Source organism: Salarias fasciatus, chromosome 22 (genome assembly GCF_902148845.1).
Source record: "Salarias fasciatus chromosome 22, fSalaFa1.1, whole genome shotgun sequence".
Lineage (NCBI taxonomy): Eukaryota > Metazoa > Chordata > Actinopteri > Blenniiformes > Blenniidae > Salarias > Salarias fasciatus.
In genome coordinates this window covers 11,570,535-11,708,541 of record NC_043765.1, presented here as the reverse complement: position 1 = coordinate 11,708,541, position 138,007 = coordinate 11,570,535, and the positions used below count along the sequence as shown (strand labels likewise).

Below are 138,007 nucleotides of genomic sequence, written 5' to 3'. Positions count from 1 at the left end.
ACGTAGTAAAAATAAAATGCAAAAAAAAAAAAAAAAATCGTTCATCAACATTTAAAGGTCATATTGAGAATTATTAGGTGAAAGCTGAATTTAATCCATCCATCTGATATGGAATAATGCTTTGTTTTCAAAGTTCTCAGGAACAGTGTGAAGGCCGCTCTGTTTTGTCTGAAGTCACTTGGAAACAGTGTCTGTTAGTCTCCTGAGATCTGGCTATATGAGATGGCATGGCTGGAAGTCATGCCAGAGTCGGTTGGATTCTCCCTGGAGCAACAGCCTTGCTCTCAATCAGCTGATTTGTGTGCGCTTCCTCTGCAGTCCTCAATAAATCTTGTGCAGCAGCAACACCTTGACTCTGATTCACCAAAAAATTCCACAACAGTTTGGGGGCTCGTCCGAGATCTAAATGCAACATGAACGAGGTGAGTGCAAATGTTTCCTCTGTTAAATATTTAACTCAGGAAGTAATGCCTTACCTGTGGGAATGTTTGACTCGATAAAAGAACTATTTTATAGTTGATTGGAATTGTAAAAGCAAATTTCTAAACATAAAGAGCCAAAGATGTCCCTAAATTTTTGATTGATTCTTATCAATCAATTGCTAATTATGATTAGTAACAATTGGGTTGTAATAATAATTTGGAACTGTGACTGAGAGAGCTTAGGAAGAGTTTCTAGACTTGGAGTCTGGACGGCCCTGGGGGCCACTGGCGTGGAAGGGCTGAGCCCCTGAAGCGGCGTCGTGTGTGGAGATTTCTGCTGGTGAAACTTGTTGAAAACCTGGTGAGTGTGATTCTGCAGGTCACCTCACGACTCTGACTCTCTCTTTCACGAGAAAAAAAGGGGTAAATAAAGAAAAAGGTCATGATGCTGGGAGGATGTTTAGGTTTGTAGAGGACATGTGTTGCTGTTTGTTTTGCTGTTTTGTGTGCAGTAGTTGTTTGTGCTTATCCGTTTGGTAAACACCAAAGTGTTAAACATAGGAAAAGAAGAGACAAGAAGTACAACAGAGCGGTCTGATCCCGTTGAGAGATTTCAGAAACTATTCGATGAGTTCACACCGGCCGGGGTGGTCGGCAGGACCAAGTTATTGGAATGTTTAGAGGAGTCACAATCTACGTCCGAGCGATGATTTTGGCTGGTTACACAGACAACCGAGTGATCTGAGAACATCGAGAGAATTAAAGTTTACTTTAATGCATGGTGGTTTTGCATTTGCTGGTTCTGTGTTAAACACTGATTGTGACTCCTCACTTGTGCCACAAAACCGGTTGTTGAAGAGAAGCGTAAGAATAGAAATGCTGAAAAGAGAGAGACAGGCAGAGAAAAAGACAGAGCAGAGAGAGAGGTCGAGAGAGAGAGAGACGGAGCAGATAGAGAAACAGAGAGTGAAGTGAAGAGATGAAGAGTTTGATGAACAGGGAGTGAAGAAAAGAAGCAGGGTTTTAACCAAAGGGAAAGGTTTTCGACCTATTTGTTTTGTTTCGTGTTTTTTACATGTTTAAAATAAAGAATCCATCAACGAGTCAACAAAGTTGCTTGTTGAGCGGGAGATTTGCAGGGGTGGAAGTAACAAATTACAAATACTCATGTTAATGTTATTAAGTGAGTTTTGTACCTTTTTTTTTTACAAGTGTGTAATTTTATACTTGCATAAACTTTACAACATGTAATCTACTCCACTATTTTTAATCTGAAATCTACTGAGGACACCCACGATGTTAATTTATATCCAAATCTTTCAATCTGCATCTTTGAATCTAACAGCCTGTCTGATCACGATGGGGTTGATTGATCTATGATGTGGTTGATGATTGATTCTCTGAGAGGCATTCACTCTGAAATCTTGAAAAAAATGTATTAATTTAGAATTAAAATTCATCTGCAGATTAAAACAAAAAAAATTGAAGAAAAACAGTAACCTTTTTCTAAAAAGAGGGAATTCATTTAAGAAAAAATAAATTCCTGCTTATATCTACATTTGGTCACAAGACAAGCGTCTTGGCATAGTTTTTTATTGTTCATCTGAGAAACAAACTTTGAATGCAGTATTTTATCAGATGAATTAAATAAAATGTCGGTTACTGACAACACAAAACATCCATTGGTTAAAAGTAATAACACTCTGAGTAGTTTGTCTAGAAACATACTTTGTAATCCTAAGTATTTTTCTAACACCAGTACTTTTATGTAACTGAGCATTAATCAGTGTAGCAGTATTTATTAGACTCTGTGTTAAGGACAACCACACAAGGATGTTCCTGCAGGACTGGAGTGAACAGAGACAGTGTCACAGGAGGGTCAACATCTGGAGGGAGACTAAACATCAGCCTCTGGCCTGGGATTACCTGGCTACTGACTGCCCTGTCATCTCTATTCCTAGAGAGGGGAGGGTTCTCCACAGGTATTCCGGTTTGGACGCATGGATCACATTTTCACCCTGATGCTTATTTCTCTTGCGGACTCCTGACTGGGTTCCTGGGCTCCTAAATAGTCTGTGAGCAGTTGATGCTACAGCAGAGATTATCGATGCAGCAGGCTTTGGTTCGGGGCAACGGATGCGTAGTACATGTGTCACATTCTGCTGCTGTTGAATAAAGCGCGGAGTGCCTGTCTGTGGCAGGGAGGTCGGGGTATAAAGCCATTCCTCTTTGGTTTTACTTTTACCTTGGAACTATCTGCTCAATTGAATAAAGATGAATGTGACTATGACTGTGTGGAGACTGACAAACTAACTTACTAACATACTAACATTGACATTGGTGACTGACTTTGAGGACGACCAGATGTTCAGTGTTTTATTGTGTTCAATGTTTTTGCTGATTTTAATGGTCTTCTTTTCCTTTCTTAGTTTAGCTTGATTGGACAGATCGCGACCACTGATTGTCTTTTGCCTTCCTGGTTGATTGGCCTGGACCAGGATTGTTGTTTGGCATGAAGGTATTTTCAGCTGTCACTGTCCCATGGTATGCTGATTTGTTTAAATTGTGCATCCATGACTGACTGCTGCTTGGAGTTTTTGTGACAGTGGATCCTGTAGCGGAGCCAGAGTGGGGGCAAGGGGGCGGTCGCCCCAGGGCCCACAAGGTCATAGGGCCCCGTTTCATGTGATGTGTTCACATTTACTTGTGCATAAATTATTATGATAAAATGTGCAGTGTGTGCCAGAAGGTATACGGATATGATTGTGGGCTCCAATTTGCCAATTCTTACATTACGACTGTCCATGAATGCATCAGAGCTGTAAGCCAGCGCTGATTGGCTGTGCGGTTTTTTTCTAATATACGTGAATTCCAAAAGATATAGATAGCTGTGTCTATATCTATCTGAATAGATTGTGTAATTTTAGACCAGCTGTGTTCATTTTATATTTAGGCTGTATCAAAGATGGTACAAATTTAGCCCGTTATCTGAGATTTCGGCACCATGGACAGCGAACGCTCTGAGATTGACACCTGTGACGGCCAGCGCCCACATACTGCGGAACGGCTGCGCTGCGCTGCGCCGCGCAGGTCGCAGCCCTCACGCAGCACCGGCTGCTTTCTGAGGCATATAGGTTTGCTTGGGTCAATTAAAATGAGCATTAGTGTGTTGTTTGACGGTAGGATCAGGTATTGTTTGAATGGTAAAATTACTATCATAAGGGCCCTTCGAGAATGTTCCGCCCCCTCTGTACTGAGACCCACGCTCCGCCTCTGCTGTTGTGTTTTGGTTTTTTCCATCTGGAAAGTGACAACAGTGACTCACATGATCTGCATGTTTGATCTGATGCATGTTTTATACTGGATGTCCGTCCTGATCCTGAGCTTAAGGAATTTGCCTCAGGGCCCAAAGCAGAAGGAATCAAACCAGTAAACGTCTGCTTGCTACCCACTGCCTCATGATCTCAAAGAAAAAGAGAGTGCATTCAGATACAGCTACCTTTTACAGTTTTATTTGGATCACCAAATTCCATCCCCACACATATATATGATGCCACAAAGAAATGAGTTTGATCTCAACAGCTACATTAAAGCATAAATTCTTATACGATTATAAAAGTATATACATGCATAAAATGTAAATAAACATAAAATAAACAAAATATTGAAGTTACACAGAAGCCTGATAACTCATTTGTATAAATACAGTGTGTCTGAGATGGAAAAAAAACAGTCGAGAACCAAAAAGAACTTTTAATAAGATTATAACAAGATTTTATGAAGCACGTAGAGCTCATGAGGAGTTCTGGAATTATTCTGTATAGATACAGAAGTGCCGTCTCTCTGTATTCCGCTCAGTGAGGCAGTTTTTAAATTTAGGATTAGCTTTATCTGAACAGGCTGGGGGATGATGCTTCTCGAAGGTGTAGATTTCGGAGGTTCTGAGTTGATGGATTGCTCAGACACACGTCAAAGGACCTGCACGGCCCTCGATCGCCGCCTCCCTGCATGTTTTCTGTCTCTCCCTGCTGCTGCACATCTCATGCAACTGACGAGTCCCTCATTGCAATCAAGTGTGCTGCTGCAGACCTTTGGACGCCCCTGGGTCAGTGAGTTGATCAGATACTTGTGTTTAAACCTGCTAAATTTGACATTGAAGATTATATTGAAGATTAGGTGAACCCCAGTCAGGGTAGTTCAAACACAGAAAGCTGTGTGTGTGTGTGTGTGTGTGTGTGTGTGTGTGTGTGTGTGTGTGTGTGTGTGTGTGTGTGTGTGTGTGGTGTGTGTGTGTGGTGTGTGTGTGTGGTGTGTGTGTGTGGTGTGTGTGTTGGAAAATCAATCCTAAAGAGCCAAGTGGGCCCCAGAAGCAGCGGGTCATGCTCTGCTTCAGCTCACATCCAGAGAGGAAGCTCAAACAGCAGCACGAACTCAAAAACACACACTTCAAGTGCAAAAAAAAAAAAAATCAGAGGATCTGTGGAGAAGAAGGGGAAAAACTGGCGCTTGAACACAGAAACTGCCGTCTTAGATGTTAATTTAGCAGCAACAACAAAAGTTTAGTACAATGGGATCTTGAAAGGGGAGCAACACTGAAGGACGGCTGCTCTGCTTTCATTCCTCCAGAAAAGAAAACAACCCCAAAGGAAAGCTCAACTGTGTTTAATTTCCCAAAGCAAACATACTCAACCTTCTGTTAATATTAACTGACAGGACCTTTTTGCAGCTTGTTCATATCTCAAATATTACTGATCAAGGATGTATATATCCTTTAAATTTGCAGATCATTAATTGTAATCAATAACTCATCTGTGGGAGTTTGTTGCTCTTTTGGGAACACTGCCAGCACAGATAAGGGTTTTGCGGGAAGACTGCTGTTAAATCAATGAACGTGTCAACAATCAACTGTACAAACAGAGCAGATGCAAAGTGCATTTGCAGAAGCAGGATTTAAAAAGGAGCTGTGGCTCAGGACTCTGGAGTTCTCTGCAGACCAACAGAGAAGATGATCACCCACTGGATTCTGTTGGGCCTGCTCGCCCTCTGCAGCCTTTCCTTCGGTCAAGGTAGGACGCTGCAGTATGTCTTGATGTGACACGACCTTCTTGTATGACTTTTAAGACACCTGTTCTCCGCTTCTGCAGAATGTAATCAACAGTTTCTGGAGAACATTGATTTCCCGGGAACAGACATTATGTTTGTTTATTCCCCCGATGCGGAGCACTGCCAGATGATATGCACGCAGCACCCGACCTGCCTGTTTTTTACTTTCGTTCGACCTGACTGGACCCGGGACACAAGGTAGGAGACGGGCAGTTACTGATAAAGTACATGGCTTCAATTCAGACATTGAATCTTGCTCTCTGCAGACGTATACTCTGGTTTAGAGGGCATACACTTCACCAATCATTTCTTTTGACGTCAATTAGAGAAGTATGCCATTTTAAACTGTGTCTGCTCCTCTCTGCAGGAACTTCTACTGCTACCTCAAGTCCACTCCCACAGGAACCCCCAACGTACAGACCCCACTGCTGGGTGTCACCTCTGGCTACTCTCTCAAATCCTGCGATACAAGCCAGCGTAGGCTCACAGCTAAACCATTACAATAACCTTGTGACTTGTCATATTTTCTTATATGTTGTCTTTCTGTTTCCAATGTGTGTATCAGGGCCTTGTTTGCCGAAGGTGTACCAGAACACCGACTTCCTCGGGGCAGATTATAAAACCTTTTTCACAGCCGACTATGAGGAGTGTCAGAGAGCCTGCACTTATGATCCCAACTGTCACTTCTTCACTTTTATCAATGAGCTGTTCACACAACAGAATATGAGGTAAAACCTTCACAAGCAACATGGATGTTACACTATAATGTTGTATTCCAAGTTCAGAAGAGAAACGCGCTGCAGAGAAAAATATGCATTAATAAACAAATTCAGAATCTGTTAAAGTGCACGCTTTTTTTGCAACATAACTTTTCATCTTATTTATAAATCCTGCCCCCGAATTTGAAGCAGAAAAAAAAGAAGAAAAACAAAAAGCAGCTTCTGAAATGCTGCAGCAATTTCAAAGTTTGTTTGGTTGGTACATAGTTTATTGGTCCATGCCACGCTCACCTCATTCAAACTTAGATTGTGCCATAGTTTGTTGAGAGATGAATGGAAAACTGTTTGCTTGGCGCCAGGGTTCAGACTGCTGCGTTCATACTTCCACCCATGAGCAGAAATAATGTGATGACTCAGAACCTGTCCTTATTCTGTATCCCACACTCATTCTGAAATACCTGCAGCAACAGTGTGATGTTGAAATCCGCTCAACCAAACTGAATCTCTTCTTGTTTTGCTTTAGGTACAAGTGTCACCTGAAATTCAGCGGGTCTGTACCGAGGCCAAATGTAAAAAGACTCTCGGGGGTAGTGTCTGGATTCTCACACAGAAGCCCGACAGCGAACCCAGGTACGCCGGTTCTCACAGTGGCTGTCACGTCCTGATGCCAGCGTCCGGTGGACGGAGAAGCATGCTTCCTTATCTTTACTTAATGCAGACTGTCGGATCAAGCTCCTTCCCAACACTGCCTTCAGTGTGCCCGACATTTTGGTCAAGGACGCTGCCTCACCAGAACACTGTCACGGCTTCTGCTCCGCACATCCGTTGTGCGCCGCCTTCTCATATTCCAGGTAAAGTGTTTACATTTTTTGGATTATATACTTGAAGGTATAATGGACGATGTTTTAGCCAATGAATGGCGTGATGCGAGCGTCAACTATTGGTCCTCCAACATGTCAATCACGCTGGAGAAATGCTTGCGTCACGCCGTCAAGCGCGCTCGTAGGAGCAGCAGAGCAGGTAGGACGGTCTGGCGCATGCGCATTTTTCAAAAAGTGAGTAACAGACGTTTGGCTTCGACTTTTTCGAGAAAATTTCCCATTAGGCTATACCTTTAGTTGACTGCTCCATTGGTTAGTCAGTTCTCTGTTTTTCACCCATCCTCGTCATGATCAACCCCCAACACACAGTACAGGTTGGGGAGGGTCAAGGGCCCTGCTCAGTGGTGACCTGAGGACCTCACATCCAGAGTTCACCTCTCTGAGCCTCCAGGCCACCACTGAGCATTAAAAACTCAAGGAAAAAGCCCAGCATTAAATCATTTTTAGTTGATAAATGATTCAATAGCATTTTTATTGGGATACATACATAAAAGGGAAAAAAAGTAAAACAACAAATCCTCGTTTAAACTTGTGAGAAACAGAATTGAGAAGAGTGAAAACAGATTCTTCCCCCACAAATTAAGAAGAAAAGATGTTTTGCCTTTTCTTCTCTTTTTCTTTCTACTCTGCATGTTGAATTGTGCTTTTTTTTCTTTTCTTTCTCTTGCCGCTCAGACATCACTTTAGTCAAAGGAACATTTCAAATGTCGAACAAAACAAAGCTCGGTTCAGGTTTAATTTATACATTTTTTGGTTACTTTTCCCAGCATTCATTCACTTCTAGATAATGGTCTCTTCAACCAGGACAGCAAATGCTTATCCAATGAATTATCAAATTATTAAAAAAAAAAAAAAAAAACAATTAAAAAAAGAAACTTGATTAAAAGAGCCTGAAGTTGTTTGTTTGTCAAACACTGAATGAATTTCTACTATTTTTTGCAGTGAAGATTTCAAGTGTTATTTGAAGAAAAATGGGGATTATTTGCCATCTGAGGCCAGAGCTGGATTCACATCTGGGCTACCGACACGCTTCTGTCAGCCTGACAGCAGTATGTATGACTATGGCCAAATGCACACCTTCTTTCTTATCTTAGTGCTTTGGCATCTCATATGTCCACCACCAGCAAATACTTGAAATATGAGTTGCCTTTTGTTTTACGGCCTCCTAAACACTCATCTTTATTTCTTGGCTAACAGGCTGGCTTCAGGCGCAGTTTGAAGGTGTAGATTTCCTAGGTTCTGACATCCGTTTTGAGCTGATGGATGACCCAGATTCATGTCAGGGGACCTGCACTGAAGACCCACACTGCCAGTTCTACACCTACGTAACAGAAGACTTCACAGGCAGCGTTCACAGGTCTGGTATTTTATCAACTATATAATTACTTTTTTCCTTTATTTAAAAAAAGGTTTGTTTGCTCATTTCAAGTACGGTAATGATATGAATGCTGTTTCACTATGTTCCAGGCGCCGCTGCTACGTGAAGAGTACTATCACCATGCCAGCTCCTCCCAAGATCACCAAACTGGATAACGCTGTGTCCGGCTTCTCTCGGAGGAACTGCGGTTCTGTGTGATCCTCTCACACAAAAATTGGACTTTTTTCCCTGGAATGCCACAAAAGAGAACCAAAACTGAGTAAAAGACAAATGTTACCAGTAAACACTTTGTGTTGTTGAATTTTTCTCATATGAGAGTAGAAGTATCCATATTTATGGAGATTGGAGGCATCAAGAAGAAACTGATTGTCAGTCACATGTTTTGGAGGATCTTCACTTCTTATTTAATCAAATCTATCAATTCATATTGCTGGAGTCACTTGGAAAACATCCACCACTGTCTTACTGACTTTCACTATCATCCTCTTTTTTTTTTTTCAAAATTCACACCTTCCTCTTCAGAAGAATTCCTTCTTCATTGGTCACAATTTGTGAAATTGATTCTGTAAATATCCTTGAAAAACCTTCCTGACCAGTGAAATCTGGTGGCCCACAAAGGGGTTTCCAGGACCCCAGGGTTCGAAAACAAAAAACTGAACAGAACACAAAGTTTCCTTTGAAATCTTCAGGAATAAAATACACCTGGGTAACCCTTTTTTTTTTTTTTTTTTTTGCAGAATCATTAAATGCAGCTGTTTACAGTAGAGGTGGGGAGTTGCTGACCTCATCTGGGGATATTGTTGGACGGTGGAAGGAATACTTAGAGGACCTCCTCAATCCTGTCACCACGTTTTCCGCGGAGGAAGCAGAGGCTGAGGTCTTAAAGCGATATGTCAACATTTTGGCAAATTGGCCCATTTAGGGCAATTCCCTAGTCATTTAGAACAGCCTACTTACTTTTTTTGTGAGGGCGAGCTGTTGTTTATTCAGCGGTGGGTCTGAGGAAAGCTTCATGCCCAGACTTCCCTGTCCCCTGTCCATATCAATCCCTCCTGTTGTTAAATTTCAATTTAAACAAATCCAGACACAAAATAAATTCAAATTTTAACAATAATCTAACTCACTATCGAAAATAGTAAAGCCAGACAAAGTAAAACCACTTTTCATTTGCATCACACTTCAATATTAATGTTTTCCATAAACATCAATAAGATCAGTTCCCTCAAGTGCATTGTCATTTTTATTGTATATGTCCTAAGTTACCTATATTTCAACGACCATTTCCAACTGATCCACTCAGAGGCGGAGCGTGGGTCTCAGTACAGAGGGGGCGGAACATTCTCGACGGGCCCTTATGATAGTAATTTTACCATTCAAACAATACCTCATCCTACCGTCAAACAACACACTAATGCTCATTTTAATTGAGGCAAGCAAACCTATATGCCTCAGAAAGCAGCCAGTGCTGCGTGAGGGCTGCGACCTGCGCGGCGCAGCGCAGCGCAGCCGTTCCGCAGTATGTGGGCGCTGGCCGTCACAGGTGTCAATCTCAGAGCGTTCGCTGTCCATGGTGCCGAAATCTCAGATAACGGGCTAAATTTGTACCATCTTTGATACAGCCCAAATATAAAATGAACACAGCTGGTCTAAAATTACACAATCTATTCAGATAGATGTTGACACAGCTATCTATATCTTTTGGAATTCACGTATATTAGAAAAAAATTAGACTCGGCGGTCTCTTATAGTTGAGAGCAATACAAGGCACATTCAAATAGGCAGGTGTTTAAGACCACAGCATTCTGAAGAAGATAATATTTTGAAGGTTTCACTGACTCACCAGTGGCTCCGATGTTAGGTTTTGGGTAGTACCGCTAGCGGCTAGCATAGTGTTTAGCATAATGTTTAACTTCCCTCCGAAAAGTTCAGATCAAGTGCAAAAGAAAAAACTGGTTTATGCCGCACAGCCAATCAGCGCTGGCTTACAGCTCTGATGCATTCATGGACAGTCGTAATGTAAGAATTGGCAAATTGGAGCCCACAATCATATCCGTATACCCTCTGGCACACACTGCACATTTTATCATAATAATTTATGTACGAGTAAATGTGAACACATCACATGAAACGGGGCCCTATGACCTTGTGGGCCCTGGGGCGACCGCCCCCTTGCCCCCACTCTGGCTCCACTACAGCACAACAGCAAAAGTCAGATGGAGAAAAGGTGCTTCTCTGAAAAGTTGTGCAACAAACCTACACAACTAATCTTCAGGATTTGCATCGGAAGTGTCATCAAAACCACGTTACTTTGAGTCTAGTGACCTCTTCTGTCGAAACTATGAAATTGCGGAAGACAAGGTATGGTGCGTTCACACCGGACGCGTCGCAGGCGTCGTCAACGCTTGGGACGCCTCGAAGCTGACGCTTACGACGCTCTTGACGCGCGTCAGTTTATTGGCGCGCGGGAGGCTGATTTCTGTTTCCCGCTATGGCGGATCGCATCAGGCGAGTGGCTCGGCTTTATTTGTTAAATAAAGCTAGACCGCATCGTCGTCGGAAAAGTCGCTATTGACTGGTCTGCTCCTCTCTGCTCTGACTGCAGCGGGGAGCGCTGTGAGACTGACCGCCTGTGAGTGCTTTGGGACGGGGGAGGGGCTCACGGCCGAGACATCCTGTCACGTCTCCAGCGCACCGGAGAAGGTCGCTAGATTTGTCACTAGTTGCTTTTGACAAAAAAAACGTCCCCTCCCCCGACCCCAAGCACTCACAAGCGGTCAGTCTCAGGTCTCAGGTTATTTTTCCTCATTAATTTAATCTCATATCCCTGCCTGGTTATCTCTGCACTGCGCCTTTAAACTGACTGAATACTCCATGCTTCACTTGTAGATTTGAAATTGGCACAAGGGAGGAACCATCATGCACATCCTGAAGAAAAGCTGTCCGGGCATTGAACTGTATATCAATAAAGAAAACAACATTGAAACTCACTGTTTATTATATTTCAAACCCCACAAAAGTCATTTTTGTCACAAATGATGTCTGAAACGTTTCCATTACAGTAGAAGAGACTTGGTTAGAAATGGGGAGCATCAGAGTAGTACAATGCTAGGAGTGGTTAAGATAGTAGAAAACACAGGTTGTGGAATTCCCCGACGAGCATTTGCATCTCAGATATCTTTCAGCGTCGCCTGAGACTCGCTCTCTTTCCAGTGAGGAGGCCAGCCGACTTTGATGCTGGGTCTGTCCTTCAGACCATTGTAGTACTTGGCCAGGTTAGGGTAGCGCTTCTCGCATAATCTGCAAAAAAGACACAAGATAGAGTGACGCTTAACACACGTGCATCGAGAGCCGCTTGTAAATTCAGCCTCAAGTCCACTGGAATCATTCAAATCGACTCACCCATTGCGGAAGAGGTAAGCAATGTTGGGGAAGACGGTCACGTCCGCCAGCGAGAAGGCCTTTCCTGTCAGAAAACCTGAAGAAGACGCCTACGAGAACAAAAGAAAATAGGGAAACTTTGTCATATTTCACACCATCTACGACAAATTTAGAATGTGAACAGCCTTCCTGAACTTCCCGTTTCCCCTATGCTGTCATACAACGTACTGAAGTAGTTAATGAACACAAAACCTGGCTTCAAGTTGAATCGTTTAATGATTAATGGGTTATATGAAAACTCGTCACATTCCTTTAAAATGAATAGCAATCTACAGGTTAGTATTTCTTATGTTATCTAAAACATTACACTTCTTTCATGTTTCTATCAGTTTGGAGTGAATAAATAGTCCAGTTTTAAAGTCTTTTACCAGGTATCCCTCCCACAGCTTGACCTCAGTGGTCAGAGCCTCTTTGTTTCTGGTCCGAGCAGATTCGTGTCTCTCATTCTCTGGAACGATAAGGTCGTAGTAGAGGACATAACCTGGGGAAGAAAAACAGATAAACAGTGGGCGTGTTAAATTTATCTACAAGTTGGATAACGTCCCCTCAAATTGTTTAAGTCTTTCGAAATCAAGACGATGTTACGTCATCCAAGTTTTAAACAGGAAAACCAGAAAATCTGGCCTTCTTTTCTTTGGCCCACCCAAAACAAACGAAGGGCCGTATCTCATGACTTGAACTCCTGAGGCTGGAGCATGTGACGCCCTGTGGGATTACCGTCCGACCCCTCAATCCCGCTACCTGTTGTGAGGGGTTGCACTGCAGCAATTCGCACGGCTCGATAGTGCACCGTGTGTGTTTTCAATGGCTCAGGTCTCAGAGGAAGAGATCACATGATCCAAGTCTGCCTCTGAGGATGATTACAGGCAATACGAGGCTGGCGTGTGACGTTGCCAAGTGCAACGCAAATCAACACACTAAACAGGTCATTAAAAGGGGAAATATAAAAGAGTATTGTTGAGAGGGACATAAAATCCTGAATTGACTTGCAACAGTTAAAACGCTAAAATGGTAACTGCTCCATCATCTGTTAAAGATGCAGGATTTTCAGGGTGAACCGTTTTTTTTTTTTTTATCCAATCTCACACAACATAAAGAAAAGTAATCATCCAAGCATGTCGAAGGTGGATTACCAGTTTTCTCGAGGAGTGAGAAACCCTCAAACATGCGTTGGTACATCAGGGCCAGCTCCTTGGGGCAGTCAGGGGTCAGCTTGGTTCCCTGGGATTTGAACTGGTTCTGTTGTTGCAGACATGAAAGGAGCATCAGTTAAGAGGAGCAGCATTAGGATCTGTTTTTTCTTTCCCCTGCGGTGTCATGTTTGTCATTGTATTGAGGCCTTTGTTAACAAGAAGCCAAGTCGACTTATTAACTCCTTGGTGCCAAAAGGCTGCACTGGTTTCTCACCTCCAGGAACAGGCAGGCGGCATAGGACTCATTCAGGATGTAATCTTTATACTTGAAAGCAGGAAACTAGAAAGGAAAGAATAATGATGCAAATTAACAACAAATGTCTCAACTCTTCTACTTGCAAAAGTGCATGGAGGGGGTGCGGGCAAGGCAATGAATGCAGGTTATGTGATGATCTTAAAGGGAGTGTGCATGTAACCAACCTGACCCCTGGGGTTGATATCCAGGACCTCCTTGGATTTGTGTTCCTTTTTCTCAAAGGAGAGCAGCTTCTGGTTGTATCCCTTCAGCTCTTTCTCCTCCAGCATGATCATGATCCTCCAGCAGGGCGGGGAGCCGGAGCCCCACAGCAGAGTCATGTCCTGAGCCATGGTGGTTTGCCTGCCGGTTGAACCTGTGAGAGAAGTGCAGACTGAACTCGTTAATGTCCAGCTTGGTCTTATATAACCACATCCCGCCTTGCACATCCGGTTTGAAGGAGAGAAGTCCCACCCCACTTTTTTTTTTTTTAATTATTTCCAGGAGCGACAAAAATGCTCTTTACGGGCTTTTAGATTGAACTCTATTGTTAACTACATGTAAGATGAAAGGATACTAGAATTCTCTTAAATTCAGTGACTGTTACACTTGCATTTATTGCTAATTGTGCAAATTGTGCCGCCAGCCGCACATAACCGAAGTCATGTGTGTAGGGGAGTGACTCATCTTGCTGTGTGTAGATAATCTTTGATCGTCGGTCATTAGGAAAGTATGTTCAACATAAAAGCAAATGGAAACACTAAAACACAGTTTCATGTAGCAAATAAACCAAATATACAAATATACGATTATCTGCACGTTGTAATTGTCTCTAATGATCAGACGATTTACTAAATGGTAAAAACGTGGTAAAAATAAAATGGAAAAAAAAAGTGTTCATCGACATTAAAAGGTCATATTGAGAATTATTAGGTGAACGCTGCAAAAGTGAATATTTCTTAAATAATTTAATATATGCATCTGATTGTCACTGCTCAGTTTACACAGTCAATCTCATTGCTTCAGTTATTTCATGCAAATTTTATTTCTGTCACATATGCACAAAGAAAACAAGAAGAAATATTAATAATCTGTTAACTTCTGCTAAAAATTTTTTTTACAATTCTTTAACTTCCTCTGTCTGCAAGTGTGACGACACTGGAGCTTTGAAAAATCAGCATGACTAAGCACTTTGCACTCACCCCTGAACACACAGGAGACAAAAGGACTTGTTGCACAGCCTCTTTTAAACAACAAGCACAGCTCCACTGAGTGAAACCGACACCGCCTGTCTGTTTAGTTTATTAGAGCATTGGAGCTGCATGGCTGAAGAAGAGAATAAAGGATGCAAGCACTAATTTCTGCTGTTTAGCTGGAAGATTTTTCTTTTATGACCCTTTCCCTGGATTCTGGACAATGTGCACTTGAGCCGCTGCCAGTATCAACAGGACAGAGAAGAGAACTGCATGTTGAAATAGAAAACAGCTCCAGCACAGTTCAACGCTTTTTTTTCTGTATTTGCTGCTGCCACGTTGTTGCATCTAATGGGTACCTTGTTCATTGAAAGAATGCAATAGATGTCACATGAAAAACACGTTTTTTTTTTTTATTTTATGAGCCTCCCCTCCCCCTCCTGATACCAACACACCCACCTCCGGATCAGACTTATTGGCTGCTTCAAAATCCTTTTCATTATACCTGGTGAGCAAGGACTTGACCGTGCTTTTGTTGACAGAGCAAATTAAATTGGGAAGAACAAATAAAACTCTGTTTACCCCATTGACTGTGGACCTTTTTGGTTGGTGCGTTTGCTTGACATGCATCGCTTGAAGTGTTTCAGCAAATATTTGACATCCTTCTCCTCTTGTTTCATTATGATTCAGCAAATTTCTCATGTTGTCTCATTTTTCAGATTCCTGACATCATTCTTTTGGTGAGCAGAAACTGGCCACTCTAAAAATGTGTTGTTGTCATGCAGTATCAATAAAAATCAAATTAACAGGTGTAGGGTAGAGTGAAAGGTTTACGGGTCCAACATTTTGGCCTCACAGTAGCTGTGCTCGAGGCAGTAGAAGTGCAAAGATTTGATTGAGTTTGACAAGGGCTCAATGTGACGGAAAACTGGGTCATATCTCCAACACTGCAGCTCTTGTGGAGTGTTCCTAGTCTGCAGTGGTCAGTATCTCAGCATCCAAACATGGAGCTGTGAATACAAGCTTGTCTTCCGTGCAACGTTTCCATCTTGATATATCATCACAGACCAGCCAGAATCTCTGGTGGGTCTCATGTTTGCCGTCTTCACAAAAGATTTGTAAAGACGTGCTGGACAAACAAGTCCGATTCCTCAAGGGCACACCGTGCCCTTGCACCGTGCAACTTCCAGAACTTGAAGAATGTGCTGATAACGTCTTGGTGCCAGACACCGCAGCAGCTCTCCCCAGATCTGATAGAGCCCAGGCCTCAATGTAGCAAAAGAGCCAGCGAATATTATGAAAGGCCTCATGATGTAGCGACTGGTCTGCGTGCATACCAGACACACAGCAGCTCTTTGTGCATAATAAACACAAAGTACTCTTCTTTCTGGATGGACTTCAGACTGACCGAACAACAAATTTGCCTTCAAGACTGAGCGATGAATAAAGAAACCACACGGACGAATCTGATGCATACATTTTGTTTAATGAAGTGACATTGGTGAACATACTTCAGAGCAAAATGCAAAAAGAAAATCATGCAAAGGAGGCTTTATGCAAAGCGCTTCCTAACACCGGGCCACCGGGATACCTTTGTGCAGAGCAATTCAGCCCTGGCGCACACACAAATGATAAACCTTGCAGGGTCACGCACTCACAGCCACCGCCCACCTCCTCCACCAATAGAGATATGAGCGATTGGTTATTACCCGCAGACAATGTTCGCTTTCCGCCGTGATTGCCTAATAAAACTATTTATTGACGTCTGAAACGTAAAGACGGGGTTGTTAGGGAATGAGTAAACAGATGACTGTGAGATAAACAACAGAGTCAACATCTCGTATTTCGCCTCCGATCAAACAAAAGCCAGCCACCCTGCAAACACTGAAGAACAATTTACCGAAGCTGGTTAGTCACCTAATTTCCACAAGGTTTTGGCAGTTAGTAATACCCGAGTTGCAAGAAACTCAGTTACTATACTTGTAGGATCTCTATCAAGCAGTGCTAAAGCGGCGCTTCACCCAGAAGACGTTCAGATCTCCTTGAGTTTGTCGTGTCCCTGCGGGTTGTCATGCCACAGCGGCGGCCAGCTGGCCTTGACGCTGGGTCTCTCCTTCAGCAGGGCGTAATACTCCCCCAGTTTAGGGTACCGCTCCGCCGACAGCCTGCGGATCAGAGAGTTGCACCAATTTTAAACGGCAAACGCGAACAAAACTTCCACTGTTTGCATTTCTTTCAGCCTCGCTTCCCTTACCCAAATCTGAAGAGAAAAGCCACCGTTGGGAAAACAGTCACATCAGCCAGTGAGAAGGACGGTCCAGCCAGGTAGGAGTTAGGAAGGAGCTTGAAAAGAATATTAAAAAAAAAAATCTTAAATAGGCATGCATTCAAAATGAGTGTGTCAGTGTGTGTGTGTGTGTGTGTGTGTGTGTGTGTGTACACCTCACACAGGTACCTTGCTCAGGTAACCCTCCCAAAGATTGAGCTCGGTCGTCAGAGCCTGTTTGTTCCTCGTCAGGGCGGACTCGTGCCTCTCCCCTTCAGGGACGAAATACTCGTAATAGATGACAGCATCTGAGACAAGAGGAATGTGAACATCAGGGAAATGTGTGACCGTCTGCAGGCCTTCTTCCCCTCGGTTCATGGGAGACATGCGGTCATGTGGCATGAGTAAGGAGGTGGACGTAGGATGAGACTAAACTGAACTACAAACACAATCGCAAAAGGAAACTTTGTTATTCCACATAGGATTACATGAGGTCTTATTTGCAGCAGATTTTCAGTACATCCTTGGTAGGAAGAAGCAAAAATAAAACCATCAATTTAGCTTTTTTGGCTGAGATCACCCCCCCCCCCCCTCTTTTTTTTTTTAAATCATTGTTCACATTACAGTGAAAATGTTGCTGCCAGCAGAACAAGAACTAGAAGACATGTTCATAGAAGTAATTACAGCATGGATTTAACAGCCAATAACGTAATCATTTTGGGAATCGTGAAAGTAATACAGCTGATATCATATTGACTTGTTCATAATGCAATAAAATAGTAAGAGTTTCCTCAAATGAATGAGTGATGACAATCCCATCCCAGACACTCATTTTTCATTAGCACACTATATAGAACCTGCAAAAAAGTTAATCTACATTTATGTATTCCAACATAATGAGCTGCAACTATAACATTCTCAAAAAGGATTTTTTAATGCAACTTTGATGTAATAACCACGACAGCTTTAGCTTCAATAAAATGTTCTCTGAGCCTCTTGATTTCCTTCTGAAACTTTTCAAAAACACCCAAGTAGAATTTGTTTGCAACATGATTCCATAATTTAGCGTGCACTTAATCCTCACTGTATACACCACTGTGGTACAGAAACATGACTTTGTGTCATTAAATAAACGAATAAGTCAGATATGGGAGGGGAAAAATTTGACGCTTTTCACACTAAATGGAAATTTAATGGCTCTTTGTCCAGCTACCTTTTGGTGTGTGCCCAATAATTATCAGTACAATATCTTAAAGTTTCTCACATCTCTTTTAGAAAGACGTCATCCAATGTCTACTCATCCTGTCCTGGCACCAGATAGATACTGGGCTGCCAATAAAAATCGTTACGCAACGCAAATTGTATCTCCTCTGCAGGAGCTTCAAAGTTTGCATCGGATAACGACTCAAGGTGACGTGAGGGGGGTTTGATTAATGTCAAAGCTCAGCCTGATGTGCCAGCCTCACCAGAGCAAAGGAAAACAATAAAAATGCCACAGTGGCTGCACCTGAAGGGTGCAGTACATTGCCACCGGTCTTACTGAGTTTTTCGTAGAAGGCAAGACCCTCGAACATGCGCTGGTACATCAGTGCTTGTTCTTCGGAGCTCTCCGGGATCAGAGTGGTTCCCTGGGACTTAAACTGGCTCTGCAATGCAGAGAAAACACAGTGAATGCAGCTAAAGTGACACCAGTGCTGGTTTGATGGTACAATATGCTCACCTCCAGGTAAAAACAGGCTGCATAGGACTCGTTCACGATGGTGTCTCCATGTTTGAAAGTGGGCAGCTGAAAATTCACACAAAAGAGTAGATTATTCAAATGTAATGTCCATCATTAACATAACAACTCTTCAGACATGAAGGCCTTAAGACGATATGATTGTCTACTACTTAAAAACACTGCTATCAACACATCCTGTATTACTCTTAAATCAACAGGTTTTAATGTATTTTTTCTTTATTTGTCCAGCAGATCCTATTTTGGTGATGTTTTGTTTGTTTAATTTTACACACAGATGAGACTATTACAGTGATTATTTCAATCACTGTTTTACTCCAGACATGTTTCAGATTATTTTCGACATCGTGCACCTCTGAGAAGAGCTACAAAGACAGATAGTTTAGGGTCAAAAACAACCTCACAGGGGAAGAGCACTTTATATTCATTATATCAAATCAGCAAGACAGATGACTGAAGACAGATTAATGAAGTAACAGGTCAACTTCTGTATGCAACAAATAAATGCAGGCTGAGAGGAATTAAATTAATTGGTTCCAAAATGTTTTAAAATCTAAGCTGCAAAACACAATTCGTGGCAGTGAAAAAAAGATATTATATTCTATCAGTGTTTTATTTCAACGATACAAATGTTTAAAAGCGTGAATTGTTTGCTGGAGTTTGGCCTGCTGACGGAGGGAACCGCCTACCTGTCCGCGCGGGTTCAGAGCCAACACCTCCTCGGACTTGTGCTCGTTTTTGTCGAAGGAGAGCAGCTTCTGGTTGTATCCCTGCAGGCTCTTCTCCTCCAGGGCGATCATGACCCTCCAGCAGGGCGCGGAGCCGGAGCCCCAAAGCAAAGTCATGCTCTTCGCCATGGTTTTGTTCGCTGTTCTCAGCACGCAGAGTTCACGCAGGGACACGGGGAGATACACGACAGCGTATTAACTCACAGGTGTTTCGGATTAAGTGAGGTCCTTGTTAAATGGTGACCGACGTAACGTAACGTCCAAAGCAGTATCATGGGAAGCTGCTGTCAGCGCAGGAAGTGAACACCAATTGACAGGGAAACTTTTTAATCCGAAACACTGGCCGCTTCTCTCCAGGCGGATTTATAAAGCTCCATAATCTTTAATATAAATGCACAGTGACTACTACCGGATGGAAGACGAAACTGCAATAGAAAAAAAATACTTTCTACCTTTTATTTTGAAGAATATAACATCCCAACAGGATAAAACAGATTAAAATAGAAAGAGCATCTACAAACAGGCACAGATATTAATCAATTAGTGATATCTTTCCAGGAAACGAAGGGAAGTAAATGAACTACAAAGTGCAATAAAGTAAATGATATCAGCAAACTGATTAATAAAATGAAAGTAAATGGGGTTCCTTCAAACTGATCTATATTCAGCAAGTTTTTCACCATACAGCACCCCCAGAACATTCACAAGGGACCTTCCTTCAAGGCTTGAAGAAGAGAAAACACAGGAAACACAACTTTCAATTTTTTTTATTCATTTATTCATTTCGGTCTTTCAATCCTCCTGGTCAAAATGTCATGTTAAATTGCAGTTTGAGATCGATATCTGCACACGTCTTGCTACTCTATCGAATGAATGATTTTATTTCTCGAACTAACATGTGGATATTACATCTAGTATGCCTACCCCTATTTCACTTTTCCATCAACTCCAATCATTTGCAAACAAACATTCAACGTGTTTTCTAATGTTATATTACAGTTTGTGTGAATATATGTAGTTTTTAACTCAACTAAACTATGTGTGCTTTCCTTCATGTTTATTCTGAACCTGAGACTCGACTTCATGTCGATCTCCTCACTTTACCAACAAATAATTGCATGAAGAAATCAGGTTTCAGGTTCGGTGACATTTTTTACAGAAGACCCAATACCCTCACTGAAGTGAACGTGTTAATATCCGACTCTTCACATGTTTGATTAGCATGTGTTTTGACTCAGACCCCTGTGTAATAAACAACGATAATTATGCAAGTTAAGCTCTCAATAATAATTCAGTAATAACCTCCAATCAGTTATTAATTTCAGACAATGAGCATATGCTCAATGTATGTATTAATTTGGGCAGAGACTTATTTAGAATCTTTCAGAAGTCCTTCAGGACTTCAGGTCCCTGCTTGCTTTCAAACCAATATGGGGGCCAGCTGGTTTTGATGCTGGGTCTGTCCTTCAGCAGGTTGTAGTATTCGGTCAGTTTGGGGTAACGTTCAGCAGAAAGCCTAAAGAGAAGACACAAGACCATCCGTCACATCAGTGGAGGGAAAAAAAAAAAAAAAAAAAAAAAAAAAAAAACTATCTTCAAATAAAAACTGAAGAAATACCCACCCGAAAAAAACAGCCACTGCGACGTTTGGAAATCCAATCACATCGGCTAAGGAGAAGTCTCCTGCAAGGTAGGAGCCCTCAGCCACCTGCAGGCAGAAAGAACATGGCAGATGAGCATGGCGTGTGTGTGTGTGTGTGTGTGTGTGTGTGTGTGTGTGTGTGTGTGTGTGTGTGTTCTTGTATTTCTATCCTTGTCGGGGCCAAATGTCCCCACAAGGATAGCAAAACGTGGAACGACATGCCTTGTGGGGACCTTTTTCCGGTCCTAAGTAGGAGAAACAGTGTTTTCTTGACCATGTTGTTGTTACTGAAAAAAGTAAAAGTGCAAAAACATTTCTTTAGGGTTAGGCTTTGTTGTGGTGTGGGTTAGGGTTAGGGTAAGGGTCAGGGTTAGGGGCTAGACATGAATGGGAGTCAATGGACGGTCCCCACAAGGATAGAAGTACAAGACTGTGTGTGTGTGTGTGTGTGTGTGTGTGTGTGTGTGTGTGTGTGTGTGTGTGTGTGTGTGTGTGTGTGTGTACTTACATTTTGCAGGTAACCCTCCCAGAGTTTCAGTTCAGTGGACAGAGCTTCCTTGTGTCTTTTCAGAGCAGACTCATGTCTCTCATCTTCATTGACCAACCACTCGTAGTAGATGACCCACTCTGAAAATATGAATATCAATTACTACACATTTTACCGACAACGACTGCAACAGATTAGTGGAAAAAAATGTTGGGAAACATCAGAATCAGAATTATTTTATGTTTTTTGAAAAGTCCATCACGTCAAAACGAGCTCTGTTGTCCAATATGGCAGCAGTTTTTCTAAAACTTTGAAAGTGACAGAAAACAAGGAAACAGAAACAGACATTTTCAGCAAACATAAACTAAACAAACCTCTTGACCTCCTGAGATCTGATACAGTCCATCAAGCGAACTAATGTCAGGAGGGGAGGTCATAATGTAACGGCTGAAAAAGAATCATTTCCAATGTCATCCATATTTATGTATTCTAACATTATTAGCTGCATTTATTACATTCTAAACAAGATTTTTTTAATGCAACTTAGATCATTTATTATTTCCATTTTGTGTGAGCTGCTCCTCTTCCTATGTCGGACCAACTCAAATGACAACAAGGAGGTTTGCAACATTCTATGCTGTCACCTTGCTCCTGTTCTCAGTGGTGATATTGTTCATATTACTGAATCCCCACTCACAGTCTGCATGACTTGCGGAAAATGTATCAACTGCCACAAGCAACTTCCTGAGATGGCCAGATAAAGCTCTGCTTATCATGGACTAAATCACAGCATGGAGAGTTCACAAACAATTTGGAATGAGCTAATAGAAATGTTAGTTTTCGAGACTGCATACTGTTAGCGGATCTATTTTCTGACCCAGAGTGTGGCCGTGACTGGTTCTGGAAGAGGGCTTTATAGCAGACCGCCGCCAATGACTTTTGGTATGCCGTGTCGGACCACACCAGCTCACTTCCACCCCTGTGTAAGACCTAGTCCAATATCTGATTACTCATCCTGCGCTGGCACTCAGTTAAAAATGTGCAATAATAATAATGCTTATGCAACACTACTTGTATCTCCTCTGCAGGAGCTTCAAAGTCTGCATCGGATAAAGGGTCAAGGTGACGTGAGGGGGGTTTGATTAACGTCAAAGGTCAGCCTGATGCACCAGCCTCACCAGTGCCAAGGAAAACAATAAAAATGCCACAGTGGCTGCACCTGTAGGGTGCAGTACATTGCCACTGGTCTTACCAAGTTTGTCGTAGAAGTTGAGACCCTCCAACATGCGCTGGTACATCAGTGCTTGTTCTTTGGGGTTCTCTGGGATCAGTCTGGTTCCCTGGGACTTAAACTGGTTCTGCAATGAAGAGAAAACACAGTCAATGGAGTTAAAGTGACACCACTGTTGGTTTGAGTGGAACTACAGTGATTTTCTTTGGTTTGATGGTGCAATATCCTCACCTCCAAGTAAAGACAGGCTGCGAAGGACTCGTTCACAATGATGTCTCCATGTTTGAAAGTGGGAAACTGAAAATTCATGCAAGAGTATAGATTATTCACAGGCTACCAGATGATCTGATTTAATGCTAAAGCTTCTTTAGGAATCATTAAAATGCTGTTTCCATCATTAATATGAGAATTATTCAGACTTGATGGCCTTAAAACAATTGTTTACAACTTAAAAAGACTGTTATCAACACATCTTCTTTGTTTACAAAGCTGCCTTCTTTAATCAACAGTTAGAATTTTATTTTATGTTTTATTTTTTAATCCAACAGCTTCTATTTTGCACGATGATTGCTCACACAGAAGAGAGATTATTTCAATCACAGCTTCACTCCAGACATTTTAAAGTAAAATAGATAGCAAAAGAAAAAAAAGGAAAGAAAAAAACATGCAAGGTTTTTATTCGTCTTTTCATATCCAGATGCAATAGAGTAGAGGAATAAGAGGAAGTAAATTAAATTAAAAAAAAAAAAAAAAAGTAAATTAAATCCCTTATAGTTAAAAAAAAAGTTTTGGAATTGAAGTTGAATAACAAAATTCGTGGTTGTGATTACATAGAATTAAAAAAATATATATTCTAAGTATAAGTGTTAATTTAAAATGTTAAAAATGGTTAAAAGTGTGAATTGTTTGCTGGAGGGAACCGCCTACCTGTCCGCGCGGGTTCAGAGCCAACACCTCCTCGGACTTATGCTCCTTTTTCTCGTAGGAGAGGAGCTTCTGGTTGTAGCCCTGCAGGTTCTTCTCCTCCAGAGTGATCATGACCCTCCAGCAAGGCTCAGAGCCGGAGCACCATAACAGAGTCATGCTTTCAGCCATGGTTTGGTCGCTGTTGTCGGCAGTAAGTTCACTCCAGGACACGGATCAAGCCCCTCGAATGAGCCCCACAGTCTACGATCTGACTGGTGTTTCGGATCAAGTTTTATCCGTGTTAACTGGAGCCCGTTCGATGACGTCATCCTTCCTTAGTAACCCGCAGTAACAAATGACGCTACAGTTGGTCACCAGTTAAAAGGGGAACGAGTTAATCCGAAACACTACCTGATTCTCGCCTCACGGATTTCTAAAGCTTTATAACACCTTTCAACATTTTTATTTGGAAGAATGTAACATCCTAACAGAATCAAACACAATACAAAGAAACAGCCTAGTTATTTATTATCAATTAATGTTACCTTATAAGAAAATTAAATGAAGTAAATGAAATAATAGTTACTGAACGTAAGTACAGTTCTACGAGTGTGTGCGTGTCCACCTACGGGCTTCACTATAGGTAAGTCCTCTTGGCGCCAGCCAGACACTGAGATGGATCAAAGCAGTTGCTGCGTCAATACTGTACGTGCTTGGCACATGCCATGCCCCTCACCATGGCTATATAAGCTGAGCAAGCCCCTCAATCTCCCTTCTTCGATTGATTGATTGATTTTATTTGTTTCATTCTTTTTTAAAAGAAGTCAGCTCACAGGAGAGAGGCAGTCCAGCTGGGCTTGCAGGTAGGTGGGCACGCGTACACTTGTAGAACTGTAGTTACGTTCAGTAACTATTATTTCTACTTTGTGTGATGCTTAGCTCACCTACGGGTTTCGCCATTGGTAACCACCAAAGGTGAGGGCCGTAGGGATAAATGTACCCCCAGCTGGACAGGTGGACAAGATTGGCGTGGGAATGAAGGAGCAAAGCAGGCCGTACGCCAGGCACCGCCCACAGAGCCCCCACGACACCATCATCAAGCGCCCTCTCCCCGAGGCGTTGACCGCACACGTGTCAGAAATAGTCGTGACATAACGACAGCAAACACACACACCAGGTAAGGCCTCGACAGAGCCCACCCAGCATGCACCAGGGTGCACCACTGCAGCCTGTATTCCCCCAGGGAAAACACAGCAGCCAGCGAGACCAGTCAGGTCGTCTAAGCAACAGGACCTATGTCCCCGCTTAAAGCTCGGGTTGGAAAACTAGCATGTATTCGAATGTAGCGTCTCCCCAAGGCTCCGCCTAGCTCCGCCCCCATTGGAGGAGCTCCCACTGTTACGGGGGGAATGCAATGAAGGCGGAAGCGCCGTGCACAGAGTTTCTGATCGCCTCCCATCTTAACCACCTATCTGACTGCCCGCACACAATGCGCAGGGCCGCGGCTCGCGCTGTGCAGCGCGCCTGCTCCGCTTCGTTCTATTTTTCACGCGAGCTGCGAGCGCCGAGAGTGCGCACTGAACCAGGGTCAGTGCACGCCATTGACATGTACGCGCAGGGGGCAGGTCGAATGGTGAAGGGATTTGATTGGTTTAAAAAAAGGTGTCCCGGCAAGACTATTGGTTGCTGTTTTTCCCATTTTACTCCTGCTGTAGATAGCGGATATTTTCCGCTCTACTTTAAAAACACGCTATGAATTGCTTTCCATCGGGTCATAAAGATCATTTTAACCAGTATTTAAAGAATTGTATCTCATTCAGATCGCCAACCCCAGCTTTAAGACCGACAGAGCCACCGAGTCCGTGCACATATCCATGAGATATGACCTCACAAAGGTGGACGCCGAAGACCAGGAGGCAGGCTGACAGATGTCACCTACAGTGACCCCTCTGCACAGAGTCACAGATGCAGAAACTCCACGTTTGGAGTGGGCCCGAATTACTGCCGGCGGAGGACGGTTCCGTGCCTCTTAAGCCGCAGCAAAATAGCACCACCAACCCAGTGGGTAAAGCGCTGGGACAACAGCGGGAAGCACCACGCCCCCTGGCCCCAAACCCCACGAACAGCTGATCCGTAGTCCGGAAGCTAGCTGTGCTCTCCATGTAGCAACGCAAGGCCCTAACCGGACACAACAACTGCAGTCACGCCTCGTCCACTGATGAGCCCGGCGGAGCGACAAGTGCCCTGATCCGGATTACTTGCAACCGAAAGTCCAAGGTAATCACATTGGGATGAAAGGCTGGATTGGGCCAGAGATGAACTCGTCCGCCATCCTGACTGAACAACAAGCAGGAGGGGTGGACCAAAAGGGCGCACAAATTACCGACTCTTTTGGCCGAGGACAAGGCAAAAAGGAGGGCAGCCTTGAAGGACAGAAAACAGATGTGTGTCTGTTCCAGAGGCTCAAACGGAGGTCCCCCCCAGACCTTCCAACACAGTGTGGAGGTCACAAGGGGGAACCACATGCCGAGGGGAAGGCCTCAATCTACATGCACCCCGGAGGAAATGCTTCACTGGTGGATGGCTGCACGCTAAAAAGTGGCCAAAGCCCTCGTGATCCGTCGTGATGGCAGACGCAAACACCCCGAGGGTGGATGCAGACCAACCTCTATCCAATAGCCCCTGTAAAAACTCCAGAACCCTGCAGACAGAGCAGGAGTCCAGACTTCTTTCCCGACACCATGTCGCAAAGAGGTGCCACCGAGACCTCCGCATATGCAGGAGGCCCAGGCACACCACCGGGTGGGCCGCCGCCATCATGCCCAGGGCGACTCTCACCTGAACCCACACCAAGGGTGGCGTCACCAGAGTCCACAGCAGGGACAGATGTGAGGACAGTCTCTCCCTGGAGAGACAAGCCGTCATGGTCAGAGCATCCAGCTCCGGGTCCAGGTGCTTGGTCCACTGGGCCAGAAGGAGCGCACTCTTGTCTTTGTTTACAACAAAGCCCAACTTCATGATGTGGTGTAGAGCCCAGGCTGTGTGCTCTACGGCTTCCTGCCCAGAGGACGCATAGCACCAACCAGGCGTCGATATAGGGGAGGATTCTCAGACCTTGATGACCGAGGGGCTCCAGCACAGTCTCGACGCATTTGGAGAAGGTGCGCGGAGTGAGGGTGTAACCAAAGGGGAGGCGGTTGAACTGAAAACAACTGTCCCCGATAGCAAATCTGAGGAACTTCCTGTGCCTCAGAAGAATGGGGATGTGGAAATAGGCATCCTTGAGGTCGATTGACGTCATCCAATCTCCGGGGCGTACATTTTCCAGGAGGTGTTTGACTGTCAGCATGCGGAACCTCCTGGTGGTCACGTGAGAGTTGAGGGTGCACAGGTTCAGAATAGGCCTCACTTCCCCCTGCTTCTTGGGAGCCAAGAAATTGGGGGAGTAGCAACCCGAGTGCACCACCTTCAGGTCCACCTCTGTGATTGTGCCCCTGCGCAGGGGAGAGGATACCTCCTCCATGACTGTGACTGTCCTGGAGGGGCAACTGAACCGTGTGCTGAGGATGCCATGGAAAGGGGGGGGGGGGCACGCCCAAATGAGAGCGGGCCCAGCAGCACCGGCCCGCCCATTGTCTCAGAGCACAGACACGGGGGCCTCCCTCAAAAGGGCTGTGCACGGCCTGGGCCCAGGGTTGGAGGAGAAACCAGGTGTCCTGCCAACCCCTGCCGAAACATGGCGGCTGATGCAGATGAAACGGCCGTGAACTCGAACTGCGTCAAGCCAGCGACGCCGTGATCAGAAGCGGGGAGACAGTACCAAACTGCCCCGCTGCACAGGCACCCCATTATATTTTCCCCGACTCTGCCGCGAGCTTGGTGGAGGAGAGTCGGTGAAAGATGCGGGAGAAGAACGCTCAGCACTCCTGAGAGCGTGCAGGCAGCGCGAGCAGGGGGGGGGGTTACTCATCTCAGTGGGAGTTAGCCTGGGGCACTTATCAGCGGCCACAGCGTCCTCACTCATCCCCCTCTTCCGCATTCTGCAAATGTCGGCGATCAGACGTGGAGCTGACAGGGATGACAGGGCACCTCTGCTGACGTAACTATGTCACTACGTATGCAGCGCCACCAACTCCTTTGGGGAGAGACGCTCAGCGCTCCTGGCCGGGGAAAGCTCAGGGCGCGTGAGCGGGGCCGTGTCACATGCTGTCACTTTGGTGAGCGCGGGGTGTCTGGCCGCAGCCAGAACGTGCCCGGCCGCCTCTGTCCGCCGCTTCTCCCGAGCGGGGGCCGAAGAAGAGGAGGAGACGCCCCTGTCGAGCTCAGTGCGCCTCAGTGGCGTGAGCGCGATCAGTGGGGGTGTGTGGTGCAAGGAGGACTGCTCTTTAGTAATGTAACGGGCCTGACGGCCTGTATTTGCATTTTTAACATTAGAGGAGCGAGCGGGAGGAGGCCTCCATGACGCCAGAGCCTCGTTCCGTTTCGCGTGTTCGGCGCCCCGGGAGGTGGATTCTTGATGGTGGTCGGCTGGGTCCTCTCTGCACAGGCGCCGCGGAATATTTATTCTTCAATGATTAGAAAGATGACAAGGAAAGTAAAATGCAGAAAAGAGCACATTTAAAAAAAATATTACAAATGTTTTTGTGGACTTACGTCTTCGGTAGCTGCTGCGTCTGGTTACCATGGTACCGGCCGGGGGTCGCATGATCAGCGCTGAGAGAAAAAGTAGGGAGCTGCGTGTCTGAATCGCCAATGGATTCAGGGCACTATAAAGTCCACTATGTAGTCCAGCACTTATATAGTGATTGAGGGGTTAGGGCATTGTGTGGACATTCGGACACAGCCATAATTTCCGTTTTAGTGAGTTTTAGCGAGTGCACTCCTGCGACTTGGCATGCAGATCTCGGCGGGCAGACATAACTCGGCGCAACATTTGAGCCCCAAAGCAAAGTCATGCTTGCAGCCATGGTTTTGTTCGTTGTTCTCGGCACTGAGTTCACGCATGGGCGCATGGATTTTGGAGCTGGCCAGGGCTGGTTTATGAGGCTAGGGGAGAGCCACCACAGCGTATTAACCAACTGACAGGTGTTTCAAATTAAGTGGTTGCCTTGTCAAATGACGACCGACTTCCTCTAACATCCCAAGCAGTAAGGAGGGAAGCTACTGTCAACTCAGGAAGTCAACACCACTTGACAGGGAAACTATTTAATCCGAAACACTGGCCGCTTCTCTCCAGGCAGATTTATAAAGCTCTGTAATCTTTCATACAATGCACAGTGACTAATACCGGATAGAAGACGAAACTGCAATAGAAAAAGTATTTTCTACCTTTTATTTTGAAGAATATAAGCTCCCAACAGAATAAAATAGAGTAATATAGAAAGAGCATCTACAAACAGGCACAGACATTAATCAATTAGTGATATCTTACAAGGGAATGAAGAGAAGTAAATGAACTACAATGTGCAATAAGGTAAATGATATCAGCAAACTGATTAAGAAAGAAATTAAATGGGGTTCCTTCAAATTGACCGAAACTAGTTTTGACCTATACTAGCAAATTGACCTATAACAAGCTTTCCTCCACACAGCACCCCCAGAACATTCACAAGGGACCTTCCTTCAAGGCTTGAAGAAGAGAAAACACAGGAAACGACAACAAGAAAAAACAACTTTCTTTCTTTTTTTTCATCAAACCTCATCAACAAAATGCTAATTTCTTCATTCCTGTATTTAAATCCTCCTGGTCAAAATGTCATGTTAAATTGCAGTTTGATTTCGTTCTCTGCACACATCTTGCTATTCTATTGAATGAATGATTTTATTTCTCTAACATGTGGATATTACATCTAGTATGCCTACCCCTATTTCACTTTTCCATTAACTCCAACCATTTGCAAACAATTAAACATTCAACGTGTTTTTATTGTGTTATATTACAGTTGGTGTGAATATATATGCAGTTTTTAACTCAACTAAACTATGTGTGCTTTCCTTCATGTTTATTCTGAACTTGAGACTCGACTTCGTGTTGATCTCCTCACTTTACCAACAAATCTTTGCATCAACAAATCATGTTTCAGGTTCGGCAACATTTTTTTTACTGAAGAGCCAATACTGTGCATTGAAGTGAACGTGTTAATAACTGACTCTTTACATGTTCGATTAGTATATGTTTGAACTCAGGCCCTTGTGTAAAAAACAACGATAGGTATGCAAGCTAAACTCTCAATAGTAATTCAGTAATAGCCTCCAATCACAGTATGAGCATGTGCTCAATGTATTAATTTGGACAGAGACTCTTTTAGAATCTTTCAGATGTCCTTCAGGACCTCAGGTCCCTGCTCGCTTTCCAACCAGTGCGGCGGCCAGGTGGTTTTGATGCTGGGTCTGTCCTTCAGCAGGTTGTAGTATTCGGTCAGTTTGGGGTAACGTTCAGCTGACAGCCTAAAGAGAAGACACAAGACCATCCGTCACATCAGTGGAGGAAAAAGGAAATATCTTCAACTAAAGACTGAACATAGGGCTGCGCGGTATACACGGTATGATGGTAGAAACGATATAAATTTGGCCACGGTACAGATTTGCACTCTACCATCATAACTGCTACCATTCATTCATTCATTTTCTGCCGCTTTTTCCCTTTTCGGGGTCGCGGGTGGCTGGAGCCGATCCCAGCTGCTGTGGGCGAAGGCGGGGTACACCCTGGACAGTTCGCCAGTCTGTCGCAGGGCTGACATATATAGACAAACAACCACTCACTCACACATTCATACCTAGGGGCAATTTAGGGTGATCAATTAACCTACCATGCATGTTTTTGGACCGTGGGAGGAAGCCGGAGTACCCGGAGGGAACCCACGCACACACGGGGAGAACATGCAAACTCCACACAGAACTGCTCACATAACTGCTACCACGTAAATAAAATGTGCGGGAACGATTGCTCAACCCTTCTCTTTTACTGAAAAACGGTGCGTCGTATCATTGAACATGTTAAAGCTTCTTCTGGCACACGTATTACAGGCTAAAACTCTTTTTCTAACAACATGCAGAGAGAGCCTGAGCTTCAAGGGCCCTCCTTCTTCTGTGGTGTCTGTGTAAAAATAAGGTTGAACATGCAAACAGCACACCTAGTGGCATGAAGTGCAAATGCAGGTGAATTAAACAACTACAAAACCCACTCAGAAACACTTACATCATAGGTTTTACACTGCGACATTTATACCGCGATATATACTGTTACTGTGAAGGGATTTAATTTATACCGTGATATGAATTTTAGGTCATACCACCCAGCCCTAACTCAAAAAATACCCACCCGAAAAAAACAACCAATGCGACGTTTGGAAATCCAACCACATCGGCTAAGGAGAAGTCTCCTGCAAGGTAGGAGCCCTCAGCCACCTGCAGGCAGGAAGCACATGGCAGATGAACATCGTGTGTGTGTGTGTGTGTGTGTGTGTGTGTGTGTGTGTGTATACTTACATTTTGCAGGTAACCCTCCCAGAGTTTCAGTTCAGTGGTCAGAGCTTCCCTGTGTCTTTTCAGAGCAGACTCATGTCTCTCATCTTCAGGGACCATCAACTCGTAGTAGATGACCCAATCTGAAAACATGAACATCAATTACAACATATTTTACTACTGACTATGACTGCAGCAGATCAGTGGGAAAAAGATTAGGAAACATCAGAATCAGACTTATTTGATGTTTTTTTAAAAAGTTGACAAGGTCGAAATGACCTCTGTTGTCCAAGATTGCCAGAAAACAAGGAAACAGAAACAGACATTAACAGCGAACATAAACAAAACAAACCTCTTGATGCCAGATGCTACATCAGATCTCCTGAGATCTGCTACAGTCTATTGAGTGAACTAATGTCAGGAAGGGGGTCATAATGTAATGGCTGGTAAAGAATATATTGGACCAACTGAACTGACAACGAGGAGGTTTGCTCTGCAGCATTCTTCGCTGTCAGCTTCTCCTGTTCTCAGGGGTGATATTGTTCATGGAACTGAACTCACAGCCTGCATGACTTGCAGAAAATGTACCCACTGCCACAAGCAACTTTCTGAGATGGCCAGATAAAGCTCTGCTTATCATGGACTAAAACACAGTACGGAGAGTTCACAAACAATCTGGAATGAGCTAATAGAAAGTTGAGCTTTCACGACTGCATGTTGTTAGCGGATCTATGACTATCCGTGACTGGTTCTGAAAGAGGGCTTTATAGCAGACAGCTGGATTAACATCTCTCTGGTGCTGCATACTAGGGGTGCAACGGTTTCAGATTTTGGTGTACGGTTATAGTCTGAGAAAAAAACAAGGTTTTACCATTTTATGGTTATTATTATTACTAGACCCTACAGAAAAACGCAAGCAAAAATTCTTGATTATGCAAATAAATATGCAGGGTTTCCGCTATAAAAAAAAAAAAAAAAAGGCACCGGACAACGTGACCGGCAGGTTTTCAATTTACCGGACAAGTGTGTGATTTCCAGGTCAAATATTATCTGAATTTATCGAGCTTAAATGCTGCAAAGTACTGTATTACTCCCGCAGCTTCCGCGCGGGGGGGGGGGGGGGGGGGGGGGGGGGGGGGGGGGGTCAAACAGCAGAGTCCCGCGGACAGCTCCACAATAATGACAGGATCCGCACCTTGACAGTGACTCTGACATTTAGGCTCTATAGGGCTCTAACCCTTTCTAGTCTGAACAATTTTGTTTAGTAAAAAATTCTTTAAGTTTCGCCTGTTTCAACATAAGTCTCCCGCTGTATTGTTGTTGTACTGCGCTTTGTCGGAGTAAGGAAACATGTGCTACAAGTTTAGTTCCGCCTGAAAAAAGATACGATTCGGGGTTTTATTGTTGTTGCTGTTTTTTTTTTTGTTTGTTTTTTTTTAATAAAATGACGTGGAAATTGCCTTTTTATAATTTAACCTTTGCTTGGAGGGAATATTCAAATAAAAATTGAGCTTGGAGGGAATATTTTTCACCGGACATTTTGACCGGTGGTGTTAAAATATTTAATTTTACGGATTTTGGCAGATTTTACCGGTCAAAGGAACTAACGGAATAACGGAAACCAAGATGCAGGGTTTTATGCCATTTTATGCGGTAAGATTGCAGTAATCTTAGCGACGTCTTCCGTTAGCTCTATTCCACTAGCCATTGTGGCTACGTTAGCATAGAGCATAGAGCATAGAGCATAGAGCACGGTTAGCTAAGCTCGTTTCTCCCAAGCTTCGTGGGCTGCAGCTCCTATGTCTGTGACACAAACAATGGTTCCCATCTATTTTAATGCGTTTTGCAAACACTGTTTCTCTATTTCTCTCTATGGGTGCTTTCATACCTACTAGTCCGCTAGAGTGGTTCGGTTTGGACATAAATTATTCATAAACGTCGCAGCTGTCAACTAGTTCGGTTCACATTCACACCACTTGTTTTTGCAGATGAACTATCCACTATGACCCTCCTGCCTCTTGGTGGCGCTGTTCACACAATAGTGTGTTTTGGGTGACGGAAGTGAACCCTGATTGGCCAGCATGTGTGACGTGATGTGCCGCGCGGCTTGCTACGGAAGCCTCCGCCGACCAAAAAGCCTTCTCCACAACAGAGCGGACAGGACCGAGGCTAGTCAACGTTCACACCAGCAGCGGACTGCGCCGAGACCGCACCGAGACCGCCTCCTCGAGGAGGTCTCGGTGCGGTTCTTTGTCCCGGACCAAAACTAACTGGTCTGCTTTCACACCAGCGCGTACGAACCGAACCTGCAGGAGTTTGGGTCTCTAGTCCGCTTCAAGCGGACCAAATGCTGTTGGTGTGAAAGCACCCGATATCTCCTAGTCTACTTGTCTCTGATCTGTTCTCATACATCTGTGTGCTGTTGTAGTCCGCCCGCTAAGTAGGTCGTGCGGAAACAAAGCGAGAAAGAGAGAGGAAAAGGGACCGTTTTGGCTGCATTTTGCGCCACACGGGAGTCTAAATTGATGGACTGCTGTGTGCGGAAATAATCGGTGTTGCCGAACGTCTGCGGTTATATAACCGTGACGTTTAAAACCACGGTTAACAGTAAAACCGGTTAATCGCTGCACCCCTACTGTATACCGCCGCCACTGACTCTTGGTACACCGTGTCGGACCACACCAGCTCACTTCCACCCCTGTGTAAGACCTAGTCCAATATCTGATTACTCATCCTGCGCTGGCACTCAGCTGAAAATACACAATAATAATGCTTATGCAACACTACTTGTATCTCCTCTGTAGGAGCTTCAAAGTCTGCATCAGATAAAGGGTCAAGGTGACGTGAGGGGGGTTTGATTAATGTCAAAGCTCAACCTGATGCGCCAGCCTCACCAGTGCCAAGGAAAACAATAAAAATGCCACAGTGGCTGCACCTGTAGGGTGCAGTACATTGCCACTGGTCTTACTGAGTTTGTCGTAGCAGTTGAGACCCTCCAACATGCGCTGGTACATCAGTGCTTGTTCTTTGGGGTTCTCTGGGATCAGTCTGGTTCCCTGGGACTCAAATTGGCTCTACCATGAAGAGAAAACACAGTGAATGTTGTTAAAGTGACACCACTGTTGGTTGAACTGCAGTGATTTTCTTTGGTTTGATGGTGCAATATCCTCACCTCCAAGTAAAGACAGGCTGCAAAGGACTCGTTCACGATGATGTCTCCATGTTTGAAAGTGGGGAACTGAAAATTCATCCAAAAGTATAGATTATTCACAGGCTACCAGATGATCTGATTTAATGCTAAAGCTTCTTAGAGCAAATTGGAATCATTAAAATGTCATTTCCATCATGAATATAACAACTATTCAGACTTGATGGCCTTAAAACAATTGTTTACAACTTAAAAACACTGTTATCAACACATCCTGGATGTTTACAAAGCTGCCTTTTTTTTTTTAAATCAACAGTTACAACTTTATTTCATGTTTTATTTTTTAATCCAACAGCTCCTATTTTGCTGTTGCATGACTGCCCACATAGAAGAGAGATTATTTCAATCACATATTCACTCCATAAATTTTAAAGTAAAATAGACAGCAAAAGAAAAAAAAAGAAAAGAAAACAAACATGCAAGGTTTGTAGTAATCTTATCATATCCTGATGCAGTACAGTAGAGGAATAAGAGGAAGTAAATTAACTGTCTTATACATTAAAAAAAGTTTTGAAATTGAAGCCGAATAACACAATTCGTAGCTGTGATTACATACAATAAAGAAAATATATTCTAAGTATAAGTGTTAATTTAAATAATAAAAATGATTAAAGGTGTGGATTGTTTGCTGGAGTTTGGCCTGCTGACGGAGGGAACCGCCTACCTGTCCGCGCGGGTTCAGAGCCAACACCTCCTCGGACTTTTGCTCGTTTTTCTCGAAGGAGAGCAGCTTCTGGTTGTATCCCTGCAGGTTCTTCTCCTCCAGAGTGATCATGACCCTCCAGCAAGGCGGAGAGCCGGAGCACCAATACAGAGTCATGCTTTCAGCCATGGTGATGTTCGCTGTTCTCGGCAGGAAGTTCACTCGGGGACACGGAAAAAGCCCCCAATATGGCCCCACAGTCTGTCGTCTGACTGGTGTTTCGGATCAAGTTTTATCCGTGTTAACTGGAGCCCGTTCAAAACGCCCTCCTCAGTAACAACTGACGCTACAGGCGGTTAGTCACCAGTTAACGGGGGAAACGAGTTCATCCAAAACACTACCTGCTTCTCGCCTCAGAAAGCTTTACAATACCTTTCTAATTTTTATTTTTAAGAATATAACATCCTAAAAGAATAAAACAGAATAACAAAGAACTGGCCTAGATATTTATTATCAATTAGTGTTACAAGAAAATTAAATGAGGTAAATGAACAACAGTGTGCAATAAACAACGTAAAAGATTGCAATAAAAATGATTAGATAAAATGGTAGTCAATAGGATTTGTTCAAACTGACCTATACTCTCGAAGTTTTCAATTAACAACCAGTTGTAAAAAATTTTTATTTAATTTTGTCAAAGGCTAAAACTATCCAGGCACTGGAGCCGATCCCAGTCTGGATCAGGGCAGGATACACCCTGGACAGGTGACCAGTCCATCATAGGATAAGCTACACAAAGACAGACAGTAACATGCACACAATCACACCTATAGGGCAATTTAAGGTCACCAATTTACCTCACGGGCATTTTTTTTGGAAGGAAACCAGAGTACCCAGAGGAAACCCACATAAACAGGAAGAACATGCGAACCGCACACAGAAAGGTGTCACCAGTATTTGAACTTATGACCTCTTGCTGTGAAGTGAGTGTTAAATCCACTCCACCAGTCCTTCACTTATAAACAGCTGAATTTTCTCAGGAGTATTATACTATTTATCATAAAGTCTTTCTGATTTGCTAATGTTTGTGTTTCGATCCTCCTGATTGGATGTCATGTTTAGCTGCAGCTTAATTTCATTTTATGCTCACAGCTATTGATACTCCAAACAACTTCCATTTCCTTACCATGTTATAATAAACAACAAAAAAAAGAAGATCATATACATCCAGTATAACTCCTATTCATTTTTCAATTGTAACATGCATGCAAGACAAGCTCTCAGTGATAATTCAGTAACATTATCCATTACTGAATGGACAAATGGACAAAAAAAGACAGATTGAATCAATCATTGTTTTTATTCAGTTTAGACAATAAACATGTTCAATGTATTAATTTGGAAAAAGGCTTATTTGGAATCATTCAAACATCCTCCAGGACCTCAAATCCCTGCTGGTATTCAAACCAGTCCAGGGGCGTGCTGGATTTAATGCTGGGTCTGTCTTTCAGCAGGTTGTAGTATTCTGCCAGTCTGGGGTAACGTTCAGCAGAAAGCCTAAAGAGTATATAGAGGGTCATACATCACATCCACGAAAAAAACAAACAAACCTATTTTAAAATAAAGACTGAACAAATACCCACCCGAAACGAAAAGCAAATGCGACGCTTGGAAACACAACCACGTCAGCTAAGGAGAAGTCTCCTGCAAGGTAAGAGCTCTCAGCCACCTGCAGGTACAAAGCACATGGCAGATGAACACTGTGTGTGTGTGTGTGTGTGTGTGTGTGTGTGTGTGTGTGTGTGTGTGTGTGTGTGTGTGTGTGTGTGTACTTGCATTTTGCAGGTAACCCTCCCAGAGTTTCAGTTCAGTGGTCAGAGCTTCCTTGTGCCTTTTCAGAGCAGAGTCATGTCTCTCATCTTCAGGGACCAGCCACTTGTAGTAAATTACCCAATCTGTAAATAAGAACATCAGTTACTACATACATTGCCGACTATCACCGCCGCAGATCAGTGGGAAAGAGGTTGCGAAATAGAATCAGAATTATTTTATCTATTTTGAAAAGTCGATCAGGTGGAAATGACCTCTCCCGCCAAACATCTTACGTCAGGAAGACGTGCAGATCAGGTCATTATTGGGTCGGTCAGTCAAAGACCATATCGAGACGTCCACAGAACGTACAAAATGGATCCAAGATTCAGACGTCAGTATTGGACCTCATTTAGACGTGAAAGTTACGTTCACATTCGTACCTGATCTGGACATCTGCGAAGGACCACATCTAGACGTCAGAAGAATGTACAAAATAGGTCCAAGATTCAGACCTTTTTTGACATCATAATGACCCAGCTGGCATTCAACAAACCTTAAATGTTGAAATTTAGTTGAAATAATGTCAGTTGATGAAAAACGTTAATTCAACGTCAAAACAATGCTGACACTAAATGGTTGAAGTTGTGTCGTAAACTCACTGTGGATTCAACATTGAAATATCAACATTTTTAAGATGTACACGCAATCTTCAGTATTTTTAAAATAATGACTTCTAAAAATTTTGCTGAAATATGTCAGCTGAAAAACGTTATTTCAACATCCAGACACGTTGATAAATTTACCATTGAAAACGTGTTTATGTGAATGTTAACCCCTGCCTTGTATTTCTTTTACTTTAAGTCTGCTTGTTTTCATTGTCTCGTAAAGATAGAATTATGTCTAATAAAAGAGCCATCCAAGCAGTTAAATTTAGTACGTAATTTCATCAAATTGTGAACTTGGTGAAACACAAAACAAACATCTTTAAAACCACCACTTTGTTTTGTGTGTATTGCACTATAATTCAAGTAGTTTTCTGCAAACTAATGGTCAGCCTCCCATTTACAGATTACAGGTAAGGCTGAGGATCGCTGAACAGTAAGTCATGAGTTCAAATCCCGTGTTTCACCGGTCTGTAATGAAATGCTAAATTGACTGAAAGAATATGCCTGAACCTCAAATGCAAGCTCGGTGGTCAATTTAATTTTTAATTTGATGCACTTTTGCTGCTATACTGCTCAGTTTAACTAAAACCAACTCTGCATTGGAGGTCGGAACGACGTCAGATTCGGACCTCCATACGACGTCAAAAAAAAAGACTAAAAACTTTCATTCTGCACCTACAGCAGACCTGATTTGAAGGTCAAACAATTACGTTGATTAGACATTATTTCAACGTTACATTGTGCAGTGGGCTATTGTCCAAGACGGCAGCAGTTTTTCTAAAACTTTTGAAAGTGACAGAAAGCAAGGAAACAGAAACAGACATTAACAGCAAACAAACAAATTCTGAAAGACTTCTGCAAAACATGGACTTATCTTTTACATCATAATGTTCAGGATTGGGAGAATCCATGGAAGGCAATCAAAACATCTGTCAGTCAGAGACAGGCCTCCATCATGTGGTGGTACATTAAGTTCAAAATTGGCTTCGGATAACGGCTCAAGGTGACGTGAGGGGGGTTAGATTAAAGTCAGACCTCGGACTGATGCGCCCGTATTGCAGTGCTAAGGAAAACAACAGAAATGCCACAGTGACTGGACAAGAAAGGTCCAGCACATTGCCATGAATCTTACCAAGTTTGTCGTAGAAGGTGAGACCCTCGAACATGCGCTGGTACATCAGTGCTTGTTCTTTGGGGTTCTCCGGGATCAGTCTGGTTCCCTGGGATTTAAACTGGCTCTGCAATGAAGAGAAAACAGTGCATACAGTTAAGTGACACCAGTGTTGGTTTGAGTTGAACTGCAGGGATTTTCTTTGGTTTGATGGTGCAACATCCTCACCTCCAAGTAAAGACAGGCTGCAAAGGACTCGTTCACAATGATGTCTCCATGTTTGAAAGTGGGGAACTGAAAATTCATGCAAGAGTATAGATTATTCACAGGCTACCAGATGATCTGATTTAATGCCAAAGCTTCCAACTTTCCATAATCAACATAACTATTTCAGACTTCATGGCTTTAAAACGATATAATTGTCTACCACTTAAAAACCAACTTCCTGTTCTGATCCAGTACTTATTTAGCTGCTGTATTTGCTACACAGAAGGGACATTATTTCTACCACTGTAGATAGCAAATAGAGCCTTAACAAAAACGAAAATAATACATGAAGTTTGTAAAAAAAAAACATCTTCAGTATTCAAATAAATTCCTTATTTAAAAAAAAAAAAAACTTTTTGAATCGAAGCCGAATTGCGCAAGTCGTGTCTGTAATTAGACATCAAAAAGAATTAAGATTCTAAGTATAAGTATTCCTGCATAAATTATAAAAATGTTTAAAAGTGTGGATTGTTTGCTGGAGTTTGGCCTGCCGACGGAGGGAACCGCCTACTTGTCCGCGCGGGTTCAGAGCCAACACCTCCTCGGACTTGTGCTCTTTATTTTCGAAGGAGAGCAGCTTCTGGTGGTATCCCTGCAGATTCTTCTCCTCCAGGGTGATCATGACCCTCCAGCAGGGCGGAGAGCCGGAGCACCACAACAGAGTCATGCTTTCGGCCATGGTTTGGTTGCTGTTCTCTCGATTCCTGCAGGAAGTTCACGCGGGGACACGGGAATAGACCCCGTCTGCACGCAGCAAAAGTGAACGGACCGCGTTACGGTTTAAGTGGTGTATGTGTTGAATGGTGACAGTTCCTGGAGCGTCCTTTGCAGTAACGAGGGACCTAGAGGAAGTTAGCACCAATTAATTTGGAAACTACTTCATCCGAAACATTGGCTGGTTCCTTCCACACGGATTTCTAAAGCTTTAAAACCTTTAATACCAATGCATAGTGACTACTACCGGTTTGAAGATGATATTGTAATAAAAATATTTACTTTCTACCTTTTATTTGGAACAATGTAACAGGTTGTTTAACATTTTTTTCCAGTGTATTTCATCTTGTATTTTTTCATCCTCATCAATAATCACTGATTTCTTCATTTCTGTCTTTCAATCCTCCTGGTCAGATGTCATTCAGTTGCAGTCAAATTTTATCTTTGCACTTTTGCACTTGCAACTCTAAAGAATGACTTTATTTCCTTAAAATGTTCTAATGAACAGGGGGTCTTCTGTCTGGTATGATTTCACTTTTCTCTGAACTTAAGTCATTTTTAAACAGTTAAACATTCAATATGTTCTCTTATGTTTTATTACAGTCAAACCAAAGTTTATTCATGAGGCACTTTTTGCACAAAATAATGTTAAAAGTTAAAAACAATCCTCTATTTTAACTTCCATTCCTTATCTCTTCATGAAGAAATACAAAAAACAGACTGAATCAATCACTTTTTTTTTTAATTAATTTCAGATGATAAGCATGTGTTCAGTGCATTAATTTGTACAAATGCTCATTTAGAACTTTTCAAACATCTTTCAGGGCCTCAAATCCCAGCTCACTCTCGAACCACTTCGGGGGCCAGGTGGCTTTGATGCTGGGTCGATCCTTCAGCAGGTTGTAGTATTTGGCCAGTTTGGGGTAACGTTCAGGAGACAGCCTAAAGAGAAGACACAAGACCATCCGTCAAATAAAAAAAAAAAAAAAAAAAAAAAAAATCTATCTTCAATTAAAGACTGAACAAATACTCACCCGAAGGCAAAAGCATATGCAGCGTTTGGAAATCCAATTACATCGGCTAAAGAGAAGGGTCCTGCAAGGTAGGAGCCCTCAGCCACCTGCAGGGAGAAGGCATATGGCAGATGAACATGGGGTGTGTGTGTGTGTGTGTGTGTGTGTGTGTGTGTGTTCGTGTGCTTACATTTTCCAGATATCCTTCCCAGAGTTTGAGTTCAGTGGTCAGAGCGTCCCTGTGTCTCTGCAGACCAGCCTCGTGTCTCTCACCTTCGGGGACCATATAATTGTAGTAGGCTGCCCAATCTGAAAATATGAACATCAATCACGTCACATATTACCAACTTACTGCATCGGAATACTGCATCCAAATCCCACTTACAGGGTGTACAGAATTATGAGGCAAGTGAGTATTTTGACCACATCATCCTCTTTATGCATGTTGTCCTACTCCAAGCGTATAGGCTTGAAAGCCTATAAAAACCGATTAAGCATATCAGGTGATGTGCACCTCTGTAATGAGAAGGGGTGTGGTCTAACGACATCAACACCCTATATCAGGTCAGCATAATTATTAGGGAACTTCCTTTCCTTTGGCAAAATGGGTCAGAAGAGAAATTTGACTGACTCCAAAAAGTCAAAAATAGTGAGATGTCAGGACGCAGCACTCTTGAAATTGCCACAAGCTTTTGAGGCGTGATCATCGAACAATCAAGCGTTTCATTCAAAATAGTCAACAGGGTCGCAAGAAGCATGTTGAAAAACCAAGGCACAAAATAACTGCCCATGAACTGAGGAAGCTCTAGTGTGAAGCTGCCAAGATGCCACTTGCCACCAGTTTTGCCGTATTTCAGAGCAGCAACATCACTGGAGTGCCAACAAGCACAAGGTGTGCAATACTCAGGGACATGGCCAAGGTAAAGAAGGCTGAAACACGACCACCACTGAACAGGACACACAAGATAAAACTTCAAGACTGAGCCAAGAAATGACAAGACTGATTTTTCTAAGGTTTTATGGCCTGATGAAACGAGAGTGAGTCTTGATGGGCCTGTGGCTGGATCAGTAAAGGGCTGAGAGCTCCACTCCGACTCAGATTCCAGCAAGATGGAGGTGGGGTACTGGTATGGGCTGGTATCATTAAACATGAGCTTGTGGGACCTTTTCAGGTTGAGGATGGAGTCAAGCTCAACTCCCAGTCCTACTGCCGGTTTCTGGAAGACACCTTCTTCAAGCAGTGGTACAGGAAGAAGTCGGCATCGTTCAATAAAAGCATGATTGTCATGCAGGACAATGCTCCATCACATGCATCCAAGTACTCCCCTGTGTGGCTGGTTAGAAAAAGGTCTAAAAGAAAAACAATAATGACATGGCCTAATTGTTCACTTGATCTGAATCCAATAATCAAAATGACCTCTGTTGTCCAAGATGGCAGCAGTTTTTCCTCATATTTTTGCCTTTTTTTTCAGATTTGTGCTTTGGGGACTTAGACACTGAGGATGTTCAATTAATCTTTTCAAAGTGATTGAAAACAACAATGAAACAGAAACATTCATGAACCACATGAAGCTGGGTGACATAGAAATGTCAAATGACACGAATGTAAGCGTACATTTTGCAAAAAAATGGCGTCATCCTGACATGCCACAGTGGCCTGTTCGATCGAACCTTAAGAACAGAAACCTGTAAAACAATTTGATAGATTTCTGAGAACCTTATCTTTAACATCTTAATTTTCAGGATTGTTAGTATTAATGGAAGTCAGGTACTAATTTTCTCGGTGAGGACCAGGCCCTCCATCATGCGCTGGTACACCATTGCTTGCTTTGCAGGATCGTCAGGAATCAGCTTGGTTCCCTGAGACTTGAACTGATTCTGACACAGTAGGGAGAAAGAGAGAGAAAAAAAGTATTACTATCGTCAAGCAAATTGTACGACGATCTACATTTTCTTCATTTACCTCAAGGTATAAGCATGCTCCGGTTGACTGGTTCAGTATGATGTCTCCGTGTTTGAAGGCAGGAAGCTGAAAGAAAGAAAATGTGTTGATGAACTCAATAAGGAGACGGAGATGATTATCAGACTTCAACAGGGTTGGGATCAATACACCTATTCTTTAAAAACATTTCCTACACCTGCACTATGAAACAAGGCAGACAGAATCATAAAGATGCACTCACAAACTGTAAACATTAAGAAGATGAACATTGATGTGAAAAAGTTCCCATGTTTATCTGCATTGTCATGATTCTGGTTCATACAAACCTATAAATCTGATGCTTCCTTCTTTGTTTGCTGACTATATGGAAATACCACATGGGCTCACTGTTTCCAGCCTACTTTTTAATAAATGTCACGTATTTCTATGTAATGTGAACATGCAAAAGCACAGTGTGAATCCTGAATTAATTTACTGTCTGTAATTAAACTGCATTGAACCAGGAGAACATCAGTAACTTTTATCATTTTCCACTTCTGATATCATTATTTGCTAGAATAAACACAATCAATTGTTTTCTATTTAGACTTTGATTGGACTTCTTGTCTCCTACCTCTCCTCTGGGGTTGATCTCCAAGACTTCCTGAGATTTGTGCTCATTCTTCTCAAAGGAGATCAGCTTGTGTCTGTAGCCCTGCAGTTTCTTCTCCTCCAACGCGAGCATGACACGCCAGCAGGGACCAGATCCCGACCCCCACAGTAGACTCATCGACTCGGCCATGGCTGCAGAAGTTTTCACGCACGATCCTCACAGCAAAATGCTTCAAACCCTGCTGGTGAGCTGCTTTTTATAGCTTACAGCACCGCATTAATCCAAAGGTGGATCAGCAGAGCAGCGATCAATAGCACCAAAGTTCAATTCCATTAATGATCTGACCCAAAGGTGACGTGAGGGGGGTTTGATTAAAGTCAAAGTTCAGCCTGATGTGCCCGTGTTCCCAGTGCCAAGGAAAACAATAGAAATGCCACAGTGGCTGCACCTGAAGGGTGCAGTATATTGCCACGAATCTTACAAAGTTTGCTGTACAAGGTGAAGAAGGCGAGATCCTCCAACATGCGCTGGTAGATCATTGCTTGTTCTTTGGGGTTCTCCAGGATCAGTCTGGTCCCCTGGGACTTAAACTGGCTCTGCAATGAAGAGAAAACACAGTGAATGCAGTTAGTGATACCACTGTTGGTTTGAGTTGAACTACAGTGATTTTCTTTGGTTTGATGGAGGAATATCGTCACCTCCAAGTAAAGACAGGCTGCACTCGTTCACAATGATGTCTCCATGTTTGAACGTGGACAGCTGAAAATTTATGGAAGAAGTGTAGATTCTTCACAGGCTACCAGATATGATTCAGTGCCAAGGCTTCCAACTTTCCATCTTTAACATAACTATTCAGATTTGATGGCCTGAAAACGATATACACACGTGGACAAAATTGTTGTTTAATGAAAGAAAAATTCACAGTGGTCAGAGAAACAACTTGAATCTGACAAAAGTAGTAATAAATAAAAATTCTATGAAATGGAACCCATGATCGTCAGGCATTGCTTTTCTACCATGCTTCAACAGAATTATTAAGAAAAAATAAACTAATGAAACAAGCCTGGACAAAAATGATGGTACCCTTAACCCTTATTTAGTTGCACAACCTTTTGAGGCAATCACTGCAATCAAACGATTCCTATAACTGTCAATGAGACTTTTGCACCTTTCAGCTTAAAGCAGCCCCAGAACATATCAGAGCCTCCTCCATGTTTCACAGTAGGGACAGTGTTCTTTTCTGCTTCATTTTTTGTTCTGCTTCATTTTTCCTTCTGTGAACGTAGAGCTGATGTGTCTTGGCAAAAACTTCCATTTTTGTCTCGTCTGTCCATAGGACATTCTCCCAGAAGCTTTTTGGCTTGTCAACATGTAGTTTGGTAAATTCCAGCCTGTTTTTTTTTTTTTTATGATTTGTTTTTAACAACGGTGTCCTCCTTGGTTGTCTCCCATAAAGTCCAATTTTGTTCAAACAGCGATGGATGGTGCGATCCGACACTGATGTTCCTTGAGCTTGAGGTTCACATTTAATCTCTTTAGAAGTTTTTCTGGGCTCTTTTGTTACCATTCGTATCGTCTCTTTGATTTGTCATCAATTTTTCCTCCTGCGGCCACGTCCAGGAAAGTTGGATACAGTCCCATGAATCTTGAATTTCTGAATATGTGCAACTGTAGTCACCTGCTTGGAGATGGTCTTATAGCCTTTACCTTTAACATGCTTGTCTATAATTTTCTTTCTAATTTCCTGAGACAACTCTTTCCTTTGCTTCCTCTGGTCCATGTTGAGTGTGGTCCACTTCATGTCAAAAAGCACAGTGACTACCTGTCGCCCTATATATGAGCCCACTGACTGATTACAAGATTGTAGACACCTGTGTTGCTAATTAGTGGATACACCTTGGACTGACATGTCTCTTTGGTCACATTACTTTAAGTCTTTTCTAGGTGTACCATCATTTTTGTCCAGGCCTGTTTCTTGAGTTTATTTTTTTTTTTAAATCTGCTGAAGCATGGTTGAAAAGCAATACCTGACTTTCATTAATTAAATTTCATAGAATATCTTTTATTATTACTTTCGTCTGATTCAAGTTATTTCTCTGTTTCTCTGACCACTGTGAATTTTTCTTTCATTAAACAAAGCGTACCAACAATTTTGTCCACGTGTGCAATTATCTACTATTTAAAGAAACAAAACAAAACAAAACACTGCTATCAACACATCCTTCTTGTTTTGAAAGTGTGACCCCCCCCCCCCCCCATCAACAGTTATTCAGACCTTCCTATTATGATCCAGTGCCTATTCAGCTGTTGTATTTTGATTTTCAACAACGAAAGGGACATTATTTCTACCACTGTTTCACTCCAGACATTTTAAGTAAGTGAAATAGAAACCTCTGAAAAACGCTGCAAAACATTTTTTTGGTACAACTTTAATTTTCTATTCATACAAGAGAAGCACACTTTAATTGTCTCAAATTATAAGAAGTCATTCAGAAAACTGAGTGTCATTATTTTTAGAAGATTGCTAAAGTTTATTATCCAGGTAAATAAATTAACAGTTCTTCTTCTAGATGTTACAACTAAATAGAGCCTTAAAGTTAGGGTAGACGATGTTGTCCAAAAGCACTTTTAGTCATACTGAGTGAAATGCTCCTTGCCCCCTGGGAGAAGTCAATAAATTATGTGTACGGAAAAAGGTGCGGAAAAAATCTGACCACTGTAGCGGCCAAAGGACAGTAAAAACTCCGACCAATCGGAAGGCGCGGACCGCTCTTCAGGAACCAATCAAATCCCTTCGCCGTTCTACCAGCCCCCTGCGCGTACATTCAATGGCGTGCACTGGTCCTGGTTCAGTGCGCGCACACGTTGCCAAGGCGCTCTCGGCTGGCGTGAAAAATAGAACGAAGCGGAGCGGGCGCGCTGCGCTCTTGTGCGCGTTGTGTGCGGGCAGTCAGAAAGGTTAATAACATTGGAGGCAATCACAAACTCCGTGCGAGTGGTGCGCGCGACGCTTCCGCGTCCTGTGTGTTCGCTGCCAACGGGAGCTCCTCCTATGGGGTGGAAGCTGGGCGGAGCCTTGGGGAGATGCTACATTCGTGCTACATGCTAGTTTTCCAAGATCGTCGACCCTAGCTTTAACAAAGAAAAAAACTAAACTAAACGATGCATTAAGTTTGGAAAAAAAAAAAATCATCTTCAGTATTCATACCCTTATAATAAAAAAAAAAAGTTTTTGTGTTTTTGAATCAAAGCCGAATTACGCAATTCATGTCTGTAGTTACACATCAAGAAGAATTAAGATTCTACGTATAAGTATTCCCTTCAGAAATTATAAAAATGTTTAAAAGTGTGGATTGTTTGCTGGAGTTTGGCCTGCCGAAGGAGGGAACCGCCAACTTGTCCGCGCGGGTTCAGAGCCAACACCTCCTCGGACTTGTGCTCTTTATTTTCGAAGAAGAGCAGCTTCTGGTGGTATCCCTGCAGGTTCTTCTCCTCCAGGGTGATCATGACCCTCCAGCAGGGCGGAGAGCCGGAGCACCAAAACAGTCATGCTCTCAGCCATGGTTTGGTTGCTGTTCTCTCGATTCCTGCGGGAAGTTCACGCGGGGACTGGACGAACAGTCTGCATGCAGCAAATATGAACGGATCGCGTTACAAAAATGTATTTTTTTACCTTTTGTTTTGAACAACGTTACAGATTGTTCGACACAATTTTTCCACTGTATGTCATCTTGTATTTTTACAACCTCATCAATTACGTTAATTGCTGATTTCTTCATTTCTGTCTATCAATCCTCCTGGTCAGATGTCCTGTTCAGTTGCAGTCCAATTTTGTTTTTTGTAATGAACAGGGGGTCTTGTATCTGGTATGCCAACACCTATTTCACTTTTCTCTGAACTTCAGTCATTTTATAACAGTTAAACATTCAACTTGTTTTCTTATGTTTTATTACAGTCAAATCAAAGTTTATTCATGAAGCACTTTTTGCACAAAATAATGTTAAATGTTAAAAAAAATCCTCTATTTTAACTTCCATTCCTTATCTCTTCATGAAGAAATACAAAAAATACAGACTGAATCAATCACTTTTTTTTTGTTTTATTAATTTCAGACGATAAGCATGTGTTCAGTGCATTAATTTGGACAAATGCTCATTTAGAACTTTTCAAATGTCTTTCAGGGCCTCAAATCCCATCTCGGTCTCAAACCACTTCGGGGGCCAGGTGGCTTTGATGCTGGGTCGATCCTTCAGCAGGTTGTAGTATTTGGCCAGTTTGGGGTAACGTTCAGGAGACAGCCTAAAGGGAAGACACAAGACCATCCGTCACATCAACAAAAAAAAATAAAAAACTATCTTCAATTAAAGACTGAACAAATACCCACCCGAAAGCAAAAGCATATGCAGCATTTGGAAATCCAATCACATCAGCTAAAGAGAAGGGTCCTGCAAGGTAGGAGCCCTCAGCCACCTGCAGGGAGAAGGCACATGGCAGATGAACACGGTGTGTGTGTGTGTGTGTGTGTGTGTGTGTGTGTGTGTGTGTGTGTGTGTGTGTGTGTGTGCGTGTGTGTGTGCGTGTGTGTGTGTGCGCGCTTACATTTTCCAGGTATCCTTCCCAGAGTTTGAGCTCAGTGGTCAGAGCGTCCCTGTTTCTCTGCAGGGCAGACTCATGTCTCTCACCTTCGGGGACCAGATACTTGTAGTAGGATACCCCATCTGAAAATATCAACATCACTTACAACATATATTACTGACTTACTGCATCATAAACTGCATCCAACTCCCACTTACAGGGTGTGCAGAATTATGAGGCAAATGAGTATTTTCACCACATCGTCCTCTTTATGCATGTTGTGCTACTACAAGCGTATTGGCTTGAAAACCTACTACCGATTAAGCATATCAGGTGATGTGCACCTCTGTAATGAGAAGGGGTGTGGTCTAATGACATCAACACCCTATGTCAGGTCAGCATAATTATTAGGCAACTTCCTTTCCTTTGGCAAAATGGGTCAGAAGAGAAATTTGACAGACTCCAAAAAGTCAAAAATAGTGAGATGTCTTGCAGAGGGATGCAGCACTCTTGAAATTGCCACAAGCTATGTGAGGTTGATGTTTTTCGACTTTACAAGTGCCTTCGATACCATCCAGCCTCAGCTACTGAAGGGGAAGCTTGAGAGGATGGGAGTGGATCCTCTCTTTGTTCGCTGGATCCATAACTATCTGAGTTTGAGGTCCCAATATGTCCGGTTCGGGCAGTGTGTATCTGGGACCCTGATGAGCAACACTGGTGCACCGCAGGGGACTGTACTATCTCCCTTTCTCTTCACACTGTACACTGCTGACTTTACTCATAGATCTGCTGCGTGTCAAGTGCAGAAGTATTCAGATGACACTGCAATTGTCGCTTGTGTGAAGGGTAGGGATGAAAACGAGTACAGGGAGCTCATCGCGGGATTCACCACCTGGAACAGGGACAATAGTCTTATTCTGAACACCTCTAAGACAAAGGGGATGATCATTGACTTTGGCAGGAAGCCCTCTCATCAACCTGTCATCATCAACGGAGAGAGTATTGAGGTTGTTCACACCTACAAATACTTGGGTGTGCACCTTGACCACAAACTGGATTGGTTGAAGCAGGCTCGGGCCCTGTATAAGAAAGGACAGAGCCGGCTGTTTTTCCTGAGGAGACTTAAATCCTTGGACGTGTGTGGTGACATGCTGTACATTTTCTACCAGTCTGTTGTGGCAAGTGCTGTTTTCTTTGGGATTGTCCGTTGGGGTGGCAGTATGACAAAAAGAGACAGCAATCGGCTGGACAGACTGATGAGGAAGTGTGCATCTGTGATGGGGAGGAAGGTGGACTCTGCTGGAGCAGTCTTGGAGAGGAGGATGAGGGCCCTAATGCAGGGTATCTTGAGGAACCCCAAACATTTACTGCACGACACAGTTGCAGCTCAAAAGAGTGACTGGAGTAACAGGCTCCTGTCACTGCGCTGCAGAACTGAGCACTTCAAGAGGTCGTTCATCCCCTCAGCAATCAGGCTGCATAACAGATGTGCCTGAGTACACTGTGAGCACTTAATTTTACTGTTGTTATTGATTTGCGTGCAAATGATTTGTGTGTGCTGCTGGACACCTGAATTTCTCCCTCGGGAGATTAATAAAGTTTTTATCTATCTATCTATCTGTCTATCTATCTTCAAGCTTTTGAGGCGTGATCATCGAACAATCAAGCATTTCATTCAAAATAGTCAACAGGGTTGCAAGAAGCGTGTTGAAAAACCAAGGCGCAAAATAACTACCCATAAACGGAGGAATATCAAGCGTGAAGCTGCCAAGATGCCACTTGCCACCAGTTTTGCCGTATTTCAGAGCTGCAACATCACTGGAGTGCCAACAAGCACAAGGTGTGCAATACTCAGGGACATGGCCAAGGTAAGGAAGGCTGAAACACGACCACCACTGAACAAGACACACAAGATAAAATGTGAACTTTTCTGGTTGAGGATGCAGTCAAGCTCAACTCCCTGTCCTTCTGCCAGTTTCTGGAAGACACCTTCTTCAAGCTGTGGTACAGGAAGCAGTCGGCATCGTTTTTTTTTTTTTTTTTTTTCCAGATTTGTGACTTGGGGACATAGAAAATGAGGATATTCAATTACTCTTTTCAAAGTGATTGAAAATAACAAAGAAACAGAAACTTTCATTAACCACATAAATGTCAAACAGCACTAATGTAAGTATACATTTTGCAAAAAAAAAAAAAAAAAAAAAAAAGGCGTCATCCTGACATGCCACAGTGGCCTGTTCCATCAAACCTTAAGAACAGAACTTTGTAAAACAATTTGATAGATTTCTGAGAACTGTATCTTTAACATCTTAATGTTAGGATTGTTAGTATTCATAGAAGTCAGGTACCAATTTTCTCGTTGAGGACCAGGCCCTCCATCATTCGCTGGTACATCATTGCTTGCTTTGCAGGATCGTCAGGAATCAGCTTGGTTCCCTGAGACTTGAACTGATTCTGACACAGTAGAGAGAGAGAGAGAGAGAGAGAGAGAGAGAGAGAGAGAGAGAGAGAGAGAGAGAGAGAGAGAGAGAGAGAGAGAGAGAGTATTATTATCTTCAAGCAAATTGTACGACGATCCACATTTTCTTCATTTACCTCAAGGTATAAGCATGCTGCGGTCGACTGGTTCACTATGATGTCTCCGTATTTGAAGGCAGGAACCTGAAAGAAAGAAAATATGATGCTGAACTCATAAGGAGACGAAGATGATTAACAGACTTCAACAGGGTTGGGATCAATACACCTATTCTTTAAAAACATTTCCTACACCTGCCCTATGAAACAAAGCAGACAGAATCATAAAGATGCACTCACAAACTGTAAACATTAAAGAGCTGAACATTGATGTGAAAAAGTTCCCATGTTTATCTGCATTGTCATGATTCTGGTTCATTCAAACCTATAAATCTGATGCTTCCTTCTTTGTTTGCTGACTATATGGAAATACCACATGGGCTGACTGTTTTCAGCCTACTTTTTAATAAATGTCATGTATTTCTATATAATGTGAACATGTAAAAGCACAGTGTGAATCCTGATTTAATTTACTGTCTGTAATTAAACTGCATTGAACCAGGAGAACATCAGTAACTTTTATAATTTTCCCCTTCTGATATCACTATTCATTAGAATGAGCAACACAATTAATTGTTAACTGTTCAAACAGACTTTGATTGGACTTCTTGTCTCCTACCTCTCCTCTGGGGTTGATCTCCAAGACTTCCTGAGATTTTTGCTCATTCTTCTCAAAGGAGATCAGCTTGTGTCTGTAACCCTGCAAGTTCTTCTCCTCCAGCGTGAGCATGACACGCCAGCAGGGACTAGATCCCGAACCCCACAGCAGACTCATCGACTCGGCCATGGCTGCAGAAGTTTTCACGCACGATCCTCACAGCAAAGTGCTTCAAGCACTGCAGGTGAGCTGCTCTTTTTATAGTTCACAGCACCGCATTAATCCAAAGGTGGATCAGCAGAGGCGCAGTCAGTGGCACCAAAGTTCACTTTTATTCATGATGTGAGCCGAAGGTGACGTGAGAGGGGTTTGATTAAAGTCAAAGTTCAGCCTGATGTGCCCGTGTTCCCAGTGCCAAGGAAAACAATAGAAATGCCACAGTGGCTGCACCTGAAGGGTGCAGTACATTGCCACGAATCTTACAAAGTTTTCTGTGGAAGGTGAGACCCTCCAACATGCACTGGTACATCACTGCTTGTTCTTTGGGGTTCTCTGGGATCAGTCTGGTTCCCTGGGACTTAAACTGGCTCTACAATGAAGAGAAAACAGTGAATACAGTTGAAGTGAGACCAGTGTTGGTTTCAGTTGTGATTTTCTTTGGTTTGATGGAGGAATATCGTCACCTCCAAGTAAAGACTGGCTGCATAGGTTTCGTTCACGATGATGTCTCCATGTTTGAACTTAGGGAACTGAAAATTTATGCAAGACGTATAGATTCTTCATAGGCTACCAGATATGATTCAAAGCCAAAGCTTCCAACTTTCCATCATTAACATAACAACTATTCAGATTTGATGGCCTTAAAACGATATACACACGTGGACAAAATTGTTGGTATCCTTCGTTTAATGAAAGAAAAATTCACAGTGGTCAGAGAAACAACTTGAATCTGACAAAAGTAGTAATAAATAAAAATTCTATGAAATGTAACCCATGATTGTCAGGAAAAAAAAAAAAAAAAAACTCATGAAACAGGCCTGGACAAAAATGATGGTACCGTTAACTTAATATTTAGTTGCACAACCTTTTGAGGCAATCACTGCAATAAAACGATTGCTGTAACTGTCAATGACTCTTCTGCACCTTTCAACTTTAAGCAGCCCCAGAACATAACAGAGCCTCCTCCATGTTTCACAGTGGGGACAGTGTTTTTTTCTTGATATGCTTCATTTTTCCTTCTGTGAACATAGAGCTGATGTGCCATGGCAAAATCTTCCATCTTTGTCTCATCTGTCCATAGGACATTCTCCCAGAAGCTTTGTGGCTTAATTGTCAACATGTCGTTTGGCAAATTCCAGTCTGGCTTTTTTTATGATTTGTTTTTAACAATGGTCCTCTCCCATGAAGTCCAATTTGGTTCAAACGATGACGGATGGTGCGATCTGACACTGATGTTCCTGGAGCTTGAAGTTCACATTTAATCTCTTTAGAAGTTTTTGTTACCATTTGTATTATCCGTCTCTTTGATTTGTCATCAATTTGCCTCCTGCGGCCATGTCCAAGAAGGTTGGCTACAGTCCCATGAATCTTGAAATTCTGAATAATATGTGCAGCTGTAGTCACAGGAAAATCAAACTGCTTGGAGATGGTCTTATAGCCTTTACCTTTAACATGCTTGTCTATAATTTTCTTTCTAATCTCCTGAGACAACTCTTTCCATTGCTTCCTCTGGTCCATGTTGATTGTGGCACACCTTATGTCACCAAAAAGCACAATGACTTCCTGTCACTGTCACTACCTGCATGCGCAGTGCTCCGCGGAAGGATATACCAGAGCACAGCAGTAGAAGCATAGACTCAGCCGCTGTGCGCCTGGTATATCCTTCCGCAGCGCACTATGCTTGTGCAGATCTGTGTGTGTGAAAACACTATTTTAAGGGATTGAAAAGAAAACACGTCTTTTAAAAAGTTTTATAACCATTCGGATTTACTTTGCGTGCTAATACGCCATCCTCTGGACCACAGGGAGTATTTTGTCCAATTTCTCAGTCTGGCTCTGTCTCCACTTCACCTGCCGTAGTTGAGCTAAGCTAACTACGATGCTAACAATTGTTAGCCAGACACTGGACGAACGGACACCAAAAAGGTATTTATGAGCTTATCTCACTTTGTAAATGATAGGGATAGGGCGTGGGTCCAAAATCTTCGGAGTATTCTTTTAACAAAGAAAAAAACAAAACGAAATAATGCATTAAGTTTGTAAAAAAAAAAAAAAAAAATCATCTTCAGTATTCATGCCCTTATAATAATAATAAAAAAAAGTTTTTGTGCTTTTGAATTGGAGCCGAATTACACAATTCATGTCTGTAGTTACACATCAAGAAGAATTAGGATTCTACGTAAAAGTATTCCTGCTCAAATGATAAAAATGTGAATTGTTTGCTGGAGTTTGGCCTGCTGATGGAGGGAACCGCCTACTTGTCCGCGCAGGTTCAGAGCCAACACCTCCTCGGACTTGTGCTCTTTATTTTCGAAGGAGAGCAGCTTCTGGTGGTATCCCTGCAGATTCTTCTCCTCCAGGGTGATCATGACCCTCCAGCAGGGCGGAGAGCCGGAACACCACAACAGAGTCATGCTTTCGGCCATTGTTTGGTTGCTGTTCTCTCGATTCCTGCAGGAAGTTCACACAAGGACACGGGAATGGACCCAAAGTCTGCATGCAGCAAATATGAACGGGCCGCGTTCCGGTTCACGTGGTGTCTGTGTTAACTGGTGACCCAGTTCCTGGAGCGTCCCTTGCATTAACGAGGGACCTAGAGGAGGTTGACACTAATTAATTGGAAAACTACTTCATCCGAAACACTGGCTGTTTACTTCCACACGGATTTACAAAGCTTTCAAACCTTTAATACCAATGTACAGTGACTACCACTGGTTTGAAGATGATATTGTGATAAAAACATGTACTTTCTGCCTTTTCTTTTGAACAATGTAACAGGTTGTTTACAATTTTTCCATTGTATTTCATCTTGTATTTTTCCAACCTCATCAACTAATTGCTGATTTCTTCATTTCTGTCTTTCAGGCCTCCTGGTCAGATGTCATGTTCAGTTGCAGTCTAATTTTGTTTTTGCACGCAGCACTTGCAACACTAAAGAATGACTTTATTTATTTAAAATGTTTAATAATTTCAGACAATAAGCATGTGTTCATTGCATTCATTTGGACAAATGCTCCTTTAGAACTTTTCAAAAGTCTTTCAATCCCTGCCCGCTCTCGAGGTACTTCGGGGGCCAGGTGGCTTTGATGCTGGGTCGATCCTTCAGCAGGTTGTAGTATTTGGCCATTTTGGGGTAACGTTCAGGAGACAGCCTAAAGGGAAGACACAACACCATCCGTCACATCCACAAAACAACAACAACAACAATCTATCTTCAAATAAAAACTGAACAAATACCCACCCGAAGTGAAAAGCATATGCGGCGTTCGGAAATCCAACCACATCGGCTAAAGAGAAGGGTCCTGCAAGGTAGGAGCCCTCAGCCACCTGCAGGGAGAAGACACATGGCAGGTGAACATGGGGTGTGTGTGTGTGTGTGTGTGTGTGTGTGTGTGTATGCGTTTTCCTATCCTTGTGGGGACCAAATATCCCCACAAGGATAGGAAAACCTGGCACGATGTGCCTTGTGGGGACCTTTTTCCGGTCCTAACGAGGGGAAACAGTGTTTTCTTGACCATGTTGTTGTTACAGAAAAAAGTAAAAGTGCAAAAACATTTCTTTAGGGTTAGGCATTGTTGTGGTTTGGGTTAGGATTAGGATAAGGGTCAGGGTTAGAGGCTAGTAAATGCATTATGCCAATGAGTGTCCTCACAAGGATAGAAATACAAACCTGTGTGTGTGTGTGTGTGTGTGTGTGTGTGTACTTGTACAGCTATAGTTGTGAGGACCATGGGTTTATAACCTTACAAGTGAGAACAATTTTGGAAAGTGAGGACATTTTTGCCAGTACTGACTTTTCAACATACTTTTTTTTACCTTTTTGAGGTCAAGACTTTATTTTTGGTTGAGGGTAACAATTAGGTTTAGGTTAGGTTTAGGGTACAGGTCAGGGTTCGGCATTAATTTTTGATGGTTAGGGTTCGGGGTTTGAAATGAATGGGAGTCAATGGAAGGTCCCCACAAGAATAGCCACACCTTGTGTGTTTGTGTGTGTGTGTGTGTGTGTGTGTGTGTGTGTGTTCTTGTATTTCTATCCTTGTTGGGGCCAAATGTCCCCACAAGGATAGCAAAACGTGGAACGACGTGCCTTGTGGGGACCTTTTTCCGGTCCTAAGTAGGAGAAACAGTGTTTTCTTGACCATGTTGTTGTTACTGAAAAAAGTAAAAGTGCAAAAACATTTCTTTAGGGTTAGGCTTTATTGTGGTGTGGGTTAGGGTTAGGGTAAGGGTCAGGGTTAGGGGCTAGACATGAATGGGAGTCAATGGAAGGTCCCCACAAGGATAGAAATACAAGACTGAGCGTGTGTGTGTGTGTGTGTGTGTGTCTATACTTACATTTTCGAAGTAACCTTCCCAGAGTTTGAGTTCAGTGGTCAGAGCGTCCCTGTGTCTCTGCTGGGCAGCCTCGTGTCTCTCACCTTCAGGGACCAGAAACTCATAGTGGACTACCCAATCTGAAAGTAAATAAACATCATTGACTACAGTACATATATTACTGACTTACTGCATCATAAACTGCATCCAACTCCCACTTACAGGGTGTGCAGAATTATGAGGCAAATGAGTATTTTGACCACATCATCCTCTTTATGCATGTTGTCCTACTCCAAGCGTATTGGCTTGAAAGCCTACTACCGATTAAGCATATCAGGTGATGTGCACCTCTGTAATGAGAAGGGGTGTGGTCTAATAACATCAACACCCTATATCAGGTCAGCATAATTATTAGGCAACTTCTTTTCCTTTGGCAAAATGGGTCAGAAGAGAAATTTGACAGACTTCAAAAAGTCAAAAATAGTGAGATGTCTTGCAGAGGGATGCAGCACTCTTAAAATTGCCACAAGCTTTCGAGGCGTGATCATCAAACAACCAAGCGTTTCATTCAAAATAGTCAACAGGGTCGCAAGAAGCGTGTTGAAAAAACAAGGCACAAAATAACTGCCCATGAACTGAGGAAACTCAAGCGTGAAGCTGCCAAGATGCCACATGCCACCAGTTTTGCCGTATTTCAGAACAACAACATCACTGGAGTGCCAAAAAGCACAACGTGTGCAATACTCAGGGACATGGCCAAGGTAAGGAAGGCTGAAACACAACCACCACTGAACAAGTCACACAAGATAAAACGTCAAGACTGAGTAGAGAAATATCATAAGACTGATTTTTCTGAGGTTTTATGGCCTGATGAAATGAGAGTGAGTCTTGATGGGTCCGTGGCTGGATCAGTAAAGGGCAGAGAGCTCCACTCCGACTCAGACACCAGCAAGATCAATCAATCAATCAATCAAATTTTATTTCTAAAGCGCCTTCCAACTGCCAAACGGAGCACAAGGCGCTTAACAGAGTAAAACAAAATAAATAAGTAAAAACACTTTAAGACACAAAGTACTAAAAGGGGCTAAACATCAAACGCTAAATGAAAAAGGTGCGTTTTCAGATGACATTTAAAAAGATGGATTTAAAAAGCAAGATGGAGGTGGGGTACTGGTATGGGCTGGTATCATCAAACATGAGCTTGTGGGAACTTTTCGAGTTGAGGATGGAGTCAAGCTCAACTCCCAGTCCTACTGCCAGTTTCTGGAAGACACCTTCTTCAAGCTGTGGTACAGGAAGAAGTCGGCATCGTTCAAGAAAAACATGATCTTCATGCAGGATAATGTTTCAACACATGCGTCCAAGTACTCCACTGCGTGGCTGGTTAGAAAAGGTCTAGAAGAAGAAAAAATAATGACATGGCCTAATTGTTCACCTGATCTGAACCCCATAGAGAACCTGTGGTCCTCATCAAATGTGAGCTCTACAGGGAGGGAAAGCAGTACACCTCTCTGAACAGTGTCTGGGAGGCTGTGGTTGCTGCTGCGCGCATTGTTGATTGTGAACAGATCAAGACACTGACAGGCTCTATGGATGGCAGGGTTTTGAGTGTTCCCACAAAGAAAGGTGGTTATATTGGTCACAGATTGTTTTTGTTTTGTTTTTGAATGCCAGAAATGTATATTTGTACATTTTGAGTTGTTGGTTTCAGTCGTGAAAATAAATAAGTGAAATGGGTGTATATTTGTTTTTTGTTAAGTTGCCTAATAATTATGCACAGTAATAGTTACCTGCACACACAGATACTAAGATGCTGAAACTAAAAAAAAACCCACTACAACTTTCAAAAATATTCAGCTTTGATATTTGTGAGTCTTTTGAGTTCATTGAGAACATGGTTGTTGTTCAATCATAAAATTATTCCTCAAAAATACAACTTGCCTAATAATTCTGCACACCTTGTATTTCATGTATTTTGAGAAGTCAATCAGCTCAAAATGACCTCTGTTGTCCAAGATGGCAGCAGTTTTTCTCATTTTTGCCATATTTTTTTCCAGATTTGTCCTTTGAGGACTGAGGATATTCAATTAATCTTTTCAAACTGATGGAAAATATCAATCAAACAGGCATTAAACACAGAAATGACCCTGGATGAAAAATAAATGTCAAATAACACTAATGTAATTATACATTTTGCAAAAAAGCAGAAACTTGTAAAACAATTTGATAGATTTCTGACAACTGTATCTTTAACATCTTAATGTTCTGGATTGTTAGTATTCATGGAAGTCAGTTACTAAGTTTTTCGGTGAGGCCCAGGCCCTCTATCATGCGCTGGTACATCATTGCTTGCTTTGCAGGATCGTCAGGGATCAGCTTGGTTCCCTGAGACTTGAACTGATTCTGACACAGTAGAGAGAGAGAAAAAAAAGTATTACTATCTTCAAGCAAATTGTACGACGCTCCACATTTTCTTCATTTACCTCAAGGTATAAGCATGCTGCGGCCGACTGGTTCAGTACGATGTCTCCGTATTTGAAGACAGGAACCTGAAAGAAAGACAATCTGATGATGATCTCAATGAGGAGACGAGCATGATTATCAGACTTCAACAGCGTTGGGATCAATACACCTATTCTTTAAAAATATTTCCTACACCTGCACTATGAAACAAGGCAGACAGAATAAATGATTGATAAATGATGAATGAAAGTTACAATGATCATAAAGATGTACTTACAAACTGTAAAGAATTAAAGACATGGACATTAATGAAAAAGTTCCCCATGTTTATGTACATTGTCGTGATTCTGGTTCACACAAATCTATAAATCTGATGCTTCCATCTTTGTTTGCTAACTATATGGAAATACCACATGGGCTGACTGTTTTCATCCTACTTTTTAATAAAAGTCATATATTTCTATATAATGTAAACATGCAAAAGCACAGTGTGAATCCTGAATTAATTTACTGTCTGTGATTGAACTGCATTGAACCAAACTAAACTGAACCAGGAGAACATCAGTAACTTTTATCATTTTCCCCTTCTGATATCATTATTTGCTAGAATAAACACAGTCAACTGTGAACTGTTTAGACTTTGATTGGACTTCTTGTCTCTTACCTGCCCTCTGGGGTTGAGCTCCAGGACTTCCTGAGATTTGTGCTCGTTCTTCTCAAAGGAGATCAGCTTGTGTCTGTAGCCCTGCAGGTTCTTCTCCTCCAGTGTGAGCATGACACGCCAGCAGGGACAGGATCCAGCCCCCGACAGCAGACTCATCGACTCGGCCATGGCTGCAGAAGTTTACACGCACGATCCTCACAGCAAAGTGCTTCAAACCCTGCAGGAGAGTTGCTCTTTTTATCGTTTACAGCACCGCATTAATCCAAAGGTGGATCAGCAGAGACACCAAAGTCCACTTCTATTCTAAGCCAAAGGTGGCGTCAGGGGGGTTTGATTAAAGTCAAAGTTCAGTTTGATGGGCCCATGTTACTACTAGTACTAAGGAAAACAATAGAAATGCCACAGTGGCTGCATCTGAAGGATGCAGTCTGGTTCCCTGGGACTTAAACTGGCTCTGCAAATGAAGAGAAAACAGTGAATACAGTTAAAGTGATACCACTGTTGGTTTGTGTTGAACTGCAGTGATTTTCTTTGGTTTGATGGAGGAATATCCTCACCTCTAAGTAAAGACAGGCTGCATAGGTCTCGTTCACGATGATGTCTCCATGTTTGAACGTGGGGAACTGAAAATTTATACAAGAAGTGTAGATTATTCACAGGCTACCGGATGTGATTCAATGCCAAAGCTTCCAACTTTCCATCATTCACAATAAATTTTCAGACTTGATGGCCTTAAAATGATATACACACGTGGACAAAATTACTGGTACCCTTTTTTCAAAGAAAAATCCACAGTGGTCAGAGAAACAACCTGAATCTGATAAAAGTAGTAATAAATAAAAATCCTATGAAATTTAACCCACGAAAGTCAGACATTGCTTTTCAACCATGCTTCAACAGAATTGTTTCAAAAAAAAAACAAAAAAAAACTCATGAAACAAGCCTGGACAAAAATTATGGTACCCTTGACTTAATATTTGAATGCACAACCTTTTGAGGCAATCACTGCAGTCAATCGATTCCTGTAACTGTCAATGAGACTTCTGCACCTTCCAGGAGGTATTTTGGCCCACTCCTCATGAGCAAACTGCTCCAGTTGCCTCATGTTGGAAGGGTGCCTTTTCCACACGGCATGTTTCAGCTCCTTCCAAAGATGTTCGATAGGATTTAGCTCAGGGCTCATAGAAGGCCACTTGACAATAGTCCAGTGTTTTCCTCTTAGCCATTCTTGGGTGTTTTTAGCTGCGTTTTGGGTCATTGTCCTGTTGCAAGACCCATGACCTGCAATTAAGACCAAGCCAGTGACACTGACCAGCACATTTCTCTCTAGAATCCCTTGATAGCCTAGATTTCATTGTACCCTGCACACATTCAAGACACCCTGTGACAGATGCAGCAAAGCAGCCCCAGAACATAACAGAGCCTCCTCCATGTTTCACAGTAGGGACAGTGTTCTTTTCTTGATATGCTTCATTTTTCCTTCTGTGAACATAGAGCTGATGTGCCATGGCAAAAACTTCCATTTTTGTCTCATCTGTCCATAGGACATTCTCCCAGAAGCTTCGTGGCTTAATTGTCAACATGTAGTTTGGCAAATTCCAGTCTGGCTTTTTTTATGATTTGCTTTTAACAATGGTCCTCTCCCATGAAGTCCGATTTGGTTCAAATGATGACGGATGGTGCGATCTGACACTGATGTTCCTGGAGCTTGAAGTTCACATTTAATCTCTTTAGAAGTTTTTCTGGGCTCTTTTGTTACCATTTGTATTATCCGTCTCTTTGATTTGTCATCAATTTTCCTCCTGCGGCCATGTCCAAGAAGGTTGGCTACAGTCCCATGAATCTTGAAATTCTGAATAATATGTGCAGCTGTAGTCACAGGAAAATCAAACTGCTTGGAGATGGTCTTATAGCCTTTACCTTTAACATGCTTGTCTATAATTTTCTTTGTAATCTCCTGAGACAACTCTTTTCTTTGCATCCTCTGGTCCATGTTGAGTGTGGTACACTTCATGTCACCAAAAAGCACAGTGACTACCTGTCGCCCTATATATGAGCCCACTGACTGACTACAAGATTGTGGACACCTGTGATGCTAATTAGTGGATACACCTGGGATTGACATGTCCCTTTGGTCACATCATTTTCAGTGTTTTCTAGGGGTTCCATCATTTTTGTCCAGGTTTCTTGAGTTGAAGGATTTCAGGCAAGATGGCAGCGCTAGCAGTGTGCACGGCGATGTGTCTGCCAGTCCTTGTTTGGCTAGTGTTTGTTTTATTTATCTGTTTTAACTACCAAAATGTCCTTGGACTGCTTGTATATGATCGCCAGTCACTACTTGCTATTCGTGATCAGCATGACCTTTTTTTGAAGCAAGTTAATCGTGAAAACTATTCCTCCAATCTGCCTCCTCCTCCTCCTCCTCCCTTGGTCCTGCCAGATTGCCTGCAACGCGTACCTTTTCCCCAGAGGAAGCGCCACAGAAGACGGGGAAGGTGCGGCAGAGCTGTCGTGAGGCTAAAGCCGTGTTAATACCGAACGCGATTATGCGTCAAAAATTGCGGTAACGTGAGAAGTTTAACGTGCGTCAATTTTGAGGTCCGACCGCGAACAACGCCGGGCCCTTTAGCCGCGTTCACACTGAACGTGTCAAACGCATAGCGTCTGGTGGGGAGGCGGGGCTTCCGGCCGTATTTCCTGTGTTAGCTTAGCATCATGGCTAATCCTGTTGAGCAGGTAGCTTGGCTTTATTTGCTTCATAAAGCCAGACAACGACGCCGTCGGTGGACAGTACGCCTTGCCTGGGTGCACGATATTATCCACAGATGGTCAGAGTTTGGCGAGTTTCACTTTTTGCTCCAGGAGCTGCACCAAGATGAGTGTCGCTTTCACCGGTCCCCACTCCCTGACCTACGTCACCATAGACACGCTCTCTGATTGGTTTGCCACAAAATCACCACGCGTCAAAGTTCAGATTTCCCAACTTCAGCGTCAGACGCAATATCACGACGTGTCGCAAAATTGAGCCGCCAATGCGTCAACGCCCCGACACACCGCAAAAATGCGTCTGACGTGACAATGCGCCGCGTCTGACGTGTCGCGTCTCGTCGCTGGTGGGACGCGCGTTCCCATTTGTTTTCAATTGTATTTTGACACAAAATTGCGGAAAGCATTTGGCAATTTCCACGCAACTTAAGAGCTTATCTTCAGTCCCATCGTAGTGGTGTTCCAAGAAGTTGCACTTGCCCTTGGAAGTTGCACTTGCCCTCATTTTCCACCGCTTATCCGGGACCGGGTCGTGGTGGCAGCCGTCTAAGCAGAGATGCCCAGACTTCCCTGTCCCCAGACACTTCCTCTCGCTCTTTCGGGAGGATCCCAAGGCGTTCCCAGGCCAGCCGAGAGACACAGTCTCTCCAGCGTGTCCTAGGTCTTCCCCGGGGTCTCCTCCCAGTGGAACATGCCCGGAACACCTCCCCAGGGAGGCGTCCAGGAGGCATCCTAAAGAGGTGCCCGAGTGACCTCAGCTGGCTCCTCTCGATGTGGAGCAGTAGCGGCTCTACTCCGACCTCCTCCCTAGTGACTGAGCTCCCTTAGAGATAGGCTCTAAGGGAGCGCCCAGCCACCCTATGGAGGAAGCTCATTTCAGCCGCTTGTATCCGGGATCTTGTTCTTTCGGTCATGACCCAAAACTCATGACCATAGGTGAGGGTGCGGACGTAGATTGACCGGCAAATCGAGAGCTTCGCCTTTCAGCTCAGCTCCTTCTTCACCACAACGGATCGATATAACGACCGCATCACTGCAGACACTGCACCAATCCGCTTGTCAATCTCATGTTCCATCCGTCCCTCACTCGTGAACAAGACCCCTCGATACTTAAACTCCTCCACTTGGGCCAGAGTCTCTCCACCGACCAGGAGAGGGCAGGCCATCATCTTCCAGTTGAGGACCATGACCTCAGATTTGGAGGCGTTGATCCTCATCCCTGTCACTTCACACTTGGCTGCAAACCGCTCCAGTGCATGCTGTAGGTCTGGGTTCGATGGAGCCAAAAGGACAACATTATCTGCAAAAAGGTGAGATGAAATCCTGCGGTCCCCGAACCAGACCCCCTCCGGCCCCTGGCTGCACCTAAAAATTCTGTCCATAAAGATTATGAACAGAACCGGTGACAAAGGGCAGCCCTGCTGGAGTCCAATATGCACCGGGAACAGGTCCGACTTACTGCCAGCAATGTGGACCAGACTCCTACTCTGGTCATACAGAGACCGGACAGCCCTTAACAAGGGGCCCCGGACTCCGTATTCCCGAAGCACCCCCCCACAAGACACCACGAGGGACACGGTCGAACGCCTTCTCCAAGTCCACAAAACACATGCATCACTGCAACGCTGTTTGAGGCGATTTTATGCAGCTTGTGGTGTGAGTCTGCCAGTGAAGCTTGAGTGCGTTTAAACAAGTCAATGGTTTCCGCTTCAGTTGTCCACATAAAAGTGTCGCTCAATGAAGAGGCATGTGTCAGAGCCATATTTCTGTTCACCTTCTTGTGCAGCTTTTATCAGGCCATATATAGCTACTGCAGGTGATGGGCTGTTCCCAAATACATGCACTCGCATGCGGTACTCCATCACCTCTTTGGTGAGGTCATTGTCTTTATGCCAGAGGAATCTGAGGGTAGTTTCTGTGGTGTTCACCCATGAAGAACTGCTCGATGTTACTTGCCTCCTCTTCTTTTGGAATCAGACTCCCTCTGCAGACCTCCACGGAGTGGCAACCCTTCCCCTGCACCAGATCACCGTGATTATCTTCCAGAGTCGCACAAGGAGTTTGGGGCACTGCTTGTAGACTCTGTGGACTCCATACAGAGTGGAGTCCCATACAGAGTTGTGACGGCGTATATGTCATGCCGCCACGCCCCCCTCCACACTTGTAGTTCAGTGCTGACAAGACAGAGCAGCAGTGCACGGGGAGAAGGATCAATCGTAAAGTTTGTGTGCGTCATTGACAAATAAGTTCACTTCTCACTCGTTTTCCACTGTCGGCTCATGATGTCTGCTGTTGCATGTCTTATGTTCGTTTGGGTTTAATACCTGGCGCGTCGGCATCTGTGTCAGGAAGTCAGGTTAGCGCCGGGCATGTGACTGTGAGTAAAACCCTTTTTTCACTTGCAACCTGCATCCTCATTACTCCTCATCCCTGAAGTGGCCGTAAGTGGTGTTCTGGCCAACACACCGGACATGAACCGAAGATAATTCCGGGATTAGTCCCAACCCCAACCGGGATTCCTCCTCTACAGAGGGTATAAAGCTGGTCCAGTGTTCCGTGACAAGGACGAAAACTGCGTTGTTCTTCCTGAATCCGAGGTTCGACTATCGGTCGAATCCTCCTCTCCAGTACCCTGGAATAGACTTTCCCAGGGAGGCTGAGGAGCTTACCAACCACCTCGATGACTTCAGCTTGGGTGATGGACGAATCCACCTCTGAGACCTCAGCCTCTGCTTCCTCCATGGAAGACGTGGCGATGGGATTGAGGAGGTCCTCGAAGTATTCCTTCCACCGTCCTATGATATCCCCAGTTGAGGTCAGCAACTCCCCATCTCCACTATTAACAGTGTTAGTAGGGACCTGCTTTTCCCTCCTGAGGCACCGGACGGTTTGCCAGAATTCCTTCGAGGTCGACCGGTCGTCCTCCTCCATGGCCTCCCCGAACTTCTCCCAAACCCGAGTTGTTGCCTCCACAACCGCTCGGGCTGCAGTTCACTTGGCCTGCCGTTACCTGTCAGCTGCTTCTGGAGTGCCACAAGCCAACAAGGCTCCTTCTTCAGGTTGATGGCAGCCCTTACTTCCGGTGTCCACCACCAGGTTCGGCGGTTGCCGCCATGACAGGCGCCAGAGACCTTACGACCACAGCTCCGAGCAGCTGTTTCAACAATGGTGGTGGAGAACATGTGGACTCAATGCCCCCAGCTTCCCTCGGTATATGAGGGAAGCTCTCCCGGAGGTGGGGGTTGAAAACCACGCTGACAGAGGGTTACACCAGATGTTCCCAGCAGACCCTCACAATGCGTCTGAGTCTGCCGAGTCTATCCAGTTTCCTCCTCTGCCAGCGAATCCAACTCACCACCAGGTGGTGATCGGTGGACAGCTCTGCTCCTCTCTTTACCCGAATGTCCAAAACACATGGCTGGAGGTCAGATGACACAACAACAAAGTCGATCATCGACCTCCGACCTAGGGTGTCCTGGTGCCAAGTGCACTTATGGACACCCCTGTGCTCGAACATGGTGTTCGTTATGGACAGACTGTGTCTGTCATGGAATTCCAATAGCAGAACACCACTCGAGTTCAGATCAGGGAGGCCGTGCGTCCCAATCACCCCCTTCCAGGTCTCACTGTCGCTGCCCACGTGGGCATTGAAGTCCCCCAGTAGAACAATAGAGTCCCCAGAAAGAGCACTGTCCAGCAGCCCTCCCAGGGACTCCAAGAAGGCCAGGTACTCTGCACTGCTGTTTGGCCCGTAAGCTGAAACAACAGTGAGGCACCTGTCCTCAACCCGAAGGCGCAGAGATCCGACCCTCTTCGTTCACTGGGGTGAACTCCAACACAAAGCGGCTGAGCTGTGGGGCTATAAGCAAACCCACACCAGCCCGAAACCTCTCACTGCAGGCAACGCCAGAGAAGTGGAGAGATGAAAAGCAACGCCTGACTTTCATGGGTTAAATTTCATAGAATTTTTATTTATTACTACCAGGGTTGGGGAGTAATGGATTACATGTAATGGCGTTACGTAATCAGGATACAAAAAAATTGTAACTGTAATCCGTTACAGTACGCACGAAAAATATGTAATCTCGTTACAGTTACTTCTGATAAAAACACGGATTACTGAGCGGGATTACTTTTGAAAATCAGACGGAATATAGCAGCAGCAACAGACATCCGCGCCGTATATAGACATTGTGACACTTTACAGCACTTTACGGCACAAACCGCCATATTGTAGATCTATAAACAGTAGACACCGTAGATATATAAATGATAGACGCCGCATTGACCGCTGTCTGGGAGCAGCCTCCCGCTCTACTGATATGTTGAACCGTGAAGGAAACAAATCGCGTTGGCATGGATTTTACCACCTGCTGCTGGAGTCATGGCTGCTCTCAGGGAGAGAAACTCTTTCTTTGGCTGGAAACGTAGACATTTTTTATTTAAGTCAGATGAGGCCCAGAACTTCTCTGTACAATGTAAATTCAGCTGTGAAAATGCTCTCAACATCCAGGGACTCATCAAACCTGAAGACACATCTACAGGTATGAAACACACCTGAACCCACAGTGAAGCTAAAGTGTTATTAGCCTGCTAACCTGTCAGTAACCTGCTGCTTAGAACCACAGCCTCACCAGGCTGAACTCAGAAGAATCTGATGGAGGCAATAATATCTTCAGCCTCTATGGAGGATTTACTGGAGACTGCACGTTTCCTTCTGTCACTGAGGAATGAATCAACTCTGAACTCTTGAAAAAATACTTTGCATGGCCTATCTGAACACAAAGCACTGCTCCTCACTGCAGCAGTACAGCCACACAGCAGACTGAGTATATAATATAAATGTGTGTTAACACTGTCAGTGTGGCTCCTGGTGCTGCTGCTGGACTGCAGAACTACTAGAGGAACACAGTCTGAACTGATGGAGCTGATCCTGATTCAGAAAGAAAGGAAGTCAGATTCTCAGTAGGTTAAAGGTCATGTTGTTGGTATTAATTGGGGCTGAACTTCAGAGTTCAGCAGAGTTCAGAACACTCAGAGCATTTAGTGTTTACTGTGTAGAGTTGTCAATACACTGTGAGGACGACACATTGTATTTGTCTTTATCTTTTGTTTGCTGGTGAAGTAATCTAAAAGTAACTAAAAGTAATCTGGTACGTTACTTTTTTAATTGAAGTAATTAGAGTAAGTTACTGATTACATTTTTTGACAAGTAACTTGTAATTGTACCAGATTACAATTTAAAAGTAACCCTCCCAACCCTGATTACTACATTTGTCAGATTTAAGTTGTTTCTCTGACCACTGTGAATTTTTCTTTCACTAAACATGACTATGAATAGTTATGTTAATGATGGAAAGTTGAAAGCTTTGGCATTGAATCATATCTGGTAGCCTGTGAAGAATCTATACTTCTTGCAGAAATTTTCAGTTCCCCACGTTCAAACATGGAGACACCATCGTAAACGAGTCCTATGCAACCTGTCTTTACTTAGAGGTGATGATATTCCTCCATCAAACCAAAGAAAATCACTGTAGTTCAACTCAAACCAACAGTGGTATGACTTTAACTGTATTCACTGTTTTCTCTTCATTGCAGCACCAGTTTAAGTCCCAGGGAACCAGACTGCACCCAGGTGCAGCCACTGTGGTATTTCTATTGTTTTCCTTGGCACTAGTAACACGGGCACATCAGGCTGAACTTTGACTTTAATCAAATCACGTCACCTTCGGCTCAGATAATGAATAGAAGTGAACTTTGGTGCCACTGACCGCGCCTCTGCTGATCCACCTTTGGATTAATGCAGTGCTGTCAACTATAAAAAGAGCAGCTCACCTGCAGGGTTTGAAGCACTTTGCTGTGAGGACCGCGCATGTAAACTTCTGCAACCATGGCCGAGTCGATGAGTCTGCTGTGGGGGGCGGGATCCTGTCCCAGCTGGCGACTCATGCTCACGTTGGAGGAGAAGAACCTGCAGGGCTACAGACAGAAGCTGATCTCCTTTGAGAAGAATGAGCACAAATCTCAGGAAGTCTTGGAGATCAACCCCAGAGGACAGGTAAGAGAAAAGAAGTCCAAAGTCTGTTTGAACAGTTAACAATTGATTGTGTTGCTCGTTCTAATAAATGGTGATATCAGAAGGGGAAAATTATAAAAGTTACTGATGTTGTCCTGGTTCAATGCAGTTTAATTACAGACAGTATATTAATGCAGGATTCACACTGTGCTTTTGCATGTTTACATTATATAGAAATATGACATTTATCAAAAAGTAGGCTGGAAACAGTGAGCCCATGTGGTATTTCCATATAGTCAGCAATCAAAGAAAGCATCAGATTTATAGGTTTGTATGAACCAGAATCATGACAATGCAGATAAACATGAGAACTTTTTCACATTAATGTCCATCTCATTAATTTGTTACAGTTTGTATGTGCATCTTTATGATCATTTATTCTGTCTGCCTTGTTTCATAGTGCAGGTGTAGGAAATGTTTCTAAAGAATAGATGGAGTAAAATGTCTAACAGTGTCATCAAAGAAGAACTGATCCTAACCCTGCTGAAGTCTGATAATCATGCTCGTCTCCTTATTGAGATCATCATCACATTTTCTGTCTTTCAGGTTCCTACCTTCAAATACGGAGACATCATACTGAACCAGTCAACCGGAGCATGCTTATACCTTGAGGTAAATGAATAAAATGTGGATTTTCATACAATTTACTTGAAGATAATAATACTTCTTGTTTTCTCTCTCTCTCTACTGTGTCAGAATCAGTTCAAGGCCCAGGGAACCAAGCTGATCCCCGATGATCCTGCAAAGCAAGCAATGATGTACCAGCGCATGATAGAGGGCCTGGAGCTCACCGAGAAACTTAGTACCTGACTTCCATGAATACTAACAATCCTGAACATTAAGATGTTAAAGATAAGGTTCTCAGAAATCTATCAAATTGTTTTACAAGTTTCTGCTCTTAACGTTCTCCAGCTCAGATCAAACAGCCCACCTTGGCATGTCAGGATGACGCCATTTTTTGCAAAATGTATAATTACATTAGTGTTATTTGACATTTCTTTTCCACCCAGGGTCATTTTTGCAGTTGATGCCTGTTTCTTTGTTTTTTTCAATCAGTTTGAAAAGCTTAATTGAATATCCTCAGTGTCTCAGTCCCCAAAGCACAAATCTGAAAAAAGAAAAGAAAAAAAAAAAAGGCAAAAATGAGAGAAACTGCTGCCGTCTTGGACAACAGAGGTCATTTTGAGCTGATCAACTTTTCAAGATACATGAAATGCAAGGTGTGCAGAATTATTAGGCACGTTGTATTTTTGAGGATTAATTTTATTATTAAACAACAACCATGTTCTCAATGAACTCAAAAGACTCACCAATATAAAAGCTGAATACTTTTGAAAGTTGGAGTGGGGCTTTTTTAGTTTCAGTATCTTAGGAGGATATCTGTGTGTGTAGGTGACTATTACTGTGCATAATTATTATAGCCTGGTAAACCAGACCCGCGCACTCCTCATCTACATTTGGATTTGTAGCTGGGCTCAGTCTGGACAGGAGCCCATAGAAGCTTCTTGCAGGGGGGGTCAGTTACTCCTTTGACTGACAGCGCACTTCAGCCAATGAGCGCTTCTAAGCAAATACGTCATCAAAATGCGTTAGCTTCTTTAAGGGTTAGCATTAGCTCATTAGCTCTAGCTTCCTTACACTCAAAGACACGCGACGTCTTTTCCTGTAAGAAACTCACCAGGCGCAGACTCTTGCTCTTGCTTGATTGTTGTAATTCTTTGTTTTTTTGTCTATAACTTTACTTATTGCAGCTTTCAGACGATGGTTAAAGTTAAAGTCCATAATCACCGCTACGCGCAGCGTTAGCATCACTTCCGGTTTAGCCATCGGAACTCGCCAAAAAATTTGAAAACAAAAAGCGGCAACGCTGATTGGCTCGGTCAGACTGAGTGAAATCCCCTTCTATGGGCTCCTACCCATACTGAGCCCAACTCTAAAATCCAAACACGGAGGCAGAGTGGGCGGGGCTGGTTTACGAGGCAATAATTATTAGGCAACTTAACAAAAAACAAATATATACCCTTTTCACTTATTTATTTTCACAACGGAAACCAACAACTCAAAATGTACAAATATACATTTCTGGCATTCAAAAACAAAACGAAAAATCCGTGACCAATATAGCCACCTTTCTTTGTGGGAGCACTCAAAAGCCTGCCATCCATAGAGCCTGTCAGTGTCTTGATCTGTGCATGATCAGCATTGCACGCAGCAGCAACCACAGCCTCCCAGACACTGTTCAGAGAGGTGTACTGCTTTCCCTCCCTGTAGATCTCACATTTGATGAGGACCACAGGTTCTCTATGGGGTTCAGATCAGGTGAACAAGGAGGCCATGTCATTAAACCTTTCCTTCTTTTAGACCTTTTCTGGCCAGCCATGCAGGGGAGTACTTGGACGCATGTGATGGAGCATGAAAATCACATTTTTCTTGAAAGATGCCGACTTCTTCCTGTACCACAGCTTGAAGAAGGTGTCTTCCAAAAACTGGCAGTAGGACTGAGAGTTGAGCTTGACTCCATCCTCAACCCGAAAAGTTCCCACAAGCTCATGTTTGATGATACCAGCCCATACCAGTACCCCACCTCCACCTTGCTGGTGTCTGAGTCGGAGTGGAGCTCTCTGCCCTGTACTGATCCAGCCACGGGCCCATCAAGACTCACTCTCATTTCATCAGGCCATAAAACCTGAGAAAAATCAGTCTTATGATATTTCTCTACTCAGTCTTGACATTTTATCTTGTGTGTCTTGTTCAGTGGTGGTCGTTTTTCAGCCTTCCTTGCCTTGGCCATGTCCCTGAGTATTGCACACCTTGTGCTTTTTGGCACTCCAGTGATGTTGCAGCTCTGAAATACGGCAAAACTGGTGGCATGTGGAATCTTGGTGGCTTCACGCTTGAGTTTCCCCAGTTCATGGGCAGTTATTTTGAGCCTTGTTTTTTCAACACGCTTCTTGCGACCCTGTTGACTATTTTGAATGAAACGCTTGATTGTTCGATGATCGCGCTTTGAAAGCTTGGCAATTTTGAAAGTGCTGCATCCCTCTGCAAGACATCTCACTATTTTTGACTTTTTGGAGTCTGTCAAATCTCTCTTCTGACCCATTTTGCCAAAGGAAAAGAAGTTGCCTAATAATTATGCTGGCCTGATATAGGGTGTTGATGTCGTTAGACCACACCCCTTCTCATTACAGAGGTGCACATCACCTGATATGCTTAAAGGTGCATTAAGGAGTTTTTCAACCTTAAAAAATACTTATTTTCCACTATAAATATGTTACACATATTCAATGAGTGTGCCCTGACATATTCATTACAAGTACCACTAGCAGCGCTAAATTGTCACTTGAAAGTTGCAGTGCCGGTCCAGCACTGGGAGAATTTGAGACGATGTGACGTAATGCACACTCCCGCTTGCCTGACTCGCTTAGCTTTCGTTTTGTCCACCATTACTCCGCGAGATGCTTAGCGAGCAACAACTGAACAGTATTAGAAAAGACTGGCTTCTAGCACTGCCACAACTCCAGCACAGACCCAACGCAGGCAAAAGAAACTTAAATTTTACTCGAGCGCAACTAAAAGAGCGAGGAAGGAGATCCCCTCTTCCGTGCACGTATATGGACGCAAGCCACAGGCACGAGTGTTTCACTAAGCTGCAGTTACACCCAAGGTCTGCAGGGGCCGTTGTTTTGCATGAAAAGTGCAAACTCCTTAATGCACCTTTAATCGGTAGGAGGCTTTCAAGCCTATATATGCTTGGAGTAGGACAACATGCATAAAGAGGATGATGTCGTGAAAATACTCATTTACCTAATAATTGTGCAAACACCCTGTAAGTGGGATTTGAATGCAGTTTTCTGATGCAGTGAGTCAGTAATATATGTAGTCACTGATGTTGATATTTTCAGATTGGGTAGTCTACTACGAATTTCTGGTCCCTGAAGGTGAGCGACACGATGCTGCTCTGCAGAGACACAGGGACACTCTGACCACGGAACTCAAACTCTGGGAAGGTTACCTGGAAAATGCAAGTATACACACACACACACACACACACACACACACACACACACACACACACACACACACACACACACACACACACACACACACACACACACACACACACACACACACCATGTTCATCTGCCATGTGTCTTCTCCCTGCAGGTGGCTGAGGGCTCCTACCTTGCAGGACCCTTCTCTTTAGCCGATGTGGTTGGATTTCCAAACGTCGCATATGCTTTTCGCTTCGGGTGGGTATTTGTTCAGTTTTTATTTGAGGACTGATTTTTTTTTATTTATTTTTTTTTGTGTTTGTTGTTTTGTTGATGTGACGGATGGTCTTGTGTCTTCCCTTTAGGCTGTCTCCTGAACGTTACCCCAAACTGGCCAAATACTACAACCTGCTGAAGGATCGACCAACCATCAAAGCCACCTGGCCCCCACATTGGTTCGAGAGCGAGCAGGGATTTGAGGCCCTGAAAGACGTTTGAAAAGTTCTAAATGAGCATTTGTCCAAATAAATGCACTGAACACATGCTTATCGTCTGAAATTAATAAAAAAAAAATGTATTCATTCAGTCTGTATTTTTTGTATTTCTTCATTCAGAGATAAGGAATGGAAGTTAAGATAGAGGATTGTTTTTAACATTTAACATTATTTTTGTACAAAAAGTGCCTCATGAATAAACTTTGATTTGACTGTAATAAAACATAAGAAAACATGTTGAATATTTAATTCTTTACAAATGACTGAAGTTAAGAGAAAAGTGAAATAGGTGTTGGCACACCAGATAGAAGAACATTTTAAGGAAATAAAGTCATTCTTTAGTGTTGCAAGTGCTGCGTGCAAAAACAAAATTAGACTGCAACTAAACATGATATCTGATCAGGAGGCCTGGAAGACAGAAATGAAGAAATCAGCAATTAGTTGATAAGGTTGGAAAAATAGGGTCCATTCCTGTGTCCCCACGTGAACATCCTGCAGGAATCGAGAGAACAGCAACCAAACCATGGCTGAGAGCATGACTGTTTTGGTGCTCCAGCTCTCCGCCCTGCTGGAGGGTCATGATCACTCTGGAGGAGAAGAACCTGCAGGGATACCACCAGAAGCTGCTCTCCTTCGAAAATAAAGAGCACAAGTCCGAGGAGGTGTTGGCTCTGAACCTGCGCGGACAAGTAGGCGGTTCCCTCCGTCAGCAGGCCAAACTCCAGCAAACAATTCACATTTTTATCATTTGGGCAGGAACACTTATACTTGGAATCTTAAAGCTAGGGTTGGCGATCTTGGAAAACTAGCGTTAGCATGTAGCATCTCCCCAAGATTCCGCCAAGCTAGCTCCGCCCAGCTCCCACCCCATTGGAGGAGTTCCCGTTGGGAGCGGAGACGCGGAGACGTTCACGGCGCTCGAGATGCACGCGGCGCTTCCGCGTCCAGTGCGTCCCTGGCGTAACCCGTCCTCAGCGCTTCGTTTCTTCGTTTTTCTTTATTTGCACTACGCAAAGGTATAGCGCATTCAACGGTAAGTAAACCCCCAAACATTCGTCTCCGCCATTCTGCAACGATGCTCCGTCCTTCTACGCGCGCATTGAACCAGGGTCAGTGCACGCCATTGACATGTACGCGCAGGGGGCAAGTCGAACGGCAAAGGGATTTGATTGGTTTAAAAAAGGTGTCCCCTCAAGACTATTGGTTGCTGTTTTTCCTGTTTTTCTCCTGCTGTAGAGAGCGGATATTTTCCAAACTACTTTAAAAACATGCTATGAATTGCTTCCCATCAGGTCATAAAGATCATTTTAACCAGTATTTAAAAAAATGTATCTCATTCAAATCGCCAACCCCAGCTTTAATTCTTCTTGATGTCTAATTACAGACACGAATTGCGTAATTCGGCTTCGATTCAAAAAACTTTTTTTTTTTTTTTAATATAAGGGATTTATTTGAATACTTAAGATGATTTTTTAAAAACTTCATGCATGATTTTGTTTTGTTTTTCTTAGTTGTTAAGACTCTATTTAGTTGTAACATCTAGAAAGATTTCCTGGAGCTGATGCCGGCTGCCGCGCAACGATTTGCACAGTTTTATAATTATAATGAAAGGCAACTGGTTTGATCAAACGCCGCCTGGTCACATTATGTGGTCACATAACCAGACAGCCGCTCGCGCTACGCGCTCGGAGCTAAGCTACTTGGTTCAAACAAGACGTCAAACATGAAGCTCCAGGTACATTCTCCACCTCTAACCTGTCAGTCACCTTAATCACACAGTTTGTCCTCCAGTCCCCCGCCTGCTACGTGAGGAGAAGTGGCGCAGCCGGCACGAAAAAAAAACTGCAAATGGTCGTGCCGCAGCCGGCATTGTGATTAAAAAAAAAAAAAAGGCTTTTGGCCGAGTTGGTAAGCAGCTTACAGTCAAGTCGGCACCAACCAACTCGGCCGCTTGAGAGCCCCCCCCCACGTGGCCGACTTGGCTTGATGCCGACTTGACTGTATCCCAGGGGCGGTGCCAAGTTGCCCAGGGCCGACTTGGATTGGTGCCAACCTGACTGTATCCCCCGGCTAGATATAGTCAGGCTCACCTCCACACACAGCCTGGGCTCTGGAACCCAATCTCTAGAGAGGGGCTGGACTCTCCACTTCTCTGGCGTTGCCTGCGGTGAGAGGCAGTGGGCTGGTGTGGGTTTGCTTATAGCCCCACAGCTCAGCTGCCATGTGTTGGAGTTCACCCCAGTGAATGAGAGGGTTGCATCCCTGGGCCTTCAGGTCAGGGATAGGTGCTTCACTGTTGTCTCGGCTTATGGGCCGAACAGCAGTGCAGAGTACCCGGCCTTCTTGGAGTCAGCACTCCGACTAAGGACTCCATTGTTCTACTGGCGGACTTCAATGCCCACGTGGGCAGTGACAGTGAGACCTGGAAGGGGGTGACTGGGACGCACGGCCTCCCTGATCTGAACCCGAGTGGTGTTGTGTTATTGGACTTCTGTGCTTGCTACAGTTTGTCCATAACAAACACCATGTTCGAGCACAGGGGTGTCGAAGTGCACTTGGCACCAGGACACCCTAGGTCAGAGGTCGATGATTGACTTTGTTGTTGTGTCATCTGACTTCCGGCCAGATGGACCCTCAAGTGAAGAGAGGAGCAGAGCTGTCGACCAATCACCACCTTGTGGTGAATTAGATTCGCTGGCGTAGGAGGAAACCGGACAGACTTGGCAGACCCAAATGTGTTGTGAGGGTCTGCTGGGAACATCTGGTGGAACCCTCTGTCAGCATGGTTTTCAACTCCTACGTCCGGGAGAGCGTCTCTCATATACCAAGGGAGGCTGGGGACATTGAGTCCCAGTGGACCATGTTCTCCACCTCCATTGTTGAAGCAGTTGCTCGGAGCTGTGGTCGTAAGGTCTCCAGTGCCTGTCACAGCGGCAACAACCAAACGCGGTGGTGGACACCGGAAGTAAGGGCTGCCGTTAAGCTGAAGAAGGAATCCTATCGAGCCTTGTTGGCTTGTGGGACTCCAGAAGCAGCTGACAGGTAACGGCAGCCCAAGCAAACTGCAGCCCGACCGGTTGTAGAGGCAAAAACTCGGGTCTGGGTGGAGTTCGGGGAGGCCATGGAGGAGGACGACCGGTCGACCTCGAAGAAATTCTGGCAAATTGTCCGGCGCCTCAGAAGGTGAAAACAGGTCTCCACTAACACTGTTTATACTGGAGGTGGGGAGTTGCTGACCTCAACTGGGGATATCATAGGATGGTGGAAGGAATACTTCGAGGACCTCCTCAATCCCACCGCCACGTCTTCCATGGAGGAAGCAGAGGCTGAGGTCTCAGAGGTGGATTCGTCCATCACCCAAGCCGAAGTCACCGAGGTGGTTGGTAAGTTCCTCGGTGGCAAGGCACTGGGGGTGGATGAGATTTGCCGTGAGTTACTTAAATCTCTGGATGTGCAGGGACTGTCTTGGTTGACACGGCTCTACAACATTGCGTGGCGGTCGGGGACAGTGCCCCTGGATTGGCAGACTGGGGTGGTGGTTCCCCTGTTTAAAAAGGGGGAGCGGAGGGTGTGCTCCAACTATAGGGGGATCACACTCCTCAGGCTCCCTGGGAAAGTCTATTCCAGGGTACTGGAGAGGAGGATTCGACCGATAGTCGAACCTCAGATTCAGGAAGAACAATGCGGTTTTCGTCCTGGTCGCGGAACAGTGGACCAGCTCTATATCCTCCATAGGGTGCTTGAGGGTTCGTGGGAGTTCGCCCAACCAGTTCACATGTGTTTTGTGGATTTGGAGAAGGCGTTTGACCGCTTCCCTCGCGGTGCCTTGTGGGGGGTGCTTCAGGAATGCGGAGTCCGGGGCCCCTTGTTGAGGGCCGTCCGGTCTCTGTATGACCAGAGGAGGGGTCTGGTCCGCATTGCCGGCAGTAAGTCGGACCTGTTCCTGGTGCATGTTGGACTCCGGCAGGGCTGCCGTTTGTCACCGGTTCTGTTCATAATCTTTATGAACAGAATTTCTAGGTGCAGACAGGGGCCGGAGGGGATCCGGTTCAGGAACCACAGGATTTCATCTTTGCTTTTTGCAGATGATGTTGTCCTTTTGGCTCCATCGAACCCGGACCTTCAGCATGCACTGTGGCGGTTCGCAGCCAAGTGTGAAGCTACAGGGATGAGGATCAGCACCTCCAAATCCGAGGCCATGGTCCTCGACCAGAAAAGGGTGGCCTGCCCTCTCCAGGTCGGTGGAGAGACTCTGGCCCAAGTGGAGGAGTTTAATATCTTGGGGTCTTGTTCACGTGTGAGGGACAGGATTGAACATGGGACTGACAGGCGGATCGGTGCAGCGTCTGCAGTGATGCGGTCGTTGTATCGGTTCGTTGTGGTGAAGAAGGAGCTGAGCTGAAAGGCGAAGCTCTCGATTTACTGGTCAATCTACGTTCCCACCCTCACCTATGGTCATGAGCTTTGGGTCATGACCGAAAGAACAATATCCTGGATAGAAGCGGCTGAAATGAGCTTCCTCCGTAGGGTGGCTGGGTGCTCGATTAGAGATAGGGTGAGGAGCTCAGCCACAGTCCCTCTACATCAAGAGAAGTCAACTGAGGTCACTCAGGCACCCCTTTAGGATGCCTCCTGGACGCCTCCCTGGGGAGGTGTTCCGGGCATGTCCCACCAGGAAGAGACCCCAGGGAAGACCTAGGACATGCTGGAGAGACTATGTCTCTCGGCTGGCCTGGGAATGCCTTGGGATCCTCCCGGAAGAGCTGGAGGAAGTGTCTGGGGACAGGGAAGTCTGGGCATCTCTGCTTAGACGGCTGCCCCCGCAACCCGGTCCTGGATAAGCAGTTGAAAATGGATGGATGGATGGAGATTGTTTTAAGTTTAGATAAAACCAAAGGTAGCAACAGCACCAATTAGTCAAAAGGAAAACAGAATATCTCTAAATTGGCTGCTTTTTTACAGCCCCAGCAGATACATTCCGCTTTCATTCATTTCGTTCTTTTAAGTGATTGACAGGTGTCATGTCCCGCCCCCGTGATTTACTGAGTTAGCCCACAGGCCACTGACTTTTGACCAATCACAGTGATTTAATGCAGCGGTGTTGCTATTTGTGCCAGAGTTGGGAAGGAGGGAGAAAAAGTTCAGCTATGGTGGGCGTTAGCATGAACGAGGTGGATAATCCAATTATTTTGACCAACTGAATGCACTTGGCATGCTGTCTATCGAGATGGACTTCATCCAAAAATTACCAGACTTCAACGACATGGTGATTAACCTGTTTGCATCCCAGAGAGGCGATGTGAGCTTCTTTTCAAATAAGGTAGGCCTATGTTGACCTGTTAAAGGACTGTGACACAGCAGGGTATCTGTGGGCAGTCAAAGTTGGGTTGGAACACGTCTCTAGTGCTTAAATGTGTGCGTGTGACTCAGAGAGAGAGAGAGACAGAGGGAGAGAGAGACAGAGAGAGAGAGAGAGAGGGAGAGAGAGTTGATGTAGAGCACTAAAAAAGTCTTGTGTACCTGTAATTGATAGAACTGTGTATCATCGGTGATGTTGCTTTTGCAACTCTGTTAACTATTTAATCTGGATTATGCAAGCATTTGTTAGCCCCCCCAACAAATTCCACCACCAGCCGCCACTGCCCATGAATCTTGAAATTCTGAATAATATGTGCAGCTGTAGTCACAGGAAAATCAAACTGCTTGGAGATGGTCTTATAGCCTTTACCTTTAACATGCTTGTCTATAATTTTCTTTGTAATCTCCTGAGACAACTCTTTCCTTTGCTTCCTCTGGTCCATGTTGAGTGTGGTCCACTTCATGTCAAAAAGCACAGTGACTACCTGTCGCCCTATATATGAGCCCACTGACTGATTACAAGATTGTAGACACCTGTGTTGCTAATTAGTGGACACACCTTGGACTGACATGTCTCTTTGGTCACATCATTTTCAGTCTTTTCTCGGGGTACCATCATTTTTGTCCAGGCCTGTTTTTTGAGTTTATTTTTTTTTTTAATTCTGTTGAAGCATGGTTGAAAAGCAATACCTGACTTTCATTGGGTAATTTCATAGAATTTTTTTTTTTAATTAATATTCCTTTCGTCTGATTCTAGTTATTTCTCTGACCACTGTGAATTTTTTTCCATTAAACGAAGGTGACCAACAAATTTGTCCGCCTGTGTAATTGTCTACTAATTAAAAAAACACTGTTATCAACACATCCTGCTTGTTTTGAAAGCTGGAACAATCCTCTATCTTAACTTCCATTCCTTATCTCTTCATGAAGAAATACAAAAAATACAGACTGAATCATTCACTTTTTCACTTTTTTTTATTAATCTCAGACAGTAAGCATGTGTTCAGTGCATTCATTTGGACAACTACTCATTGAAAAATTTTCAAATGTCTTTCAACGCCTGAAATCCCTGCTCGCTCTCGAACCACTTCGGGGGCCAGCTGGCTTTGATGGTTGGTCGGTCCTTCAGCAGGTTGTAGTATTTGGCCAGTTTGGGGTAACGTTCAGGAGACAGCCTAAAGGGAAGACACAAGACCATCCGTCACATCAACAAAAACAACAACAACAACAACAACAGCAACAACAACAACAAAAAATCTATCTTCAATTAAAGACTGAACAAATACCCACCCGAAAGCAAAAGCAAATGCGGCGTTTGGAAATCCAACCACATCGGCTAAAGAGTAGGGTCCTGCAAGGTAGGAGCCCTCAGCCACCTGCAGGGAGAAGGCACATGGCAGATGAACACGGGGTGTGTGTGTGTACACGTTTTTCCATCGTGCCGGAATTTCCCATCCCTGTGGGGACATTTGGTCCCCACAGGGATGGGAAATTCCGGCACGATGTGCCTCGTGGGGACATTTTTTGGGTCCCCATGAGGGGAAACAGTGTTTTCTTGACCATGTTGTTGTTACTGAAAAAAGTAAAAGTGCAAAAACATTTCTTTAGGGTCAGGGTTAGGAGTTAGATATGAATGGGAGTCAACGGAAGGTCCCTACGAGGATAGAAAGACAAAAGTGTGTGTGTGTGTGTGTGTGTGTGTGTGTGTGTGAGTGTGTACTTACATTTTCCAGGTATCCTTCCCAGAGTTTGAGTTCAGTGGTCAGAGCGTCCCTGTGTCTCTGCAGGCCAGCCTCGAGTCTCTCACCTTCAGGGACCAGGAACTCGTAGTAGACGACCCAATCTGAACATATTAACATCAATTACTACATATATTACTGACTTACTGCATCAGATCAGTGGGGAAAGGCATCCAAATCCCACTTATTGGGATGTATTTTGAAAAGTCGATCAGCTCAAAATAAAACAACGAAGAAACAGAAACAGGCATTAACTGCAAAAATGACCCTGGGTGACATAGAAATGTCAGATAACAGTAATGTAATTATACATTTTGCAAAAAAATGGCATCATCCTGACATGCTAAGGTGGGCTGTTTGATCTGAGCTGGAGAACCTGAAGAGCAGAAACTTGTAAAACAATCTAACAGATTTCTGAGAAACACGGACTTATCTTTAACATCTTAATGTTCAGGATTGTTAGTATTAATGGAAGTCAGGTACCAATTTTCTCGGTGAGGCCCAGGCCCTCTATCATGCGCTGGTACATCATTGCTTGGTTTGCAGGATCGTCAGGAATCAGCTTAGTTCCCTGAGACTTGAACTGATTCTGACACAGTAGAGAGAGAGAGAAAAAAAAGTATTACTATCTTCAAGCAAATTGTACGACGCTCCACATTTTCTTAATTTACCTCAAGGTATAAGCAAACTCCAGTCGACTGGTTCAGTATGATGTCTCCGTGTTTGAAGGCAGGAACCTGAAAGAAAGAAAATGTGATGATGATCTCAATAAGGAGACGAACATGATTATCAGACTTCAACAGGGTTGGGATCAATAGACCTATTCTTTAAAAACATTTCCTACACCTGCACTATGAAACAAGGCAGACAGAATCATAAATATGCACTTACAAACTGTAAACATTAAGGAGATGAACATTGATGTGAAAAGTTCCCATGTTTATCTGCATTGTCATGATTCTGATTCATACAAATCTAAAAATCTGACGCTTCCTTCTTTGTATGCTGACTATATGGAAATATCACATGGGCTCACTGTTTTCAGCCTACTTTTTAATATACTGTCTGCAATTAAACTAAACTGAACCAGGAGAACATCAGTAACTTTTATCATTTTCCCCTTCTGATATCATTATTTACTCGAATAAACACAATCAATTGTTAACTGTTTAGACTTTGATTGGCCGTCTTTTCTCTTACCTGTCCTCTGGGGTTGATCTCCAAGACTTCCTGAGATTTCTGCTCGTTCTTCTCAAAGGAGATCTGCTTCTGTCTGTAGCCCTGCAGGTTCTTCTCCTCCAACGCGAGCATGACACGCCAGCAGGGACCGGATCCTGACCCCCACAGCAGACTCATCGACTCGGCCATGGCTGCAGAAGTTTTCACGCACGATCCTCACAGCAAAGTGCTTCAAACCCTGCAGGAGAGCTGCTCTTTTTATAGTATTTAGAGCACCGCGTTAATCCAAAGGTGGATCAGCAGAGCAGCGATCAATAGCACCAAAGTTCACTTTTATTCATGATCTGAGCCAAAGGTGACAGGAAGCTTTATCAGATTGGAAGCTTTTCAGCATGACTGTCGCCACCGCGACTGTGGAGGGGGGTTCTGGAAAGTGAGAACAAAAGACATGGCCATCCACCGTTTCACTAGACGGTTGGGTTTATTCTTTTATTGCAGAAAGTGTACACACAGCATTTCAAGTGATCCGACGTGTTTCCCAGTTGCTGCTCCCTTCTCTCAAGGAGCAACTTTTTTTTTTTTTAATAATAAAAACTCTTCTATTGCCACATGAAGGTTTTTTTTCTTTCTTTCTTTTAAATTACAATTCACAGGAAAAAAGCCTCTTTTGATTCGTTCTATGATACAAGTTTCTACAGAAATTACAAAAATAATACAGAGCACGACTGGCACTAAACATGCACACTGTAGAACTACAGGAGTCACTACCTGGCAGCTGACGAGGGCATTTACACATCTGTATGCAGAATAATCTGCGAGTCCTTCAAAATAGATTCATAAAATTAAATTTAAAAAGAAAAAGTTAAAAACTTTTTTTTTTCTTTTTACAATTTACAGTTCCTCTGAAATAAAAACGTCCGTTTCAGCACGAGGGACGACTGACGTTCTTTAAGGTGCGAGATGTCAGAGCTTTGCAAATAAATACTGAGAGAGTCAATACTTGATAAAAACAGGCTGTAAATGAGACGTCTGTGACTCATCTGTGAAGCGGGGAGTGTATATAAGAGAGGGATGGTTAAAAAAAAAAAACTAGACAAAAACAAGGTACAGCGTTGTCCCTTTGAAATGAAAGGCACTCAATGGGAAACCTTTCTACAGAAAGCAGCCATGCTTGTCATTGCAGAGGAAAACATACATACTGACAAAACCCTCTCTGTCCTCAGCTTTAAATAAGTGGAAAAATGTGGCGTCACAGCTGCATAAAAACTCACAAACAAACAAAACAAAACACTTTTTGGACTGATTCAATGTGGTGGCAGCATCGCTGCACTGGGTTTCCAAATTTAGAACATCAGTCCTGATGTGATGCATTCTTTTTGTTTCTTGTGGAATTCTACTTTTTTTGTACCGAATACAACAGAAACAAACGCATCTCCTTCGTCCAGAAACGTCAGGGGATGATAGCAGCTGGCGGCAGCCTGGAGCGGCTCATGGAATACGACTCCGGTCGTGTCTCAGTGGCCAGGACGAACAGTTTTGGGAGGAGTGATCACATTTGTCCGTCTGGAGAGTCGGTGAGGCCCAAAGCGAGCGCCTCCTCCGGGGTGAGCCCGTTTTTCAGAGTCCGTCTCACTGTGAGGAGGACAGAGGACAGCTATGAGGCCGATATCCCACAAATCCAAGCATCTTTCCAAATCCATGCTGATCAGAGGGGTTCATACAACAGGGTTATGTTTAAATACACACTACTTTTCCTGGTTGAAATCATGAAATTCTTGAAATCAGAGCTGCTGGATTTAGTTTCTCATCAGATTTCTCCATACATTCTTTATGTTTTCAAAAATTGTCTGATCGGTATTAATGAATCTGAGTACATTTTCAATGCATTACATTACAGTAGAGCACATTGCCATGCATCACTAATCTACTGCCTTGGCTGTTATCAGTGATCTGCTGCCCTCTAGTGGACGAAGTTTAAATTACAGGCACAAACATTCAAAAGAGAAATTCTTCACAGCAACTTGCCTGGATAGGATCATTTCTAAAGGGAGATCTTTTGAGATTTAAAGCATTTCAGAATGTCACTCACTTTTTATCCTAAAATTAGAAGATCTATTTTGAAAAGTTGGAACAACTGATCCTGAATCAGGAGACCTTTGAAATTATTTAATCATTTTAAAGATATTTGATCAATGACACACACATTGATCTGCAGAAATACACTTGAGAAGCAACTTAAATTTTAAATGATGCTGCATTCAGCTATAAAGTGTTATAAAAGTCACCATAAGGTTGTTATTTAAAATAAGCCGTACATGACTTGCGGTTGGCCCTGGATCTCCTCCTCTCCCTGGGCTGGGCTCTGGTTCCTGGACCCTGAGTGGCCGACCTCACGATGCGCTCCATGATCTCATCCGCCGCGTCGTCTCCACAGATCTGCGCGTCCTCCACGGGCGGCGTCCACGCCTGCATGCTGCGACCTGTGGGCACGGCTCACGAGTTACCAAAGAGGCGTCCTTCAAGCCCTCCCGGTGTGAAGCTGCGGCGGGACCCTCACCTCCCCGTCCGGGCCGTGACCTGGTGCGCGTGCGGAGGCCCGGCACTCCTCCGCCCTCCTTGTCGCCGCCGCCGAGGCTGGTCCTCAGCACCGCCTTCATGTGCTCGTGCTCGGCGGCGTCCTCGGCGTGGCCCAGACCCTGAGGCTCCTCGCTCTCCTGGCCGTCACAGGGGGCGCCGCTGCTGCTGCTGGAGCCGTAGCGAGCGCACTGCTGATGGGGGGGGAGGGGCAGAACGGACCGGGATCAGTGTGAGCTGTCGAACGAATTCTCTCCTTGACTTCAGGCAAAGCTGAATCAGTTAGTTGGACGTGTGATTTTATTTCATTTCAGAAGTCATGCAAAACTCCTCATAACACCTGCTCACTGATAAACGATTAACAGACAGGTCTAAGGGCTGCAAATAGATCTCGTGCACAGGTTCAGAGTCAGCAGATGTCAAACAGATTGCCAACCTGCTGAATTAAATGTGTATGATGAATTCTATTAACAGATCAAGTCAGTTGGGAAGGACAAAAAAACACTTTCAAATGAAGTGATTTAGTTGCGGTTAGTGCAGCAGTCTGCAGCATTCACTTCAGGAAACTCCACTTTGTATGTAACTCCATGCAACTTTCACAAAATTACATTTTCAGAATATTTGCTTGGTCAAAAAAAGGCGTCGTGTCCCACTAAGTCAACAGGCATTGAAATATCAGCCGTCGTTATCTCAGGGTTTTATTTTCAGCAATGCGATTAAAACATGGAAACCACAAGTTTAGATATTAAAAATAGAGAAAATATTGGCTGTCATTTCTTAAAACTGGTGGTCATATAAGTTTTAGCAGCTCCAGACAGATTTGATGTCATGTGAGGGACACTAAAATGGTCTTTTTGGTTGCAGGCCGCTGATTTAGCGGATTCATGCATGCACTCACACTCGCGCACGCGCGCACACACACGCAGACACACACACACACACGCATGCAATAACACACATACAGATTGGCTGATACAGGCTGCTATCTCACGCTCCTCTTCATCATCAGACTACAGGAGGAACAAAGAGGTCAAAGAACAGAACACGGAAAAATGTCCTGTAGTGTGTGTGTGTGTGTGTGTGTGTGTGTGTGTGTGTGTGTGTGTGTGTGTGTGTGTGAGTGTGTGTGTGTGTGGCGCTCACAGGAGAGTTGACGTCCATGATCATCTTCCCTCGGGTCTTGTTGCGTTCGCGGTGGTCGGCCCGTTTCTGCTTCTGCTGCAGCACGCGGTCTCGCGTGGTTCGGTACTCCAGAGCGAACTCACTGAGGATCTTACTGAACCGGTGCACACTGATCTCTCTCACGCTGTAGGCCGGGTGACCCAGGAACAACAGGAACGAATGGAATCTGCAGCGAGAGGAGGAGAAGACGGTGAATCTCGGCCGCTACTTATGAAACCGATCAAACACGAGGGAAGCTACCTGTTGATGATCCTGCGGTGAACGATCTTGAGGATGATGATCCTCTCAGCGCAGTCTTTGAGGAAGTCGGACATCTTCTGCTTCAGCTGGGGCTTCATTTCGTGCTTGGCGATCACCTTCAGGTGGTCCCACGAGGCTTTGCAGCGCCGCTCCATCTGACACAAGTTCTCCTGCAGCTGGTCAAAATCCACCTGAGGGAGGAGACGGCAGAGGAAGAGCAGGGGAGTTCAACCGACTGACACCTCGAACCGGGAAACCAGAACCGCTTTAATCAACAGGACAAGCAGCCAAAGCGCCGCACTCGGTCGCGTACCTTGGCAGAGCGCGTGATGGCTCCGATCTCCGAGTACAGGTCTGTGCTCTGGGGGAAGTTTTCGACGACTATGGAGCAGGCGTGATGGAGCAGGGACTGCTTGTGGACGGTGTCCTTCACTTCTGGCACCTTCTCCAAATACGTCAGCTCGAAGCCCTTCGCCTGCACGGCGGACAGGAACCACGATTAAACCATCAAACGTCCGCAGGATCATCTCCTCTTTCTAAATTACAGTTCTTAACACGTGATGTAATTTCTGAGCAACAGATCGCAAGCCTGGAAAATTCACACTTCGTTAAAATCATTCCCATGACGAGCGGCGCGTCCCCGTAAAGCGCCGGCGTGGCGGCGGTGACTCACGCTGGAGCCGTTGAGGAAGTTTCCGATGGAGAGCAGCGTGGAGAGGATGTAGCGAAGCGTTTTGTTCTTCTCCAGCTGCTCCATCCCCTCCTTCAGATCCTGCAGAGGCTCTGCGACTTCCTGAGAGGATGGTAAAAACACACACACACACACACACAAACCTCATTAGGAGATTTCATGAGAATGCGGTGAGCAGGTGCACCTCTACTGCGGTCGGAGGTCACACGGGGGCATTTCGAGGTCGGGTCTTCGCTGTTGCGTTTATTTGTGTGTCTGCACGGCACGCCGCCCTCCATTAAACCGAGCTGTCCCCCGGAGGCGGGGCGTCGGCGCCGCGCCGCTCGGCGCGCCTCGCATGGGGAGATTAAAGACAAACGCATCCTGCTGGAAGCCGTAAAATTCACAGGACAGCAACAGAGGGACATGTTTCTCATTCCCCGGGTTCCCGCTTTGAACTTCTTCTCCTGGATGCAAAAAAACAAAACATGGTGTGCGAGGAGGAGGAGGGGGGAGGAGGAGGAGGGGAGGCGCTGCTAATAAGCGTGCATATTTTGTTATGATGTTACGTCGTAACTATGTTGATGTTTTGCGGATGTTGTTTGCGCTGAGGGGATGTTGATACTTATTGACGCGGGGAGAGGACGTACACGCCGAGGCACACATGCCTTGCACATTTACCCGAATCCTCTATGGCGCGGAGTTTGCCTGCATATATCTGTTTCTGATTTCAACTCAGTCACTTTTACTCACTGAGAAAACTGTGCATCGAGCAAATAAGGCCTCAGGCTGAACCGAACTCTCATTCATTCATCTTTGCACCTGTGTTACTGCAGTGGAGAGGATCTGTCAGGTGTCTGTAACAGGTATTCATTTTTCAGATGACTTTTCCTTTTCCTTTTATCAGTTTGACTAGGTTTTTATCTGTTTTTCTTTATTGAAACAAAACACTTTGCATAATTTCCTTTCCTTTTCCTTGATTAAAGAAGTTGAATCGGTACTTCTACCACAGTGTTCTCTATCAACTTTCAGGAGGAACGCTACCGTCAATCAGCAAACTGGTATTCCATGTTGAATGTGTACTGCTGAAGATGAGTTTTTCCTTGCAAACAGGTCTTAAAAGTGGAGCCTTTCCTATTTTCACCTCCAGTGTTGTGAAAAAACAACAGCCTGCATTTAAAACGTGGTGATCAGAGCAACACTGACTGTCAGTGAGGCAGAAAAATCTGCATGTAAAACAGTACAGAGGAGACGTGCATGTATCTGCTACTTGTTAACTTTATTTAGAAATGTTAAAAATGTGATTTTGATTTTGGGTGTTTTTTCCTTTGTTCATAAAGCCTGGAAAACTGCACACAAAGAGTGTGCTTTAACTTTGAGAGAGATTTGTAAGTGATCAGCTTGGATTAAAACCATGAGCGATATCGTCAGACAGAAGAACGCCGTCAACACAAGCCAAAGTTACACTGAATAATAACAGGCAAACAGGAGCTAATTAGTTAGGTTTAATTAGCTGCATGTTACTGCATGCTGATGTAAATAATAATGCTCCTACACTGAGCAGCTAGTAGGACTTCAACAGTTTTAACAGGTGCAGGTAGATTAAGATTTCTCTGTTCTGAACGAACCTTCTCCGTCGCCTCGTAGTCCATCTTGAAGGCCCAGAGCTGCAGCCTGGCGGAGAGCTCGCTGATGGAGGACAGCGTGAGGAGGAACTGCTCGGCGGAGCCCAGCGGGACGTCGGGGTTCGCCAGCTGGGCCTCCTGGATCTTCTGCTTCTCCTCCTCTGTCGGGATCATCGTCAGGATTTTCTGTGGGAAACACACAGAGTTGAAGGTGTCGCTTTGCCGCCGGCAGGTTTAGCTAGATTAGGTTGTTTTGTGGGCCGCTCACCTCGATGCCCTCCTTGTTCAGCGCGTACTCGTCAAAGTTGAGGATGGCCGTCTTGATGGTGCGGGGCGGAGGCAGGACCGTCAGCCCGATGTTGATGGCGTTGCTTCTTTTAGAGTCCAGGACGATGATCTCCTGACGTTTGCCGTCGGCCGCCGTTTTCTGCAACGTTTAAAAACAGGCGGACTGAAGCCGACCTCCCACCGTCACTCTCTCCTGCCTCTGTTTATCTTCTCGCTGCATCCATTTCTCTATCAGCTCGTAAAGATCAGAGGGATCGTCCCTCAGGTTTACACCGTCGGCAGCTACAAGCCGCCATGGGAAGGAAGTAATAATCCAGTATGTCACCGTATCGCTGAGTAAAGCAGGAGGTGCTAAGACCTGGCGACTGGATATCGAATACTCACCATGCGGAGAGAAGAGGATTTATATTGTGACACAACTCCGCCTCGACTGAGCTGTTTTATGCTGTCGCACAGATTTTATCCGCACACACACGCCTCCACTTATCTACTAAGAGATCTATGATTTTTGAGTGAAGTCATGAAATTCAAGTACTTAAATTATTTAAATTAGGTTGTATTTACTTTGAAAGTATTCAAATGTACTCATACTGTCATGTAGATCACATAATAAGAGTTTCACTCAAGTACAATTTTGCAGAACTCTCTGCTGATACCTGACGTGCTGGTGGTCCCACAAATCTTGGCTTTGGTCCCGAACCGAAACCTTCGACTTGATCTCTCTAAAGCTACAGCTGAGAGACCACCGACACACATCGCAGTGATCTGAAACGAGGCGACCTGCTACCTGGTTCCAGCTCCGATCAGAATATCTGCTCTAAAACATCGGCTGAGGGCTTCAAAGCGTCAGAGGCCTCCTCTCTGCTCCGCCAGTGTTTTGAAACCACACTGTTCTTAACCAGAGGCTTTGTGAGGATAAGAAAAGACTCCAAACTCCAGGATCAAACTGCACATGACCTGCCGTGACCTTTGGGAGCGGTGCAGAAAACGTAGGAAGAAACAAGACCTTTGAGTCAAAGCATGTTGGAAGTTTACACAATTAGAGAATTGTGAATATTGAACACATGTGGAGTGAGACAGCGGCTCGCTGTGCGTGTCGACTGGACAGGAAGTCTTAAAGTTAATCTGTGAGAAATAAACAAGCACTGAAGTTCTTAGAGGTACGCTGATTTTTGACCTGAAATACTAAAATCTGGCGTCTGGAAGCTCTCTGAAGCCGGCTGTTTACCTTTGTGACTGGTATTTCCTTCGACTTAGTCTCAAACAGGTGCTCCAGCTTGGCTGTGTCCAGCTTGACTGGCTCCAGTTTAGACCACAACGAGTCTCCGCTCCGCTTGTAGTCCCGGTACTGAGAGTCCGCCGGACGCACCTGGAAACAAACAGAGACGGAGGACGGACTGCATGAGGCAGAAAGACTTGCGAAGATTCCCACTTCTCACCATAAAAGCAGCAGAGGGAACACATTGAGTGAGTCACTGTTTCTGGAGACATTCAGCGATTTAGAAAGTCTTAATCTTGGTTTGCAGGATGTATTTAATGATTTCTGGAAAAAAACAAAAACAAATAAAGTTTGGACTCACCTCACTCCAAAAGAGTCTAATAGTCTTCTTCTTTTTGTTGAAGAGGGGGGGTTCTGGAGGCGGGGGCACAGGGGCCGGGGCGCTGAAGCACGGAGGGGGCGGGGGTCTCATCATGCCGCTGAGCGGAGGCGGAGGCGGGCATCCGCCCAGCATCGGCGGCGGCGGCGGGAGGCGAGGAATGCAGGTGGGAGGGGGCGGCGGGGGCGGGAGGTCGCCACACCCTCCCATGAAGGCTGCATCCAGGATGTCCTTGTCGTCGTCCTCCGTCAGGTCGGTGAAGTTGATGTCCCCGATGCGCAGCTCCCGGGGGCTGGCCAGGAGCTGGTCCCAGATGGTGTCCGACTCTTTCTTGGGCGGGGGCGGGGGCGGAGGGGGCTCGTTCGCCGGGCCCTCCAGGTGGGGGTGGGACGCACCGAAGTCCTTGATCAAGTCCCCGAACCGCTCCGCGAACGGACGGATGCTCCCGTGGCCGTCGGATTTGTCGTCCCGGTTGTCGTCCTGCTCGTCGGCCAGCTCCCTGTCGGCGTCGTCTCGCGACTCCCTGCTCTCTCCCTCCCCCGTCTCTTTCTCCGCATCCTCCTCCTCCTCCTCCTCCTCGCTGGGCTTCTTGTTTTGAGCGTACAACATGTCCAGCATGAAGAGCTTGCTGTTGAGGAGTTTGTTGCAGTTCTCGTTCACTTCTGCTTCCTTGAAGCCTGGGGAGAACAGATCAGGAGTCCCCTGACGTCTCTTTCAAACATACAGTAAACGTGTTTTCCAACTTCACAGACGTGGAGAGTACTCACCATTCTCCGTGCTCCCCCTCTCCTCCCTCTCCAGGGTGCTGCTGGCTGAGGAGATGCTGGAGGCCGAGCAGTTGTCCTTCTCGTTCACCTCCTCATTCTGCCGCTCCTTGTCGCTCAGGATGCCGCTGTCCTCCTCGGCTTCCTCCCTCTCCTTCTCCGGTTCCCGCTCGTTCTCCTCCTCGACTCCTTCTTCCTTCTCTTCTGCCGCCGCCGCCTCCTCCTCCTCCTGCACTTCCTCCTCCTTCTCCTCTTCTTTCTCTTCTTCTTCCTCCTCCTCCTCCTCTTCGGCGGTCGCTTGCGCCTCTTTCTCCTCTGCCTCTACGCTGGCGCTGGAGTCATCGGCTTCTCCTGCCACAGACGAGGAAGAAACATTCATTCTCTCATGTCTTGATCTGGCTTTATTTCTGTCTAGAGCTTTAAAGGCTTGTCTGTTTGGAAATCCCTCCGAAAACACACACTCAAAGACACACGCTGAGAAGAAAAAAAAAAACACAAACACACCCCCGCACGCTAATGTAAACAATATGGCAGGTACACAAAGTCAGGTTGTCGCAGGGCTGGGATATGAGCAGGAAATGAGGAATTAAGTTCCTGTTTACGTCAAAACACGCTCCTGTACGCGCGGCTGTACAGTCCGCGCAGTGATGCGGACGGGGTTAGAATAACACCGCACTGTGAGGCCTCTCAGACATGCCCTCCAACAACAAGGCCGGTTTCTTGCACAAGATGTTTTGGCGCTGCACTTTCAAAAAGGCCTTTCAAAAAAACCTGCGAGACCCTTTCACCCACATCCGCATCATTTCTGGCCCTCTCTCGGCTCTCACGACTTTCAAGAATCTCTGTTTGCTTTGATTTTGGACACATTTTATGGCTTCAGATGTGGGCATTTAAGGCTGGAGAACTCTGCATGTTGACATGCAGAGCAGGACTGCACAAAGCAAAGAAACATCACTTACAAAAAAATCACAAAACTTCAGTTGTAATAATTTGTCATGTAAATAATTCATCCACAACATCAGAGAGGTGCAGGCCGACAGGTTGGAGTATAGTCAGTGGTCTTACCGGTCTCGGAAGGCGTGTGGGGAATGGCGGATGTCTCTGCTTCCAGGTCGGCCTCTGTGTCCTCCTGGGACGCGAAGGACGACGGGGTGCTGCTGCGCGACGACGAGGGCCAGGCCTCCGAGGGTTCGAAGGTCAGGTTGAGGTCAGGGCGAGTCCTGGACACCCGGACGCGGTCCCTCTCGTACTCCTCTGCCGCCAGTCGCTCCACGGTTTTATACCTGCGGCGGAGGAAGGAGAGGTGACTGATGAGGGAGGCCGAGCCGTGGATCGGAGACAATGCACCTCCTGTCTCTTCTGTCTCTGTCAAATTGCCCAAAACTAAACCGCGAGTCAGACCTCTCTGACAAAGTACCTGAATTCATTAAACACTCCCAGCTGACGGCGTTTGCTCGACTAATTTTCTCTTCCAAAGCTGCCAAGGTATTTTACAATTGCACCTCAGCGCTCCGCCTCTCTTCATTAACCGTCTGTAGGGCATTCGATGCATTCATCTCTAATTTCCCGCGATAATCTTTCCCGCTCGGCTCGAAGAAGAGTGGAGAGACGAATGGAAGGAGGAAGAGATGAAGAGATGCGAAAGTTAGTTTGGCTGCTGGTCAGCCCAACATCAGAAGCAAATCAGAGTAAACCTGTTCAAGATGTGCCTCCATCAGCTCGGCCGGCGCTCTCGCCCACTTCCCTTCTCGTGCTTCTTCTCCTCCTTCTGCCAAACTTTACCATCCATCCCACTGGCCAGAAGAGAGATGTAGGGCACCGAGTTAACCCTCTCTCTCTCTCTCTCTCTCTCTCTCTCTTTCTTTCTCAAACCCCTCCTTCTTCCCACCGTGCGGTGAATGTGTAGAGCTTCTGTTCAGAGTTCATTAGCATCAGGCCACTTCAGAGGTCCGCAGAAACCAGATCCTAATATATGAGCGTGTGTTTGTGCATGCAATTAGGAGGAAAACCAAGTGATGCAGCCAGCTGTGTATTGTTTGACTGTGACTGAATTTTCCAATGAGCTGCATGGCAGGAAACACAAGCTGAAGAAATATACAATAATATATACAATATTAATAATATACATGATTTGGAGGTGTCAGATTGTGAGAATTAGAGTTGCGTGGGCGTGCCAGCCAGTCTCTGGAACATTTTGGGCAAATCAAACTTCACAGAGCGAATCCACAGGCTCCAAGGGAAAAAAAGATCGGAAATCAAGTGTAAAGGGCTTGGAAGAGGCATTCTGATGCATGAAGAGCACATTTATCGGAGAAAATGGAAAAACTCAGACGTTCATTTGTGATGAAAGCCTCGCTCTGGTTTAGCCTGTATTGCAGTAACTGTGTGGATGCTTCCTCCACAGACACGCCTCCCTCTCTAAAGCCTTTTCTTTCCCCGTTTTCTTTTTTTTAATCCCACTTTTCATTCATGATTCCCTTCCTCTGTCGTCTTTTCTTTCAACTTTTTTGACACAGTGTGGTTTTGGACCAAATGTGGATTGAACAAGACTTGACACAGTGTAAAAACCTAAAGAGGAGCCTTTCAGAATCTGAAGAGCCGGGATTATCAGCGCAGTGGATTTTGGCTTCGGTACAATCATCATCAATCCTCTCAAGCACGGCTGCATCGACTGTGATCACCTCTAAATGCGATCCTGACCTCACATCACCTGGCGAGTAAATCTCTCGCTTCCTGTGATTCCCATCTGCACACAAACAAAGATTTATTGGCCTCATGAAAATTCTCCTTGCGTGCGCGTCCAGCGCACGTGCTGCGGTGTCTGTGGGACGTGCACGACGCGTGAAGAGCTTTACAAATTCAGGAATCTGGTTTTCTCACAGCTCCGGGCCAAAACAATCAGGCCTTTGGCAGCGAGCGGCGGTTAAAATACGGCTCCTCAAGGAAGGAGAAAACAGGCCGGGGGAATCAGCTCAGTATCCCCCCAGCCCCTGGCATCAAAGGGAACCTTTTTAACCTGAAAACAATTACGCCATTACCAAGCTTCCCAAAAACCACCAACTCGAACCTGTTCCCAGCGGGCTCGCCCCGTCTGCGTTGTTTTGATTCGGCACACACACGCTTACCTCTCCTCCCGCGCCAGCCTGGCCTCTTCCATTTTATCCACATAGCCGCGGCTGTGAGGCACACAAATAAAGAACATTTTGAAAAGATAATAATCATACTACACACAGGTATGGTCGTCTGGAGATCTTCTGGTGTGAATACAAAGTGTTTCAACCACCTGCAGGTCATATACTGGCAGAAAACTGAATAAGTTAGCAAATCATGTTAAATCATTCATACATTTATTGCAATGTTACGTCTGATGAGTGTACCAATTCAAATATCAAAACCTCTGAAGTGTCTTATAGTAGTTTGTGAGTTGGATTGTTTTTTTAAACATTGAAATTTGTACAACTGTCAGCAGCAACACCAGGATCTTTGTGTTTTGTCTCAGTACAGTCAGTCCATCAAAACTGCACGGCACAGCTTCATGCGTCAACTCATTTTTAAATAGATTTTCAAGGGAACAACAACATGAAATCGTTTGGCTTTTTCTCAAAGTTGCTATAAAGTTCTCTGCTTGAACACCTTTATTTGTTTTGCCGTGTAGCGTCTCACCTCTGCTTGTTCCTCTCGTCTCTTTCGATCCTCTGCAGCCTCTCCTCTCTCTCCACACGGCGGCGCTCTCGCTCGGCCGCCAAGGATTCTTGATGTTGGCGATATGAGGAGGATAAAAGTCCTCCCAAAGCAGGCCTGGGGGATAATAATAAAAAATAAAAAAGCACTGATGTGTATTTTCTTTATTTATTATTGTATGTTCGCTCTCGTAAATCCAGTGAAATCCAGCAATAAGATTAAACTTTGCTTCTGACACATAAATCACATCCGTACGTTTCTGGACATGTGCTATTTATTCATTTAGAGAAAATAGAAAGAGCTGAGTCACTCGGGAACCCGAGAGGTGCGATCGCATTCACTGCAGCGAGCGGCGCAGCTCATATCTGCTCCACATGTGTGTTTGTGCAACTCTGTCCGTGCGGCCACATGTCAGGATGTTCCTACATGTGAATCATATTCAGAAACCTCCCGTGCATGTGTGTGAGCACATTTTATGCGCCGAGCGCTCTCACCTTGAGGTGGTGGGTGTGTTTGGGGTGCTGAGTGAGGAGTACGGCGTGAGGCCTCCATTCCTGGGGGAGGAAAACAGGGTGAGAAACCGGGCGACAGTGAGGGACCTCACCTCCGCGGTGTTACGTAACACCTCGTCACCTAACCGGTCAGTGCCTGGCAGGACGTGAGTTTGACACCTGGTTATGTAACAGGAATGCTGTCAGTGCAATACCGGAGCGACCCTAATTAGTAACTGTGGTGGGGTCGCTTCTGGTTCATTTCCAGGTAAAGGGTCTGTCCTCACTTCTGTGAATCTGAAAAGAGCCTTTTCAATCATTCATGTGCCTTAACAAGTCATCAGTATTTCATATACTACTTCAGATAAACGAATAAAATGTGACATGCTTGTTTTTTGTAATGGTGAAGACAAGGAAAACATTCCTGGACTCATTCTGCTTTAGTGTGCACAGAAAACTTCAACACAACATTTGTGTAACATCAAAACTCAGAGACAGCGAAGAGGAAACGGAGAAGAAAGGAATGTTGCAATACTCCATCAAAATGGTCGTGCTAAGAAGCAAAGAGAAACTACAAAGATACACCGACTGGAAGGGAAAGAGAGGTGGAGTTGGGAAGGAAAGTGGGAATTGGCACAAAAGTGTGAATTACAGGCACAGCGGTGGAGGTAAAAAAAGAAGCGTGAAGGAATGAGAGGTGAGACGTAGGAAATAAAGTGCGTCGACAGAATCGAGGTGAGAAGCCGTGAAGTCGAAGAACTTAAAAGAACTTGTGAAAAAGGGGAAGACAGTGAACGACGGAAAGGCTGCAAAGACGGCTGAAGTGGTGCCGAGACAGAAGTGGAAGCTGGGAAAAAAAAAAAAAAAGAAGAAGAAAAAAAAAGTGGAGCGTCGAAGGTGACACAAAGAGAAGCTTCTGGAAAAGTGCGAGCCGTCGTCCGTCTGACCTGGGAGGCGTGGTTTTGGACGGCTCCTCGCTGGGCTTAGCCAGAGAAGGGGGCGGGGGCGGGGGCGGGGGCGACGGCTCCTCGTCCAGATCATACGAGAAGAGGTGGAAGGGCGAGTGCGGCAGGTAGGGCAGGCGGTCGGGGGATGGCCGGGAGCTGCCCCGCATGGGGGGGCTGACCTCCTTGGTGGCCGGGACGGTAACGATGGAGCGCTTCCTGGCCAGCAGGGTGGCCAGGAGGGAGGGCTGGGCGGGCGGGCTGGCGGGGCAGGGGGCCGGGGGAGGGGCGGGGGAGGAGGGGGGCGGCTCCGTCCGATTCCTCTGCTCGTCCTCTTTCAAGCACCCCTTTCTGGAGGTGATGGTGATGGACTGGAGCGTCGTTCTGTGGAGCGTGGACGGAAGAGGCCTGGCCGGGCTACGAACAGAGGAATGGATTGAGAGGAATAAGACGACGGCAGCGGAAGAGAAGCGGGAGAAGGCGCGCTCTTAAACGAAAACCACAGAGGATTGAACCGGCCGGCAGACTCACACAGGGCCACAAGACACAGATCAATAAAACTTCATTCATGACAATCCAGCACCACGTCCTGTCCTGAAATACCTGGGGGTGGTCTGATTAGCCCCCTCCTGCTCATCCGATTCAGACTCAGTCACAGGAGTCTCCTCTTGCTCTTCCTCCTCCTCCTCCTCCTCCTCCTCTATGTCATCCTCATATTCCTCCTCTCTATGGAGGTGGTGTGGTGTGGGGTGTGGGGGGGGGGGGGGGGGGGGGGGGGGGGGTTATGGACCAAAGTACACACAGTCGGAATATTCAGGGAAGGATGGAGGGAGAGATGATGCAACACATGAGAACAGCATGCATGAAAACATCCAGAGAAAAGAAGGAAGAAGGTGAAGATGCTTAAAGTCCAACTACGAAAAAACAGAAATAACAAACATTCATGACAGTCAAAGAGGGCAGACGAGGACAGGACAACATATTAGACTCAAACAGATGGAAAAACAAAGGGATGATGTGACAAAGGGCAGAACTGAAATAGTAGAAATTGTGGATGAGTGTTTCTTGTTACACTCCATGCCTCCAGTTAGGAGCTTAACATGCACAGAACTGGACGTGATGACAAAGAGGAGGGAAAGTCGACGCTAACAGGAGAAGCTGCCGTGGCTGAAGATCTGACTCCAGAGCCACCAGAGCGGTTGTTGCCCGTGTTGCCGAGTGAAACCAGATGAGGCCTGTTGCAGTGGAGCAGATGCGCGCTGCCAGGTGTTGTTCCGCGAGACCGGAGACATGTGTGTGTGACGAATGAGATGAGCCAATAAAAGTCGGGCTGGTTTTTTGCGATGTGTGCATGCATAATATGAGGCAGGATGTAGGGGGGGGGGGGAAGAGAAGATTAATACAACCATATTTTAATAATCAGAAAGGAATCTAATCATTTGAAAAGAAATTCAAAATGTCAGACAGGGTTGGAAAACGTACTCAAATTAATATATGCTCAACTTTATTGATGCATTTTATTTATGGCAGTGGTTGGAGGGGGTCAAATGTATAATGCATGTGCACACACACGTCATTTTGTCAGGTCTGGTAAAGTTTTATTTCCATCTCCTTTAAGTTAACATGTCTTGAATTCCTGCCCTTGTGTATAAAACAGCTTTTTTCTGAATTAGTGGCCAGTTTGTCTTGTTTCATATTTTGAAATGCTATTAGTTTTTGAGTCTTTTTAGTTTTTTTTCGGTCAGGTTTGAGGGTCCTGCATGGAAATTCACAGTATTTTTTTTGCAATGTTGAGCCTGTTGTTACTCTGATACAGGGGTGAGTTTATAAAAACATACATAATGCATCAGTTACAGCGGAAGACTGTTGTTGTTGTTGTTTTGACATTTTACTGTACTTTACACCAGAAGGTATCATTAAAAAGGCTTCATGTTGAGACTGTAGTGATTTTGTGTCGTAAATGTTTGTCTTTAGTGAAAATACAGACATATTCATCACATATACTCTGCGCCACAACAAAAGCAAACACTTTAAAGTTTAAATTTAAAGCCTATCATGGTTCAATTTTATGGCTCAAACACAACTCTTGAATCACTAGGAAACAGGTCTTAACCTGCTAATGTAGTTTGTAAAGAACTGTTATTTCTAAAATGGGTCAGGAAGTCTTGTACTTTCACTGTTTTTGAATCTTCCGCTTCCAGGTTCAGTCAAGTTTTGAAGAAAATAAAGCGTAAAAACTCCTAAACTCACCGAACTCAGAGGTAATGTAATGAAGCGCAGATGCTTTGTTGCTTGCAACCTCTGCTGTTTAGTACAACTTTAAACTTCTCCACAGTGACAGAGGATCAGAAGTTATGCGGGTGGAGACTACAGTGTCTTTCATTGTGAACATAAACAGCATTATATTCAGCGAGTGCTGCTCAGCTCTGGAAGGTTTGTGCTGCTGCTGGGAGAAACTTCATTCATTTAGTCTGCTGTGGTGTTTCTCACGCCGAGCGGTGGGGATTAACTGGTAGCTGTGTGTGAGGAGCGAAGATCAGCGGCGGCTGACATTTCTCCGCTGATGTTTGGACTTACATGGACGGAAGGAAACCTGACAACGCGCTGGAGCAGAGAGGGGCGTCAGAGCAAGGTAAAGCATTTTAACCTAAACCCATAAACCCATCCCCGTGACGCCCGGTCTGTCACGGCTCTCACCTCTCGCTCACGTCCTCGGCTCTGTGTCCGTTGAAGGGCTGGAAGCCCGCCCTCTGCGGGGAGGCGGAGCCGCAGGGGGAGGCGTGGCCGGACCGCCCGAGAGACGCCCTGCGGCTCCGCCTCCTCTCCAGGCCCCGCTTTTTATCCCCGCAGCCGAGGCTGGATCGCCGGCGGTCCCGCCGTCCCATCGGCGGAGGCTTGCCGTCGTCATCGCCGTCTTCATGCCGAAGAGTCATCTGGGGGAAAGGCATCAGTGAGACAGACGACACAGGCCTGCATGATATGCAACAACAGTGCCAAGAAAAAGACATGTTCTCTTAAAAATGGCCAAAATATGATCCAAACTGTAATGATTCAGATGACTAAAGTGATATCATAAACGGAGTATAAAAATTGAGCACATATTTTTATGAATTGTTTTTTAGATCATGTAAGGACAACTTCCAAAAGCTAACAGCTTATTTCCTTCAAAGGTTATGAGAAGAGGATCACTGTACAAAAAGGGAACTGCATCAAAAATGTTCTATAATAATAAAAGCAAACCTCGTAGAGGTTGAGCTGCTCGACCAGGTCGAGATCGGTCCCTTTCCGTCCCAGGTGTCTTTGAGAAACGGTCTCCATGCCCTGCTCCTCCAGTCCGTCCACCATGTCATAGAAAGAGTCCTGGTCGGGCAGCGCTGCGAGCGTCTGCAAACCAACACAAGTCGGGTTTGTAATCAAGGTACAACTAAAGTTTAAAAGCTTTTCATTCTTCAAATTAAATTGTCTCAAAAGAAAATCAGCAAAGCATCACAGTTGATGCTTTTATATTAAGCAGTAGTACAGATGACTTCTACAGTTTAGATGGTTCAATGATGCAGATATTGATGACACAAAAGACCTTATTGATGAGGGTCATGGCGTAGACCAGCAGCTCGGTGTCCACTCCGTCCTTCTCATGCAGGATCTCCATCGCGTTGGACCACGATTTGCAACCTAAACATCAGTACCACAGTGAACATGTGAACTAGAATCCATTGGATGAAGGGTAAAAGTAATGTTTATATTTGACATTTGGTCTTGTGTACCTCTCTTTGTGTCCACAGATGTGATGGCTTCTATCAGCAGCGGGGCGTTGGACTCCGAGTACTCCACAAAGACCAGCAGCAGCTTTAGAGCTGTTTTCACCACCAGGCGGAACTAAAGGAGAAAAACAAATACGATCGTTTGAATCATAACTTGTGCTACATGCACAACTCTATAAATTATCTTTAGGTTCCCACTGTGCTTTTTTCCCCCAACAGACTTGACAAGAGGATAATTACTCATACTGTCAGTAAACACTGAAAATGTAAATAACAGAATTTCAGGGTGAAGACTGGCTTCAAAGGTAGTAAGATTCTGTTTAGGTTAATTTTAGGGAGAGAGTTATCGTCAGGGAAGTATTTATTATGGTTACGGTACAGTAAGTCTTAAAGAAATGAAAGTAAGTCAGTACTTTTCTCTGAAATGGCAGAAACCTGACTCTGCAACCCAACAGTGAATTCCCCCTGGAGGAGCTTTTGCGTTAGATGCTGTCTGAAATCTATTCCATGAGAACGTTGCAATACTGAAAGACACGTTGATGCTTAAAGCAAATCAAACGGCAGAAAACCGAGACACGCTCTACCTTTGAGCCGACGAGGGTGTAGAGCCACTGGATGGTCTCTGGGTGTCCGATGACCCCGTTCATCCCGTCCACGTACAGCATGATCTGCCCCAGGGCTGACAGGAAAAACACACACACACACACACACACACACACACACACACACACACACACACACACACACACACACACACACACACACAGGAAACATTACAAGATAGCCCAACTGAGGAGCACAGTGGCTCGAGATCACAGAAAGACACTGGAAAGTACATTCTGATGGTAATATGATGTGGTTTGTTACCATGCTGTATTCATCAGAAATGGACAGCCGTTACAGTTTCTGCTGAATAACCTTTGAAACCCAGTATTTGTTCTATAAATCCACATGTTGATATGTTCATAATATAATGTTGTTCACATATCTGAGTATTTTATTCCTATGTCTGCTGCATCTACTGAATTGAGTAACATGCTCGTCTTTTTCAAGGATTATTTTCATTTATGCTGTCTCTCTGTGGACTTACAGACCAAAAACACCTCTTTCACGATCAAGCTAAAAAGCATGTTCAAAAGCACAAATTATGCATCATAACCAAAGAAAAAAATAAAAGTACAATGAGTTTAAAAGCAATGCTGCATTTGATTAAAAAAAATCGGTATGAGGAAGAGTTAAAAAAAAAGTATTGAGTTCAGGCAGATTAATCATATGAACAAACAAGATTACATTTTCTGTTAAACTGCTCAGGAGTTAAGTATTAATATGGTGTTAACAGTGGTTCAAACCACAAGAGAGTTTCCGTATAAATAACTACGTCTGCGGAAACGACCGTGCCTTTCCCTTCTGCAGTGAAAGTGAAAGAATTTTCACATCTACAGAATCTCAAGCAAGAAGCGGGGCAGAGCAGCTCAAACCCTGTTCAACCATGGGAGTGAGCCCAGAATTGAAAGCTGAAGTCATTTCTTCACTTTGTGGAGAACCTGTAAAACTTTATGACAGCAGAACTTTTCAAGGGAGAGTACCTCCTCAGAAGCTGTCGGTGGATGACTTTTTGCTTCGCACCATCCTCGGGAACCAGGAGACGTATCGGGAGCTTTTCTTGGATGTCGAAAACTTTTTCGACCCAGACTATGACTACGACTTCACCAATCTCTCAGACTCAGATCTTTTATGTAAGAGAGGGGATGAATATTATGAGCGTCCAAAAGGCTGGTACCGCATGGCCCTGAAGGTCAGAGGTAAATATCCAGACGGAGACGATTGGCTGGGACCCGATGGCTGGAGGAGACACTCCGTGCCCGGGGAATGGCCTGTTTCATACCATGGAACAAGTATCGATGGCGCCAAAGGCATCATCAAGGAGTGGTACAAAGCCGGAGACAGAGATCAGTATGGAAGGGGAGTCTACTCTACGCCCGACATCCACGTGGCGGACTATTTTGCCACAACCTTCAGCTCGCCCACGACGGGGAAATGCTACAAAGTGATCATGCAAAACCGAATCAACGGCGACAAGAGAGAGAAATGCGACGAGCCAGACTACTGGCTGATTCCCGTCGAGAGCGGAACACCACCTGATGAAGAGAAATCCATAGTGGAGCGCTCAATTCGACCCTACGGCATTTTGATCAAGGAGATAAGAGATGAAGAAACGCCACCACATTCCATAGCAATAGAGGAGCGCTCAAGTCGACCCTACAGCAATTTGATCAAGGAGATAACAGATGAAGGAACGCCGGCACATCAAGACAGCTTCTGCACCATCATCTAACAAGGTCAACGTCTTTCTTCGCACTCCAGCAGCCCAACAAGTCTGTTTCCGTCTCTTCTCAGCAACCACAATGATGGAAAAGACTCTGAAACTGTTATCTCATTCATTTTGACTTAGTTTCAGAAAAAAAAGGAACGTGGTGGTAGTGTGAGTCACTGATCAATGGAAATGAAGAATGTTGATTTTCTGATGCTGATGTTATTGTTGTTCATGTTTATGACATTTGATTGTGAAAACACAAGAATCAATAGTTTAATGAATGTTTATAACCCGCTTGTGTCTTTGCATGACCTGTTTTGTCTCACCTACAAACAATTACGAGCACATAAAGACAGAGAGGTTGTTGCATGTTTCCTGTTTCCTGTAATTCAACTCAAGTTTCAGTTACCGAGTATCAGAAACGGCAGTTAACCTGCAGACATCTGAGGCGTGTTCCACACAGCCAAAAGACACGGAGTCATTATCTATGAAAAAGTTACAGTAATTCATACATACTGCATTTTCTAAGGCATGTTCAACCCTTTTTTAGTCGTGATGGGGGTGGAAAAATATATTACTAATGACACAGATCATAACCCAAGCCAGGAATTCAATTATGTTTTACATTTAAAAAACTGGTAATAACCTCACTTTGCTTTTGAAAAAAGAAAAAAAAAAACAAAAAAAAAAAACAAAACAAGTTTTTGGTATTGATCGCTCTTAAACACAATAACTTCTGAACCATTCACTGTTTTTTCAAAGAAGCTGCACACAAAAGCTCTTCACCTGAATTTTTCAGTTTCGGTTCTCAGATGCACACAACTGCAGCACAATGCTGCTATTTATAGCGCGGCGGCGCGGCGCAATCAACACAACAACCCCCAAAAATAGGAGAAAGGTAATTACTTCCAAAAATTAATGGAAGACACAAAATCCCCAAAAAACAGGATAAATATACACAAAATACTCGAACGCCAAAGAAAGAAAAACTGCACATAAAAAAAATGATGTCATGTGCCCAGCACATCACAGCATGTCTGCAACATTTCCAGCCCTTTTATATACACACATAAACTCACGTTGCTTCATTTCTCTTTTTGTTGTAAACGTTTATTGAAAAGGTTATAGCTTTATTCCATACCAGTTTTTTTTCTTTTTTTTTAAATCAGTTTTCTGAAACGTTTATCATGAACACAATGTTTGCTTTCCTGACTTGACCTTAAGTGTGTTTCTGGACTCAGACCTGAGTCTGTTTGCCTATATTAACACAATAAAGTCTTCCAATCACCTCATCTCAACAGGAGATTTTGTGCATTGGTATAAATTAATGACACAGTGTTGGAAATGAGAAACTGTACCTCTTAATATGTAGTTCTGGTAGTTCTGGTCGGCTTCTGCTCCCACCTTGATGAGACACGTCAGACCTTCGGCCATCACAAACTCGTGGACCAGGTCTTTGTCGTCCTGAGAGGAAAAATGAACGGGATGAACTCAGCTGTCATTTACCTCCATAAAATCCCTCTGAAAAGCCCAGACCATACACAGAAATACCCCAGTTGCGTTTTCTCTGGTTACCACAAGATGTCAGTGATGAGTGAGAAAAGGATTAAAGTTTTAAAGGCTGCAGGTTTTCAACTGCAGCAGCTCTGGGGAGGCGACAGTAACATGTTTCACACAGTGTGCTGCTCTGGACAAGTCATCCCTTGTAAACAAAACTTATAAAAAAATAATGAGCTGAATTTCATCTGCTTTGGAAATTAATAGAACAATAACCCAGAGTAACTCAGATCAACTAGTTTAACACAGAAAACTCACTTTTCTGTGTGTATGCTTGTGTTTGAAAGTAGCTGACTCCACTCTTCTTGAAATACAATATTCACACAGACACACACAGAAACAGACACACACTCACAGACACACACAGAAATGCCACGTTGATGGAGATCCCTGTCATCAGAGAGGCTTACAGTGGCCGCAAGTCTGCAGAAACAAACTAACAGTAATCCTTGTGCAAATGCATGTGTGTGTGTGCGTGCGTGCATGCCTCTGTGTGTGTTTTTACCTGAAATATCTGCTTCAGAGAGAACAATGCTCGTCTCAAGTCACGTCCATTGGAGTTATACAGCCTCTCTGTAGAAATACAGAAACACAGAAATGGTTCAACAAGGGAAACACATGAGAAAACAGGAGGAAAAGCTTGTGTTCTCCCCTGGACACCTTTCATCTCTCACCAGGCTTAATTTTTTTTTTTTTTCTTTTTTTACTCTGATGAGCGGATCAATAAAACTTCGGGGGTAAAATGAGTCTCAGCTGTGCAAAAAAACAACAAAAAAAAGTTACACAACAGCCCGAGAAGTGAGAGGGATGACGAAACCAATCACCTGAGGAGAGCACCCCATCGCACACTTTCTCTGCATTCACACACACACACACACACACTCATACACACACACGTTGCAGCGCTGATTAGAGCTGTATTGGAATGTTAATGAGCTGCTGGCCGGGATTCAGCGTTGAGGTATTCAGGTCACGACACGGAAACCACTCAGAACGAACGATGACAGCTCATACGCCATGTCACCGATATTCATCTGATTATTGCTGCCCGACAGGGACGCTGCTGATACACCGCTATAATCACTCTGCTTCAGGATGTCTGATTATAGCCGTCAGATTTCTTGATGGTTTTCTGGGCTACCAGTCATGCTTTTCAACACTAAACGGAGTATTTTAGGAATATAAGAGTCTTTATATTATATTTATGCATAATTATTTTGAAATGATGTGAGGAATTAGATTTTTTTCATAGTCTGATTTTATATATATACTCAGTATGTGTATAATACTGACATTAAACAGATGCTGATCCTACTTTATTGCCATTCTCGAAGCTGTCATTTGTTCTCTTGATGGACGACAAGTCCATTACGTCTCTCAATGTGAAGTGCATGTGAATTACACAACAGTCTTTATCGTGTTTCTGACAAAAGAAATCATTTTCCTGAGTGCTTTCCATTAAGCTTTAAGCCTGCCTGCATGTGTGTGTGTGTATGTGTGTAGTTGTGCTTTTGCACTGAGAGTCAGCAGGGGGTCTCAGGGCTTGTGTTTACATGTGGACTTTGCGTGCTGACGACGAACCCTCTCGTGCCCGAGCGGGTGGGCTGAAAGGGCAGGGAAGGACCGGGTGGGCACAAACCGGGCTGGCCAGCCCCCGTCTGTCTGGGACTGTAATCACCGCGAGGCTAAGCGAGGCTAACCCAAGGCCAGGGTCAAAGTCATTATCATTCCGCGCGCAGACGAAGGATGGCAGGCCGGTCCGCGTCTCCATCTGCAGGAGCATTTCTACAGATTACCAAATCCTTCTGTGATGAGAGGCGAGTGGCATGTGTGAAGGGTGCCAACACACACACACAGACACACACACACACACACACACACACACACACACACACACACACACACACACACATGTTGTCAGATTCATCTGTAAATCGCTCCTAAAATTTGACAAAAAAAAAAAAAAAAAAAAAAGGCACAGCTCTCTTGATCTCATTTTCCTGGAAATCAAGTGTCCACTTCATGATGCGCAGCACAATAATAGACTCACTGGCAAGGCCAGACGTTCACGTGCGACGCCTGTGCGCTTCGTCAGGGCCACGAGCGCGGCTGTCAGAGCGACCTTTCGCCCGGCGTCTGCTGTGCCTCAGGAGCACGTCGGCGGCTCGGATAAGGCCTCCGGCGATGCGGGTCAAAACGCCGGCGTGCGCGAGGCGATTTGAAGCCGTCGAGTCTCGTGCACGCAGGTGAAACAACAGCCGCGGTTGTCACGGCAACCGCCTGCAAGCACTCCCTAGTCCCAGGAGAAGTCCCGTCAGGATAATTGAGCGCAAATACAGTTGGACGTGCTGAAAAATCGGGGTCGTTTTCCTAAAACCACAGAGGACTCCAGCTGTCCCAACACGGCGGGAAGGAGCCGACGCATAAATCACTCACTTTCAGGCCGCTTGGCCAAACAACGCTTCTCTGGCACCTGCACAGATCTACATCAGGAGAGAAATAACAAGAAAACACATCCTAATGAGATGCCGTCTGAGGAAAAGAAACGGAGGTGTATGAAGAAAAGCATAATAAGCTGAAGGAGCTCCTCTGGACGGACGGTTTGTCCTTTTATTGGCCACTCAGAGCTAAAATGCTCATTGTGGTGTGTCACTGTGGCTCGGGCCGAGCGTCTCTGCACATGTGGACAGACGGACGGAGGAAAGAGCTCCATTTAATGGTTCTCCCTGAGTTTTACTGTTTTGTTTTGGAGGGCTTTGCAGTTCGAGTCTGTCCTGCTCCACCATGACCTCAGACGCGCTGCGGCGTAACAAGCCCTGATGAGTCACTTCGCCTCGCATTAGCAGGGAAAGTCTGTCGGTACACGGAGTTATTTCCACTTGTGTCTGATGCGGAGGATTCTGTTATTCATTTTCTGAATATGACACGTTAATGATGCCAAAACTGATGCTGAGCTACACAGAAAAAGTGACACGCAACACAAATGTGTTCAATCACTGTATTTATTGACGTAGCAAATCAGAGCTGGGGCCTGGAAGACACACTCATGACACTAACGACTAAAGGCTGAGGTATGTATGATTCAACCAGTCACAGCAAAATGGTACGATTTTTGATATTTTTGTTAGAAATAAGGGGTTATACACTAGCATAAGTTTTGTGAAGTGATGATTACAACTCTGAAAGTAACCCAATTAAAATGACTATTAATTACTATTAATAAAATGCATCTCTTAAAGCCCCACTGTAGCTTTTTTCTTGAAACTTTCAGAAAAGTATTGGGATATAAACCTGAGTCATTGTCAAAAATATACATAAAGTAGCTGTAAGGCCAAACAACAACGAACAATAAGGCCTAAAATCACTCAAGGAGAGTAAAAAGAATAAACTGCAAATGGATAAAAATGGGGACAAAATTAAAATAGAAAAATATCTTAATCTAAAACAGTTGCTACATAAGATATCTAAACAAGTAAAAAAAAAAAAAAAAAAAGAGTTAAAACAGCTTATATAACTAAAATGGTGAAAACAGCTTAAAAAAGATCAAATGCATATATAATTTCAGAAGCTGTGCTCTTTTCACTTTAAAGAATGACCATTCGCTGAATCTGGACACTAATTATTTTTGGAGCAAAGTGTGAAAAACATTTCTTCTGGTCGTAAAGGTTGCAGAACCGTGTCTTCCAAATGTAATTTTCACTGAATGTGATTTAAAAGCTTCTGCTAAAGTGACTTTACGCCTGAACAAATAAATACATATGCATTAGTTTGAGCCTGTGCAGTGTGCGCTTATGTGTGGGAACGTCGTCTCCAGTGAAGCAGGGATTCCCCTCCGGTGCCAAAGGCTGTCTGCTAAGTCGTTCACGAGTAGTCGGATCCCTCCCTCCCCTCCCGCCATAATGAGATTAATGCTGTGACCCTTCAGCTTTGACTAATCCCTCAACGTTTACTGCACCATCTACAGATCTCTAAACAGAAAAACACACACAGGCCAGCTCAGGCTATAGGAGCAGGCCCGATCCACCTGCAACCACTCCGTGGCACAGCCGCAAGGAAAGTGATATAAGGAATAACATAAACAAGGCATTAATGCAGTAAATCCACCATAAGGAGGCTGCTCACGTAGGGCTGATGGTGAAAAGTTAACAGTTTGACGGGCATTTTTGACGGGCAAATGTTCCATGATGTTAAAAGCCTAGTATTTTAGCCCAAAATGATCACTTATAGTGTGTGAGTTATAGAACACACAGTGTGGGACTTGGGAGGTTCGTGGGTTCAAACTCAAAAAGTGGAGGAAAAAAAAAAAAATTGGAATCCACCTGAATTGATCATTGCATATATTGCATTTAATGAAAATAAATCTGTAACGTGAGAGTTGCAGATATATATGAACAGCTATATGTAAAACACCAACCATATCAAACCACTACTTCACCATGCACCACAAACAAAGTGATGATTATCTGTCAGTTCACATCCGGTTAATTGATTCATTGGACAGCAATAATCTATACAGGCACCTTCGTGGTTTCCTCTCTTGGAGTCGTCCTTCTGCCTGCTTGGGTTTTGCGCTTCCCTCCCACAGTTCCAAAAAACATGCGTTTGAGATAAACTATTGAGTCTAAATTGCCCAAAGACGTGAAGCCGTAGGTGTGTGAATGTCTGGATCTCTCCGAGGCCGTCCTGTCCGGGATGTACAGGACGGCCTTCGCCCACACTCACCGGGCTCGCCTCCAGCAACCCGCGACCACAAGCAATCACAGAACTCGAAGATAAGAACACGGAACCGAGAGCGCACATACGAGATGTAAACGTATCTGTGTACTGTGTGTGGAATTATTTTAACATCATTTCAAGGCCACAGGATGCTTCCAGAAAAGGATACACTGAGGTCAAGCAAGGGCGATGTTTTTAAAGGACGGCACGGCGGTCTCTGGGTCAGGCGAGAGAGGGGCGGATCACAGCTGCTAGCGCTGCGCTTAGGCCACGTTATAACTACACGATTTCAAAAAGAGAGAGAAAACGCCCCCCTCCCCCCCACATGCGGCTGTCTGCACCGATCAGTCAGCTGGTTCTTCAGCGGGATCTAAAATAAAGAGGTGACACCAGGAGGAGGAGCGACGGTACGCTGGACGGCTCGGTTTAATCCCAGGGAAGTCTTCCCCTCTCTGCCGGTATCGAGCTAAATATAGGAGCGCTGGGTATCAAGCGTACTGTAACGACCCGGGTTCAATCTCCGTTCGGGTCACGAAGTGCACCGTGCGGCGCTTTATTCAGTCGAGGAAAAAAAACCAAATCAAATAAATCAGATATCATCAATTCCAGAGTGGTTTCAACTGTGTGATGAATTTTTCCATAAGTGTAAAATTCTGTTAAAAAAAAGAAGCGGAAACAAATGAAACTAAGACTTTCGTGCACAGCTTTCGGTTCTCGCACGTATTTTGAGTGAGTGCACATGTGCTAAGGCATAACTGGGTGGTATTTTCTGGTGTGCGGACACATCTGTGGAGTAGCATGAAGGAATAAATAACCCATCAATCTGCCGTGAGCTGATATTTGGGTAATAATGCATGATTTCAGTCTCCTGTCGAGTGGAGTGAACAGGAAACGTTGGCAGGCAGCAAAGGTCAGACTGCTGAGGACAACTTGGTTATTTTGTGACTGTCTATTTTCTGTCTGTTGGTTTTGGCTTTCCAGTGCGAGCGCTGGAGGCTGCGGACGGCGCGGATGACGGCCGAGGCCTCGTGAGCTCCGTGTGTGTGAGCGAGGAAAGGAAAAAGGAAAAACGTGGAGAATGAAAGTTTGGGAAAGAGCAGCGGTTGGGGTTAGCATTAGCACGCGCGTGGAGAAAAGGCCTAAACGCAAACGCACATTTGTGTGCACATTAAAAAAAATAAGAGAGTCATAGATGATTCCCATAAATCCTCTCCCAGGAGAAAACAAACTGCTGCTGCGTTTTACAGCGAGCACACTGAAATATGCTGCAAACAGCACGTCCACGCACACACACACACACACACACGAACACACAATCCGACACACAGGCTGTAAAAGATCGCAGACCTCAACCTTGAACCGGCATGAAGGACATGAGCTGTGAGAGATCTTAAAAGCAGATGTCTTCAGGAAGTCAACACACCACCTCATGAACACACACACACATGAATACAGTGCATCCTCCCTGGCATGCGCTCTGCGTCCATCACCTCTGAGTCACCTCAAAAGTCACAACACAAACACAAATATAGACAAGTTTTTTTTTTTTTTATTATTCCTCAGGCATGCTGTGTCAGCATAAAAACTGGCTACAGCACTGCTATTTATTGACACACACTCCCTTTCTGCTGTGTATAACTCACAGTGAAGCCATCTTTACAGATTTCAGCACATTTGTTCTTATTTTGGTTAACCTGGCTCTCACTTTCATCGATTAAAGCCTCAACGTTGACAGAAAATTTCCCTACATGCATATTTGGAGCAGGTGTGGGAAGACAGGGGGCGTGTCCAGCAGTGCTGACATGTGATTGGTCGGCTAAACGGTGAAGCATGAGCCCGCTGACTAGTCAGCATCAGAAAATATTAGTAGGATAAATTAATTAGTGTTCTGTATCCCGCTGCAAGTCGTCTGCAGAGCTATGAAACACAGCCCCCCACTGCAGTGTTAACATTTCTCACAAGATCAGCAAGGTTTCTCTGTGTTCCACAAAACTGTGTGAAAACCTTTTTAAATATCTCATAACTTGATAATTGCATTAAAGTGTTTTTCTCTTCTGCCTCAAATAATGCACCTTTAAATATCAGTTAGTCCACATGGTCACTTGATTGCTGCTAATTTAAGGAACATATGTTTAATCCGAGTAAGTGGAAGTATATGCAACTTCAAAAGCTGTGTTTTCTTCATTTTACAGGTCAGATGTAAAAATACAGACAGAAATACAATAAAAAGCTACGTTTTTTTTTTTTTTAGTTAGTACCCTAAAAACATGCTGAAGTCTGAATGTGTTCTCAAAAAATGTCCTTTGTTTTGTAGATTTGCTGACTTTTTCTAGTTTTTTTTTGTCATTATCATTGAAAAAATAAACATCTCTTTGTCTCTAGAAAGCAAAACAGCTTGTGAACTTCATATGTGGACAACACTTGTTGTAGTGTGATCGTAACTGCAAGTGTTTCTCCTAATTAACCACATATGTATTTTCCAATAAACGAAGTTATAGTTTCAGGAACCGTCTAAACTTGGCCCTTTCAACTTCTGCCAGCAGGCAGTTGCACGCAGCTCTCGTCATGCAGTTTATCTGCATTCATTCTGATGAAGTGCAACTGCTTTCTCTCTCTGCAGAGTGCGGCCGCACAAAAAAAAGCTGACGGTGGGAAATATGGCGGCGTCCAATCCCACATATAAATGCGCACGTGTGAAACAAGCGGCCAGTGTTTTCCCTCGCTCCCCCCGCCATCCTTTTGTGATTCTGTCTCATTTACGCATTCTCTGTCTCTCTCACTTCTCACGCTGGTGTCATTGTTAATTGACTGAATGCACTGAGCATGTGCGCCGGCGGTCAGAAATAAGAGAAAAACTGGCAGAAAAGCAAAGTGGTAAAATAAAATGAGAGCTTTGTGCGGCTTTGAGTTTTTTATTTTTGGCAGTGTTGTTGCTCACGATGGACAAAAAGCCACGTTTTGTTTTTAAAATGTGGTACTAAAATGTTTATTTTTGATTAACTCCTCTAACCAATGGGGGCGAGGAAGACATATAAGAGAGAAAAAAGATACAGAGACATTGAGAGAGTGAGAAAGGCAAACACAGAGTGAACAGAGGGTGAAACCGGAGCAGTGAGACTGAGTAAACAGAGAGGATACTGGAGGATATGTGCAGCTTGCAGAGTGGATTAGCCAAGTGAAATTTTACTCTGACTCATACCACACTTGCCTGTTATTATACTCCTCCCTTGTGTGTGTGTGTGTGTGTGTGTGTGTGTAGTGTGTCCCCAATACAGTCGACACAGTGATATACGACATGAGCCACTGCGTGGGGGGGTTACAGCATATTTAGATATATCTTCAGGCAGAGAAAAAGATCCACTCTACTTGTTGAAACCACTTTCTCGGTGTTTGCCTTGGCCAAAAAAGTTTTGTTTGAGAGACTGCTGATGGCACAGAAGTGTAAAAATGCTGCACAGCTCTAGAAGGTAAACGCAGACAACTTTAAAGATGAAATCCAACAGAGTCAGAGTATTTCTTTTGGTTTAGTTGCTGTGAGTTTTTCTCCCAGTTTAAATCAAAGAGTTGATTGGAAATTGCCACTGGTTACGTGAGGATGGGCAGGTCGAAGGAGGGAAGACGAATCCAAGTATGACGTGGATGGATGGATGGAGGGATGATATACAATGGATGAATGGATGGATGGATGGCTGGATGGATGGACGGATGGATGGATGGATGGATGGATGATGGATAATGGATGGATGGATGGATGGCTGGATGGATGGATGGATAGAGGGATGATAATGGATGGATGGATGGATGAAAGACAATGTATAGATGGATGGATGATATAAAACAGATGAATGGATGGATGGATGGATGATAATAGATGGATGGATGGCTGGATGAAAGACAATGGATGGATGGATGGATGGAAGAAAATGGATGGATGGATGAAAGACAATGTATGGATGGATGATATACAATGGATGAGGTAAGGTAAGGTACTTTATTGGTCATTATACAGTGAATGTACAACGAAATTTTGTTCTCTGCATTTAACCCATCCATCGATGCCACTGAAGCATTCCGTATGGAGCAGTGGGCAGCTGCGGGGAGCGCCCAGGGACCCATCTCCAGATGTGGAGTCAGGTTAATGGTCAGAATCACCTGACTGGAGGATTGACCTATGGTGCATGTTATCGGTTGACGGGGGAAACCAGAGATCCCGGAGGAAACCATCCAGACACGGGGAGGAACATGCAAACTCCACACAGAAAGGCCCGCACGGTCCGGGGATTGAACCTGGGACCTTCTTGCTGTGAGGCAAGAGCGCTAACCACTCAACCACCGTGCTGGATGGATGGATGGATAGATGGATGGATGGATGATATACAATGGATGAATGGATGGATGGATGGATGGATGATATACAATGGATGAATGGATGGATGGATGGACAGATGGATGGATGGATGGTTGGATGGAAGAAAATGGATGGATGGATGGATAGGTGGATGGACTGAATATAATGGATGGACGGAGGAATGGACGGAGAAATGGACCTAGGGATAAAAGATGTTGGATGGATGGATGGATGGAGGAACGGTTGGATAGATCAGTGTTTACATTCCGTAAAATCCTGAAACATGAGTAAAGCCTGAACAGGTACTCCTATATAATGAATCGTCGTCCCTTCACCTGCGTGCCGGCAGCCTCCTGAGCAGTGAGGTAACCTTCAGGACCGCTGGTCCGCTGCGTCAGCGCCGTCTGGCAGGTGCATTTCCTCCCTGCTTTGTTTTTCCCCTGTGTTTCCTTCTCTAAGTGATCCACCAGTCCCCTGGAAACCATCCCTCTCCCCGTCTCTTTCCACACATCCCCTAAACCCATCATCCACCGAGAGCTCCACGGCTGGATGGGACGCCAAACCCGCAGATTCTCCAGTGTGTGTACGGGATGTTTAGCCTGTGGTAATTGTAATGTTTTATTGCATTATGTAACAGCTTCAAAATGATTAAAACAGACGAGCCAGAGGTTTTTTTTTTTTGTGCCGGCGCACGCCGGCGCATATGTAAACAAGCCCAGACATAACACTCAAGACGCGTACACACGTCATGGTATATTTCTTGCCTTCTTCCAGTAAGCCCACCGAAGACTGGGAGAGCAAAAAAAAAAAAAACCCCAAACAGCGGCGTGCAGAGCCGCAGCGCAGCAGTTGGGCTTCTCTTGTTTGTCAGCACGAAGCGGAGCTCAGGGAAAACCCTGCCACATCTACACAGAGCCCAGCGCGGTGACACACGGACAGGACCCGCCACACCACCGCCACACATCAACACAGGGGGGGGAGAAACAAACAGAACAGTCAAGAGTTTGAAGGATTTCTTGTATATTGTGGAGCGTGCAGTGTGACAGCTAAATGCAAACACAAAACGGTGTGTAGTTATCTCTAAACTCACAGCACAGACACAAGCTAGTGGCTCTTCTGCACTTGTGCAGCTCCGTCCTCCCATCCCGAAGCTTCACCGGCCGTGCCTCTGGATCTCCCGCAGCAGTCACTAAAGCATGAGTCATGCGGGCACTGCACAGGGCTTTAGCTGCTGGTGAGGGCAGCAGGGAAACTATTTGGGTGATTTTCTCATTCCTTCCTTCCTCCGAGATACAAAGGAAGAGGAGCATTTTTGCATTCGTGGCGTTGGTGCAACGGTGAGACGGTAAATACGAGAAATAGCAGCGCGCTCTTGGACGGGAGGCAGATAGAAGGCACTGAGTGACGGGTCTAAACTCGCCAAACGCCATGCAAACAATTCATAAGCATGGCAAAATATCCCGGCTGACTCACGGGATCACGAGGCACCGGATCCTTGAGCCAAAGCCACAGGTGCCGATCAGAACAAAGAGTCCCGGAGAGCATGTGAAGCCGAGCTGAATAAATATAGATTTACAGAGAGGAGCGCCCGGCCTGACGGCAGGTTTAAACCATTTTCATGTTTGAAAACATTAATCGGGACAAATGTAAAGTATAAAAACGATGTCAGATTTAAAAGTGGATAAGAGCATGTTGGCTAAGATCGGATATAAGCGGACAGCACTGCCAGCCAATCCATAAAACATTCCCTGATGTTGCTGAGCACATGGCTGCAGATGTCTCGGTGCGCGTTCCCCCCTCGCAGCCGACCCATTACCATGCATTATCTCCCTGTCACACCATGCCATTACCAGGCCTTATCTCCCCCAGCAGGGGGGACGCCGACACAGTAAATCGCTGCTAGAACCAGCTGCAGTCGACTCTTTCTGCAGCATCTTAAGGCCAGACCGCCGCCGCCGCCGCCGCCGCCGCCGCCGCGGGCCCCATCGGTAACCCCACACCGAGAGGAGCCGAGCACTCCTTCATCGCCCGAGACCACCCTGTCAGTAAAGCTCATATTTAGAAAGATTTTGATTTGTTTGACTCTCCCTGATGCCGTCAAATCCTCAAAATATCTCTTTACAGTGTTTAAATACAGTCACTATAAAGCCTCGGATGGCGGCCTGTTATCGCGGGATGAAAACACGCAATTCCAGCCGGAGTGAGGAGAGACGCCTGTGGCGGCGCGACGACGGAGTCAAGCGGGCGCACATGCAGCGCGCTGACGTAACTCCACGTTAAACTTCCAGCGCCGGACAGGCCGCTAATTTGTTACGTAACGGCACGTCCAGGGAAATCAAAGCCAGCCAGACTTCACTTCTCCTCCGCCTCATCTTTACAATACTTGCAGGGGGTGATTAGAGATGGATAATTGGGGGGCAGAAATCCAACATTATAGATGCCAATTTTTTTTTTTTCCTTTTTTTCCAGAGAGGGCTGAATTCCTGAGCTCAGGGGAAGGGGATTGAATGAGTTCCAGAAAGACATGCGAGGCCTTTTGTTCTCTTTTGTTTCACCTGCTGCACTGCTCATTACGGGGAGCTTTACCTGTCAGATGGCATAGTCTCCCCTTCTAGTTGATCACTTGAATTACTGCCTGTTCCTTCACTTCAGGAGCGGCTGGGAAATGAGGCCACATGGGAAAAGGAAGGCTCAGGGATTTGAAAAACATCCTGTTGAGTAAAGCGCAGTTTAATCACTGTACAAATGACAAAATTACTGTTTATGCTCAACCGGTGGAGCTTTATGTGGGGTTTTGTTATTCGCTGAGCACATTCATGCTCCCGACAGGATGAGGACTTTCCGTTTTGAACTCGTAAACGACTGTAATCATATGTGGCTACTGAGCATATAGTAAAGCAACACAGTGTATATAAAGTGATGCGCATTATTAAAACCTTTGATCGCATTATTAAATACAATATAGAAGATGATCAAAATTCATGCCGTGCCAACACCACAGATCTCCATCTGAGGATCACGATAAGACCAACAATCCAGCAAAAGGAGAGTTGTTTGAGTTTTAACATGGTCAATTAATCCTGCACCGATACTCAATACATCACTTCCCTATGGCATTGCTCTCAAACAACAGTTATAATAGCTGTATTTAACAGGTAAGAACAATTTCTTTGTTTCATCCTTTGCAAACCTCCGCCAAATCACAAACTCATTACTTCTAAACACAAACAGTTTTCTTCATCAATGATTTCCTACAGTCTCCTTCTTTTTGTGCTAAAATTGAAAACAGTTTCCTCCTTTTGGTTGTTTGTTTACACGATGTGGTTCTGTTACAAAAACAACCAACAACCTCAGATAGAGGTGACCTGACACACCGTCTAAACAGCCTTCCAATGAAAGGTAGCTGACGTCACCGCTCGCGCTCTCTACGGACTTTTATTTCTCCCCCCCTCAGTCACCATTTGACGCCCCCCTCCTCGCATCCGTGAACTGACACGTTTAATGAGGGGAGCTTCAGCGCCGTCCCGCCCTCCGCGCGTGTTTCTGCGCTGTCAACACTTTCTAAAGATAACACCTTCACCTCACCCCCACCCCTGGACCACCTCCCCGCACTCGTCGGCCATGATCCACAACAACCCCGCTGCCGCCGCCGCGACTGAAGCTAAAATTAACCCTCAAACAAGAGATTCTGGTTGGTTCTCCGAGGGGACGGCGGACTGGGGCATCAGGAGGGAGAAAGGGGCTGAGAGTGTGTGAGAAGGGGCAAAGCACTGAAAGACAAAAGTACAGAGAGGTGGAAGGAGATAAGGAAAATGGGGAGGACACAAGACGTTCATGTTGCATTAAAAAAAGAGAAAACAATGTAATAACCTGTGTTTATTTACTCCAGCAGTGAAAGCGATTGCACGGCTGACATGGTGCTAATAGACCCTACTTTTTATATACAACAGAAAAACTCATTAACTTACAAATATTATCACACTCTCACTCGCACTGCAAGGCTTCCTTAATCCCAAACTTGGCAGGCCGGAGTGTAATTTGATCATTCGGAGTGGCAGTGCCAGGAAACGCCCAGAAGAGCTGCGTTTCTCATGCCGGCGCTCTGGTTTCTCAGCCTCACAGCCCTTGAAAGAAGATCAATGCAATGACGGAGGAGGGTCGCAAACCCCTAAGATCTCCTTGACATTTGGCCTTAATCAACCAAATCCCGATCGTTGCCAATCAAACCTGGAAGCTGGTGATTCCAGTAAGATTAGACATGCGAGGAATTGATTATTTCCTGTGTCTCACCACACAAAACAGGCACAGTCAGGGGATCCATACACTTAATTCAGCCTCATCACACACAATCAGGATGCCGCCATGTGTGAAATTCCAGACTTTTAATTCTGCGAGCAATCTGCGTACATGTGTGCGGCAGACTTTGCATTTAGGAGACAGACTGCTGACCACTACTCAGGCGATTTGAAGGTCAAGGCCCGGGAGGATTAGAGAACTCTAAACGAGCAGATGAGTGGACAGCTGAAGCCACAGTGGGGGTGGGGAGAGGGGGGATCTCTAAAGTGAATGGATCACTCTGACTTGCTTAAGCTACCCGGGTGTACGGATGTTTGCTTAATGCTGTAGAATTACTCATTTCCACTTCAAAATATCAAATTCAGCTGACTGCGTTCATTTCAAAGACAAAAAAATGAATTTTATTTCCAATATCTATCGCCCCGCTCTGGGTTTATTCAAACTAACTCCTGCTGCGAGCTCAGGGTGTGGATGCTGTGCATAAATATTTAACCTGCTTCGCTTCACGCTCCGTTCACTCGGCTCCATTTAAACGATGACAGGAAAACAAAGCTGCTTCACGTGCATTAGCGTGCATGTCTGTAGCAGGTGGCTGCAGACCAGGGTCACTCCTCATCCCGCTCAGCAGAGCTGCGCATGTCGGTCAAACACGCCCCGACTTAAGAGAGTCCTCATTCTTAACACAGCGTGAGCCATATGTTGCTACAAGGATTGGTAAACATGAAGCAAACTCACAAGTCCGCGCGTCTCTCAGGTCTAATGCAGAAATCTTAAAAGCTTATCTAATGTGTTCTTATTTCATGTAACTGTCGGCCGTGGCAAAATCTGCAATGCGCACGTTTTCTCTCTTAAACACCCTGTGCCCCACTCAGAGTGACCTTTCACCTCGGCACGTTCTCAGCCAATCACAGGCAACGCTTCCAGCGTCCAGAATTAGCACCGCTATCACTGGCACTGAGAACGCTGACCATGGGGACGAGCCACGAAGGAGCGAGAAACAAAACACCCTGAGGAAAAGAAAGCGAGAGAGAGACAGAGAGAGTGGGGGGATTTCAGAGGATGTGTATTTCCTTAATTATCAACCTTGAATGCATCGTTTAAGAGTTTATCAGGAGAGCGCAAATCAAACCTTTACTAAGAGTTAACTTTACTGCATGTTCAGTTCTTTGGTTGAAGAGTCTTTTGCAGAGAAATGTGGCTTTGTGGGTTGTTTGTAGCTTTTAAGTTGCTAAGGCTAGCGGCTGTTTTCAACCCCTCCTAAAAGAGCCGTGGTTAGCCCACTTTAATTTTCAGGAGCTTATGAAGGCTCCTGTACCATGTTGTGCTGCCACATGGGAAACTTTCTTTACAGCGAGGATTAGGAACAGAGAGAGAGAGAGAGAGTAAAAAAAAAAAAATTAAGCAAAGCAGCCAAGAATTACAGGAGTCACAGATGATGAGCAGTCTGGAAAATTGGGATTCCCTGTGAGAACGCAGGCAGAAAGTGACCTGCCGATGTGCATTTGATAAGAACCTGAGTTCCAGTGGAAATCTCACACAATGCTTTGAAGGGGAAACTGGAGTGAATTCAAGAAAACCCATGCACGCACAGGTACAACATGCAAACTCCACATAGAAAAGCCCCGTGAGCCGTGCCTGGAATCTAACCAGGGTTTTTTTACTGTGCTAACCACTGCATCAGTTTACAGCTCAGCACAAAACATAGGCAAATAGACAAATTTCTCTAAATGTAATCGATTTTTTGTTTTTTATTCTATTTTCTTGTTTTTCAGGCAGGATCAGAGTGTCTAGCGGGACCGTTTCAGCCAGCTGGCCTTATGTTTAGCACCCCTGTTCTAGACTCGAAATGGATCATTGATCCAGTGCCAGTGCAGTCCTCCACCTCCTTCTCCCATCCTTGTCTCCCTTTTAACCGTTACATTCAACTGTTCCTCCTAGTTTCTATTCTTCTTCGTGATACTTTCTCCTCACACTTCCTTCCAGTTGCGCTCACATATCCCTCCTCCTCCTCCTCCTCCTGCATCACACCAGAAGGTAAAACTGTCCTGTGATAACACTTCAACACCTACATCACTTCACCGCCACTTTCCTCTCAACGTGCACAAGTTCCCACCGTACATGAAAACTCGGGTATTGACAGAGAAAAAAAGTGTTAAAGTTCACACACACTAATCAAACGTGCCACAGAGAGGGGGGGGGGGGGTGTCTCAGATCGGGCATGTAGACCCCAGGACGCCCGTCTGAGCGTGTGGTACGTTGTGTTCTCGGCGTTGCTGATGTGTTTGACGGCGGAGGTGTCTCCGAGGAGAGGCGTGTGTTAAACATGTCACACGGCACTCACCGATGCAGGCGTGTACACGGACGGTCAGCTGGGTGCGCAAAACAACACTGTGCTTCTTCCCTCTGGACCTGGAAACAGACGGACGACAGAAGGAAACACAGTTATTGTTGATGTGACTGGAGCTGGAAGACAAAATATGAAGCCTGCATTAAATTTGAACCCCTACGCTGATAAGCATCTGAGCCTGCAGCAGACACAACACACACAGATGCACACATACACACACACCTCTGCATGCCATTGTGCCATTTAGGACACATACGCACACACTACAATTCCAATTGGGAAAACACCAAACTCGCAAACATCCTCACTCATCAGAAACTCTCTCTCCTGAGCGCTTATCGTCCTGTCCGCGTGGGATAATCACCAACTTTAATCTCCAACATCTACGCCGAGAAAGGAAAGCCGGGCTCTGGGAACCTGCATACCTGATACGCACGACATGCACTACAGGTAAGCAAGCCCCAAAACAAGAAGAGCAAAAGGTGGCTTATCATTCTATTACGCTGCGTTATCAGCTGTGCTGGGAAATAGAGCAAAATGTTAACACAATCTGCCAGGTTGCTGATGAAACAAATTCTCCTTTTTCTGATAATGGGCCGTGCGAGAACGCCAGTCAAAGCAGTGAGTCTTGTTTTGTCAGGGTACTAAAAGAAGAAAATCTGCCTGAAATAGCAAACAGGCACGGCGCATGATGGGGGTGAAAACCTTGTTTAGGATTACATAAGTCAAAGCCACGTGGAGCAAATCTATCAAGTTTCTACTCGGTGTAAGTTTGACCAGTGTGAGGAAAAATAAACACAAAAATACATCAATCCTACCAGTAACCTTGGCGTTTTTCATGGGGATTATATTTTATACTGGCTGAGTAAGTAAAAAGTCTGTAAAGCTAAGAAAATGACATGATTTTCCAGTAATTCAGCTTTTACGCGCAGAATAAGACAAACCATGCATTGCCATAGTCAATAGTGAATCGTTTAAAAGGCAAATAATGATATATATGGTCACTTCCAACTATTTATTGTTTCTTTTAAGTGAACCATCACAAGTTAACACTTCACTTTTCTGATAAAAACACATTTTTACATAATAATAGTGAAATGTGAATCAAATACAATGTTATTTTGAACACTGACACTTTCCACTACATATATATAAAGATTCCATTCTTTTTTTTTTCCCATGAGTGTGAAATCCTCTTCACTATAATTCAGATGGCCAAGTGAAAGTGATTGGGAGCCGACATTAATCTGCGTCACAATCTACAGCTGTTCCCGTTTCCTCTTCACTCTCTCTCAGCGTAAGCTGAGCTCTCCTTATCACCAGAGAGCTTTGTTTACGGTCCGCTGTGGTGAGCGGCGTGCCGCCACAGCTGGGATCGCAACGCACTCTCCATACGGGGAAGTACGTGTTCTCCTGGCGGCGGATCGGTTTATACCAATGTGCCCAATTTAAACCTCAGTTAAAGAAAACATGCACTTTTGAGGTTTTGTGTAAGTGCTAAAAAAAATAACCCTGGACACAATAAAAAAAAAAGAAAAAAACAAGCTCAAAGACGTGAATGCGAAGCCTGACAGCAGGATTCAAACTACAGGATGTAGGTGTTCGCTGAACGATTGAGGATGGTATTCTCTCAGTTTCTGACACAAGACAAATCGTCTGGCAGATGCCGGAGAAACCAGGCTTTTAGCATGACTGCAGAGAAAAGGTCAAACCCAAACCAAACGCTTCGCTCATTCCATCCTGGGAGTTCACTCTGACTCGAGCAGACGTTGAAGCGGAGGCCCACCCGGCCCAACCAGTTCCTCGGGAGTCACGTCGTCGGCCTGTCCGTCATCCGTCACCAGACAGAGGTGCGCACACTCGCGAGCAAACAAATAAACGTTCACATGGAAACCGGCGTCCGCGCGCAAACAGACGGGGGGGGGGGAACATTTGGGCTCTGTGGGGCTGCCATCACTTATCGTGCTGCCGCCCTCCTGTCCCAAACAGATCAACGCAGCCCTCCATAAACACACAGCGCTTCACATGTGCAGCCGGTTAGCAGCTGCCTCTCCCGTCCCAGAGCTCTCCGTGATTATGCTTTGTGTATATATGCCTAAAAGCTTTCAGCTGAGATCAAAGAGCATCTCTGGAGTTAAGAAGTTTGCCTTTTAGTCAATCAGCTGAGCGATCAGGCACAATGAAATATTATCAACAGTTTGGAAACACTGCAGATTCAGGCTAAACTAATTGTGTGGTTTATGTTCCTCAAGAGTTTTGATAGTTAATTAATGGAAATGGTATTTATTATTGCTAAACATGCTGCCTAACAGGGCAGGCTATGTTTCTGGTTACCTTTGAAGTTGTATCTTTAACAAGTTCTGTCTTTGGTTTGCTGGTGGTTAATGTGGCAGCCTGCTCTCATCGGTATTTCAACTCTTAACAACAGCAGGATCCCGCCTATCCGAAATGAAACCTGTTTTTATTGATCAAAGACATGTTTATCTGAAGGTATTATGGGTAATGGTTCTTTTTAACCAATTTTCCTGGCTAAGAAAAAGTTCCAAGTGAACCCAACAATAAAAACTTACTTCAACTGATTCAGTTGATCACACTGACAACGTTTAGTGTTGTCAACACCCCCTAACCTGAGTCAAGACCAAGGCCTGGAAAGGCCTTGAGACCTCTTTCAAGACCAAACCTGCTCTAGAGTACCACACACCAAATCACTTCAGAAAAAAGGCTTTTAAATGGCTGCGTTTAATCTCCACTATATCCACCAGGAGGCGTGTATTTTTAAAAATATGTTGCACCTGCTTTTGCTGCTAAAGTGGCAGCAGTGAAAATGGAGTCCTCTAATCACAAGAAGTGAGACTGTATTCACAAGTTTTCATGACTGGGTCTACTGACATCTACTTTTCAACTATTAAGATGACTTATTACTTGTAATCTTCAAATAATCAAACTATGAGATCCTGAGAACAAACTTATAAAAGTTTCCACATTAGATGTAAAATCTGATCTTGAAAACATGGCTATCAGTGGTCATCCAGGTTCTTCACCTGCTCTTCATGAGTACGACGGCAATGCTGCTGGAGGATTTGACAGACCAGGTTCCGCTCACGTCATCTTACAAGTGGTTTCTCTTAGCTCTGAGACAACAATTTTATGAACTGTCACAAAAAAGATCAATAATCATCAAAAAAAGCAGGCATGGGGATGAAGTTGAAGTGGAAGAGAGGGCAAACCGGTCCCGCTTTCCACAGTGCTTCATACTTTCCATGAACTTGTGCTTCCAAGAAATTTGTGTCCAGAAGCTTGTGATTCTCCCCATTTTATAAAAATGAAGACAGTCAGAAAATATGTACAAGAGAGAAGGAGGGTGGAAGGAGGGGGCCTGAGCGCGCTCATCGCTCCGTCTTAGTGAGTATATTTTCACTGGTCAATCCTGAGAGTGTGTGAGTCTGTTTGCCGCGACTGATACGAGTGTGAGTCACTCTCACCCCGTGTCGTCCTGCTGAAAGCCCTCCAGCTCGTCCCGCTGCTCTGCCAGCGACGACTCCAGGTCCAGATAGGTTCCATTGTGGGAGAGCTGAAGAGTGCAGTCATCGAGCTGTGGAAAGAAACACAGACGGGACGAGTTTTAGGACTAAAGTCACAAATGAGAAGCATATTCTTGAACTGTGTGACAAAACAGAGCAAAAAAAATCACCTACAGTAAGCAGGCACTACCACAAATTTTAACTTTTAACACTTGGGAAAAGAAAGTTTCTACCTTGAAGTATCTGGAACTCCAAAACCCCATATTTGATGAAATAATACAGAAAGAAGTGTCATGACCTCGAGTTCAGTGAAAAACTGAGTTTCACCAAATCAGAATAAAGTGTGAGCAACAGGAACAACTGCTGATTGCAATAAAGCAGCATGTGAAATTTCCTTGCATGAAACACCCAAACGAATGATACGGCATGTCTCTGGACCCACTTAATCTAATGCCCTTTTACTGTCCGTGTTTCACAGCCCGTTTTAAAACAATATGAGCCTGCAAAATAAAGCCACTTTATGGGAAGGAGGTCTGCCCATGCGAGCGCACGGCGGTCTGTGGAAAGAAACATATGCAGTGTCGCTTTGCTATTGACGTTACAAAGCTGCAAAGAGAATTAACTGCTAATAAAATGCTGCAGAACAAGAAACCAAAACCAGAGTGGAAGAAAAGAGTGCTGACAGAAAGACAGATTTTAGCACATTTAACTACCGGCTGTGAGAAATCCGACCCTTAAATATTGCCTGAATTGTGTACAATGTGAAACTTCAGCACATTTAAGTCTCTATATGTTTATGGAGGGATGATCAGCCTCACATGTGAAACGCTCACGTGTAAAGTAAAGCAGATGGTAAACTGTGCAGTTTCTGTTCTGTTTACATCTTAAGACCAACCTTAGCTCCCATAGCATGTGCAACTGCATGATCTGAGGTTACTGAATATCGGGCCACGTCAGAAATGACCCACTGAGCAGCGTAACGCGAGAGCCCGCTGGGTCTGAGACCAGGTGTTCGGTCGTATATCTGCACACCGCTGGCATCGATGTTTCTGGGTACAGTCACAAGCTGATAGCAGGTGCAAGCAAGCAGGCATCCCGGAGACGACTTATTAAAAGCAGGTGACGTCAGTTTGTTGCTACAGTTCTGCAACTTTCAGTCAGAGCCACTACTGTGTGAAGAGGCGAAGGCGATCAGAAGTGGTATTGCTCTGGCTTTAAACTGCTTGGTGACAATTTCTAACCAGCACAGCCCAACAGATCACAAGACCCGCCGCCGCTCTCCGTCCGTCCGTCCCTCCCTTTCAGCTGGAAACAGAGAGACAGACTGTCGGACGGACTCACAGCATAAATATAACCTCGCTATATTTACTCTGCTGTGAGGCAACGTGCACATAGGAGCTCAAACGGGGTGGGTGTGTCCACCAGGGCTCAAAATATTACAAAGGTGAATCTGAGGGTTCATGTCGATGAACTTTGCGGCGTTGTTCTCATCTGTCATTCACTCTTGAAGCCGTTGTCGAAGTTGAAGTGGGCCATAAACAAACAAAACTGATGTTGACTTGCTCCAGTTTTTTTTTTTTTTTTTTTTAAATGTACTCATCAACATCGATTGACTGACGACAAATAGCAAAGCCCTTAAAACAAACAAGAAGCTTGGATTACCCCTTTTCAAAACCAAGTGTGATGGCTTCATTTTCTTTGGTACAATACTGGTAGTAAGACCTCTGATAGAGGAGAGTCAGATCAAAATATTTGTAAGAAATTTATTACCATCTATGACTGTGTGCCAACCCGTCCAGAACCTGTTCAGACTGTGGGCGCAAAATGAACCGATCATGAGGCACAATACACAAAATATAGCACAAATACATACTGGAACTGTCCCAGTTTCACAAGCTTTACACCACAGCTCAACAATAGTGCTTTTTCACACATTTTGTGCTTGTAAGATTTGTTAGACCTCAGACTGAGGCAGTGGGGGAGGAGACAGCAGGTGGAGGAGTTAATCACACACTGCCCTACTGCCCCGCTTCTTTTGTTTTGTTTTGTTTTGTCAGCTTTTTTATGCAAGAAAAAAAACCTAAATCTCAAAGCATTACTTGGCATTTCTAGCAATAGTCCTCCCCAAAGCTCTACTTGAATTGAATCTGTTTTCTGCAGGATTTCCTCTTTTCCTTGAAAATCCCCTATTCTGTCCAACGCAACAGGAAAAGACGGAGCAGTATCACCTTCAGCCCACATGTGCTGCTCAAGATCCTTCCACTCAGTCCTCCACATACTGCTCAGACAGGCAGGAAGTCAATCCCAGAACACTTAGTTGGACAACAAGAGAGCAGTTCACCCTCCAGAAGAGAGTGTCGCTTTTCCTAAAACACTTGGTTAGGGTAATAGGAGTAACAACATGTCGTGCAACAAGAACCTCTAGCAGAGGTGGTTCCCAAAAAAGAACCACAAACAATTCACAGCTCGAAGCTGATACAGGACAGGCCAAAGAAATACTGGCTTTGTTTAGTAACTCTTGGAAAAAAAGATAAAATCCAACGAGGTGGGAGGGTGATGTGTAATTACTTTCATGTTAAAGCAACATTAAAGCTGCGGGTGATCGCGGTTTACAACGCCGTTATGTAACTCAGGCGATGAGCTCTAGGGAAGTTTTTCGGTGTCAAAATTGACGAGATTGTAATCTGTGAGGAGCAGAGAAGAGGGCCCGTGTTATTTTAATGGAAATAATGAGACTTTTTCCATCACACTATGGAGACGGCGACGTTTTCTGATGCCTGATAAGTTTAACTGACTGAGCTCTGCAGTGTGGACTAAATTAACTTTGCAGAGTCTTTTATGATCATTTTAGGTAGACTATAATATGTCTGGAAGAGGAGAGCGGATGTCGCTTCTGTGGGAAACAAAAGAAAACGTCTTTCTTTAGCAGCTTGGATGGAACGACACAGCCCACACACACAAACCAGTCACACACTGATTTTAGACCTGGCAACCAATTCTGACCTTTTGTTTGTATGTGTGTGAGTGTGTGTGTGAGAGAGTCTTTGTTCTTCTATATTCGTGGGGAACATGATCAACTCATGTCACAATGGGGACGAAAATGCAGCATCCCTTAAGGGACGTCGGGAGTTCTTTGGTGAAGAGACGAATGTCAAGATTAAACTCTGGTCAGGGTTAAGCTAAGGTCGGGTGACCACTTGAGTCATGGCAGTTTAGATTTGATAGTGTTATACTCAGCCATGTGAGTCTATCAGTTTTGTTTTATTTTGGGGAGGGGGGGGGGGGGTTGCTGATAAGTCTCCATTGACGTGGTACAATGGAGGGACTTTGTCCTGCATTTTATTATATTAAGTGTTCTACAAAAGAAGGATGATTGATTTAATCAGAAAATGCAAATCAAGGCATTGTTTGCGCGCGTGTGTGTGTGTGAGTGTGTGAGCTGGTGCGTGGTCACCGAGGTGGACGAGGAAATGCAGGAAGAGGTCGGGAAAACCGCGGCACCCAAAGTGAGGAGAACAAAGTGTCGCAGGGATTCGGGCCCCGGCCACAGGAATTCTGGGACAAGTGACCTATACTTTACAAGCAGCCCCAGCCAGCCGTACACAGAGCCCCGCCATCACAACATAATAACACAGCAGGGTTTTTTCTCTCGGAAGAGCAACGGGAGGCAGAAACAAAATAAGAAGGGAAAAAAAAAAATTGTTTGAGCAGAAAGAAATGATTCAGAAAGCAAAAGGAAGAGTCAGAAACTAAGCAGTTTTCCAATATTGGAATAACACCCGAGCCTCATAAGCACCAGCTTTCAGATCTGAACAGTCTGCTGTACAAATTTGCAACCATTCGGTTTCATCCCTATAATCTAAGAGCAATATCCAGTTGCTACTGTGCGTCGTCTTCCTCCTGATGTGAACAAAATTGCAAACGAAGCCAGGCTGTGCCATCTGTCCTTGTATAGGTTGTAATTATAAGCTTTCCTGTGCTGTGGGCCATTTTTCATTTGTTTTGTGGTTTTTAAGGATGGGTCAGAAAAATATCTGCTGGTTTGGAAAGAAACACTCAGCTGTTGAATGCTGCTTTTTTTGCCACTCAGTGCTTGATCTTTATTGACAAATTCATTCAATATTCACACTCAAGGTGAACTGCGAAGCATCTACGTTCACATAAATCACAGACAGAAGGTCACATATAGCAGCCGTGCCACTAGCGGAGCCTCTGTGGTTGTGTTTGTGTGTTTGAGTCAACCTTGTCAGGAAAGAATGTGCTCCTATCTTTTTTTTTTTTTTTTCTGTGCTGCTTCAAACACTGAAAATTGGATTTTCTCTCATCCATCACTCTGACCACATTCCAACACTTTGCCACTAATTTTGGACATAAGCATTTTGGGCATGTTGGCACTGTGGCTGTCACTTCCAGATGAATGAGGCAACTCAGGACAGAGCTATCTAGTTGCATTAATGCTTTTGCAGCCACCTGTTACCGGGACATGCAAGGCAGTGTGCAGAAATAAGGCAGTGTGTTTTATTCTTTAACATGAATGCATTTTCATTATATTTTTTTGTTGCTTTTTGCAACCCTAAGCAGAAAAGTTCAGAGTCTGCTTGGAGATTACATGATGCAGCCTCTTGCTCAGTGGCACTACAGCCAAACAAAAGTCTGCCCATGTGGGATTAAATCGGGATATTCAATCTAAATCAAGCCCGTGTTTTGATGTTGCTGTGGGCTTCGAGGCAAACATTTTGCAACCTTGTTTCATTCCTCTGGTAGGAAAGCCAATCAGTTGCTGCTTGCATGTGTTCTCAAAATAGCCTGTGAATGGTGGTTATGGGAAGTTTATTTGCAGGAGGGCTGAAGTTTTTTTAAAAAAAAAAAAGGAGTACCAAGGAGAATCCAAACAAACAAAATCCAAAACACTCCTCATGATGCATCAATGTATGAATTGCGGTTCTCTCCTGGGAGCTGCTCGACGGGATGACCCGGTCACCTCACCTTGTGCGGGGCTTTGAGGAGTCGGTGGACGCCCGCGAGCTGGTTGATGAGCGGGATGTCCTCCCGGAACGTGTACAGCGGCGGTCTGGTCGGCTCCGGGAAGTTGGTGCTGTTGAACGGGTCGGTGTCGTCTAGGAACTGAACTCTGCAGACAAACGTGGCCATGGTGCATCCATACGCAAGTGGCTCCGCGGAGGTCGAGCTGGAGCCGTGCGTGTGCGCTGCGCTGCGCTCCCGGTAACGACAACAAACTGCGGGTCGCCAAGCACGCTCCTGCCTGCCTGCCTGCCTGCGCGCAGCCCGCTCGGTCCTCCCGGAGGACGGAGAGGATGGACCGAGATGCGGAGTCCGGGGGTCCCGTCTGTCTGGGTTAAAGGAGCGACTCGCGGGGGGGAGGGCAGGTGGCAGAGGGCGCGCTCCAGCCTGGTGCCGCCGGAGAGTGAAGGATCAGCGCGGCGCAGCTCGGGACAGCCGCTCAGCTGTCTGTCTGTCTGTCTGAGTCTCAGTAAATCCACCCCCCCCTCCGCCTCATCCCTCCCTCCTCCCCCACCCTGTGGGTAACTGTCTCCGGCTTAGCAGCGGCTCTCTATATGAAAATGAGCTGCACTAATCCAGTGATAAATTTAGTTAGGAGGATCTCTGCGTTCATTATGAAATGATGATCTAAGCTTGATAAAAAGGCAAAACAATCGATCAAATATCCCCAGAAAAAAAAGTTAAATACATTACTGTAATTAGAACAGGGGCTTTACCTCTACTGGTTATGTCAATTATGAATAAATACTACTAAAAGATCAATAATACTTTTTTTTTTTTAAATAACCCGCCTATATAAAATACATGTACATACAATGATAACAGAAGCACAAAGTTTGACTACAGGTCTAAAGTAAAAGCTTAGTTAATTGCGCCCTCTTGTGGCCGCATGGCGTCACTGCAGGTATAACGTGACATTCACGTTTGTTTTTTCATTTTCATTCATTCATTTCATTCAAGAAATTTGGTTTAAAGAATTATTACAGTGTCAGTCTCATCTATCTGTGTTATTGTATGGGTATATTCCTTTCCCAAATTGCATTAGTTTAAATTCAGTGATAATTTGTTCCTGTCAAACCACTTCTTCAATTTATACATTTCTGTAGTTATTGTCATTAGTATAATGAAAAAGAAAAATGTGTGTCATCTGCAAACAAGACCAATTCTAAAATGTGAGAAACATTTTGCAGTGTCATTTATGTGAAGAGGATAAATGGTTGGGGACCCAGTATGGGACCCTGGGGGATGTAACAAGGCAACCTAAGAAGAAATGAAGCTCTCCAGTTTCATAAACTGTATCTGATCCCTGAAATAACTTTTCACCCAGGATGAAACTATTCCCCCGATTCCACGCCATTCCAGTGTGTTGATCAGTATGTTGTGGTTCCTTAATTGTTTCCATTAATTCCAATCATGGTGTGCTGTTTCATCTTAATCCAAACTGACCTGTTGGAGAGAAATGTATGCTCTTTTATGAATTTGACTGATTTGCTACTGAATATTTTTTTCAGAATTTTTGTTCTTTTTTAGTTGTGGTAATAAAGAATTATTTATTTTCATTTTCTTTGGAAACGTTTTGTGATGACAAGTTACATGAGCAACTATGAAATTCCTTTTATTTTTCAGTGTTGGAAGGAACATTGAAGATTGGTCGCTTGTTTTTCTACAAGATTATCATTCTAATCCTGAGGTGAAAAGGGATTAGGGATTTCTTCAGCCAATTTAGGTCCAGAACTGACCAAAAAGTGATTGAAACTTTTAACGGTATCATATTATGTTATTGAAGTACCTCCCTCTCGGGACCCGACAGGCTGTAAAGTCTCCTCGACCGCAAAGTCGCTCCCTTCACCAGCTCGATGGAGCAGTCGCAGGGCCTGTGAGGGGTAACGACAGTGTTTTGGATTTGCTGAATACGGGAGCCAGGTCATGGAAAAGCAGAGGCACCAGGGAGAGATCAGAGGCCTCCACGGTGTGCTGGCGGATGGGCAGAGATGGAGAACAGGCCGCCGCAGATGGCCAGGCAGCAAGTCCTCCACGAGATCACCCTTCCCCCGATCCAGGAGAAGAGAGGGTCGTGGAGCCGCAGTCAGGGGTACCCAAGGATCACCTCATCCATGGACTGAGGTAATATAAGGAAACTCATCTCTTCCCTATGGTTGTCGGAGGAAAGCAGTGTTGCAGGAACTGTACACGACGACAGCAACCTGGGTTCCAGAAGCACTGAGGATACGTCTGGCATTAGCATACCTGTCGACGTCGACCCCCAGCCTCCGCGCCAGCCCCTCCGAAGATGAAGTTCCCTTCTGCTCCTGAGTCCAGCAGAGCCTTGGACTGCATCTCCACTGACCCCCATGACAAGGTGACAGGTAACAACAGTTTCTTAAGGGGATTTTGATTTTCCTGACCTGCCAGGCCCAATACTATCACTGGCGGGCCATGTCTTTTGGCCGATTGGGACACCTGTTACGGACATGGCCGGGCTCCCCACAGTAGAAACAGAATCCCAGACTCACCCTCGGTTGGTGTTCAGACCCAGTGAGCTGGATACGGCCAACCTCCATGGCATCTGGGTCCTCCCCAACCGTGGGTGTCAGGGCTCTGGGGCGGGCTGAGGCCGTTTTAGCTGGACAGACCTCCCGGGTGCAGTTGTCCAGCCGAATCGCTTGGGATATCAGGTCGTCAAGCTTCATTATATCCTCTCGGCCTGTCAGTTTGCCCTGGAGCTCCGAACGTAGCCCAAACAAAAACACTACATGCAGTGCAATGTCATTCCACCCGCTTGCGGCTGCCACAACCCGGAAGTCCACCGAGTAGTCGACAATGAAACGACCTCCAGGTCTCATTGCCGTCGGGAGAATCCCCCTCCGCCTCAGTGTGATCAAAGGTGCAACGGGAGAAGTAATAGTTAGCAAACGTGACACTTTTGATGATGGCTCGGGTACGAGTCCAGAAGTTTAGTAAATTAATAAATCTTGGACGTATCGGTGGGGAACTCCTCCAGAGCCCGTTCAAAAACTTGCATTGAAGCAGAAACCCACTTGCCCCTCCAACCTGTCCCCCATACCTCGATGGAGTGGAGATGGAGATGACGCGTTGCTGGCCGAAGGCCGCTCCAGAGGCTACTGAAGGTGAGGGGTCCGATGGCAGATACTTTATGTCCTCAATAGATTCTGTATCCATTGATTCAACTAAGAAACAGAAACATTGAGAATATTTAGTTAACTTAGTGACTTGGTGCATCACAAAACCGTTTAAGTCTTATAATGAAGACATCTCCTGCACAATGCAATTATTCTCAATCTGTAATCCCCGGAAAAATGTAGCAGAATTATAAAGAATCCTGAATATTTTTTATATGCTCCAAACATAATCTCAGTCAACATGTGAATTTCCTCTGCTGTCAAGACTTCTTCCATCTTTTTCTATCTGATCTGCAAATAAATGTCAATAAATGCTGTTAACTGCACATATATTTGACTTTTTTTTTTTTTTTTTGAGCTCTCGGTATAATCACCACCTGTCTTTATTCCTTCATATTATCAGTGAATCAGTTGTCTAGTTTAACAGATACTTAATAGTGTTAAGTAGCTTTGGTTGTGTTTGAAAATCTGAACGTCAGGTTGTTTCATCTGCAGTGAAACACTTTGACCACAAGAGGGCGACATTAATCAGGAAGGTCTGATGAACTGATCCTGACAGTATAAAACTTCTTTTTGTTCGTCATCTTGTTCTTTTTGAATGTAGTTTCACCAATAGTTTTGAGTGGGCCTGTATTTTTAATTATGTTTAAAACAAAGCTCAATAAAGCTTTTAATGGATTATAATGCAACTGATGGTTGTGTGTAAGAATGCATATGAATTCATCTGTTTGAGCAGAAATTGTTCTCAGAATCGTGGTCATCCAATAAGTAATTTCACTTTGGATTTATTATAATTTAGTTAAATGAAAAAACAAAGTCAAAGCGCTTTTAACAACAACAGCAAAAAAAAAAAAAAAAAAAAAAAAATCAGTACACCTGTTTTGTGGTGAGCCTGTATGTCTCATCTGAAGATACATCCAAAGACATTTTAACTTTCTGCTACTTTTTTTTACAGAAAGCGCTTAATCTATAATGAGTGGAAAAACCCATCCATATCAACTGTACTCAGTGAACCTGCTACTCTGTCCTCCTCCTCCTCATCCTTCTGTCCTCCCCCTGCTTCTCCTCTCTGTCCTCTCTGTCCTCCCTCTGCTCCTCCTGTCCTCCTCCTGCTCCTCCGCTTATCCTCCTCCTGCTCCTCCTCTCTGTCCTCCTCCTTCTCCTCCTGTCCTCCTCCTGCTCCTCCTCTCTGTCCTCCTCTTGCTCCTCCTCCTGTCCTCTGCCTATCCTCCTCCTGCTCCTCCTCTCCGTCCTCCTCCTGTCTTCCTGCTGTTCTCCTTCTGTCCTCCGCCTGCTCCCCCTGTCCTCCTCCTGCTCCTCTCTGTCCTCCTCCTGCTCCTCCTGTCCTCCTCCTGCTCCTCCTCTGTCCTCCTCCTGTCCTCCTCCTCCTCATACTTCTGTCTTCCTCCTGTCCTCCTCCTCCTCATACTTCTGTCTTCCTCCTGTCCTCCTCCTGCTCCTCCTTCTGTCCTCCTCCTGCTCCTCCTCTCTGTCCTCCACCTGCTCCCCCTGTCCTCCTCCTGCTCCTCTCTGTCCTCCTCCTTCTCCTCCTGTCCTCTTCCTGCTCCTTCTTCTGTCCTCCTCTCTGTCCTCCTCCTGCTCCTCATCCTGTTCTCTTCCTGCTCCTCCTCCTATCCTCCTCCTATCCTCCTCCTGCTCCTCCTCTCTGTCCTCCTCCTTCTCTTCCTGTCCTCCTGCTCCTCCTTCTGTCCTCCTCTCTGTCCTCCCCTTGCTCCTCCTGTCCTCCTCCTGCTCCTCATCCTGTCCTCTTCCTGCTCCTCCTCCTATCCTCCTCCTACTCCTCCTCTCTGTCCTCCTCCTGTCTTCCTGCTGTTCTCCTCCTGTCCTCCTCCTGCTCCACTCTGTCCTCCTCTTGCTCCTCCTGTCCTCCACCTGCTCCTCCTCTTTGTCCTCCTCTCTGTCCTACACTCTGTTCTCCTCCTGTCCTCCTCCTGCTCCTTCTCTCTGTCCTCCACTCTGTCCTCCTCTCTGTCCTCCTCCTTCTCCTCCTGTCCTACTCCTGCTCCCCCTTCCATCCTCCTCCTGTCCTCCTCCTGCTCCTCCTCTCTGTCCTCCTCTCTCCTCTCTCCTCCTCCTGTTCCTCCTCTCTGTCCTCCTCCTCCATGCCCTCCTCCTCTCACTCTCACCCTCCTCCTTCTCTGGTTGCTCTCTTCAAGGTTCTCCATTGTTCACAAACAGTCCTGACTTGATTGCTGAATGTGTTGAGTTTTGAACACTTGTGTGTTGTTGGATGATACCACTGAGCTTTTACATGATAAGTGTGTGTAACAACAGAGCAGTGTGTGTTGTGTTTTGACAACAAGTTTATGTGCAATTGACTGCAGAGTGTAAAGAAGGAAAGCCAGAGTCCCGGGGAGCCGTAAGGGAGCGTGAAGTAGTGACAATTCGGGTCGAGCAAATGGTACCTGAAGTTAAGGTTGTGCAAATTGAGCCAACGTTTAGATTTGTGTGTTTTAACAATCGTGAAAAACTGTAAGGGTCATCTCTCATAGAGAAATCATGTCACAACAAAGAACGTCGTCTGGTGCGATATGAACAGGCTGGAAGAGAAGCTTTGAGATGAAATGACAATAAACCATGAACAGACGTCAACTTAGGGACTTAGTGCATCACTAAACGGATCTATTCTTATTTTTTAAGGAACATCAATATAAAGTTCTCACAGTGAGCTTTCACTGGTGCTGCTCCTCAGAGCTCCTCTCCTCAGAGCAGCACCAGTGAACTTTGCACTGCTGTTCTTTCAACCTAAACCGAGCATGCAACAGAACCATTTCCTGAGTTACACATTGATCGAAGTCATCAATATATGTGGATGGAAATGTTCACTTTAAAGTCCAACTGAAGACCGTCACACTTCAGTGGTGACAAATGTGACAAGCAGAAAGTGTGTGAAAGGTAACGGACAGAAAGTCATCTGAAGTTGAGAAACTTGAAAACTCTGCATATATTTTACCTTTATCTTTATTTTTGAGCTCTCAGTACGATGCCCATGTTTCTTTATGTCTTTATCATTGGATCAGTCGTATTTAGTGGTTTATCAGCTTCTTAGAAAGAAGAGAGTAATATTAATATGTGGTTGTTTGAAAATGAACGTGAGCTTGTTTCACCTGCAGTGAAACACTTTGAAAACAAGAGGTCGACATTAATATCAAGAAGGTCTCAGAAACTGATCCCAGGAGTCGATATGGTTCAGAGTGTAGCAACAGTTACACAGAAAAGAAAACCTACAACCAGTGGTCTTATAAAGTTTTATACCAGGCCTCGAGACGCAGGTCACGAGGTCAAGCTGAGCTTTTCTACAGGAGTGAGTCCGGATCAGGAAGAATTCAGCTGCATCTATTCACACACACACACGTGCAGGTGTCAGCACAAGAGAGAGAAGGAGAGAGATGGAAGAGAGAGAGAGATGGAGAGAAAATGCAAAACATCATTGTAGGTTTTCTTTTCTGTGTAACTGTTGCTACACTCTGAACCATATCGACTCCTGGGATCAGTTTCTGAGACCTTCCTGATATTAATGTCGACCTCTTGTTGTCAAAGTGTTTCACTGCAGGTGAAACAAGCTCACGTTCATTTTCAAACAACCACATATTAATATTACTCTCTTCTTTCTAAGAAGCTGATAAACCACTAAATACGACTGATCCAATGATAAAGACATAAAGAAACATGGTCATCGTACTGAGAGCTCAAAAATAAAGATAAAGGTAAAATATATGCAGATTTTTCAAGTGTCTCAACTTCAGATGACTGTCTGTCCGTTACCTTTCACACACTTTCTGCTTGTCACATTTGTCACCACTGAAGTGTGACGGGGGGGGGGCTCGTGCTTCGATTCACAGACCGGGAGCAAATATATAATATACCGGGAGAGCGGACAAATGAAACTACAAATACAACTACAAATGAACTTTCTTCTGTTGATTCTTGGTTTGTCAGCAAGTGAGCAGCGGCGTATTTGCACACGAGTGATTCATTTGAAATGTGGACGGAGTGGCGTGGGTCTCCTCTCTGCTCTGACTGCAGCAGGGAGCGCCGCGTGAGACTGGCCGCCTGTGAGTGCTTTGGGACGGGGGAAGGGGTCACGGCAGCGGAGACGTCCTGTCACGTCTCCAGAGCACCAGAAAAAGTCGCTAAATTTGTCGCTAGTCACTTTTGACAAAAAAAAGTCGCCAAGAGGCTTTGGAAAGTCACCAGATTTAGTGAGAAAGTCACAAGTTGGAAACACTGCCAGCCCCTGATCCCAGCAGTGTTTGAGTCCGTGTCCACGGCGGCCATGTTCTTCCTGTTCGGCAACGCGCATACAGCGTCAATTTACGTCACATCCCCACGATTGCGCGGAAAATTCAGACCCCGAACAGCAACAAATTATTTGGCACACAGCCTGTATAAGGCAACAGACAAATACGCGGATTGACCTTTTATTTTAGGTTTTCAATGCTTCACGACCCATTAGCATTGAATAAACTGGAAATGCATGTGTAGTTTTTCACAAATCTTGCCTTAAGTCCCTTTAACTTAGTGACTTGGTGCATCACAAAACCGTTTAAGTCTTATAATGAAGACATCTCCTGCACAATGCAATTATTCTCAATCTGTAATCCCCGGAAAAATGTAGCAGAATTATAAAGAATCCTGAATATTTTTTATATGCTCCAAACATAATCTCAGTCGACATGTGAATTTCCTCTGCTGTCAAGACTTCTTCCATCTTTTTCTATCTGATCTGCAAATAAATGTCAATAAATGCTGTTAACTGCACATATATTTGACTTTTTTTTTTTTTTTTTTGAGCTCTCGGTATAATCACCACCTGTCTTTATTCCTTCATATTATCAGTGGATCAACTGTACTGGTTTATCAGCTACTTAATAGTGTTAAGTAGCTTTGGGTTGTGTTTGAAAATCTGAACGTCAGGTTGTTTCATCTGCAGTGAAACACTTTGACCACAAGAGGGCGACATTAAACAGGAAAGTCTGATGAACTGATCCTGACAGTATAAAACTTCTTTTGTTTGTCATCTTGTTCTTTTTGAATAGAGTTTCACCAAAAGTTTTGAGTGGGCCTGTGTTCTTAATTATGGTTGAAATAAAGCTCAATAAAGCTTTTAACGGTTTATAATGCAACTGATGGTTGTGTGTAAGAATGCATATGAATTAATCTGTTTGAGTAGAAATTGTTCTTAGAATCGTGGTCATCCAATAAGTAATTTCACTTTGGATTTATTATAATTTAGTTAAATGACAAAACAAAGTTAAAGCACTCTCAACAACAACAACAGCAAAAAAACTAAAAACAAAAAACAATTCAGTAAACCTGTATTTTTGTGATGAGCCTGTATGTCTCATCTAAAGATACATCCAAAGACATTTTAACTTTCTGCTACTTTTTTACAGAAAGCGCTTAATCTATAATGAGTGGAAAAAACCATCCATATGAACTGTACTCAGTGAACCTGCTACTCTGTCCTCCTCCTGCTCCTCCTTCTGTCCTCCTTCTGCTCCTCCTGTCCTCCTCCTGCTCCTCCTCTCTGTCCTCCTCTCTGTCCTCCTATTGTCCTCCTCCTGTCTGTCCTGCTCTTGTCCTCCTCCTGCTCCTCCTCCTGCTTCACCTCTCTGTCCTCCTCCTGCTCCTCCTGTCTGTCCTCCTCCTGCTCCTCCTCCTGTCCTCCTCCTGTCTGTCCTCCTCCTGCTCCTCCCCCTGTCCTCTCTTTCCTCCTCCTGTCCTCCTCCTGATCCTCCTCCTGTCCTCCTCCTGTCCTCCTCCTTCTCCTTCTCCTGTCCTCCTTCTGTCCTCCTCTCTGTCCTCATCCTGCTCCTCCTCCTGTCCTCCTCTCTGTCCTCCTCCTGTCCTCCTCCTGTTCTCCTCTCTGTCCTCCTTTCTGTCCTCCTCCTGTCCTCTCTGTCCTCCTCCTGTCCTCCTCCTGTCCTCTCTGTCCTCCTCCTGTCCTCCTCCTGCTCCTGCTGTCCTCCTGCTGTCCTCCTCCTCGTCCTCCACTTTGTCCTCCTCCTCCTCCTCCTGTCCTACTCCTGTCCTCCTCCTTCTCCTCCTCCTCCTCCTCCTCTCTCCTCCTCCTCTCTGTCCTCCTCCTCCATGCCCTCCTCCTCTCACTCTCACCCTCCTCCTTCTCTGGTTGCTCTCTTCAAGGTTCTCCAATGTTCACAAACAGTCCTGAGTGCTGAATGTGTCGAGTTCTGAACACTTGTGTGTTGTTGGTTGATGCCACTGAGCTTTTACATGATTAGTGTGTGTATCAACAATTGGAACATCAATATAAAGTTCTCACAGTGAGCTTTCACTGGTGCTGCTCCTCAGATCTCCTCTCCTCAGAGCAGCACCAGTGAACTTTGCACTGCTGTTCTTTCAACCTAAACCGAGAATGCAACAGAACCATTTCCTGAGTTACACATTGATCGAAGTCATCAATACATGTGGATGGAAATTTTAACTTTAAAGTCCAACTGAAGACCGTCACACTTCAGTGGTGACAAATGTGACAAGCAGAAAGTGTGTGAAAGGTAACGGACAGAAAGTCATCTGAAGTTGAGAAACTTGAAAACTCTGCATATATTTTACCTTTATCTTTATTTTTGAGCTCTCAGTACGATGACCATGCTTCTTTATGTCTTTATCATTGGATCAGTCGTATTTAGTGGTTTATCAGCTTCTTAGAAAGAAGAGAGTAATATGTGGTTATAATAAATGTGGTTGTTTGAAAATGAACGTGAGCTTGTTTCACCTGCAGTGAAACACTTTGACAACAAGAGGTTGACATTAATATCAGGAAGGTCTCAGAAACGGATCCCAGGAGTCGATATGGTTCAGAGTGTAGCAACAGTTCCACAGAAAAGAAAACCTACAACCAGTGGTCTTATAAAGTTTTATACCAGGCCTCGAGACGCAGGTCACGAGGTCAAGCTGAGCTTTTCTACAGGAGTGAGTCCGGATCAGGAAGAATTCAGCTGCATCTATTCACACACACACATGTGCCGGTGTCTGCGCAAGAGAGAGAGGGAGAGAGAGGGAAGAGAGAGAGAGAGAGGGAGAGAAAACGCAAAACACCAAACGATGCACGCAGAGCAGAATTAGGGCAATACTTTCTAATTATTAAAATCCAGAAGTGAGCTCTTAAATTCTATGAACACCTTCAGGACAGTGAGCCCAGCACTCTCCACTGCAAAGCCCTCACCCACAGACGGGCTGTGAACACATGCTCCCTCAGCCAGCTGGGTTTAGGACTCACCAACACAAGCAGCCACCAAACAGACTAAAACAGTATAAAGAAACAGAAAGAGAAATGCCTGAACCACTGGACAGAATCAGTTCAACACCACAGTAAACTGGAAACATATTGGGCCCTAAACAGAAGATACACGGTGGCAGAATACCTGAGCTCTGTGACCGACCCACAGCTCAGGAGATCCCTGACCGGGTCCAGGCTCAGCGAGCACCACCTGGCCACCAGACAGACCTGCACCCCCCAAGAGGACAGACTGTGCCCCCAGTGCACACAGGGTCAGGTCCTGACCGACTGTCAACTGTACCAGGACCTCAGGGACACCTTCTTACACATACACACACACACACACACACACACACACACACTGACTTCCAGAGCAGGCCTGACGTGCTGAAACTGCCAAACCTGCTCGGGGAAGTACAGCAGTGGGCAAAGACGGCAGGCAGGTTTCTACACAGCTATGACGGGAGAAGAACTGAAAAACTGAAACCTCCATGAACCTGGGCAGGAGGACAGACCAGGACCAGGACCAAAGACCAGGACCAGAACCAAGACCGTCTCCGTTCTGTGAATGAGGCCGTGTGCAAGCACATGGAACTGGTCCCGCAAAACAACACTGAGAACGCTTTACAGCCCTACTGCACACTTGTACTTTCAGCACTTAGAAAGTTCAAAGAGACAATATGTTTTTAATCTTTTTAATTTTTTATTCTTATTTCATAGTATTTGCACTGTCCTGCACTGTCTTGCACTCCAGTGAAGTGTGTTAAACTGTTTATATTGTGTGTTTATTTTATGTAACGCTTTGGCAATGTGAATGTGTGTTTGTCATGCCGATTAAACTTCTTTGAATTGAACTGAATTGAATTGAGAGAGCGAGAGAGAGAGGGAACAGAGAGAGTAAGGGGAGAGCGAAAGAGGGAGGGGAGCCAGAGAGGGAGAGAGGGAGAGGGAGAGAGAGAGGGAGGGGGGCAGGGAGGGGAGAGAGAGGGGGAGGGGGCAGGGAGGGGAGAGAGAGGGGGGAAGGGAGAGGGAGGGAGGGAAGAGAGAGATGGAGGAGAGGGAGAGGGAGGGAGGGAAGAGAGAGATGGAGGAGAGGGAGAGGGAGGGAGGGAAGAGAGAGAGAGGGAGGGAGGGAAGAGAGAGATGGAGGAGAGGGAGAGGGAGGGAGGGAAGAGAGAGAGAGGGAGGGAGGGAAGAGAGAGATGGAGGAGAGGGAGAGGGAGGGAGGGAAGAGAGAGAGAGGGAGGGAGGGAAGAGAGAGATGGAGGAGAGGGAGAGGGAGGGAGGGAAGAGAGAGATGGAGGAGAGAGAGAGGGAGGGAAGACAGAGAGGGAGGAGGGAGGAAAGAGAGAGAGGGTGTAGCGCAAACGCCAGCGGTTGAAAGCCGTCGTCTGTCCTGTCAGAAGGAGCAACAGTCTCAACACGAATCCAAAATTATGAGCAGAAAATACAAAAGTAACATTTGATTTCTCTGTTCAGAACATTGTGATCAACATCGTAGAGGAAAAACACGGCATTTCATGATTCCATCAACAGTGTCTAAAACTTTCTTCTTGTTTTTTTTCATATTGCTTTAATGTAGTGAATGTACTTTTGAGTAGGCCTGTCTTTTAAATTATGCTCAAAATAAAGCCAGACTTTCAGGTTTTATCATGCAAC

The 138,007-nt window shown here is 44.7% G+C and overlaps 13 protein-coding genes and 1 pseudogene across 18 annotated transcripts; 3 read left to right on the top strand and 11 right to left on the bottom strand.

Annotated features, from left to right (window-relative positions):
* The first annotated feature begins 5,421 nt into the window (after window positions 1-5,421).
* On the top strand, window positions 5,422-8,737 carry LOC115409412 (coagulation factor XI-like). Its single transcript, XM_030120580.1, has 9 exons — window positions 5,422-5,488; window positions 5,567-5,723; window positions 5,893-6,002; window positions 6,091-6,253; window positions 6,768-6,874; window positions 6,963-7,095; window positions 8,068-8,174; window positions 8,323-8,482; window positions 8,593-8,737. The coding sequence occupies exons 1-9, from the start codon at window positions 5,428-5,430 to the stop codon at window positions 8,699-8,701; spliced, it is 1,107 nt and encodes a 368-aa protein (XP_029976440.1). The 5' UTR covers window positions 5,422-5,427; the 3' UTR covers window positions 8,702-8,737.
* Window positions 8,738-11,480: 2,743 nt separating this feature from the next.
* LOC115409414 (glutathione S-transferase A-like) lies at window positions 11,481-13,777 on the bottom strand. Its single transcript, XM_030120583.1, has 6 exons — window positions 13,555-13,777; window positions 13,349-13,414; window positions 13,075-13,180; window positions 12,310-12,422; window positions 11,903-11,991; window positions 11,481-11,800 (listed from the first exon to the last, which is right to left on the bottom strand). Exons 1-6 carry the CDS (start codon window positions 13,720-13,722, stop codon window positions 11,671-11,673), a joined length of 672 nt encoding a protein of 223 aa, XP_029976443.1. The 5' UTR covers window positions 13,723-13,777; the 3' UTR covers window positions 11,481-11,670.
* A 2,250-nt stretch (window positions 13,778-16,027) lies between these two features.
* LOC115409824 (glutathione S-transferase A-like) lies at window positions 16,028-19,524 on the bottom strand. The gene is made up of 6 exons (XM_030121100.1): window positions 19,256-19,524; window positions 18,549-18,614; window positions 18,369-18,474; window positions 17,018-17,136; window positions 16,817-16,905; window positions 16,028-16,727 (listed from the first exon to the last, which is right to left on the bottom strand). The coding sequence occupies exons 1-6, from the start codon at window positions 19,421-19,423 to the stop codon at window positions 16,595-16,597; spliced, it is 681 nt and encodes a 226-aa protein (XP_029976960.1). The 5' UTR covers window positions 19,424-19,524; the 3' UTR covers window positions 16,028-16,594.
* Window positions 19,525-19,817: 293 nt separating this feature from the next.
* On the bottom strand, window positions 19,818-23,845 carry LOC115409894 (glutathione S-transferase A-like). Its single transcript, XM_030121194.1, has 6 exons — window positions 23,582-23,845; window positions 22,886-22,951; window positions 22,676-22,781; window positions 21,445-21,563; window positions 20,917-21,002; window positions 19,818-20,810 (listed from the first exon to the last, which is right to left on the bottom strand). The coding sequence occupies exons 1-6, from the start codon at window positions 23,747-23,749 to the stop codon at window positions 20,678-20,680; spliced, it is 678 nt and encodes a 225-aa protein (XP_029977054.1). The 5' UTR covers window positions 23,750-23,845; the 3' UTR covers window positions 19,818-20,677.
* Window positions 23,846-28,878: 5,033 nt separating this feature from the next.
* On the bottom strand, window positions 28,879-35,164 carry LOC115380912 (glutathione S-transferase A-like). Its single transcript, XM_030082213.1, has 6 exons — window positions 34,897-35,164; window positions 34,197-34,262; window positions 33,993-34,098; window positions 31,049-31,167; window positions 30,882-30,967; window positions 28,879-30,007 (listed from the first exon to the last, which is right to left on the bottom strand). Exons 1-6 carry the CDS (start codon window positions 35,062-35,064, stop codon window positions 29,875-29,877), a joined length of 678 nt encoding a protein of 225 aa, XP_029938073.1. The 5' UTR covers window positions 35,065-35,164; the 3' UTR covers window positions 28,879-29,874.
* Window positions 35,165-36,202: 1,038 nt separating this feature from the next.
* LOC115380913 (glutathione S-transferase A-like) lies at window positions 36,203-39,496 on the bottom strand. The gene is made up of 6 exons (XM_030082214.1): window positions 39,242-39,496; window positions 38,692-38,757; window positions 38,485-38,590; window positions 36,712-36,830; window positions 36,519-36,604; window positions 36,203-36,432 (listed from the first exon to the last, which is right to left on the bottom strand). Exons 1-6 carry the CDS (start codon window positions 39,407-39,409, stop codon window positions 36,300-36,302), a joined length of 678 nt encoding a protein of 225 aa, XP_029938074.1. The 5' UTR covers window positions 39,410-39,496; the 3' UTR covers window positions 36,203-36,299.
* Window positions 39,497-40,253: 757 nt separating this feature from the next.
* LOC115380916 (glutathione S-transferase A-like) lies at window positions 40,254-43,180 on the bottom strand. Its single transcript, XM_030082217.1, has 6 exons — window positions 43,013-43,180; window positions 42,421-42,486; window positions 42,230-42,335; window positions 40,648-40,766; window positions 40,479-40,564; window positions 40,254-40,386 (listed from the first exon to the last, which is right to left on the bottom strand). The coding sequence occupies exons 1-6, from the start codon at window positions 43,178-43,180 to the stop codon at window positions 40,254-40,256; spliced, it is 678 nt and encodes a 225-aa protein (XP_029938077.1).
* A 195-nt stretch (window positions 43,181-43,375) lies between these two features.
* LOC115409766 (glutathione S-transferase A-like) lies at window positions 43,376-46,553 on the bottom strand (annotated as a pseudogene).
* Window positions 46,554-47,157: 604 nt separating this feature from the next.
* LOC115380917 (glutathione S-transferase A-like) lies at window positions 47,158-50,927 on the bottom strand. Its single transcript, XM_030082218.1, has 6 exons — window positions 50,760-50,927; window positions 50,162-50,227; window positions 49,915-50,020; window positions 47,591-47,709; window positions 47,376-47,461; window positions 47,158-47,290 (listed from the first exon to the last, which is right to left on the bottom strand). The coding sequence occupies exons 1-6, from the start codon at window positions 50,925-50,927 to the stop codon at window positions 47,158-47,160; spliced, it is 678 nt and encodes a 225-aa protein (XP_029938078.1).
* Window positions 50,928-53,985: 3,058 nt separating this feature from the next.
* On the bottom strand, window positions 53,986-58,566 carry LOC115380918 (glutathione S-transferase A-like). The gene is made up of 6 exons (XM_030082219.1): window positions 58,399-58,566; window positions 57,755-57,820; window positions 57,569-57,674; window positions 55,293-55,411; window positions 54,199-54,284; window positions 53,986-54,109 (listed from the first exon to the last, which is right to left on the bottom strand). Exons 1-6 carry the CDS (start codon window positions 58,564-58,566, stop codon window positions 53,986-53,988), a joined length of 669 nt encoding a protein of 222 aa, XP_029938079.1.
* Window positions 58,567-67,054: 8,488 nt separating this feature from the next.
* LOC115380915 (glutathione S-transferase A-like) lies at window positions 67,055-71,733 on the top strand. Its single transcript, XM_030082216.1, has 6 exons — window positions 67,055-67,222; window positions 67,787-67,852; window positions 67,937-68,042; window positions 71,146-71,264; window positions 71,408-71,493; window positions 71,601-71,733. Exons 1-6 carry the CDS (start codon window positions 67,055-67,057, stop codon window positions 71,731-71,733), a joined length of 678 nt encoding a protein of 225 aa, XP_029938076.1.
* Window positions 71,734-78,129: 6,396 nt separating this feature from the next.
* Window positions 78,130-80,194, bottom strand: LOC115380914 (glutathione S-transferase A-like). Its single transcript, XM_030082215.1, has 6 exons — window positions 80,027-80,194; window positions 79,498-79,563; window positions 79,310-79,415; window positions 78,812-78,930; window positions 78,378-78,463; window positions 78,130-78,262 (listed from the first exon to the last, which is right to left on the bottom strand). The coding sequence occupies exons 1-6, from the start codon at window positions 80,192-80,194 to the stop codon at window positions 78,130-78,132; spliced, it is 678 nt and encodes a 225-aa protein (XP_029938075.1).
* Window positions 80,195-80,805: 611 nt separating this feature from the next.
* fhod3a (formin homology 2 domain containing 3a) lies at window positions 80,806-126,340 on the bottom strand. Of its 6 annotated transcripts, XM_030120646.1 has the most exons (29): window positions 125,909-126,340; window positions 120,884-120,993; window positions 117,396-117,463; window positions 102,200-102,267; window positions 101,496-101,601; window positions 98,408-98,502; window positions 97,827-97,938; window positions 97,640-97,734; window positions 97,303-97,446; window positions 96,760-96,995; window positions 94,666-94,788; window positions 94,066-94,479; window positions 93,122-93,181; window positions 92,610-92,744; window positions 92,072-92,122; window positions 90,012-90,229; window positions 88,950-89,297; window positions 88,165-88,859; window positions 87,813-87,953; window positions 86,565-86,723; window positions 86,300-86,482; window positions 84,675-84,794; window positions 84,315-84,476; window positions 84,002-84,192; window positions 83,723-83,927; window positions 83,542-83,589; window positions 82,563-82,773; window positions 82,321-82,485; window positions 80,806-81,637 (listed from the first exon to the last, which is right to left on the bottom strand). In XM_030120646.1, the coding sequence occupies exons 1-29, from the start codon at window positions 126,071-126,073 to the stop codon at window positions 81,555-81,557; spliced, it is 4,911 nt and encodes a 1,636-aa protein (XP_029976506.1). In that variant the 5' UTR covers window positions 126,074-126,340; the 3' UTR covers window positions 80,806-81,554. The 6 variants fall into 6 exon arrangements, with proteins under 6 accessions (XP_029976506.1, XP_029976501.1, XP_029976502.1 ...); XM_030120641.1 differs by lacking the exon at window positions 94,666-94,788; XM_030120642.1 differs by lacking the exon at window positions 94,666-94,788 and having other exon boundaries at window positions 82,563-82,770.
* LOC115409446 (uncharacterized) lies at window positions 99,273-100,894 on the top strand. The gene is made up of 2 exons (XM_030120647.1): window positions 99,273-100,030; window positions 100,112-100,894. Exons 1-2 carry the CDS (start codon window positions 99,313-99,315, stop codon window positions 100,156-100,158), a joined length of 765 nt encoding a protein of 254 aa, XP_029976507.1. The 5' UTR covers window positions 99,273-99,312; the 3' UTR covers window positions 100,159-100,894.
* Window positions 126,341-138,007: the final 11,667 nt, after the last annotated feature.

Excerpts from the sequence above, each read along its gene's own strand:
- LOC115380916 (XM_030082217.1), bottom strand. The coding sequence starts at position 43,180 with ATGGCCGAGTCGATGAGTCTACTGTGGGGGTCGGGATCTGGTCCCTGC. Across the intron at positions 40,767-42,229 it reads GGTCCTCACCGAGAAAATTA|ATTGGGCAGCCTACTACAAT; the intron begins GTACCTGACTTC and ends TCATATTTTCAG. Across the intron at positions 40,387-40,478 it reads GCATATGCTTTTGCCTTCGG|GCTGTCTCCTGAACGTTACC; the intron begins GTGAGTATTTGT and ends TCTTCTCTTTAG.
- LOC115409894 (XM_030121194.1), bottom strand. The coding sequence starts at position 23,749 with ATGGCTGAAAGCATGACTCTGTTATGGTGCTCCGGCTCTGAGCCTTGC. Across the intron at positions 22,782-22,885 it reads CAGCCTGTCTTTACTTGGAG|AACCAGTTTAAGTCCCAGGG; the intron begins GTGAGGATATTG and ends TCTTCATTGCAG. Across the intron at positions 21,003-21,444 it reads GGGAGGGTTACCTGCAAAAT|GTGGCTGAGGGCTCCTACCT; the intron begins GTAAGTACACAC and ends TTCTGCCTGCAG.
- LOC115380913 (XM_030082214.1), bottom strand. The coding sequence starts at position 39,409 with ATGGCCGAAAGCATGACTCTGTTGTGGTGCTCCGGCTCTCCGCCCTGC. Across the intron at positions 38,591-38,691 it reads CAGCCTGTCTTTACTTGGAG|AGCCAGTTTAAATCCCAGGG; the intron begins GTGAGGATGTTG and ends TCTTCATTGCAG. Across the intron at positions 36,831-38,484 it reads CACCTTCTACGACAAACTTG|ATTGGGTAATTTACTACAAG; the intron begins GTAAGATTCATG and ends TCTTATTTACAG.
- LOC115380917 (XM_030082218.1), bottom strand. The coding sequence starts at position 50,927 with ATGGCCGAGTCGATGAGTCTGCTGTGGGGTTCGGGATCTAGTCCCTGC. Across the intron at positions 50,228-50,759 it reads AGATCAACCCCAGAGGAGAG|GTTCCTGCCTTCAAATACGG; the intron begins GTAGGAGACAAG and ends TCTTTCTTTCAG. Across the intron at positions 47,462-47,590 it reads GGGAAGGATACCTGGAAAAT|GTGGCTGAGGGCTCCTACCT; the intron begins GTAAGCGCGCAC and ends TTCTCCCTGCAG.
- LOC115380912 (XM_030082213.1), bottom strand. The coding sequence starts at position 35,064 with ATGGCTGAAAGCATGACTCTGTATTGGTGCTCCGGCTCTCCGCCTTGC. Across the intron at positions 34,263-34,896 it reads CTCTGAACCCGCGCGGACAG|TTCCCCACTTTCAAACATGG; the intron begins GTAGGCGGTTCC and ends ATGAATTTTCAG. Across the intron at positions 31,168-33,992 it reads CAACTGCTACGACAAACTCA|ATTGGGTCATCTACTACGAG; the intron begins GTAAGACCAGTG and ends TCATGTTTTCAG.
- LOC115409414 (XM_030120583.1), bottom strand. The coding sequence starts at position 13,722 with ATGGCTCAGGACATGACTCTGCTGTGGGGCTCCGGCTCCCCGCCCTGC. Across the intron at positions 13,415-13,554 it reads ATATCAACCCCAGGGGTCAG|TTTCCTGCTTTCAAGTATAA; the intron begins GTTGGTTACATG and ends TTTCCTTTCTAG. Across the intron at positions 12,423-13,074 it reads CTCACTCCTCGAGAAAACTG|GTTATGTCCTCTACTACGAC; the intron begins GTAATCCACCTT and ends TTTCTTCCCCAG.
- LOC115380915 (XM_030082216.1), top strand. The coding sequence starts at position 67,055 with ATGGCCGAGTCGATGAGTCTGCTGTGGGGGGCGGGATCCTGTCCCAGC. Across the intron at positions 68,043-71,145 it reads GGAGCTCACCGAGAAACTTA|ATTGGGTAGTCTACTACGAA; the intron begins GTACCTGACTTC and ends TGATATTTTCAG. Across the intron at positions 71,265-71,407 it reads GGGAAGGTTACCTGGAAAAT|GTGGCTGAGGGCTCCTACCT; the intron begins GCAAGTATACAC and ends TTCTCCCTGCAG.
- LOC115409412 (XM_030120580.1), top strand. The coding sequence starts at position 5,428 with ATGATCACCCACTGGATTCTGTTGGGCCTGCTCGCCCTCTGCAGCCTT. Across the intron at positions 5,489-5,566 it reads CAGCCTTTCCTTCGGTCAAG|AATGTAATCAACAGTTTCTG; the intron begins GTAGGACGCTGC and ends CCGCTTCTGCAG. Across the intron at positions 8,175-8,322 it reads CTTCTGTCAGCCTGACAGCA|GCTGGCTTCAGGCGCAGTTT; the intron begins GTATGTATGACT and ends CTTGGCTAACAG.
- LOC115409446 (XM_030120647.1), top strand. The coding sequence starts at position 99,313 with ATGGGAGTGAGCCCAGAATTGAAAGCTGAAGTCATTTCTTCACTTTGT. Across the intron at positions 100,031-100,111 it reads TTTGATCAAGGAGATAAGAG|ATGAAGGAACGCCGGCACAT; the intron begins ATGAAGAAACGC and ends AGGAGATAACAG.
- LOC115380914 (XM_030082215.1), bottom strand. The coding sequence starts at position 80,194 with ATGGCCGAGTCGATGAGTCTGCTGTGGGGGTCAGGATCCGGTCCCTGC. Across the intron at positions 79,564-80,026 it reads AGATCAACCCCAGAGGACAG|GTTCCTGCCTTCAAACACGG; the intron begins GTAAGAGAAAAG and ends TCTTTCTTTCAG. Across the intron at positions 78,931-79,309 it reads GGGCCTCACCGAGAAAATTG|ATTGGGTCGTCTACTACGAG; the intron begins GTACCTGACTTC and ends TAATATGTTCAG.
- LOC115380918 (XM_030082219.1), bottom strand. The coding sequence starts at position 58,566 with ATGGCCGAGTCGATGAGTCTGCTGTCGGGGGCTGGATCCTGTCCCTGC. Across the intron at positions 57,821-58,398 it reads AGCTCAACCCCAGAGGGCAG|GTTCCTGTCTTCAAATACGG; the intron begins GTAAGAGACAAG and ends TCTTTCTTTCAG. Across the intron at positions 55,412-57,568 it reads GGGCCTCACCGAAAAACTTA|ATTGGGTAGTCCACTATGAG; the intron begins GTAACTGACTTC and ends ATTTACTTTCAG.
- fhod3a (XM_030120646.1), bottom strand. The coding sequence starts at position 126,073 with ATGGCCACGTTTGTCTGCAGAGTTCAGTTCCTAGACGACACCGACCCG. Across the intron at positions 92,123-92,609 it reads GACGAGAGGAACAAGCAGAG|CCGCGGCTATGTGGATAAAA; the intron begins GTGAGACGCTAC and ends TGTGCCTCACAG. Across the intron at positions 86,483-86,564 it reads TGAACAAGGAGGGCATCGAG|AAAATCCTGACGATGATCCC; the intron begins GTGAGCGGCCCA and ends TGTTTCCCACAG.
- LOC115409824 (XM_030121100.1), bottom strand. The coding sequence starts at position 19,423 with ATGGCGAAGAGCATGACTTTGCTTTGGGGCTCCGGCTCCGCGCCCTGC. Across the intron at positions 18,615-19,255 it reads CTCTGAACCCGCGCGGACAG|CTGCCCACTTTCAAACATGG; the intron begins GTAGGCGGTTCC and ends GTGAATTTTCAG. Across the intron at positions 16,906-17,017 it reads GGGAGGGTTACCTGAGCAAG|CTCCTTCCTAACTCCTACCT; the intron begins GTACCTGTGTGA and ends ATTCTTTTCAAG.